The 114,501-nt window shown below is 45.9% G+C and overlaps 1 long non-coding RNA gene across 1 annotated transcript; it reads left to right on the top strand.

Annotated features, from left to right (window-relative positions):
• Positions 1 to 17,315: 17,315 nt before the first annotated feature.
• Positions 17,316 to 88,287, top strand: LOC143935867 (uncharacterized). Its single transcript, XR_013263584.1, has 5 exons — positions 17,316 to 18,260; positions 29,710 to 29,808; positions 83,030 to 83,078; positions 87,670 to 87,809; positions 87,902 to 88,287. It is a non-coding gene; the product is annotated as an uncharacterized LOC143935867 (long non-coding RNA).
• The last annotated feature ends 26,214 nt before the right edge of the window (positions 88,288 to 114,501 follow it).

A 114,501-nucleotide genomic window follows, 5' to 3' on the forward strand; every position in this document is an offset into this window, starting at 1 on the left:
AACAGAGCCACACTCACTGGGCAAAAATGGCACGGGAGAAACGGCAACCAAGTGCCAGTACACGGTGGGAACCTGAAAAGTCCAGGGCCAACAAGACAGGGGGGGGAGGGAGAAGCAACCCGGGGGCTACTAAGAAAACCATCAGTTAGGATGAAGGGGTTAGAGGTTAGTTATTAATCCATCAACAGGGGGACAAGGGGGGGGTGGGCACCCATCCGTCTACTCGCGTTGGGGATCTCTAGATGTCACTCTCCGTCACTCGCCTAACTACGGACGGTGATGGGGCGGAGGACCCTGATGCTGACGGGTTCCCGATCTACCTGTGGGTCGTGGAAGGGGTAGCAACCAGTCCGGTACCGAGCACGGTACTTCTCCAAAATAATCAAACAGCGCTGGCAGATCCGCAGGAGTCTGCAGTTTAAACGAAGACGACTCCTTCCGAAAAGTCACCGACAATGGATATCCCCAGCGATAGGAAAAACCCCCCCGCTTCGCTATATCCAACAATGGTCTGAGCAAGGCTCTTCGACGCAGTGTAGCCCTGGAGAGATCTGGGAGAAGCTGGATCTGTGCACCATTGAACTCCAGTGCGCCATGTTCCCAGGCACATCGGAGGGTCGTCTCCCTCTGCACATAACGATGAAAGCAGCAGATCACATCTCGCGGTCTCGTAGGCTCCACTGACTTTGGACCCCATGTCCTATGTACCCTGTCTAGTTCAAAGTCCATATCAGGGTCTGCTACTACTTCACGTAAAATAGACCTTACCACTTCTCCGAGGTTGTCAGTTCCGTGCGACTCTGGGATGCCACGCAGCCTGATGTTAGAGCGGCGGCTCCGATCCTCTGCTTCTTCTAATTGAAGATGTAGGGCAGTCACCTCTTCCTGGTGTTGGTCTCTCGAACGTTCTAATAACAGCACCCGGTTCTCGAGTGCTGTAACGGACGATTCGCCTGCACTCATCCGTTCGGATAGGCCACCTACTTCATTCCGCATCACTTGAATATCCCGCCGGTGAGTCTCCTCCACACGTAGGATCAATGCCTCTATGTCCGTTCGTGTTGGGAGTGCTTGTAAAAGCGCTCGGATATCACTGTCCACAATCACGGCGGGGTCCCTGGGAGACATCTCTCTAGGCGATGCGGCTGTTTCACTGGTCTCGCTAGCGGCGCTCGCGGGAGCGCTCGTGTTGGATGTAGGACTGGCCAGGCTTACCGGATCTTCCCGCGGCGGGGAGTCCCTTGCAATTCTGCCGCCCGAACCACGTGTAGTTGCGGTCTCGTAACCCGAAGGAGCAGGCGGAATCTGCTCAAAGAAGCGGCGGATTTCCAGCGGGTTTTTAGCCGTCCCTTGGGTATTGGCTCGTGTTCTGTGCCGCTTGGAAGGCGACATGCCCGTATAGCAGTATAGCAGTATAGCAATGTAGGTAGGTGAGAATAATGAAATATAGTCGAGGAGGGGATCAAGCCCGGGAGCTCTGCAAGATCACGTCCTCACACCGCCATGTCCAGGCCACGCCCCCAGGTGCTACCCTTTTTTTTTTTCTAACTGCACCCTGATATAGGTTTTAACCTGTGCCACTCACGTAACGCTTATGTGGGTGGTGATGAGGGTGGGCTTTAATGCCCACATGTCACATACATCCATGGACAGCCAAGGTTTCTGTGGTGGCCACATGATCAACTCACACCCCCAGCACAGGGACCGAAACGGTCATAGACAACTCTTGGTCTCTAGTTATGATTAGGAGATAGTGGGATGGGCTTCCAATCATGAGATCAACGTGACAGCCAATCGCACTACATATGTGATCAGGGTGTCCCACTCCCTAGGCATAAGGACCCAATTAAAGGGATGCCGGGGTTGGGCAAGAACCTACTCCATCCATAACTTAACCAAAAAAAAAAAAATAAGTTTGGCCTTTTGATTTACTGTGATTTTATATATAGACCATTATAATGTTCATAATAAAAAATTGAAATACAAGACAATTTTCTAGTCCAAACAATAAGCTGATTTTTTATGGGCACAGATTAGTTTTTGCTAGATGATATCTACCATTCTATGGCAAAGTGTTGATGGCAGCGATCACCTTTTCCCTTTAACAACTGCCCATTTCTATTAGAAAAGGAAATGGCTATGCAGATGTGCGCTCATCCATCCATCAGTTAATCATCGATACAGATATATAGAAGACCATAAACAGTGACACATAGGTTCGTAAACAAAGATGGCAGGTGGATGGAAACGTAAAATCTATTGCTTCCTTCAGGGTTTCCTCTTACCATTTAATTCCATCTCCTTTATATTTATTACTTCAATCTACAGCCGTATTCCGGAGACATATGAGAAGTGGCAGGGCTCAAAGCTGCAGACATTCACTGCATCGAGGAGAAAAATGATACAATTATTTATTATCTAGTCTACATCAGGCAGTTATGCCTGGCACTTTAAATCAGTCTGTAATACTTATCTCTAGTGGTCTTATTTAATATTTTTTTTTTATGAATGGAGCCTGGTGGGTTGAGGTCTTTGATTATCCAAAAGTAAGGTCTCCCGACGACGACGTCTGACTGACCCTGTTGTTCTGAGAGTTTTGGGTGTCCCATCCGCCTTTTTGTGTGTTTTTAGTACCTCCCGTTACATTGTCTATAATATAATATAAAATAAATAAAAATTGAGGTTGGGGCAGAGTACAGAAATTCGTTGGTGTCCCTAGAGTTTCCACCACATTGTGTAGACATGTGCAGAGTAAAATATTTTGTTTCGGAATTTCGTTTTCGTCTGAAAACTTAATTTATTTAGTTACTCCCGAAATTCGTTTTTATTTATTTCGTTTTTCGTTCAAAAATTGCATTCGTCCGAAAATCCACATGAATTACGGTCGAATCTGTCTTGGAAGGCTTATGGTGTCTGTCGAATGTATAAAGAAGATTCGACGGAGCTAACTATATAGCATACTTTAGAACTCTATTAAAGTCTATGGGACTCCAACGTTCAAAATCTAAAGTGCTAATTTTAAAGGCTAATTTGCAAGTTACTGTCCTAAAAAGTGTTTGGGGACCCGGGTCCTGCCCCAGGGGACATGTATCAATGCAAAAAAAAGTTTTAAAAACGGACGTTTTTTCGGGAGCAGTGATTTTAATAATGATTAAAGTGAAACAATAAAAGTGTAATATTCCTTTAAATTTCGTAGGGGGGGGTTGTCTATAGTATGCCTGTGAAGGGGCGCATGTTTCCCGTGCTTAGAATTGTCCCTGCACAAAGTGTCATTTATGCAGGAAAAAAAGTCCTTTAAAATCACTCGCAGCTATAATGAATTGTCGGCTCCCGTAATACAGAGAACACTCATTGAAAGTCATTGATAAATAAATAAATAAAAAAAAAAAAAAAGCGTGGGGGTCCCCCAAATTCAATTACCAGGCCCTTCAGGTCTGGTATGGATATTAAGGAGAACCCTGCCTCAAATTTAAGAAAAAATTTGACGTGGGGTTCCCCCTAAATATCCATAACCAGACCCTTCAGGTCTGGTATGGATATTAAGGGGAACCCCGCGTCAAATTAAAAAAAAAAATTGACGTGGGGTTCCCCCTAAAAATCCATACCAGACCCTTTATCCGAGCACGCAACCTGGCAGGCCGCAGGAAAAGAGGGGGGGACGAGAGAGCGGCCCCCCTCCCTCCTGAACCATACCAGGCCACATGCCCTCAACATTGGGAGGATGCTTTGGGGGTCCGTGACCCCTCAAAGCACCTTGTCCCCATGTTGATGAGGACAAGGGCCTCATCCCCACAACCCTGGCCGGTGGTTGTGGAGGTCTGCGGGCGGGGGGCTTATCAGAATCTGGAAGTCCCCTTTAACAAGGGGACCCCCAGATCCCGCCCCCCCCCTGTTTGAAATGGTAAGGGGGTACAAAAGTACCCCTACCATTTCACAAAGAAAGTGTAAAAAATGTTTAAATAAAACAAACACACTTTTTAAAAATTCCTTTATTAAAAATAAAAAAAAGATTCCAGCGGCGGTAATCCACTCTTGCTATCCAGCGATGGACGGTCATCTCTCCAGCGATGTCTAATGTCATCCAGCGCAGCGCAGCATCCTTCTTCTGTCTCCTCCACGGAGACACTGCAGGCATTCCGGCGGATGACGTTTCTTATATACGGAGGGCGGGGCCACCCGTCACCTGACCCCGCCCCCCTCTGACGCAAGGGGAAACCCGGGGTTCCCCGTGACGTATGGGTGACCCCGCCCCCCTCTGATGTAACGGAAACCTGCCTGTGTTACATCAGAGGGGTGCGGGTCACCCCTACGTCACAGGGAACCCCGGGTTTCCCCTTGCGTCAGAGGGGGGCGGGGTCAGGTGACGGGTGGCCCCGCCCTCCGTATATAAGAAACGTCATCCGCCGGAATCCTTGCAGTGTCTCCTCCACGGAGACAGAAGGACGGAGGATTCGCTGCGCTGGATGACATGAGACATCGCTGGAGAGATGATCGTCCGTCGCTGGATAGCAAGAGTGGATTACCGCCGCTGGAATCTTTTTTTTATTTTTTTATTTTTAATAAAGGAATTTTTCAAAAGTGTGTTTGTTTTATTTAACCATTTTTTACACTTTCTTTGTGAAATGGTAGGGGTACTTTTGTACCCCCTTACCATTTCAAACAGGGGGGGGGCCGGGATCTGGGGGTCCCCTTGTTAAAGGGGGCTTCCAGATTCTGATAAGCCCCCCGCCCGCAGATCTCCACAACCACCGGCCAGGGTTGTGGGGATGAGGCCCTTGTCCTCATCAACATGGGGACAAGGTGCTTTGAGGGGTCACGGACCCCCAAAGCATCCTCCCAATGTTGAGGGCATGTGGCCTGGTACGGTTCAGGAGGGAGGGGGGGCCGCTCTCTCGTCCCCCCCTCTTTTCCTGCGGCCTGCCAGGTTGCGTGCTCGGATAAAGGGTCTGGTATGGATTTTTAGGGGGAACCCCACGTCAATTGTTTTTTTAATTTGACGCGGGGTTCCCCTTAATATCCATACCAGACCTGAAGGGTCTGGTTATGGATATTTAGGGGGAACCCCACGTCAAATTTTTTCTTAAATTTGAGGCAGGGTTCTCCTTAATATCCATACCAGACCTGAAGGGCCTGGTAATTGAATTTGGGGGACCCCCACGCTTTTTTTTTTATTTATTTATTTATTTATCAATGACTTTCAATGAGTGTTCTCTGTATTACGGGAGCCGACAATTCATTATAGCTGCGAGTGATTTTAAAGGACTTTTTTTCCTGCATAAATGACACTTTGTGCAGGGACAATTCTAAGCACGGGAAACATGCGCCCCTTCACAGGCATACTATAGACAACCCCCCCCCTACGAAATTTAAAGGAATATTACACTTTTATTGTTTCACTTTAATCATTATAAAAATCACTGCTCCCGAAAAAACGGCCGTTTTTAAAACTTTTTTTTGCATTGATACATGTCCCCTGGGGCAGGACCCGGGTCCCCAAACACTTTTTAGGACAGTAACTTGCAGAATCTTTTCTCTCTGTCAAATATTTTTTCTCTGTCGAATATTTTCTCTATATAATCTTGGACTAATAGAGGTAAGGTTAAGCACATTCGACCACAGGTTCTATAGACACAGATTGTTGTCAGAGTCATGTCGAATCTCCTATTCTATATCGAACTGTTGTAACAATGAAAACGAAAATAAAGCATTTATTTATGTCGGATCTTTCGTTTTTCGGATTTTGTGCTTTCGTTATCGTTTGTCAAAACGAAAACGAAAATAGCTGAAATTCGGACGAAAATGCATTCGGACGAAAACGAATGCACATGTCTAACATTGTGCAAGGACAACCCCATGGGGTGAAGAGATGTGGCAACCAATGTGATTTAGTTATAAACCAAATGATAAAACCAGTATTGTTATTACCGTATTACCAAAATTCTTTCTTTCATCTGGGAGCTAAATTGGTGTGTAAATCATAAAATGCAAAATCTACTTGAGATTTCTCTTTTTTATAAATGCACTAGAAGTATGTTTCTGGTAAAAAGCATTTTTTTAATGCAGCGCTACACAAAGAAATGAACACCGGTTTAAAAATTTTAACAATAAAAATGCTAAGAAAACAAAGGGATGGAGGCATTAAAAATGATTAATAAATAACACAAAATTTTATAAATGAAGGCTACATATCTCTGGAGGCATCAAGAGCAGGGACACATCATTCTTGCCTGGGCAAGGCAAAAAAAAAAAAGTCCCTTCTATGGAGGGAGAAATGCAATGGCTGAAAGTGGTATGTTGTTTGTTTGTTTAATTGAATAACTTGAGTTCAGATAATATAATAAATATAATAATAGGTTCACTCCTACGAGCCATTCAGCACCGCAAACTGATACATTGCATTGAACTAAGCTCTGAGAAAGCCAGAATGAACACGATCATTGCAGCTTATATACTGCATGCTCTCCCTGGATGACTCCTGTATCTCCATGGACCCTCTCAACTACCTGCTTTGTTCCCAGTAAATATGTTAAAACATACAATTTAGGGCAAACGGGATGCCAACCCAATGACTGTAAACTGTAAAGAAAAAATTGCAATAACTGAAACATCAGGCAGAATGTAAAGGAATTCCTCTGGGGGGTTGGTACAAACGGTGAACCAAGGAACCTTGATGCTTCTTAACAAAATTGCCACTGTCTGGTCTATACATTTACTTCATTATCTGTGTTGGCATGTATTCAGGAGCTCTTGCCAGTGCCACTGTCTGGTCTATATGTTTACTTCATTATCTGTGTTGGCGTGTATTCTGGAGCTCTTGCCAGTGCCACTATTTTGGACAATTTTGGAAAAAAAAAAGTTTTTTTTGCTATAATAAATATCCCCAAAAATGTTTTTTTAAACAAATTTCTTCATCAGTTTAGGACAATATTTATTCTTCTACATATTTTTGGTCAAAAAATTACAAAATGACAAAATAAGCATATATTGATTGGTTGCGCCAAAGTTATAGATTTATGGCTTTTATTACTAGTAATGGCGGTAAGCTGTAACTTTTTTTTTTTTTTAAAGGGACTGCGACATTGTGGTGGACAGATCGGACACTTTTGACACATTTTTGGGACCACTGACATTTATACAGCGATCAGTGCTATAAAAATGCACTGATTACTGTGTAAATGTCACTGGCAGGGAAGGGGTTAACACTAGGGGGTGATACAGGGGTTAAATGTGTTCCCTAGGTGTGTTTCTAACTGTGAGGGCATAGGACTGACTAGAGGAGGAGCCAGATCGCGATTTCTACTTAGTAGGCACACACAATCTGTCTTGCCTGACAGAATGGGGATTTGTGTGTTTAGACACACAAATCCCTGTTCTGGCTCTCATTCCAGCGATCACGGGTGGCCAGCGGCAATCACGCCTGCCGGCTATGTGCATGGGGTCCCCCGCCGTGCGTGCGCCTACTATGGCTCTTAAAGAAGACAACGTACGGGTACACCGTTTCATGTGGACGAGCCACTTTGCCAACGTTTATGTGCGTGAGCTGGTCAGCCAGTGGTTAAACCGCATTTGCCATGTAGTTTCCCATCACATTCATTTTTTCAGATCTTCTTGCAAGGTTTCTACATTCTGCGGCTGAAATTATTGTCCGCAAATACTGATATTGAGCTGTTTATCCCATCCTCCAGGTAGTTTATGAATAAATTAAATAGAATTGGTCCCAGGACAGAACCATGGGGAACCCCGCTTTCCACACCGGACCATGCTGAGTACTCCTTATTTATCACTACCCTCTGAACTCCCCCCGTAGCCAGTTTTCAATCCATGTATTCACCCTTTGGTCCATGCTGACAAACTTTAATTTGTACAGTAAATGTTTATGGGGAACTGTATCAAATGCATTTGCAAAATCCAGATACACCACGTATACAGGCCTTCCTTTATCTAGATGGCAGCTTGCCTGCTCATAGAAGGTTAATAGGTTGGTTTGGCAAGAACAATTCTTCATGAATCCATGCTGATTACTACTAATGATGCAGTTTTAATTACTAAAATCTTGTACATAGTACCTTATCATCCCCTCCAAGAACTTGCATACTATTGATGTTAGGCTAACTAATCTGTAATTCCCAGGGATGTATCTTGGCCCTTTTTTAAATATTTGTGCTACATTGGCATTTATCCAATCTGCTGGTACCATTCCAGTCAATAGACTGTTCGTTAAAAATGTGGAAAAATGTCTGGCAATTACTTGACTGAGTTCCTTAAGGACCCTCGGGTGCCAGCCATCTGGCCCCAGTGACTTATTAATGTTACGTTTTTCAAGTCTATTTCTAATTCTAATTCTATCCTCTGTTAGCCATGAGAGTGCTTCCTGTTACGTGTCATTAGGATTAATTTAATTAATTTCTTCATCTTTATTCTTGTCGGGGTGTATTCTGGAGCTGGTTGTAGTTTTGTTAATTTACCTTGCAAGATGGCCAAAAAGTGGGGCATTTTTGGAGGCAAGCTCCATGCGGAACTAATATTTCAGCTTTGATATTTTATGGAAAATTGAATCACAATTTTGCATTGGCTCAAATAATTGAACATCCTTACCAGAACTGCAGCTGATGGTTTTACTGTTGGACATTACAAAGCCAAAAGATGGAGTTGCACTGAAGGACTCTCCAATAACTGAAAAAGCCAATTACAGCTTCATGGAAAAGGTAGAAAGGCAACCTTCCAAAGACAGATGTTGCCACGAGAGAGCGGCAGCGATGGATACTGATGGATGACTCAACCTATCCTACCAAACGGATATCAGTTTTGGGTGTAGGTGGCCTTTATTAAAAGGAATCTAAAACGCACAAAGGTTTCCTTCTCTGCCTGCACTATGTAGTAATGCTTCTTACTGCCCTTGGCTGTTTAGAAACCGTCACTCTTTTTATTATTATTGTACGAGGGAAGCAAACACATTCACTATCTCTGTGTCCTCGGGTAAAGATTCCATCTAATAAAGAGGCTGATGTCACTTGAGTTACACATTCTGTAACCATGCAATGACTCCTGGTGACTCACGGGACTTGTAATGTCACAAAATGTACAATTGTTCAAATTGTGCAATATCTCCATGTGACACACACACAGCCCTGCTCCCTCCATCCAGAGCAAAGGGGCACAAACTGTGAAAAGGTATGAAAGATAAGAAGAAAATAGTTGGTATCTGCCGGTAAAAGTGAGAACATTACAACTAATTGCAATAAGACCTCTTATAGTGGCCGTGACAAATTGCCATATGTAGGAACTCAAAAACATAGAGGACGCTAATTGGTGATTTAAGAGCAATAGCCTGTACCTTTTAATCCAAATGATCAATTATGGGTGTGGGGTAGGGATAAGCTTCGAGTTCGAGTCGAACTCATGTTGTTGAACAAATTCGAAAAGCCGTGGAACACCCTGTACAAGTCTATGGGAGAAATCTAAAGTGCTAATTTCAAAGGCTAATATGCAAGTTACTGTCCTAAAAAGTGTTGGGGACCTGGGTCCTGCCCCAGGGGGCATGGAATTAATGCAAAAAAAGTTTTAAAAACTGACGTTTTAGTGATTTTAATAATGATTAAGGTGAAACAATAAAAGTGTAATTTTTAAATTTCGTACATGGGGGGTGTCTATAGTATGCCTGTGAAGGGGCGCATGTTTCCCATGCTTAGAACTGTCCCTGCACAAAGTGTCATTTCTGCAGAAAAAAGTCATTTAAAATCACTTGCGGCTATAATTAATTGTCGGCTCCCATAATACAGAGAACACTCATTGAAAGTCATTGATAAAAAAAAGCGTGGCATTCCCCCAAATTCAATTACCAGGCCCTTCAGGTCTGGTATGGATATTAAGGGGAAGCCCGTGTCAAATTTAAAAAAAAATTGACGTGGGGGTCCCCCTAAAAATCCATACCAGACCCTTTATCCGAGCACGCAACTTGGCAGGCCGCAGGTACGGTTCCGCAGGCCCCCCTCCTGAACCGTACCAGGCCACATGCCCTCAACATTGGGAGGATGCTTTGGGGGTCTGTGACCCCTCAAAGCACCATGTTGATGGGGACAAGTGCCTCATCCCCACAACCCTGGCCGGTGGTTGTGGGGGTCTGCGGGCGGGGGGCTTATCAGAATCTGGAAGCCCCCTTTAACAAGGGGACCCCCAGATCCCGCCCCCCCTGTTTGAAATGGTAAGGGGGTACAAAAGTACCCCTACCATTTCACAAAGAAAGTGTAAAAAATAGTTAAATAAGACAAACACACTTTTGAAAAATTCCTTTATTAAAAATAAAAAAAATAAAAAAAAGATTCCAGCGGTGGTAATCCACTCTTGCTATCCAGCGATGGATGATCATCTCTCCGGGGTCCAGCGATGGCTGATCTGATCCAGCGACGGGTTATTTCTCAGTCCAGCGCAGTCCATCCATGCATCCTCTGTCTCCACTGTCGGAGACACTGCGGGGATCCCAGCGCCTGACGTTTCTTATATGAGGAGGGCGGGGCCACCCGTCACCGTTAGTGAGGGAAGCCGGGTTTCCCCAATGACGTATGGGTGACCCCACCCCCCTCTGATGTAACATCAGGCGCCAGGATCCCCGCAGTGTCTCTGACAGTGGAGACAGAGGATGCGCATGGATGGACTGTGCTGGACTGAGAAATCACCTGTCGTTGGATCAGATCAGACCTCGCTGGACCCCGGAGAGATGATCATCCGTCGCTGGATAGCAAGAGTGGATTACAACCGCTGAAATTTTTTTTTTTTTTTTAATAAAGGAATTTTTCAAAAGTGTGTTTGTCTTATTTAACTATTTACTATTTTTTACACTTTCTTTGTGAACTGGTAGGGGTACTTTTGTACCCCCTTACCATTTCAAACAGGGGGGGCGGGATCTGGGGGTCCCCTTGTTAAAGGGGGCTTCCAGATTCTGATAAGCCCCCCGCCCGCAGACCCCTACAACCACCGGCCAGGGTTGTGGGGATGAGGCCCTTGTCCCCATCAACATGGGGACATGGTGCTTTGAGGGGTCACAGACCCCCAAAGCATTCTCCCAATGTTGAGGGCATGTGGCCTGGTACGGTTCAGGAGGGGGGGCGCTCTCTCCTCCCCCCTCTTTTCCTGCAGCCTGCCAGGTTGCGTGCTTGGATAAAGGGTCTGGTATGGATTTTTAGGGGGACCCCCACATCCATTTTTTTTTATTTGACGCGGGGTTCCCCTTAATATCCATACCAGACCTGAAGGGCCTGGTAATTGAATTTGGGGGAACCCCGCACTTTTTTTTTTTTTTTTTATCAATGACTTTCAATGAGTGTTCTCTGTATTACGGGTGCCGACAATTTATTATAGCCACAAGTGATTTTAAATGACTTTTTTTTCTGCAGAGACAGTTCTAAGCACGGGAAACATGTGCCCCTTCACAGGCATACTATAGACACCCCCCAGGTATGAAATTTAAAGGAATATTACACTTTTATTGTTTCACTTTAATCATTATTAAAATCACTGCTCCCGAAAAAACAGACGTTTTTTAAACTTTTTTTTTGCATTGATCCATGTCCCCTGGGGCAGGACCCAGGTCCCCAAACACTTTTTAGGACAGTAACTTGCATATTAAAAATACCAAGTTGTACCGGCGCTCAACCTCCCCCTTCTGTGCTTAAGGGTCCGCTGCAATCCCAGTCCTAGTCCTCCCCCCAGAAAAACCAGGGTAAGTAAATGATGTATATATATCTTTAGGGGATTGCGCCTCCCACTCACTATTTATACTACTACCCCCTTCTCAATGCAGTATGCTTAATAATACTTATATTCACTAAATAATCACTGTGCCCCCATATTATCCAAAATATATACACAAGACATTAATTTATAATTGCAAAAAATATAGCGTCCTTATTGTGCGATATTTTAATTTGATTGCTCCAACTGTGCCGTCTTAATCACCGTTCATCTTCTAATCAAAAGTCCACTTGTGTCAACTAAAATAACCAAATCTGTGCCACCATCACCAAGCAGAATGGCCACTCACCAGATGTCCCCAATCAGTAAGCCTTCGGTTCATTCAACGGATAACCAAACCACAACGCATTCCTCCCGTTAGCAATTCCTCAACGTCCATATATTCATACAAAATTAAATGGAACCAATATAGTGTAAAACCGTTTTAACTTTAATGGAAAAATCAATAAAAAACATATTGCACTCACATTTCAATGTGTCTATTGGCCGACACCAAGCCTTTCCAGCAATAAGAAAACCGTTCTAAAATCGGGCAAGCCACTGATGTTCCACAGGTGGTGTTAGTCTCCCTTCACTGGGCCGACCTGTTCCTGGCTTGTATTCAAGGACCGTATGTCTCCCACAACTCCTAATCGAGTCAGCATCCGGTTTTATTCCTGGCAGCTGTAAGATGCCAGGACTGTACATTGTGCTGTACATGTGCTGCAGTCATTTTTTAGGTCTAAAAACATGCTGGCTATTTTTTGTTTTCAGGCTTTACGTCTGCTTTAAAGCCAAGATCAAGCCTTCTCTCACTCCTTTGGGGCCCTTCACCAGCAGTATGTGTTATTTTTTAACCTCTTACCGTTTTCTGTTGTCTTCTGCTCAGTCATGTGACATCTTTTTCTACTTCAGTTTTCTGACCTTGGCATCAAATTTTGCAACAATACACTGATTGCAGGGTGCCGCGCCATGGTTGAGCAATGCATGTATAGAGGTACTCTGATAAGATAACCAGAATTTCAAAATGAAATCTGGGGACGCCTAAAAACCATGCCCACTTTTCAGGGGCGTAGTGGAGATGGGGCTAATAGCGCCAGGAGTCAAAAGTAAGCAAGAGTGTAGAGGTTAGAAGTAAGTAACTGTCACAGGTTAATGAGGTCAGAAGCAAGTAACCCACAGAATGCATGAGTCAGAAGTAAGTATGGTCTTATAACACGCACCTTCATTTTAAGAGGGAAGTGTCGGGGAAATAACGTAAATCTTAAATGAGCGTTGAAGCAAAATAAGGGTCATTGCCCATCAATGCAGCGTCACCATTGCCTATCAGTGCAGCCTCGCCATTGCCCATCAGTGCAGCCTCGCCATTGCCCATCAGTGCAGCCTCGCCATTGCCCATCAGTGCAGCCTCGCCATTGCCCATCAGCGCAGGCTCGCCATTGACCATCTATGCAGCTTTGATATTGCTCTATACAGCCTTGCCATTGCCCATCTGTGCAGCCTCACCATTGCCCATCTGTGCAGCCTCGCCATTGCCCATCTGTGCAGCCTCCCCATTGCCCATCTATGCAGCCTCATTGCCCATCTATGCAGCCTTGATATTGCACTATGCAGCCTTGCCATTGCTCTATGCAGCCTTGCCATTGCTCTATGCAGCCTTGCCATTGCTCTATGCAGCCTCGCCATTGCCCATCTGTGCAGCCTCGCCATTGCCCATCTGTGCAGCCTCGCCATTGCCCATCTGTGCAGCCTCACCATTGCCCATCTCTGCAGCCTCATTGCCCATCTATGCAGCCTTGATATTGCTCTATGCAGCCTTGCCATTGCTCTATGCAGCCTCGCCATTGCTCTATGCAGCCTCGCCATTGCCCATCTGTGCAGCCTCTCCATTGCCCATCTGTGCAGCCTCGCCATTGCCCATCTGTGCAGTCTCGCCATTGCCCATCTAATGCTTCCTCGCCATTGCCCATCTATGCAGCCTGCTTAGTGCCCATCTATGCAGCCTGCTCAGTGCCCATCTATGCAACCTGGCCTTTGCCCATTAATGCAGCCTGCTCAGTGTCCATCTGCATCCTCGCCTTTGTCCATCGAAGTAGGCTCACCAGTGCCTGATTACACAGGGATCTTGTGTGTGCTCGGCGCTCGCAGTCTCTCACTCCTACCTCCTTGCCCGGCTCATATGATCGGCAGAACACTGGTCCAATCCCGGGACATGTGACGTCTGTTAGGAGCTGTGCCAGAAGGCGGGACTGTGAGCGACTCCCCTCTGAGGCAGTCGGGTATCTGCGCATAACACGCACACATGATTTGCCCCCTATTTTCAGGGGGGAAAGTGTGCGTTACACAGTGATAAATACAGTATTATACAAAGTGCAGGAGTGAAAAGTATGTAACCGACACGCTTGAAGGGAACAGGAGTAAGTTTAGGTTGTAACGCTCCCATAGAGCTGCTATTTTGCTAAATTTAGTGTTTGGCCTCCCTGTAATCAGGAACAGCATTATTTAATTAGTTAGGTCTGCTCTGGGCTATATAGGCATGGGCTGAATTACTTCCCCCTGTCTCACAGGGGACCCTGGGACATAATGGGTGGGATAATGGCACCAGTCTGAAGGTTCATATCTGCCCAGCCAATCCCTGTTCAATTTGACAGGTGACCAGCAGGGGGCTGAGGGAGGTATAAATAGGCCAGAGTCCAGAGCAGAAGGGCTCTGGTTACTGGGGGAGTAAGCCTGAGGGATGTGGCATCCCTGGGAGATTTGCCTAGAACTGCACGCACTGTTGTGGGGTCCCAGCTACAGTATGGCTGGGGGGACCTCTGTTCTGTCCTCCTGGAGCATTCTCAGCCTCTCAAAGATCCAAGACACAGGCTGCTGGAGTACTAAAGTTGGCTGGCCCTGCACATGGCTGCCTGGAAATCAGGAGACAGTGAGTACCAGCCTTCTAGTTTTCAAGACTTTCCTTGGCTCTTCTGGGAGATCAATAGGTACTACTTACCACATTTTACAACGTTATTCCTGTTGAGGGATTCCTTTTTGTTACTGTTCAACTTTACACTTCAAAGGGGGTGTTTTCACCCTGAATTCTGGATGCAGAATTAGAGTCCTCATTGTCAAGTTTACAGTTTCTGGACTATCCCTAGGCTCACCTCACCCTATCCAAGTTCTACCCAAAATAAAAACCATGAAAAACACAAGAACAGCCTGTTCTCTGACTTGAGTGTTTGGGAAATGTCATGTGCCTGACTGCAGTGCACCTATCAGAGAATAGAAGGGGACAGGAGTAAGTACCCCACAGAGTGCAGTGGTTATGAGTGTGTAATGCACAGGTAAGGAGTGCATTATGCACAAAGTAAAAGGGTCAGGAATACCTTGCAGAGTGCAGGAATCAGCAGTAAGTAGCACCCAGAGTGCAGGGGTCAGGAATTGGTACACAGCTTCCTCTGATTGGCTGAGTAAGAAAGGTGGGCTGATGATGACACAACCTCATCGCTTTTTCTGAATGGCTGAGCGCCGCTCAAATAGACTCTATTGTGTTCTGGGTATGAGACGGGAATTCTTGGCTTAAACCAGGAACGCAGCGCGGTATGCTGTATGTACCCTCAACTACATACAATTTACACAGCACATGTAATGGACTCATATGTTAGTGAGGGACATCATTTATTTGGGCCAGTAAATTACATCAAAAGCTGGGGCTCAGCTGTAACAGCTTTCCCTATGTTATGGAAATGAGTAGAGGAGGATATGTGTTGGTCTTGATACACTTTCTCTCCCAGGGTGACAATGCAGATCCTCCATGTGTGATGAGCGAGAGTTGTCACATCAGCACATGAAGTGTGTTCATTGGCGTGCGCAGCCCTTTTGCATTCGGGTTTGCACCCCAGAGCAGTGGAAGGTGTCAATAGAGCATATATTGGTGTTAGTCATTTTTTATTTTTTACAATATTATTTTTTATTATTTTATTTACAATTTTTATAAGCGTTCCGTTGGGGGTCTTTGGTGAAATATCAAGGGTCTAAATAGAGAGAAAGGGACTGAGGACAGTGTTTCTCCAGTTCCTTTCTCTGCAGCCTCGGCTGCACTGGACAGTGGATGAATGGGAAGTGCTTTTTGCTGAGTAGTTCCTGTTCATTAACAAACTGAAGCATAGTTGTTTTGTCATGTTTTTGGGGTCGTGTTCAAAGCGAAATCACACAAATACTTAAAAGTATAACCTTTATTAACCTCCCTGGCGGTACGATTATTTCGGATTTTAGGTGCTGAAAGTGGTACAATTATTTTGCATGAAAATTTGGTGTTTTATATTGTAGTCTTGTAATTCTTAGGAATAAATCTCTTATCTGTTCAAACCAGAGTCTAGCAGACATCCCGGGTATGATAAAGTTTTAAAAATGAAATCATAAATTATAATAAATCACTATAAATAATTATACCAAATAATAATATAACAATAATAAAAAATTATTCAATAATGTAATCAAATCAAAAACACTGTAATTTGCTCAGTTGCAGAATTGTCACTGTCATTACTTTTCAATATTTGATGACGGATCTCCCCACAAATCGCTAGCGCTCAATTCTGCGAGTGATTCCAATTTATTATCGCTTCTAGCTGGTCAAAATCATTTTTGATGTAAAGGGACAGTTTTGGTTGCTATGGACAATCTCCAGTTTCCAGGCATAAAGAACAGTTTTTATAATATAAAACTGCATGCAGGACACTGGGCAGACCACTAGGGACAAAGGGGATGTGAAATGATTACATACAGCAATATAATCTGTAAGATTACATTATACTGTATGCATACTGTATGTTTCACTTTTTGAATTTGGCACCGATCTCCGTCCCCGTGCGTCGCAGAGCTCGCAGGGAACGGAGATCGGATCCATGATCGATCCGGCGGAGGACGAGCCGCTCGTACAGCGGGGGGACATCGCTGGATCCAGGGGAGAAGGTAAGTAATCTCCGCTTGCATTCAGTGATGCGGTCCAGAGTCTGGCTCGGGGTTACCGCTTTTGGTGCAAAACGTCCACCCCGAGCCAGACTCGGGAACACCGCCAGGGGGTTTAAAAGTAATGACAGAGAAAATATAACTAGAATGCTTAAAGCGTTAACCCAAAAAAAATATATAGGCGTGTGCCGGTCATGACCTCCGTGAGTCTGATCGCAGGTCCCGCGGACTCGATCGCCGTGGGGATACCCGTGATCGTCTCATGGGGAGGAAGAACAGGGATGCTAATGTAAACAAGCATCTCCCCGTTCTACCTAGGGACAGTGTCACTGATCTCTGCTCCCTGTGATTGGAGCAGAGATCAGTGGCGTGTCATACACAGCCACGCCCCTCCACAGTTAGAAACACTCCCCAGGGCTCATTTAACCCCTACATTGCCCCTAGTGGTTAACCCTTTCACTGCCGGTGTCATTTACACATGAATCAGCGCATTTGTATAGAACTGATTGCTGTATAAATGATAATGGTCCCAAAAATATGTAAAAAATGTCTGATGTACCAAAAGGCACAGGACCAGAGCTTTTGCCAGGGGGAATCTTGCCGCCAAAAACCCTGGTGAGATACGCCGTTTTTTAAGAAGATTCAGGACCCAAGCGCCGGGGCCTCGGCTGCGGGCTTGCGGGGCCCCTCACGTGGCAACTCGCGGGGGGGATCGGCATCAGGAGGATCTCCTTGCTCGGCCTCTCAACCCAGCAGCTGCACAGAGCCTTCGGACCCACCCGGTGGTGAGATGTCGGCGGGAAGCCCCGCTGCACCGGCGGACGTGGATTAAGATGTTCGGGCTTTCCTACAGGCGCTCCCCAAACGGATGGACATAGAGGCGCTGATCCTCCGCCTCGAGGAGACCCATCGCAGGGATATCCAGGAGGTCAGGGGAGAGCTTTCCAGCCTAGCGGAGCGGGTGCACACTGGAGAGGCCTCTGTCTCCTCCCTGGAGGGCCGTGTGTTAACCCTGGAGCAGGCAAGGGACCACCACCGTGACACGGCGGTTGCTCTTCAGCTGCACATAGAGGACATTGAGGACCGGAGTCCTCGGCTGCAGAAAACCTGGGGAAAGTGGTGCTGATAATCTTCCGTACCATAGCAGCAGACCCAGAGATGTCCGTTGAGCTCGATAGAGTTCACAGCTTATACTTCGACGTGCCTGGAAAATGGCGAGGTGGAGCTGGAGGGTGCTCGGAACCTGATTTTACCGGACCTCTCCAGGACTACAATGAAGCGCAGGGCACTGCTCCATCCCATGCTGGATATGGCAAGACAGCGTGGATACACTTATCGGTGGGGATACCCCCTCTCGGTTACGTTCCGGAAGGAGTCATCCTCCTTCACACTCCAGGGGCCGTCGGATCTCCCAGCCCTCTTCCAGTTTTTGGCCGTGGAACCGGTCTCGATTCTGGATTGGCTACAGCTACTACCTCGTCCGACCGGCAGATCTGGTGCCCTCCCGATGCAGGGCCCACTTCCCCGCCGACACAGGAGACCGGGAGGGAGACAGCGTTCAGCTTCCAGGGACGCCCACCGTGAGTAACTGGGGGATCGCTCTGCATCCCCCTCTAGCCAGACTTGACTGTTTGCCCCTTGCCTGCCTTAACTGGTTCCTGAGCTGGATGTTCTCTGGCCCCCGCTTCCCATCTATAGAATTCACCTTCCGCGGCTAGCATGATCCCCATGGGAGTTCTGGCTGCCAAACACAAATCTACGCAGCTTAGGCTTCCCCCCGATGGATGCCAGGTTCCCCCCTGGGGTCACCCTGACTGTTGGGGAGGTATTTTGCCTCCCCCTGTACATTCCAAACTGCATCTGGATCATGAAGCGAGAGGAGCATTGCCAGGCTGAGCCCGGGAGGGTAGAGTTACATGGGTATCCGCTCTGCATCCCCCCCTAGCCAGATATGACTGCTTGCCCCTACCTACCTTAGCTGATACCCAGGATGGATGTTCTCTGGCCCTGCTTCCCCTATATAGCCTTTACCATTTGTGACTAGCATGATCCCCATGGGAGTTCTACCTGCTTATCTCAAGCCTAAATGGATTTGCCCCCCCCCCCCCGATTGACGCCAGGTTTCCTTCTGGGGTCACCCCTGAATATTTGTGAGGTGCCTTGCCTCCCCCCGTACGTTCCAGTCTGACTCGGGATCATGACGCACGAGGAACATAGCTGGACTGGGCCCGAGACTGTCTGGTTGTCTTGGGGCCGCTCTGCATCCCTTCCTGGTCGGACATGCCTGTTTGCCCTTTGACTGCTCTGCCCTGGTGAGATGGTAGCTATTGCTGGTTGTCCTCAGGCTCCTCCTTTTCCTTAATCGATGTGACCATCCGCAGTTTGCGGGGACAGCATGAGAGCTCAGGCTATGGCACATAAATCCATGTGGCACTGGCGCCCCCCCGCTTGATGCCAGGCCCCTGCCGGGGGTTACCTCTGACCGTTCGGGCGGTATCATGCCTCCCTCCGTACATTCCACACTAACCTTTGACCACGAGGCAGGAGGGACATTACTAGATTGATCCCGGGACGGTGACCCTATCCTGTTGCTACGCTGTGGGACAACAGGGGGGAGGAGGTATACTTTATGGGGTCTGTTTGGTAATCTGGCTGAAGTGTTATGAGAATGTAAACTGCCACATGCGTGTTCCCCGGTGGTGACTATCTACCCTTTTTGCTCCCTTCCTTTTCTTCCCTCTCCCCCCCTTCCCTTCTCTTCCTTCACTCTGCTTCCCTTTCCTACCCTTTTCCTCTCTTCCCTCTCCCCCCCCCCCCACCTCCCTACCCCTCATTAACCTCTCCCTCCCCCCTTCCTTCTCTTTCACCTTTCCTCTTTCCGCCTCCTGCTCTCCCCCCCCTCCTCCTTCCCCTCTCCTTCCTTTCCTCCCCCCCCCCCTCTTGGTTTTTCTCCTGCTCCCCTTAACTCCCCTTTTTTTTTTGGGGGGGAGATGCGGAGGAATGCCATATACGTATATATGTATGTATATTTTTTGTTTTCTTTTGGGATTTCAGGACCTGGGGGTGACCCTGTGTTGTTTTAGGCTCCCCCGGGTGTGCCTATGTTGTGGGGCGGGCCGGGGGACCCTTTAGAGCTGCTGAGTTTAAGTTTACCATTTACTATTTATATATGTTTTTTTCATTTGCTTATGTTTGCCTTTCATTGTTTACCTGTTACATGTATGCCGTTACAAGACGATATTCCTTTTATGGCCGGGAGTGGGGGGGGATGGGTCTCGGGAGCCTTCTCTCCAACTTGTCTACCTAACACTCCAAATAGGATGACGCTTTAAACCCAGTGTACTGCTGGTATGCGTTACAGCAATTTTTCGTGCTCTTAGTGCGGACTACTCTGCTCTTTCTCCCAGGGGCTGTATGGCTCTGCTCTTAATACCTTTCATCTGCTTTCTTTCTCCCCTTCCTTCTTCACACTCTGTTCTCCCTTACCTGTCATCCACTTGATATCTACCTTGGTTTTGCCTTGAGTGGCCCTTTCTTGGCGCCCATTTATATACCTCAAAAGCGCAATGGCAGACCTTATTAAGCTCACCTCTTTTAATGTTAAGGGGCTGAACTCACCTGAAAAGTGGCGCATTCTCCAGCGAGAACTGAAGAATTCCTGCACTGACGTGGCCTTTATCCAGGAAACACATTTTAAAAAGACGAGTCTCCCCTTCCTTAGGTCGAGACTTTTCCCTCATGTCTACCACTCCACTAACCCCTTAGCTAAGACCAAGGGTGTCTCCATTATGATCTCTAGCAGGCTCCCCTGGGTGTTCCTGGAGTCCCGGTGGACCCTGAAGGCCGCTTTCTCTTTCTTAAGGGCCGCATAGGGGAACTACTATTTACCTTCGCTACGATATACGCCCCCAATGTTCAGCAGGACGTGTTTCTTAGAACTACCTTTGATTGTTTGAGGGACTTTCGGGAGGGTCAGCTGATAGTGGAAGGGGACTTTAACATCCTCCTTGCGCCCTCGGTTGATACCTCTACCTCGTGCTCCTCGGTCCCGGTTTCGATAAGAAAGCGGATAACCGGGTGCCTCTTACAGGACCAACTGGTTGATGTATGGCGCCTGCAACACTCAGGGGAAAGGGACTATTCTTTTTACTCCCCCCCTCACAAGTCCTACTCAAGGATAGATTTATTTTTGATCCCTCACGACCAACTGCACCTGGTGGACTCTTCATCCATCGGCCATATCACTTGGTCCGACCACGCTCCAGTGGCTCTTACCTACGCCCTCACGAGGAATCCCTCGCCCCGGTCTTTGTTCTGGCGTCTCAACGAGAGCCTCCTCCAAATCCCAGAGGTTTTGGCAGATGTTACCAGGTCGATTGACCTGTACTTTCGGGAAAACGAAATGCAGGATTGCGACCCGGGGATGGTTTGGGAGGCCCACAAGGCGGTTCTCCGCGGGGTCCTGATTAAGCATGGGGCTTGAATCAAACGAGAACGGAATGAACAGCTGGCCAAGCTTCTATCTGAGCTTGCCTCTACTGAGGCAAGGCACAAACATGCTCCCACGTGGCTTCTAGAGAATGAACTGGGGACACTTCGAGCCCAGATCACTGACCTACTTCATTACAAAGCAAAGGCGGCACTCCAGTTTTGTCGGAAACTGACCTATGAATCGGGGGACAAGTGTGGAAAGATATTGGCTCGGTCGGTTAGGGAATTGAAGTCTTCCTCCTATATACCGCAGCTGGTAGATGGGAAGGGTCAGAGGGCCTCTACTCCAACTCAGATAGCCGATGCTTTCAGGAAATTCTACCATGATCTTTATAATCTGCCCGACTCTGGGTCCAGTCAGGAGGAAATAGATAGATATGTGACCGGTTCCGGTCTATCGACTCTATCATTGGAGTCACGCGAATGTCTGGAAGACCCGATTACGTAGGAGGTGCAACGGGCGGTAGGCTCTTTGAAGGTGGGTAAGGCCCCAGGTCCGAACGGTTATACCGCGCAATACTATAAGACCTTTCTCCCTCCCCTCGGACCACGCTTGGTGCAGTTCTTTAATGCTCTGGGCTCGGGAGGGGACTTTCCGAGGGATACCCTTAGAGACAATATTTCACTGATTCCTAAAGAGGGTAAGGACCCAGGCCTGTGTGGGAGCTATAGACCTATCTCCCTTCTAAACTTGGATCTGAAGTTATTCTCCAAAATCCTCGCCATGCGCTTGGCGCAGCACCTGCAGTCTCTCATACATATCGACCAAGTAGGCTTTATCTCCTCCAGGGAGGCCCGGGACAATACCGTTAGTCCTTAACCTGGTGCATACAGCCAAATCATCGGGGACTTCCTGTCTTTTTGTGAGTACAGATGCCGAAAAGGCCTTTGATCGGGTTAACTGGATTTTCTTAGTCTCGGTCCTCCGCCACATAGGCCTAGGGAGACGAATGCTGACTTGGATAAGTAAAATATATTCCCATCCCTCTGCCCAGGTAAAAGCGAATGGAGTGCTCTCGGCCCCTCTCGACATAGGGAATGGGACCAGACAGGGGTGCCCTTTGTCTCCCCTTCTAATCGCGCTGTCCTTGGAACCCTTTCTCTCTACTGTCCGACGAAACCCAGAGATAACGGGACTCTATATGGGCGGCACCGAGTGTAAGATCTCAGCTTATGCGGACGACATGCTGTTTTCGATAACGAACCCCAGAATTTCCCTGCCAAACCTCCTTCGAGAGTTCCAGCTTTACGGGGAGCTTTCCCACCTAAAGATACATTTTTCTAAATCTGAGGCCATGGAGGTGGCTGTCCCACCGCAAACCTTACTAGATTTGCAGTCTAATTTTCGATTTAAGGGGACCCACACGGCCCTAAAGTACCTAGGTATGCAAATCCCATCGGACGTAGCGCATACCTTTGTGCTGAATTTCCCCCCTGGTCGTTAAGGCACGCGATCGCCTCCAAAAATGGCGCTCCAGTTTTCATTCATGCAATCTAATTAAAATGAACATACTTCCTAAATTCACCTATCTTTTTCAGGCTCTCCCGATCCAGATCCTGGTCCCATTTTTTAAACAGGCTCAGTCCCTGCTCACTCAGTTTATATGGGCCCACAAAAAACCTCGACTTCGGCGGTCACAACTGACACTAGCCAAACAACAGGGAGGGTTGGCTCTTCCTGACTTACGACGCTATTACCAAGCCTCTCACATGGGGCGCATGTTAGACTGGAATCGTAATCATCTTACTAAGCTGTGGGTGCAATTAGAACAGTCTTACTCCTGCATCCCCTTGAAAAGCGCCCTGTGGTGCTACAAAGATTTGCCCAAGGATTTGAAGTCGCACCCTACTATAGGGGCTTCTTTGAAAATCTGTCACCAGATTGCTACCCAAAATATACTTACATCTCTGACTTCCCCCTTGTTCCGAGATTTGAGCCGGGGATTTACGCCCAAGAATATGACCCGCTCAAAAGCTCCAATTTGGACCATGCGTCTAAATATGTTAGTGACGGAAAATGGCCATCTATCTCAACTCTGACCGATCCAGCGGGAAAGTTTCAGCTGCCTTTCTGGAGAGCGGTGCAACTACATCACTTCCTCCATTCTATTCCCAATCCCCAAGACTTCGACCGCCACCCGACGGACTTTGAGGCGCTATGTACCAGCGACGGCCCTTTAGCCCACATCCTCTCTCAGACATATGCGCTTCTGAATACACCTCCGGAGCATCCACATTTACCATGTCTGTCCAGTTGGGAAAGAGATCTTAATTGCTCATTTTCCCCAGCGCAAAGACAGCGCATTATAACCCTTGCTCTCAAGTCCTCGCTGTGCACCAGGATTCAGGAGACAAATTTTAAACTCCTTACTAGGTGGTACTTGACACCATCTAAGCTGCATAAATGCTTCCCCGCTACCTCTGACAGATGTTGGCGATGCGGAGAAGAAGAAGGCACGCTGATCCATATAGTTTGGTCCTGCCCGAGGTTGATGGATTTCTGGAGAGAGGTCAGACGCATTACACAGAAATTTACAGAATTCCCGATCCCGGAAGAGGCGGCATTCTTTCTCCTGCACCTCTCACGGATCCCCATTAAAAAATACAGAAAATCCATCCTACGGCATTTGATAAATGCTGCGAAGTCCTGTATCCCGCTCTATTGGAAGAAAAGTTCCCCTCCTTCTATAGTTAACTGGGTCAGGAAAGTAGAAGACATCAAAAAGATGGAGGACTTGAGCCTTACGGCACAAGATAAACAGGAGATTGTTAAACAAACCTGGGACGGCTGGAATGTTTTTATATTCTCGCTGGAGGGGCGCCGCTTGCTCTCACCTTAGTGCCAGGGGATGGCCTGAGGGGGCCCCCTTGGGCAGTGGTCGCCAGGGGGATTTGGGGTTTATATGATCCCAGACCCTGGCACGATATACGCGCTATATCTCGCCATGATATGATTGCTATATGACAGTCCTAAAGTCGCAGTTTTTATCTGTATCGAGTTTTGGTTAACTGGATTGCACTTAACTTGTCATTGTATGTTGTATTACGGGGACTGTCTTCCCCTGTTTGGAGTTAAATAAAAATGTATATTTAAAAAAAAAAAAAAAAAATGTCTGTGTCCGCCATAATGTCGCAGTCACTATTAAAATTCGCTGATCGCCGTCATAACTAGTAAAAAAAAAAAATATATTAATAAAAATGCCATAAAACGATCCCCTGTTTTGTAAACGCTATAACTTTTGCGCAAACCAATAATTGCTTATTGTGATTTTTTTTTCTTTTTTTTACAAAAATATGTAGAAGAATACGTATAGACCTAAACTGAGGAAAAAAAAAGTTTTTTTATATATTTTTGGGGGATCTTTATTATAGCAAAATGTAAAAAAGAATGCGTTTTTTTCAAAATTGTCACTCTTTTTTTGTTTATAGTGCAATAAAAACTGCAGGGGTGATCAAATACCACCAAAAGAAAGCTCTATTTGTGGGGAAAAAAGGACGTAAATTTTGTTTGGGAGCCACGTCGCATGACTGCGCAATTGTCAGTTAAAGTAACACAGTGCCGAATTGCAAAAAGTGCTCTGGTCTTTGGCCTGCAAAATGGTCCGGGGCTTAAGTGGTTAAAGCAGATTACACAGCACAGCGCTTGTGCTATGTAATCTGTCCCCCTCTAAACTGTAAAAAAAAAAAAAACCTCCTAAACCTACCACTTCTTGTATGCCCTCTCTAAACAGACCACGGTAACCAGGGCAGCTCCGCCCTGATCACCGTGGTCAAAGTACCTTCCTCCGTGATAGGCTCTCTGTCTGTCTCCGGCCGCCCCCGCCCCCCACTATTATTGTAATAAATATTAAATTTCTCACTGCCAGCCTCTCTATTAGAGGTTGGCATAGCAAACTGTGTAAGTTGTATTTAAAAATGAGCGCTGTAAATACTGAATTTCAGCTGTCTTCAGGCAGGTCACGTGACTCGTGGCCGCTTTCCAGCTCCGATGGGTGGCTTCTGTGGAGGAGACGAGCGGTCACGTGATCTCCCTCTGACATCAGAGGGGGGATCACGGCCTCTCCCGCAGAAGACATCTATCAGAACTGGAAAGCGGCCACGAGTGATGTGACCGGCCTGAAGACCGCTGAAATGCAGTATTTACAGCGCTCATTTTTAAATAGAACTTACACAGTGTGCTATGCCAGCCTCTAATAGAGGGGCTGTCATAGTCTTTTAATATTGCCTTAACAAACACTTTAACTAAAGATGTTTCCGCCGCGGGATCCTCCTGCACATGCAGCATGGCCAGATCAGATCAGACGCTTGAATGGTTGCAAGCTCTGGTGTGAGACAAAGGCCTTATAGGTTTTGGGTGTGGTATATAGGTCTTGAATGTAAGGAAAGACCACCCCTGGCCAACTTCCCTTGTAAACAACAATATGATCTTCTAAGGAAGCACATTCCTGAAGGAGAGGGGGCTGACTTGTCCATAGAGTCAGCTTACAGTAACCTTCAAATGACTAGCATAACCTAGCATATTTGTGAGGCCAACCTTAATAAGGAATATGAAAGATGCAATTTTCCTATGCTTCAGTTAAGAATGAACACAGGAGCGATTTGGTACAGATCACTTACTGTGTTCATTCATTCATCCATCCTGAAACATCCTCCGCAGCAGCCAGCGGTAGAGGAGGGAAGCTGGCAGCACTGCAGGGAAGAGACAGGGGACCCTAACGCCAGGAAGCAGGGAATCGACACCGCACAAGGTGATTAGGGTGTGCCAAGGCACACCCAGCACACTCTGTGCCCAAGCCTATGATCGTGTTACTATCTGGATTACCAGGTGAAAATAAAGGAAAGAAAACATAAAAAATGACCTTGGTTCTTGAGTATGGACACGCTTTAAGCACAGTTTCCAAGATTGTTGGATAGCATCAGTAAGCGACTGGCTGCTTTTACTTTTACTTTTTGGATTGATCTCCAATTATTTTTTCTTTTATTGGCTACTTTGAACATCTACTGCTGATCAATAATGACTTCAGCATCACGGATTTCACTCACAATACCCTGTGTTGTATTGTTGTAGATGCATGTATTGTCACTGACTTAATAGAGATCTTACCAGGAAACAAAGGGAAAAAAACTCAGGCAGTCGCTCCGTATGATGCTCTGTTTTCCCAGTATGGACTGTGATGTCACATTGATGTAATCATTTACGTTGGATTTCGACAGCAGGATTGATGGGTCGTATTGACCTCCCCTATACACTACACCTGGCCCTCTATTTCAGATAATTGACGTACAAATAATGTCACCTATTATCGCCATGCCCCCCAAGACACCACAAATGCATTACACAGGTCAGCCAGCGAGCCTCATCAATCATACAATTTAACGAAGGTTAATTAAGCATGTCCACACCAGAGACGTATCGATCAGGAGGGCGAACAGAATAACTTGTTAGCTTGTTATCAATAAGTAATTAACACAGACTTCATTAGCAAGTGTTGATTAGTCGCAAGGTCTCCGCTGGTCTGTTGTGTCTCTCCGAGTCCAAAAATAGTCTTTGTAAGTCTTTAACACCCAAGGGAATGAAGGCTAAATGACTGACCTTTGAAAAGCACAAGTGATGTGACAAATACCTAAAATGATAATAATTAGAAGCATTGCGCTATGGTGTCGGTGTGTTGTGAAGACATTCGGCATGCAACTAGATTTCTAGTGCAGTAAGGTTTTCTAGTGCACCACAACCAGCAGGTAGAACTTCTCTGCTCATTATGGTGGGCATTCATCTAAAACTGTGTAAATGCATTTTTATGCCCCCGTGTGTACTGAAGAGCATTACGAGTCTACTCAAAATCAATGGCCTTAGATCACTTCCGGACCGCCCACTTTATATATACGTCTGCAATTTAATGATGGATATCTCGGTAATGGCAGCAGGTGCTTCCAAAAAAACGAGATATCCATCTCTTTAGTGGGCGGTCCGGTTTAGGATAATGATGGTCTCTGCGGCAGATTCGCCACGAGACGTCTACCGCTATCAGCGGGGGGGAGAGAGCCACCCCCCCCTCCCGCCGCTCTCCGAAGCTGTCAGTAGCGGCAGAGGCGATCAGGTCCTTTTCCTAGCTGGGTATGTGGATACAAGTGAAGGCAAGACGGTCCCCACCCGTCTCCATACCATACCAGAGTGGAAGAGACGTCAAAACGTCACTTCCACCCATACATACCTCTTAAAGGTACATTTAATTTATTTATTTTTGTCATTTTTTTTCAAATGACAATTTTTTTTTTATTTTCTTATTTCATTTAAGTCCAAATATGAGATCTGAGGTCTTTTTGACCCCAGATCTCATATTTAAGAGAACCTGTCATGTTTTTTTCTATTACAAGGGATGTTTACATTCTTTGTAATAGGAATAAAAGTGATCCATTTTATTTTTTTTAATCAATAAAATAAATAAGAAAAAAAAAATTGAAAGCACCCCATCCTGACGAGCTTGTGTGCAGAAGCGAACGCATACGTGAGCAGCGTCTCATATGAAAACGATGTTCAAACTACACATGTGAGGTATCGCCCTGATCGTTAGAGCAATAATTCTAGCCCTAGGCCTCCTTTGTAACACAAAACATGCAACCTGTAGATTTTTTTTAAACGTTGCCTATGGAGATTTTTAAGGGTCAGCCCTTGTACACACGGTCGGAGATTCCGACAACCAAATCCGTCAGAGTAATTCCGACGGATTAATTCCGGAAGTGATGTTGCATGCACACGGTCGGACTAAGTTGTCGGAAAATCCGATTGTACATAACATGATGACGTTATTTCGTTACGATGGGACTACGTTTAGGCTAGTAGCCAATAGCTTTGGTCTAGGAATTTGATCTGAGCATGCGTGGCACTTTGTCCGTCGGAGTAGGCTACACATGATCGGAGTATGTCCGATCGGAGCATTTTGTCGGAAAATTTTACCAGCAAGTTGGAAAAGTTGGTCCGTCAGATATTCCGACGGAAACCGTCTGATGCAGACCACACACAGTCGGAATATCCGACAAAACGGTCCGATAGGACACATTCCACCTGAATCTCCGACCGTGTGTACGAGGGCTAAAAGTTTGACGCCATTCCATGAGCGGGCTTAATTTTGAAGCATGACATGTTTTTTTTTTTAGCAGAGACTCTAGAGAATAAAACGGCGATTGTTGCAATATTTTATGTCACATGGTATTTGCGCAGCGGTGTTTTAAACGCAACTTTTTGGGAAAAGGGACACTTTCATGAATTAAAAAAAAACGAAACAGTAAAATTAGCCCAATTTTTTTGCATAATGTGAAAGATAATGTTACACCGAGTAAATAGATACCAAACATGTCACACTTTATAATCGCACGCACTCGTGGAATGACGACAAAGTACGGTACCTAAAAATCTCAATAGGCGACGCTTAAAATTTTTTTTACGGTTACCAGGTTAGCGTTACAGAGGAGGTCTAGTGCTAGAATTATTGCTCTGGCGATCGCGGCGATACCTCACATGTGTGATTTGAACACCGTTTACATATGCGGGTGCGACTTCCGTATGCGTTTTCTTTGCTTTGTGAGCTCGCGGGGACGGCGGGCCCTTTTAAAAATTTTTTATATATTTATTTTAAAATTAATAAATAGTTTTTTTTTGTAAAAAAATAATTTTGATCACTTTTATTGCTGTCACAAGGAATGTAAACATCCCTTGTGACAGTAATAGGTGGTGACAGGTACTCTTTATGGAGGGATTGGGGGTCTAAAAGACCCCCCACCCCTCCTTTACACTTCAAAGTATTCAGATCGCCGAAAACGGCGATTCTGAATACTATATATTTTTTTTAAACCGGCGCCATTGGCAGCCGAGTAAACGTGAAGTGATGTCATGACGTCGCTTCTGTGTTTACTATTAGGAGACTGGAATGACTGCCGATTACGGCGTCATTTCAGTTCCTCCCCAGCAGCTGGAGGCATCCGATCGTGAATCGGTGCTTCCGATCGAGCGGGAGCACCGGTAACAGCGGCGGGAGGGGGGGGCGTCCCCTCCTGTTCCTCCGGCATAACAGCCGAGCGGCTGTTATGCATGGATAGCCAATTGTCCGCTGTAAAAAACGGTACCTGCAGGTGCGGGCATCATCCCGGTATACCCCCCGAAAGCCGAGTACGCACATCTGCGTACGCTCGTCGGGAAGGGGTTAAAATCACATCAGTTATTTCCTAATTTAAAAAGATTGTCTATTTCTTACCTTTAGGAAACCGTTTATATGGGTGGCCAGAGGGTAGTAGATAGTGGCGGCCATTCAGGCAGGGCGGTGCCCCCACCAAGCCTTGTGCCAGGCCCCTAATCTACATACACCGGACACATAGATTTCAACGGGTGTTTTTTTTGGAAACACATGATTAGAGCCTGAGGCTCTAATTGGCTTCAAAAAAGGGTGGGCTCGGGGAGCAGAGCTCTGCATCCGGAGCTCACCCAGTTGTGTGACATTAGCAAATTCTTATTCGCTAATGTTTTCCTGTTTTTTCTCCAATCAGGAAGTGTGTCCTGAGACCCAATTGGCCGGGAGTACTAAGACCCCATTTGCCTGGATTCAAGGACTCCTGATTGGCCGGGAGAGAGACGCAGGGATGAAGGTAAGTGCGGGGGCCGATGGGCGAGCGAGTGAAGCGGTGATCGATTGAGCATCTGTGCAGAAAAAAAACAGCACAGGTTTCACATAAAATAGGTAATATTTGTTTGTATTATTTAATGCTATTTCTTAAAATGTTCTATCGCAGCTCACTGATCACACTCCTGTTCTGTGAGCTTTAGATCTGAACACTATGTCAGGGGTTCCATGAGATCTCAAACTTTTTGTCAGAGGTTCCTAGAAGGTAAAAAGGTTGAGAAACGCTGCCCTGGACTGTTCATTGAACCAGAGGAGTGGATGTTGCTGAGTGCCTGGCTGCTGTTAAACATATTGGGAAAAGAACTTGGGACAAATCAGTGGCACTTTTGGGGTTAGCACTACAACTAACTAACCAACTAACCAACTTTTCTTTAGACGAAAAATAATGTCGATTTGACCCACTGGTGATTCAAATGACTGTTCTGGTAATTAAAACTTTTGAACAAACTGTAACTAGTATATGGCCAGCTTTAATGGTAATGTGGTCCTCAGTCAGGCAAGAGAGGTATTTTACCAAAAGTATTGGGGCGTCTGCCTTTACACACACACACAGGAACTTTAATGGCATCCCAGTCATTTTATTTATATATCTATATATCTATCTATCTATCTATCTATCTATCTATCTATCTATCTATCTATCTATATATATATATATATATATATATATAAATATATGAAATATATATAAAATATATATTCGGAAGATGTTTTCTCTATGGTGTTCTATTGTTTTCCTATGCTATTCTTTTCTATTATATTCTATTCTAGTCTTTTCTATTCAAATTCCAATTCATTCTGTACGAAATTCAAATAGAAAAGATTAGAATAGAAAATAATAGAAAAGAATAGCATAGAAAAACCAATAAAACAGAATAGAAAAATATCTCTCTCTCTCTCTCTCTCTCTCTCTCTCTCTCTCTCTCTCTCTCTCTCTCTCTCTATATATATATATATATATATATATATATATATATATATATATATATATATATATATATATATATATATATATATATATATATATATATAAACCGTCTTCATAAATTAGAATTTGGTACAGAATGAATTTGAATAGAAAATAATAGAATCGAAACACAATAGAACAGAATAGAAAAATATATATATATTATATTTTATTTAAAATATATTTATTTATATTTAAAATATATTTATTTATATTTAAAAAAATATATATTATATTTTATTCTGTTCTATTGTTTTTCTATTCTATTATTTTCTATTCTATTCTAATCTTATCTATTCAAATTTGTATTCATTCTATACAGAATTCGAATTTCAGAAAATGGTAATATATATATATATGTATATATGTATATATATATATATAAATAAACCATTTTCCGAAATTCAAATTTTGTATAGAATGATTTTGAATTTGAATAGAAAAAATGAGAATAGAAAAACAATAGAATAAAATATAATATATGATCTAATCACAACAGAACTCATGTACTCCATAATATACAGAATAAACCGCCATTTCACATTTTCACTTTTAAAAATAGATAATAAACATTTAATACATAATCTACAGAATATGATTATTCTACTCGTGGTATTAAGGTGTATTGCTTGGGGAGGAGAAAGCTCTACATGTTTCACATGTTTTAACACGCTTCTTCTGGAGCGAGAAATTTGTGTGACTAGCGAGAAATTTGTGTGACTAGTAAATCAAAAAGGTAAGCTCACATAGGCTGGCTCCCACCTATAGGGGACTGCTGTAGTTCCAGATATTCATATTAGCTAATATTGCCAAGGGGTGCAGACATCAATACTCCCAGCTCAAAAGAAAAGGATTTTGTTTCTCATGTTATATTATGGCCACAGTAACCACACTGCAAGGTATGGCCTCTCCTCCAATCCTTTAGTGTTGTAAGCCTGCTATCGAGAAGCTATATAAATCATCTGATTGTATCTGATCATGTAGACATATCCGATTCTAACAAGAAAGTTCCCCTGCAAAGGTGCACCAGAGCCAGTAATCTATGCACTCCTCTAGAGGTTCCAGCCTAGTGTTTGTTTCCCAGATCAGCTGTGCACGTAGAAAAACAATAGAATAAAATATAATAGAGATTCTATTTTTTTTCTATTGTTTTTCTAGTCTATTCATTGTCTATCTTCTGTTCTATTCTAATCTTTTCTATTTGCATTCAAATTTCTAAAAACAGTTATATATAGTTAACGTTTTTGAATGTGGTAGAGTTTTTTCAAATGCGGTAGAATTTTTTTGAATGCAGAGGATTTTCTTTCGAATTCAATCAAATTTTTTCAAATTTGAATACAAAACTAATCTATTCTAATCTTTTCTATTCAAATTTCAATTTCATTCTATACGAAATTCAAATTTCGTATATATAATGAATTCAAATACAAAAGATTAGAATAGAATATAATAGAAAATAATAGAAAAACAATAGAACAGAATATAATAAAATATAATTATATTTTAGTCTATTCTGTTGTTTTTCTATTGTTTTATATTATTTTAGTTTCCATTGTTTTGAATTATTTTCCAGTCTATTCTCAAATTATAATTTATACTATTCGAAATTCGAATTTTGTTAGACGGTCATGTTCTATTTTATTTTATTACATTCTATTAAATTCTATTCTATTCTTTACTATTCTTTTATTTTTATTTTATTATTTTATATTCTATTTTTTTTGTATTATTTTTTAGAAAATCGATTTCTATTTTTTTTCAAATTCGATTTGAATTAGTTTTCAGATTCGATTCTAATTTCGTCTGCTTTTTTTTTTCGATTCAAATCATTATTTCGGATTCGTTTAAATTCGTTACTATTGTAATTCAGGAATTCAGATGCATCCGAATTTCCAAACAATGGAAAATTTGTCCATATTTTGTTTCAGAATGAAACGGAATGCACATGTCTAGGCAATGGTATTTGAACAAAATTAATTGACTCAATGATTGTAATGAATGCTTCGACAATTTTTTATTTTTTTTTATACTTTCGCGTGTACTTTGAATTAAATTTTAGCTGTGTGGGCTTACTTTGCCGGGAGGGCGTACATGAACGTCCTACCGTGATCGTGCTGCCCGCACGCTCCCTGCCGCGTGCTCTGTGATCACCGAGTCCTTTGGATCCAGCTGATCAGATTGGGGTAAAGGGACAATCACAGCCCCCTTTATGAGGTAATCAGTGCTCATCAGTGCTGCCAATAAGTGCTGCCTATCAGAGCCCATCAATGCCACCTATCAGTGCTGCCAATCAGTATCATCTATCAGTGCCACCTATCGGTGTGCATCAGTGCAGCCTCATCGTCGCACATCAGTGATGGAGGAAAAATGACCTGTTTGCTAAATTTTATGTTTCATACGTTTACATACCCTGGCAGAATTTTTGATTTCTTGGTCATTTTCCGAGAATATGAATGATAACACAAAAACTTTTCTTTCACTCATGGTTAGTGTTTGGCTGAAGCCATTTATTATCAGTCTACTGTGTTTACTCTTTTTAAATCATAATGGCAACGGAAACTACCCAAATGACCCTGATCACAAGTTTACATACCCCAGTTCTTAATACAGTGTATTGCCCCCTTTAACATCAATGACGGCTTGAAGTCTTTTGTGGTATTTGTGGATGAGAATCTTTATCTTCTCAGATGGTAAAGCTGCCCATTCTTCTTGGCATAAAGCCTCCAGTTCCTGTAAATTCTTGGGCTGTCTTGCATAAAATGTTTGAGATCTCCCCAGAGTGGCTCAATGATATTGAGGTCAGGAGACTGAGATGGCCACTCCAGAACCTTCACTTTATTCTGCTGTAGCCAATGACAGGTCAACTTGTGTTTTATGTTTGTGTGTGTGTGTGTATGTTTATATGTGTGTGTATTATATGTGTGTATGTTTATATATGTGTGTGTGTGTGTGTTTTTATATGTTTATGTTTATATGCACTGGTGAGGCACAGGCAGGCTACATGACGGGCACTGGTAGGCTGCTGGACACAGTGAGGCTGCATATGATGGGCACTGGTGAGGCTGCATTGATCTCCTGTAGCATGTCCGCAGTCTCTGACCATTTCCTGTACCATGTCTGCAGTCTCTGACCATCTCCTGTACCATGTCTGCAGTCTCTGACCATCTCCTGTACCATGTCTGCAGTCTCTGACCATCTCCTGTACCATGTCTGCAGTCTCTGACCATCTCCTGTAGCATGTCTGCAGTCTCTGACCATCTCCTGTAGCATGTCTGCAGTCTCTGACCATCTCCTGTAGCATGTCTGCAGTCTCTAACCGTCTCCTGTAGCATTTCTGCAGTCTCTGACCGTCTCCTGTAGCATGTCCCCAGTCTCTAACCGTCTCCTGTAGCATGTCCCCAGTCTCTGACCATCTCCTGTATCATGTCCCCAGTCTCTGACCATTTCCTGTAGCATGTCCCCAGTCTCTGACCATCTCCTGTAGCATGTGCCCAGTCTCTGACCATCTCCTGTAGCATGTGCCCAGTCTCTGACCATCTCCTGTAGCATTTCCCCAGTCTCTGACCATCTCCTGTAGCATGTCTGCAGTCTCTGACCATCTTCTGTAGCATGTCTGCAGTCTCTGACCATCTTCTGTAGCATGTCCGGAGTCTCTGACCATATCCTGTACCATGTCCGCAGTCTCTGACCATCTCTTGTAGCATTTCCGCAGTCTCTGACCATCTCCTGTAGCATGTCCCCAGTCTCTGACCATCTCCTGTACCATGTCTGCAGTCTCTGACCATCTCCTGTACCATGTCTGCAGTCTCTGACCATCTTCTGTAGCATGTCTGCAGTCTCTGACCATCTTCTGTAGCATGTCTGCAGTCTCTGACCATCTTCTGTAGCATGTCTGCAGTCTCTGACCATCTTCTGTAGCATGTTCGCAGTCTCTGACCATCTCCTGTAGCATGTCCGCAGTCTCTGACCATCTCCTGTAGCATGTCCGCAGTCTCTGACCATCTCCTGTAACATGTCCGCAGTCTCTGACCATCTCCTGTAACATGTCCGCAGTCTCTGACCATCTCCTGTAACATGTCCGCAGTCTCTGACCATCTCCTGTAGCATGTCCGCAGTCTCTGACCATCTCCTGTAGCATGTCCGCAGTCTCTGACCATATCCTGTACCATGTCTGCAGTCTCTAAACTTCTCCTGTAGCATGTCCCTAGTCTCTGACCATCTCCTGTAGCATGTCCCCAGTCTCTGACCATCTCCTGTAGCATGTCCCCAGTCTCTGACCATCTCCTGTAGCGTGTCCCCAGTCTCTGACCATCTCCTGTAGCGTGTCCCCAATCTCTGACCATCTCCTGTAGTGTGTCCCCAGTCTCTGACCATCTCCTGTAGCGTGTCCCCAGTCTCTGACCATCTCCTGTAGCGTGTCCCCAGTCTCTGACCATCTCCTGTAGCGTGTCCCCAGTCTCTGACCATCTCCTGTAGCGTGTCCCCAGTCTCTGACCATCTCCTGTAGCGTGTCCCCAGTCTCTGACCATCTCCTGTAGCGTGTCCCCAGTCTCTGACCATCTCCTGTAGCGTGTCCCCAGTCTCTGACCATCTCCTGTAGCATGTCCCCAGGCTCTGACCATCTCCTGTAGCGTGTACCCAGGACCTGACCATCTCCTGTAGCGTGTCCCCAGTCTCTGACCATCTCCTGTAGCGTGTCCCCAGTCTCTGACCATCTCCTGTAGAGTGTCCCCAGTCTCTGACCATCTTCTGTAGCGTGTCCCCAGTCTCTGACCATCTCCTGTAGCGTGTTCCCAGTCTCTGACCGCCTCCTGTAGCGTGTCCCCAGTCTCTGACCATCTCCTGTAGCGTGTCCCCAGTCTCTGACCATCTCCTGTAGCGTGTCCCCAGTCTCTGACCATCTCCTGTATAAAAATATTTTTTAAAAACAGTCAATTTCGGTATCGGTTTCAGTTTTCGGGATCAAGATTTATTTTCGGTATCTGTTTCGGTACCAAAAAACTCATTCGGTGGATCCCTAGTATTTTTTGATAACATACTGCATTCATCTTGCCAACAATTTTGACCAAATTTCCTGTGCCTTTGTAGCTCACACATCCCCAAAACATCAGCAATCCACCTCCGTACCTTTCATCATAGGCCTTGTTGAGTCCTCTACAAATGTAGCGTTTATGGTTCTGGCCAAAAAGCTCATCACTCCAAATTACTTTGTGCCGGAAGGTTTGAGGTTTGTCTCTGTGCTGTTAGGTGTATTGTATGCGGGATACTTTGTGGCATTTGCGTAGTAATGGCTTTCTTCTGGCGACTCGACCATGCAGCCCAGTGCCTACTGCATCTTGAAACAGCCACACCACATGTTTTCAGAGAGTCCTGTATTTCACCTGAAGTTATTTGTGGGTTTTTCTTTGCATCCCGCTAGGGCTGAAACAACTAATCGATTAATCGACAACTAATCGATTATGAAATTAATAGATTATTAATTTCATAATCAATTAATCGGCCACTAACATAATGGGGTTAAAAAAAACTAAAATTAGCCCTTTATAGTACAAAAATAGCAAATCACTACTGTAAATATTACTTTCACTGCCCCATATTAAAAAATGAACCCCTTACAGTAGTGATTATTTGCTCTTTTTGTACTAATTTTAGTTTTTTTAACCCCATTATGTTACTAAACATCTCAGGCCTGGGTCACACCTCTGTGTTTTTGGTGCTTTTTGCAGAAACACACTACAGTTCATTTACATGGTTTCCTATGGGACCCGTTCACATCCATGATTTTTTTCAGCTGCTGAGTGTTTGGAAAAGACGAGGACTTTTGTTTTTTAACACAACGGTGCTATTTTGGTTTTTGGGTTCAATATACTTCAATGGAGAAGCTTTAGTAAAGCATGTAATAATGCGTTTTTGCAGCAATTTGTGTTTTTTAACCACTTGCCGACCAGCGCACGACGATGTACGTCGACAGAATGGCACGGGCAGGCAAATGGGCGTACATGTACGTCCCTTTAAATTTGGCACCCTGCCATCGGGAGCGCGCCGGCGGCGGCGCGCTCCCACGCTGGTCGGGACCCCCGTGAGTCCGGTCGCGGGACCCGCGGATTCGATCGCCGCGGGCATACCCGCGATCGTCTCACGGAGCGACCAAATGAAGAAATGCCGTGGTAAACAGCATTTCTCCATTCTGCCTAGCAACTAGTGACGCTGATCTCTGCTCCATGTGATTGGAGCAGAAATCAGTGTTCACTAAATGAAAGCCCAACCCCCCCACAGTTAGTAACACACCCCCAGGAACACTTAACCCCTACACTGCCACCCACTGGTTAACCCCTTCACTGCCAGTGTCATTTACACAGGAATCACTGCATTTATATAGCAGTGATTACTGTATAAATGACAATGGTCCCAAAAATGTGTCAAAAATGTCCGATGGGTCCCCCACAATGTCGCAGTCACAATAAAAATCGCTGATCGCCGCCATTACTAGTAAAAAAAAATAATAAAAAATTATTAATAAAAATGCTATAAAACTATCCCCTATTTTGTAAACGCTATAACTTTTGCGCAAACCAATCAATAATCGCTTATTGCGATTTTTTTTTACCAAAAATATGTAGAAGAATACGTATCGGTCTAAACTGAGGGAAAAAAATGTTTTTTATATATTTTTGGGGGATATTTATTATAACAAAAAGTAAAAAATAATGCGTTTTTTTCAAAATTGTCGCTCTATTTTTGTTTATAGCGCAAAAAATAAAAACCGCAGGGGTGATCAAATACCACCAAAAGAAAGCTCTATTTGTGGGAAAAAAGGACGTCAATTTTGTTTGGGAGCCACGTCGCACGACCGCGCAATTGTCAGTTAAAGCGACGCAGTGCCGAATTGCAAAAAGTGGTCTGGTCTTTGACCAGCAAATTGGTCCGGTCTGAAAGTGGTTAATCTGCCCAACAACAAATTGGGCCAAAAAAATGTAAAAATACAAATCGCCGCAAAATTACCTTTTTTTTTTTTTTTTTTTTCTTTTTTTTTAGGTTATTAATCAAAGCAATAATTGGCCAACTAATAGATTATGAAAATAATCGTTAGTTGCAGCCCTACATCGCGCACAATTTTCCTGGCAGTTGTGGCTGAAATATTTTTTTTTTTTAACAGAAAATTTTTATTAGACAAATCAGCATTACATTGCAAAGTACAGTAAATCTGATATTACACAGTTGTAGAAAGGAAAAAAACACCTTCATCCAGTAATCATTCTTAAATTAATAATCCAGCCGTACAGATGACAGAAGTAGCCATTACTCTATCATAAATGCAGGACATCCCCAGCGGAACTTCACAGTCATCATGCAGGTACCTGACATTTGCGCGAGCCCGCGGGAGGGGGGAGGGGGGCCAGGGAGGAAACGGTCGGGAGAGAGAGAACAGGGCGGTCCACCCCCGTCTCAGTTCAACTCAAAGTTAGGGGGAGGGGGAACCAAGATCAGCAGACGCGTCTATCCAGGAGGACCAAATTTTATCAAATTTCCCTGGGCATTGTCTACTTTCATAGGTCAACTTATACAGGGGGAGCACCAGGTTCACTCATCTTCTCCACGAGGCAGGGGTATCTCCTCCACGAGGCAGGGGTGTGGCTGAAATTTTAGTTGGTCTACTTGACTGTGGTTTGGTTTCAACAGAACCCCTCATTTTCCACTTCTTGATTAGAGTTTGAACACTGCTGATTGGCATTCTCAATTCCTTGGATATCTTTTTATACCCCTTTTCTGTTTTATACAGTTCAACTACCTTTTCCTGCTGGTCATTTGACAATTCTTTTGCTTTCCTCATGACTCAGAATCCAGAAATGTCAGTGCAGCACTGGATGAGAGATGCAAGGGTCTGTCAGGAGCCAGAAACGCATTGACCTTTTATACACACACACACTAATTATGCCGCGTACACACGAGCGGACTTTTGAACATCCAAAGTCTGACGGAATGATTCCGTCAGACTATTCGATCGTGTGTGGGCTGCAACGGACTTTTGATTCGCAAAAGTCTGACGGACTTTAGAATATGGAACATGCTTCAAATTTTTCAGACGGAACTCCGCCGGACCCGGTCCCTCCGAAAAATTCGCTCGTGTGTGTGCTATTCCGACGGACTAAAACCGACGCTAGGGCAGCTATTGGCTACTGGCTATGAACTTCCTTATTCGAGTCCAGTCGTACGTCATCACGTTCGAATCCGTCGGAGTTTAGTGTGATTGTGTGTGGCCAAGTCCGCTCAGTCGAAAAGTCCGTCAGAACTCTGTCGGAACTCCGGCAGAACTCCTTCGGAAGTCTGTCGGACATAAGTCCTCTCGTGTGTACGGGGCTTTAGAGTTACCTTTAATAGCCATTGAAACCCCTTTGTGTCAACTTGTGTGCATGTTATCAGGCCAAAATCAACCAGGGTATATAACATTTTTGATCGGGGTAATTAAATACCACCAAAAGAAAGCTTTATTTGTGTGAAAAAAAATTCATATGGGTAGTGTAGCATGACTATGCAAAAAGTGACAGCTCTGAAAGCTGAAAATTGGCCTGGGCAGGCAGGGGGTGAAAGTGCCCAGTAGGCAAGTGGTTAAATATCCAACTGCCCTCTAAAGTCTTTATCCATATTCAGCTGCACCCCCAATATGCTGTTGGAGACAATGGGGCTTCCATAGGACCTTCTTCATAGTGGCCTTTCACATGTCCAAATACAGAGCTGAGTAAATAGATAAGAGTGGATCTGTTTATTGCCTTTCGCTTACTACACAGCTACATTAAGAGCTTTCTGTCTCTCGGGTTAATCGCTACTATCAGAATGCTCACAGATAAAGGGCCGCATCTGCCCGCTGACTTTAATCCCTTTGTTTGCCCGATCAGAGAAGTGGCTTTGAAAGCCCGCTGCCTGTACTTCCTTCCGGAGTCTGTAGAGATTGCCCATATCTGCAGTCACAAATCCCAGAGAGATGCTTCTCTGGTGAAAACATATATCCCCCGCTTATTGTTCACCGCACAACTAGCAATGTATGGATCCAGTATTTACTGGATGAGCGTGTTCAATTGTACTTATCCACATTGTATAGGATCACTGCCCTAGGGAAAGTATCAGTGGAAATAGAGATAAAGTTTATCTGCAGAAAAAGCTTTTTACTTGAAGCTCTTTGTAAGTAACATTCACTATATTTTAAGCCAGTCATAGACAGAGCAAATGTTTAGCAGATTCCTAATGAACTGGTTGAAAATCAAGTCTTGGGTGGCCTTGGTCAGCATCCTCCCGGCAGACATCCTTAACCACTTACTTACTGGGCACTTAAACCCCCCTCCTGCCCAGACCAATTTTTAGCGTTCAGCGCTGATGCACTTTGAATGACAATTGCGCAGTCATACAACACCGTACCCAAATTCAATTTTTATCATTTTTTTCCCACAAATAGAGCTTTCTTTTGGTGGTATTTAATTACAGCTGGGAGTTTTATTTTTTGCTAAACAAACAAAAAAAGATGCAAAATAAAAAAAAATCAAGTTTTTTTTGTTTTTTGTTTTTGTTTTTGTTTTTTGTTTTTGCTTCATTGAAATGCGCTGATGAGGCGGCACTGGTGGGCACTGATAGGCTGCACTGGTGGGCACTGATAGGCATGGTTAAGGCGGTACTGATAGGCACAGATAAGGCGGTACTGATAGGCACAGATAAGGCAGCATTGATGGGCACATATAAGGCGGCACTGATGGGCAAAGATGGGCACAGATAAGATGGCACGGATGGGTGGCACGGATGGGCACGGATAGGTACCACTGATGGGACTGATGGGCACTGATAGGTGGCTCTGTTAGGTGGCACTGTTGGGCACTGATGGGCACTGGTAGATGACCCTGATGGGCACGGATATGTGGCATATGAGGTGCAGCACTGTTGAGGCAGATTGTGGGCACTGATAGGTAGTAGTGATGGACGAACTTCCGACGGGACGTTTCGCGAACGCGAAACGCGAACGGACACAAACGTTCGCGAAAACGACCGTTCGCCGCGGGCTCCATTGACTTCAATGGGAGGCGAATTTCGCAAACCTTTAGGTCGAATTTGCGGCCACGGGGTAATTATTAGGGGGTAGCACGTAGTCCCACCACCTGGACAATAGCATAATACATGTATGAGGTGAATTTGGGATCGATAACTACAAGCATTTTTTTTTTATTTGGGAAATTGTTCTGACAATTCAGGACTATGGAGCTAATGAAGGCAATGGAGGAGAGGGAAGGTCAGGGACCAGGGTAGGCAAACAAGAGGGTGCAGGAGATACAGAGCACTGACAGCAGCACCGTAATACAGAGCACTGACATCAGCACCGTGACATACAGCGCTGACAGCAGCTCCGTGACATACAGCGCTGACAGCAGCTCCGTGACATACAGCGCTGACAGCAGCTCCGTGACATACAGCGCTGACAGCAGCTCCGTGACATACAGCGCTGACAGCAGCTCCGTGACATACAGCGCTGACAGCAGCACCGTGACATACAGCGCTGACAGCAGCTCCGTGACATACAGCGCTGACAGCAGCTCCGTGACATACAGCGCTGACAGCAGCTCCGTGACATACAGCACTGACAGCAGCTCCGTGACATACAGCGCTGACAGCAGCTCCGTGACATACAGCGCTGACAGCAGCACCGTGACATACAGCGCTGACAGCAGCTCCGTGACATACAGCGCTGACAGCAGCTCCGTGACATACAGCGCTGACAGCAGCTCCGTGACATACAGCGCTGACAGCAGCTCCGTGACATACAGCGCTGACAGCAGCTCCGTGACATACAGCGCTGACAGCAGCTCCGTGACATACAGCGCTGACAGCAGCTCCGTGACATACAGCGCTGACAGCAGCTCCGTGACATACAGCGCTGACAGCAGCTCCGTGACATACAGCGCTGACAGCAGCTCCGTGACATACAGCGCTGACAGCAGCACCGTAAGCAGCCCCAGGAGGAAGTCAGCACAGCACAGGGATGGTGTGATCCCCTCATAATAAGAACCCCCAGGAGGAAGTCAGCACAGCACAGGGATGGTGGGAGCCCCTCATAATAAGAACACCCAGGAGGAAGTCAGCACAGCACAGGGATGGTGGGAACCCCTCATAATAAGCAGCCCCAGTAGAAATATGACACCGCTCAACCTCTTCAAAGAGGAGGGTAGGGGCATATAGTACGGTGTGCTTTTTTGGGTCAGGGAAGTGAGCCAAATGAATTAAGAAGGTCTGTGTGCTTGATTCCAAAAATTGTTTATAGACATATACATGGTCTACTGATCACATGTGTTGAATTCCTCCGAGATCCATGCCTCATTCATTTTTAGAAATGTGAGGTAGTTAACACTGTGGTGAGCTAGGCGAGTACGCTTATCGGTCACAATCCCCCCTGCTGCGCTGAACGTCCTTTCGGACAGGACACTGGATGAGGGGCAAGCCAACAGTTCGATTGCAAATTGGGCAAGCTCTGGCCAGAGGTCAAGCCTGCCCACCCAGTAGTCTAGGGGTTCATCACTCCTCAGAGCGTCCACATCGGCCGTTAACCCAATGTAGTCGGACACCTGACGGTCTAGGCGTTCCCTGATGCTGGATCCGGATGACACCTGTCGATGGGTCGGCTGAAAGAATGACCTCATATCCGAAGTCACCAACACATCTTCAAACCGGCCTCTTCTTGCAGGCGCTGTTGGATTGGTACCCGCAAATCCTTCTCTGGGAGTGGGAATTGCTCCTCTGCCAGCGCACGCAAAAGCAGAATGCAGCATTTCTCGAAGCAAGGCCTGGAAGTGCTGCATTCTGACAGCCCTCTGCGACGGCGGTAACATTTCCGCCATTTTGTGTTTGTACCGGGGGTCTAAGTACGTTGCCACCCAGTACTGGTCCTTGACCCTCATGCTTTTTATACGGGGGTCCCTATTAAAACACTGGAGCATGAAGGCCCCCATTTGCACTAAAGTGGAAGCGGTGTGGTGGCCTGGCTCCTGCTCATCATCCAGGATAATGTCGTCCTCTTCATTCTCCTCTCCCCATCCTCGCACAACAGGGATCCCAGAAAGGTTTAAAGCATGCTCTTCTTGCTCCTGCTCATCCGCCCCGGCACCATCCTCCTCTGACTCCTCATCAGACTCCTGTTGTTGACTTGTCTCAGATAGAGTAGCCCCCCCTGGGAATTCATCCAGCATTGCGACTTCCTCATCTTCCCGCTCCTGCTCCTCCACAGCCTGATCAATGACACGACGCAATGCACGCTCCAGAAAGAAGGCATAAGGTACCATGTCACTGATGGCGCCATGGCTGCGACTGACCAGTTTGGTGATCTCCTCAAATGGCCGCAGAAGTCTGCATGTGTCGCGCATGAGCAGCCACTGGCGCGGTGAAAAAAAACCCAGCTCCCCAGAACCGTTTCTTTCGCAGAGTTCATACAGGTAGACGTTAACTGCACGTTTCTGCTGGAGCAGCCTATCAAGCATATAGAAGGTTGAGTTCCATCGCGTCGGGCAATCGCAAATAAGACGTCTGACCGGCAGATGGTGTCGCCGCTGAATGTCAGCAAGGCGAGCCATGGCCGTGTAAGATCTTCTGAAATGGGCCGAGATTTTCCTTGCCTGCCGCAAGATGTCCTGGACCCCAGGGTATTTGACAAGGAATCGCTGCACGACCAAGTTTAAGACGTGTGCCATGCACGGCACGTGCGTGATTTTGCCCTGTTTCAATGCGCTAAGCAGATTGGCACCGTTGTCACACACCACTTTACCAACTGTCAAATTGAGCGGTGTTAGCCACTCATCTGCCTGTGAACGCAAAGCTGAAAGGAGTGCCGGGCCAGTGTGGCTCTTTGCTTCCAGGCACAACAGACGCAGCACGGCATGGCAACGTCTCACCTGGCATGTGGAATAGGTTCTGGGGAGCTTGGGCGGTGCAGTGGAAGAGACGCTAGCAGCGGAAAAGGAGGAGGCAGCTGAGGAGGAGAGGGAGGAGGATGGAGTAGGAGGAGGAGAAGAAGAGTCAGGCCTGCATGCAATCCGTGGCGGTAAAACCAAATCTACACGGGTGCCACGGGTTACATGCTTGACGGCCGTCAGAAGGTTCACCCAGTGGGCAGTAAAACTGATATACCTTCCCTGCCCGTGTTTGCTAGACCACGTGTCTGTGGTCAGATGTATCTTGGCACCGACACTGTGTGCCAGAGATACATTCACTTGCCGCTGAACATGGCCATATAGCTCTGGGATGCCCTTCTCTGAGAAATACTTCCTTCCTGGGACCTTCCATTGTGGTGTTCCAATGGCCACAAATTTGCGAAAGGCCTCCGAGTCCACCAGTTTATATGGCAGTAGTTGGCGGGCTATGAGTTCTGACAAGCCAGCCGCCAACCGTTGGGCAAGAGGGTTATCCGGCGTCATCATTTTTTTACGCTCAAACATTAGGCCCACGGAAGCCTGCCTTTTTGCAGAAAAATGTGAGCTTGGCGTGATGGAAGGTGGAGTGGAGGACAATTGTGAGGAGAGAGGAGAAGGAGAAGTAGAAGACGAGGCTGGACGGTGAGAGCCTGCAGTGTGGCTTTGTGTGTTCCGTTGCTCCCACTGGGCTCGGTGATGGCTGCTCATGTGCCTTCTTAAGGCGGTCGTCCCTAGGTGAGTATTGGGCTTACCGCGACTAACGCGTTGACTGCAAAGATTGCAGATGGCAACGCTATTGTCAGCAGCGGACACGTTAAAAAAAGCCCACACTGCGGAGCCATGTGCCGGTGTCCTGGGAGCGCCAGATGTGACCGTACATGGTCGATGACTCGCTCCTGATACATTTGCAGTCTGCTTTGTCCCTGCTGTGCAATGTAAGTCATTGCTGCTTCTCCTCCCTATCTGCTGGTCCATATCTCCCTCTGAACTCCCCTCCTCTTCCTCTCTTGTGGGCACCCACGTGACATCACTAGACACGTCATCATCAACGTCACCTTCCCCACCGCTATAAGTAGAGTAGGCAGCAACACCGGGGACCAACCTCCTCCTTGGGCTGATCTGGGTACTGGCGTCAGACTGCTGAGTAGCGCTTGTTGCTACCTCCTCTTCCTGATCCAATACCAAGAGTGGCTGCGCATCAGAAATGTCCTCTTGATATGGATCGGAAAATAATTCCAGTGACTCAAGCGGAAGGTATGTGGTGGTGGTGGTGGTGGTCGTGTTGTTGGTGGTAGTGTCTTTGGGGGTGCACATAGCAGAGAGTGAAGAAGAGGGTGCAGATCGAGAGGATGAGGAGGGTGCAGAAGAGTAAGGCTGAGCGAGCCACTCAACCAAGTCTGGTGCATCCTTTAAAGTAATTGAACGCACCTTCTGCAACTTCCCACTTTGGCTCAAGCCTGTTGCTCCTGCCCTACCCCTACCACCCCTGCGGAAGGGCCTGCCTCTTCCTCTGCATGTCATTTTTTAAATGACCCTGTGACAAAACTCTTAGTCCCTATACCGCTGAAGGACTGCTGCAGTATAGGTGAGCGGTCAGCAGTGGTGCACGTCAACCCTATCTATTGTGGACCGATAGCGGTCCTTACAGAACAGCAGACTGTACCGCACTCAAGCCTATGTACCGTAGCACCCTATACCAAGTTACCAGTCCTTATAAGAACTTTTGTGGAACAAGCAGGTTGTGTGTTAGTGATTAGCAGACTGTACGTCAGTCCCTATACCGCTGAAGGACTGCTGCAGTATAGGTGAGCGGTCAGCAGTGGTGCACGTCAACCCTATCTATTGTGGACCGATAGCGGTCCTTACAGAACAGCAGACTGTACCGCACTCAAGCCTATGTACCGTAGCACCCTATACCAAGTTACCAGTCCTTATAAGAACTTTTGTGGACCAAGCAGGTTGTGTATTAGTGTTTAGCAGACTGTACGTCAGTCCCTATACCGCTGAAGGACTGCTGCAGTATAGGGCAGCGGTCAGCAGTGGTGCACGTCAACCCTATCTATTGTGGACCGATAGCGGTCCTTACAGAACAGCAGACTGTACCGCACTCAAGCCTATGTACCGTAGCACCCTATACCAAGTTACCAGTCCTTATAAGAACTTTTGTGGACCAAGCAGGTTGTGTATTAGTGTTTAGCAGACTGTACGTCAGTCCCTATACCGCTGAAGGACTGCTGCAGTATAGGGCAGCGGTCAGCAGTGGTGCACGTCAACCCTATCTATTGTGGACCGATAGCGGTCCTTACAGAACAGCAGACTGTACCGCACTCAAGCCTATGTACCGTAGCACCCTATACCAAGTTACCAGTCCTTATAAGAACTTTTGTGGAACAAGCAGGTTGTGTGTTAGTGATTAGCAGACTGTACGTCAGTCCCTATACCGCTGAAGGACTGCTGCAGTATAGGTGAGCGGTCAGCAGTGGTGCACGTCAACCCTATCTATTGTGGACCGATAGCGGTCCTTACAGAACAGCAGACTGTACCGCACTCAAGCCTATGTACCGTAGCACCCTATACCAAGTTACCAGTCCTTATAAGAACTTTTGTGGACCAAGCAGGTTGTGTATTAGTGTTTAGCAGACTGTACGTCAGTCCCTATACCGCTGAAGGACTGCTGCAGTATAGGGCAGCGGTCAGCAGTGGTGCACGTCAACCCTATCTATTGTGGACCGATAGCGGTCCTTACAGAACAGCAGACTGTACCGCACTCAAGCCTATGTACCGTAGCACCCTATACCAAGTTACCAGTCCTTATAAGAACTTTTGTGGACCAAGCAGGTTGTGTATTAGTGTTTAGCAGACTGTACGTCAGTCCCTATACCGCTGAAGGACTGCTGCAGTATAGGGCAGCGGTCAGCAGTGGTGCACGTCAACCCTATCTATTGTGGACCGATAGCGGTCCTTACAGAACAGCAGACTGTACCGCACTCAAGCCTATGTACCGTAGCACCCTATACCAAGTTACCAGTCCTTATAAGAACTTTTGTGGAACAAGCAGGTTGTGTGTTAGTGATTAGCAGACTGTACGTCAGTCCCTATACCGCTGAAGGACTGCTGCAGTATAGGTGAGCGGTCAGCAGTGGTGCACGTCAACCCTATCTATTGTGGACCGATAGCGGTCCTTACAGAACAGCAGACTGTACCGCACTCAAGCCTATGTACCGTAGCACCCTATACCAAGTTACCAGTCCTTATAAGAACTTTTGTGGACCAAGCAGGTTGTGTATTAGTGTTTAGCAGACTGTACGTCAGTCCCTATACCGCTGAAGGACTGCTGCAGTATAGGGCAGCGGTCAGCAGTGGTGCACGTCAACCCTATCTATTGTGGACCGATAGCGGTCCTTACAGAACAGCAGACTGTACCGCACTCAAGCCTATGTACCGTAGCACCCTATACCAAGTTACCAGTCCTTATAAGAACTTTTGTGGACCAAGCAGGTTGTGTATTAGTGTTTAGCAGACTGTACGTCAGTCCCTATACCGCTGAAGGACTGCTGCAGTATAGGGCAGCGGTCAGCAGTGGTGCACGTCAACCCTATCTATTGTGGACCGATAGCGGTCCTTACAGAACAGCAGACTGTACCGCACTCAAGCCTATGTACCGTAGCACCCTATACCAAGTTACCAGTCCTTATAAGAACTTTTGTGGACCAAGCAGGTTGTGTATTAGTGTTTAGCAGACTGTACGTCAGTCCCTATACCGCTGAAGGACTGCTGCAGTATAGGGCAGCGGTCAGCAGTGGTGCACGTCAACCCTATCTATTGTGGACCGATAGCGGTCCTTACAGAACAGCAGACTGTACCGCACTCAAGCCTATGTACCGTAGCACCCTATACCAAGTTACCAGTCCTTATAAGAACTTTTGTGGAACAAGCAGGTTGTGTGTTAGTGATTAGCAGACTGTACGTCAGTCCCTATACCAATGAAGGACTGCTGCAGTATAGGGCAGCGGTCAGCAGTAGTGCACGGCAACCCTATGTATTGTGGACCGATAGCGGTCCTTACAGAACAGCAGACTGTAACGCACTCAGGCCTATGTACCGTAGCACCCTATACCAAGTTACCAGTCCTTATAAGAACTTTTGTGGACCAAGCAGGTTGTGTGTTAGTGATTAGCAGACTGTACGTCAGTCCCTATACCAATGAAGGACTGCTGCAGTATAGGGCAGCGGTCAGCAGTAGTGCACGGCAACCCTATGTATTGTGGACCGATAGCGGTCCTTACAGAACAGCAGACTGTAACGCACTCAGGCCTATGTACCGTAGCACCCTATACCAAGTTACCAGTCCTTATAAGAACTTTTGTGGACCAAGCAGGTTGTGTGTTAGTGATTAGCAGACTGTACGTCAGTCCCTATACCAATGAAGGACTGCTGCAGTATAGGGCAGCGGTCAGCAGTAGTGCACGGCAACCCTATGTATTGTGGACCGATAGCGGTCCTTACAGAACAGCAGACTGTACTGCACTCAGGCCTATGTACCGTAGCACCCTATACCAAGTTACCAGTCCTTATAAAAACTTTTGTGGACCAAGCAGGTTGTGTGTTAGTGTTTAGCAGACTGTGCGTCAGTCCCTATACCGCTGAAGGACTGCTGCAGTATAGGGCAGCGGTCAGCAGTAGTGCACGGCAACCCTATGTATTGTGGACCGATAGCGGTCCTTACAGAACAGCAGACTGTAACGCACTCAGGCCTATGTACCGTAGCACCCTATACCAAGTTACCAGTCCTTATAAGAACTTTTGTGGACCAAGCAGGTTGTGTGTTAGTGATTAGCAGACTGTACGTCAGTCCCTATACCAATGAAGGACTGCTGCAGTATAGGGCAGCGGTCAGCAGTAGTGCACGGCAACCCTATGTATTGTGGACCGATAGCGGTCCTTACAGAACAGCAGACTGTAACGCACTCAGGCCTATGTACCGTAGCACCCTATACCAAGTTACCAGTCCTTATAAAAACTTTTGTGGACCAAGCAGGTTGTGTGTTAGTGTTTAGCAGACTGTGCGTCAGTCCCTATACCGCTGAAGGACTGCTGCAGTATAGGGCAGCGGTCAGCAGTAGTGCACGGCAACCCTATGTATTGTGGACCGATAGCGGTCCTTACAGAACAGCAGACTGTAACGCACTCAGGCCTATGTACCGTAGCACCCTATACCAAGTTACCAGTCCTTATAAGAACTTTTGTGGACCAAGCAGGTTGTGTGTTAGTGATTAGCAGACTGTACGTCAGTCCCTATACCAATGAAGGACTGCTGCAGTATAGGGCAGCGGTCAGCAGTAGTGCACGGCAACCCTATGTATTGTGGACCGATAGCGGTCCTTACAGAACAGCAGACTGTAACGCACTCAGGCCTATGTACCGTAGCACCCTATACCAAGTTACCAGTCCTTATAAGAACTTTTGTGGACCAAGCAGGTTGTGTGTTAGTGATTAGCAGACTGTACGTCAGTCCCTATACCAATGAAGGACTGCTGCAGTATAGGGCAGCGGTCAGCAGTAGTGCACGGCAACCCTATGTATTGTGGACCGATAGCGGTCCTTACAGAACAGCAGACTGTAACGCACTCAGGCCTATGTACCGTAGCACCCTATACCAAGTTACCAGTCCTTATAAGAACTTTTGTGGACCAAGCAGGTTGTGTGTTAGTGATTAGCAGACTGTACGTCAGTCCCTATACCAATGAAGGACTGCTGCAGTATAGGGCAGCGGTCAGCAGTAGTGCACGGCAACCCTATGTATTGTGGACCGATAGCGGTCCTTACAGAACAGCAGACTGTACTGCACTCAGGCCTATGTACCGTAGCACCCTATACCAAGTTACCAGTCCTTATAAAAACTTTTGTGGACCAAGCAGGTTGTGTGTTAGTGTTTAGCAGACTGTGCGTCAGTCCCTATACCGCTGAAGGACTGCTGCAGTATAGGGCAGCGGTCAGCAGTAGTGCACGGCAACCCTATGTATTGTGGACCGATAGCGGTCCTTACAGAACAGCAGACTGTAACGCACTCAGGCCTATGTACCGTAGCACCCTATACCAAGTTACCAGTCCTTATAAGAACTTTTGTGGACCAAGCAGGTTGTGTGTTAGTGATTAGCAGACTGTACGTCAGTCCCTATACCAATGAAGGACTGCTGCAGTATAGGGCAGCGGTCAGCAGTAGTGCACGGCAACCCTATGTATTGTGGACCGATAGCGGTCCTTACAGAACAGCAGACTGTACTGCACTCAGGCCTATGTACCGTAGCACCCTATACCAAGTTACCAGTCCTTATAAGAACTTTTGTGGACCAAGCAGGTTGTGTGTTAGTGATTAGCAGACTGTACGTCAGTCCCTATACCAATGAAGGACTGCTGCAGTATAGGGCAGCGGTCAGCAGTAGTGCACGGCAACCCTATGTATTGTGGACCGATAGCGGTCCTTACAGAACAGCAGACTGTACTGCACTCAGGCCTATGTACCGTAGCACCCTATACCAAGTTACCAGTCCTTATAAGAACTTTTGTGGACCAAGCAGGTTGTGTATTAGTGTTTAGCAGACTGTGCGTCAGTCCCTATACCGCTGAAGGACTGCTGCAGTATAGGGCAGCGGTCAGCAGTAGTGCACGGCAACCCTATGTATTGTGGACCGATAGCGGTCCTTACAGAACAGCAGACTGTACTGCACTCAGGCCTATGTACCGTAGCACCCTATACCAAGTTACCAGTCCTTATAAGAACTTTTGTGGACCAAGCAGGTTGTGTATTAGTGTTTAGCAGACTGTGCGTCAGTCCCTATACCGCTGAAGGACTGCTGCAGTATAGGGCAGCGGTCAGCAGTAGTGCACGGCAACCCTATGTATTGTGGACCGATAGCGGTCCTTACAGAACAGCAGACTGTACCGCACCCAAGCCTATGTACCGTAGCACCCTAGACAGACCAAGTTACCAGTCCTGATAAAGAGCTTTGTGGAACAAGTGAGTTGTGAATGATTAGCAGACTGCAGCAGAAGGGCAGCAGTCAAGTATAATATTCTTTCTATATTTGGAAGAAAGAATATTATACGTGTACAAGCCTATTACCGTACCACTGATACCAGTCCTGAAAAGAACCTTTGTGGAACTAATAGTAACAGCAAGTCTTTAAAATTATCCTCACTGCCTGACACACTGCTTCCTGCCTGTCCCTATACAAATTGGCAAAAAAGAGTAGGCTGGAACGATTAGCTGGAACAGCTCTTTTGTGGACCTGATAGTAACAGCTAATGATGATGATGATGATGATGATGAAGAAAGACTAATCTGGCTGAGCTGTCCCTAAAATAGCAGCATACAGCGCTCTGTCCCTTTATCTAAACTGACAAAAGAAACTCAGGCTGCTGACCTAACACCTATACCAGTCCTGAAAAGAACTTTTGTGTACCAAATAGCTAGCGTTTTCTCTGTCCCTACTCCACACAGGATCCTTTCCCTACAGTGACAGAAGAAAGAATGTAAAATGGCCACCGGATCGGGTGTATTTATAGGTTAGGGGGAATGTCCAAGTGTCCATGAGCTGTCATGTCTCAATTGGTTGTCCTGTAACACATGATAAACGTGTCACGAAAGGTTAAAGTTCTTGTATACATTAAACACGTAAGTCCGCCGGGGCGAACGACGGAAAAAGGCGTTCGAACCCGCGGACGGCGAAAGTCGGAAATTCGCCGCGAAACGACCGCCGGGCGAACCGTTCGGCCATCACTAATAGGTAGCACTGTGGGCACTGATAGGTGGCACTATCGGCACTGATGGGTGGCACTATGGGCACTAATGGGTGGCATTATGGACACTAAGGGGTGGTACTGATGGGTGGCACTTTTACTATAAGTAGGTTGCACTGGCAGGGGGCAGGTGGGCACTGATGACTTGACGGTGATCGGGACTGAAGTCCCTCTCACGGCTGCCGGTGATCGGCTTTTTTGCGTGAGGAGGAAAAATAGCCGATTACCGGCTCTGTTGTGATCACATGATCAGCTGTCATTGGCTGACAGCTGATCACGTGGTAAGGGGTCGGGATCGACCCCTTGCTCCGACCAGTAATCAGGCGAGTCTCATAGACTCGCTGATCACAGGGCGCGCAGGCCGCTCGTGCACGGGACGATGTCAATAGACGTAGTCCCGGCAAAGCAGGTCCGCGCTGTAGCCGTCATTTGGATCTCAAGCGCTTAAAGCTGAAAATCAAAGGAGCAGAAAGGAAAATTGTTGGCCGAACATCGATGATGCACTCAGAGCTTAAACCAACAGACCTAAACCCTCCAAACCAATTTCATAAAGGAGGGCATAACAGTTTGAGTCACAAAACGGCAAATAAGTTTTATGGGTGAAGTGCGCCCCCCCCCCCCCCCCCCCCTCTCAGTAGAGCTACAAGACCAATACAAATACAAAAATATGAAAATTATGGGCAAAAAAACGTACTTATCGACATTTGTATGAGGTCACTGCACTAGGGAAAATAGCCGGTGGCAATAGAAATAAAGATTATCTGCAGAAAAAGCTTTTTACTTGAAGCTCCTTGTAAGTAATATTTACTAGGTCTTAAGCTGGTCATGGAGCAAATTTTCAGCTGGTTTTCTAATGAACTGTCTGAAAATCGTGTCTGGAGTGGTCAGCATCCCCCCCACCCCGGGCATGCTTCAAGCTGAAAATCAAAGGAACAACAAATATTAAAAAGACCATCCAGCACTCAGACCAAGGACCTTCACCCAGGGACTATGGCATGTACTGGTTTCAGCGATGCAGCCTTCCTCAGACTGGGCAATCTTCAAAAAACTAAAAACATATACAAGAGAGCGCAAACGCCTAGTACATTACCTCCAAAACCTGTTGGTTTAAGCTCTAAATGCATCATGGATGTTTAGCCAACAATTTTCCTTCCTGCTCCTTTGGTTTTCACTGGAAAAACATATACAAAGGGTGCAAAGGCCTAGTGCATTACCTCCAAAACCGTATATTAAAATCATAAGACAGTAATGTACTCACAAAGGCAGAATAAAATTAAGCGCAACAATAATAACAACCTGGCAAGTGAGACTGGCATCCCAGCTAACATCTCACGATAGAGAAGCTTACTCTTTTCGGAGGACAAACCCCCTTCCTCATAGCCCCTCAAAGCTCCGGTTGGGATGCCCATTTCACTAGCCGGATTGATGCTATTGTCGAGCTGGATTTTATTCTGCCTTTGTGAGTATATTACTGTCTTATGATTTTAATAAACAGTTTTGGAGGTAATGCACTAGGAGTTGTGTACCCTCTTGTATAGCCTTGTGTACCCTCTTGTATATGTTTTTGTGAAAACCAAAGGAGCAGGAAGGAAAATTATTGGTTGAACATCCATGATACATTTAGAACTTAAACCAACAGACCTACACCCTCCAGAAAATAAATTTTAGGGGTGAAACAGCCCCCCCCCCCTTTCATTAGAGCTAGTGATGGACGAACGTTTCGCCCGGCGGTCGTTTCGCGGCGAATTTCCGACATTCGCGGTCCGCACGTTCGAACGCCTTTTTCCGTCGTTCGCCGCGGCGGACTTACGTGTTTAATGTATACAAGAACTTTAACCTTTGGTGACACGTTTATCATGTGATACAGGACAGCCAATTGAGACATGACAGCACATGGACACTTGGACATTCCCCCTAACCTATAAATACACCCGATCCGGTGGCCATTTTACATTCTTTCTTCTGTTACGATAGGGACAGGTTCCTGTGTGGAGTAGGGAGAGATAAACCACTAGCTATTTGGTACACAAAAGTTCTTTTCAGGACTGGTATAGGTGTTAGGTGTTGATAGGTTTGCTGTGCTGCTGATTCTTGCAGCAGCCTGAGTGTCTTTTGTTAGTTTAGAGAAAGGGAAAGGACGGTGTATGCTACAGGGACAGCCAGATTAGTCTTTCATCATCATCATCATCATCATCATCATTAGCTGTTACTATCAAGGTCCACAAAAGAGCTGTTCCAGTAACCACTAATCGTTCTCTTTTTTTGCCAATTTGTATAGGGACAGGAAGGAAGCAGTGTTGTCAGGCAGTGAGGGTAATTTTAAAGACTTGCTGTTATTATTAGTTCCACAAAGGTTCTTTTCAGGACTGGTATCAGTGGTACAGTAATAGGCTTGTACATGTATAATATTCTTTCTTCCAAATATAGAAAGGATATTATACTTGACTGCTGCCCTTCTGCTGCAGTCTGCTAAACATTCACAACTCACTTGTTCCACAAAAGTTCTTATAAGGACTGGTAACTTGGTATAGGGTGCTACGGTACATAGGCTTGAGTGCGGTACAGTCTGCTGTTCTGTAAGGACCGCTATCGGTCCACAATAGATAGGGTTGACGTGCACCACTGCTGACCGCTGCCCTATACTGCAGCAGTCCTTCAGCGGTATAGGGACTGACGTACAGTCTGCTAATCACTAACACACAACCTGCTTGTTCCACAAAAGTTCTTATAAGGACTGGTAACTTGGTATAGGGTGCTACGGTACATAGGCTTGAGTGCGGTACAGTCTGCTGTTCTGTAAGGACCGCTATCGGTCCACAATAGATAGGGTTGACGTGCACCACTGCTGACCGCTGCCCTATACTGCAGCAGTCCTTCAGCGGTATAGGGACTGACGTACAGTCTGCTAAACACTAATACACAACCTGCTTGGTCCACAAAAGTTCTTATAAGGACTGGTAACTTGGTATAGGGTGCTACGGTACATAGGCTTGAGTGCGGTACAGTCTGCTGTTCTGTAAGGACCGCTATAGGTCCACAATAGATAGGGTTGACGTGCACCACTGCTGACCGCTCACCTATACTGCAGCAGTCCTTCAGCGGTATAGGGACTGACGTACAGTCTGCTAATCACTAACACACAACCTGCTTGTTCCACAAAAGTTCTTATAAGGACTGGTAACTTGGTATAGGGTGCTACGGTACATAGGCTTGAGTGCGGTACAGTCTGCTGTTCTGTAAGGACCGCTATCGGTCCACAATAGATAGGGTTGACGTGCACCACTGCTGACCGCTGCCCTATACTGCAGCAGTCCTTCAGCGGTATAGGGACTGACGTACAGTCTGCTAAACACTAATACACAACCTGCTTGGTCCACAAAAGTTCTTATAAGGACTGGTAACTTGGTATAGGGTGCTACGGTACATAGGCTTGAGTGCGGTACAGTCTGCTGTTCTGTAAGGACCGCTATCGGTCCACAATAGATAGGGTTGACGTGCACCACTGCTGACCGCTCACCTATACTGCAGCAGTCCTTCAGCGGTATAGGGACTGACGTACAGTCTGCTAATCACTAACACACAACCTGCTTGTTCCACAAAAGTTCTTATAAGGACTGGTAACTTGGTATAGGGTGCTACGGTACATAGGCTTGAGTGCGGTACAGTCTGCTGTTCTGTAAGGACCGCTATCGGTCCACAATAGATAGGGTTGACGTGCACCACTGCTGACCGCTGCCCTATACTGCAGCAGTCCTTCATCGGTATAGGGACTAAGAGTTTTGTCACAGGGTCATTTAAAAAATGACAGGCAGAGGAAGAGGCAGGCCCTTCCGCAGGGGTGGTAGGGGTAGGGCAGGAGCAACAGGCTTGAGCCAAAGTGGGAAGTTGCAGAAGGTGCGTTCAATTACTTTAAAGGATGCACCAGACTTGGTTGAGTGGCTCGCTCAGCCTTACTCTTCTGCACCCTCCTCATCCTCTCGATCTGCACCCTCTTCTTCACTCTCTGCTATGTGCACCCCCAAAGACACTACCACCAACAACACGACCACCACCACCACCACCACCACATACCTTCCGCTTGAGTCACTGGAATTATTTTCCGATCCATATCAAGAGGACATTTCTGATGCGCAGCCACTCTTGGTATTGGATCAGGAAGAGGAGGTAGCAACAAGCGCTACTCAGCAGTCTGACGCCAGTACCCAGATCAGCCCAAGGAGGAGGTTGGTCCCCGGTGTTGCTGCCTACTCCGAGATCTCTACTTATAGCGGTGGGGAAGGTGACGTTGATGATGACGTGTCTAGTGATGTCACGTGGGTGCCCACAAGAGAGGAAGAGGAGGGGAGTTCAGAGGGAGATATGGACCAGCAGATAGGGAGGAGAAGCAGCAATGACTTACATTGCACAGCAGGGACAAAGCAGACTGCAAATGTATCAGGAGCGAGTCATCGACCATGTACGGTCACATCTGGCGCTCCCAGGACACCGGCACATGGCTCCGCAGTGTGGGCTTTTTTTAACGTGTCCGCTGCTGACAATAGCGTTGCCATCTGCAATCTTTGCAGTCAACGCGTTAGTCGCGGTAAGCCCAATACTCACCTAGGGACGACCGCCTTAAGAAGGCACATGAGCAGCCATCACCGAGCCCAGTGGGAGCAACGGAACACACAAAGCCACACTGCAGGCTCTCACCGTCCAGCCTCGTCTTCTACTTCTCCTTCTCCTCTCTCCTCACAATTGTCCTCCACTCCACCTTCCATCACGCCAAGCTCACATTTTTCTGCAAAAAGGCAGGCTTCCGTGGGCCTAATGTTTGAGCGTAAAAAAATGATGACGCCGGATAACCCTCTTGCCCAACGGTTGGCGGCTGGCTTGTCAGAACTCATAGCCCGCCAACTACTGCCATATAAACTGGTGGACTCGGAGGCCTTTCGCAAATTTGTGGCCATTGGAACACCACAATGGAAGGTCCCAGGAAGGAAGTATTTCTCAGAGAAGGGCATCCCAGAGCTATATGGCCATGTTCAGCGGCAAGTGAATGTATCTCTGGCACACAGTGTCGGTGCCAAGATACATCTGACCACAGACACGTGGTCTAGCAAACACGGGCAGGGAAGGTATATCAGTTTTACTGCCCACTGGGTGAACCTTCTGACGGCCGTCAAGCATGTAACCCGTGGCACCCGTGTAGATTTGGTTTTACCGCCACGGATTGCATGCAGGCCTGACTCTTCTTCTCCTCCTCCTACTCCATCCTCCTCCCTCTCCTCCTCAGCTGCCTCCTCCTTTTCCGCTGCTAGCGTCTCTTCCACTGCACCGCCCAAGCTCCCCAGAACCTATTCCACATGCCAGGTGAGACGTTGCCATGCCGTGCTGCGTCTGTTGTGCCTGGAAGCAAAGAGCCACACTGGCCCGGCACTCCTTTCAGCTTTGCGTTCACAGGCAGATGAGTGGCTAACACCGCTCAATTTGACAGTTGGTAAAGTGGTGTGTGACAACGGTGCCAATCTGCTTAGCGCATTGAAACAGGGCAAAATCACGCACGTGCCGTGCATGGCACACGTCTTAAACTTGGTCGTGCAGCGATTCCTTGTCAAATACCCTGGGGTCCAGGACATCTTGCGGCAGGCAAGGAAAATCTCGGCCCATTTCAGAAGATCTTACACGGCCATGGCTCGCCTTGCTGACATTCAGCGGCGACACCATCTGCCGGTCAGACGTCTTATTTGCGATTGCCCGACGCGATGGAACTCAACCTTCTATATGCTTGATAGGCTGCTCCAGCAGAAACGTGCAGTTAACGTCTACCTGTATGAACTCTGCGAAAGAAACGGTTCTGGGGAGCTGGGTTTTTTTTCACCGCGCCAGTGGCTGCTCATGCGCGACACATGCAGACTTCTGCGGCCATTTGAGGAGATCACCAAACTGGTCAGTCGCAGCCATGGCGCCATCAGTGACATGGTACCTTATGCCTTCTTTCTGGAGCGTGCATTGCGTCGTGTCATTGATCAGGCTGTGGAGGAGCAGGAGCGGGAAGATGAGGAAGTCGCAATGCTGGATGAATTCCCAGGGGGGGCTACTCTATCTGAGACAAGTCAACAACAGGAGTCTGATGAGGAGTCAGAGGAGGATGGTGCCGGGGCGGATGAGCAGGAGCAAGAAGAGCATGCTTTAAACCTTTCTGGGATCCCTGTTGTGCGAGGATGGGGAGAGGAGAATGAAGAGGACGACATTATCCTGGATGATGAGCAGGAGCCAGGCCACCACACCGCTTCCACTTTAGTGCAAATGGGGGCCTTCATGCTCCAGTGTTTTAATAGGGACCCCCGTATAAAAAGCATGAGGGTCAAGGACCAGTACTGGGTGGCAACGTACTTAGACCCCCGGTACAAACACAAAATGGCGGAAATGTTACCGCCGTCGCAGAGGGCTGTCAGAATGCAGCACTTCCAGGCCTTGCTTCGAGAAATGCTGCATTCTGCTTTTGCGTGCGCTGGCAGAGGAGCAATTCCCACTCCCAGAGAAGGATTTGCGGGTACCAATCCAACAGCGCCTGCAAGAAGAGGCCGGTTTGAAGATGTGTTGGTGACTTCGGATATGAGGTCATTCTTTCAGCCGACCCATCGACAGGTGTCATCCGGATCCAGCATCAGGGAACGCCTAGACCGTCAGGTGTCCGACTACATTGGGTTAACGGCCGATGTGGACGCTCTGAGGAGTGATGAACCCCTAGACTACTGGGTGGGCAGGCTTGACCTCTGGCCAGAGCTTGCCCAATTTGCAATCGAACTGTTGGCTTGCCCCTCATCCAGTGTCCTGTCCGAAAGGACGTTCAGCGCAGCAGGGGGGATTGTGACCGATAAGCGTACTCGCCTAGCTCACCACAGTGTTAACTACCTCACATTTCTAAAAATGAATGAGGCATGGATCTCGGAGGAATTCAACACATGTGACCAGTAGACCATGTATATGTCTATAAACTATTTTTTTAATCAAGCACACAGACCTTCTTAATTCATTTGGCTCACTTCCTTGACCCAAAAAAGCACACCGTACTATATGCCCCTACCCTCCTCTTTGAAGAGGTTGAGCGGTGTCATATTTCTACTGGGGCTGCTTATGATATCCCTGTGCTGTGCTGACTTCCTCCTGGGGGTTCTTATTATGAAGGGATCACACTATCCCTGTGCTGTGCTGACTTCCTCCTGGGGGTTCTTATTATGAGGGGATCACACCATCCCTGTGCTGTGCTGACTTCCTCCTGGGGCTGCTTACGGTGCTGCTGTCAGTGCTGTATGTCACGGTGCTGCTGTCAGCGCTGTATGTCACGGTGCTGCTGTCAGCGCTGTATGTCACGGTGCTGCTGTCAGCGCTGTATGTCACGGTGCTGCTGTCAGCGCTGTATGTCACGGTGCTGCTGTCAGCGCTGTATGTCACGGTGCTGCTGTCAGCGCTGTATGTCACGGTGCTGCTGTCAGCGCTGTATGTCACGGTGCTGCTGTCAGCGCTGTATGTCACGGTGCTGCTGTCAGCGCTGTATGTCACGGTGCTGCTGTCAGCGCTGTATGTCACGGTGCTGCTGTCAGTGCTCTGTATTACGGTGCTGCTGTCAGATGCCTCTATCACGGTGCATGTGTCATTCCGGTATGTCACGCTGCTGGTGATCATCTCCTGCACCCTCTTCTTTGCCTACCCTGGTCCCTGACCTTCCCTCTCCTCCATTGCCTTCATTAGCTCCATAGTCCTGAATTGTTAGAACAATTTCCCAAATAAAATAAAAATGCTTGTAGTTATCGATCCCAAATTCACCTCATACATGTATTATGTCATTGTCCAGATGGTGGGACTACGTTTTACCCCCTAATAATTACCACGTGGCCGCAAATTCGACATGAAGGTTTGCAAAGTTCGCCTCCCATTGAAGTCAATGGGGCCCGCGGCGAACGTTCGGTTTCGCGAACGTTTGGGTCCGTTCGCATTTCGCTTTCGCGAAACGTCCCGTCGGAAGTTCGTCCATCACTAATTAGAGCTACAAGACCAATACAAATACATAAATATGAAAATGATGGCAAAAAAAAAATACTAATTATTTACCAAATTCTTTCATTTTTAGAATAATTTTTTTTTTTATAGTTTTGTATCATTATTTAAAAAAAAAAATTATTAAATGTTCTTATTTTTTATTTAAAAAAGTAATAATTACTAATTGTTTACTAATTTCTTTCGGGGGGGGGGAAAAAAATGGCAAAAAGATATAAAATTACAGCATATACAATTGCAATACAAGTCATATTGAAATTGAAGGATATTAGAAATGACCTTTCCTTTTCAATCTGCAGTGCTGTAATCTTCTCTAAAATGCAATACGGCATTTCCTGCTTGTGTTTTGGCTTACTGATTTTTCCCAGAAGTCTGCACTAAAATACATGTAGCACCCTCTACCTTAGATGGGTAGGTGCTAGAGTAGTGGGTTTGTTTTGTACTCTCAGCGGGTATGCTGTCAACCTTTTTTATTTGTGTTTGGTCACTGTGGCTTGTTAATAAATACAAATTTTTTTAAGAGCAATCCCCGGAGTGCGGATCATCTTTTCATCATGCTGTAAACTAGGCCTGTGTGTTTTGATCTGGGGGCAGGGGAGTGGTTTAGTGTAGCAGCGGGTGACTGACATGTGCTTCAGCTCTTGGGCGCATCCTCTGGTTTTCAGAAGGTTCTGGAAAAGAGGCAGGGCAGAGAGCTGGAGTGACATGTGGAAGCCCTGACCAATCCCCAATTAGGATTGGCAGTGGGCCAGCCTCCTATATATATATCCATGATCAGCCTGCTGTGGGAGGAGTTATCGGATGGAAAAACTGAATGATGGAGTGTTAGACTGTCGTGGTCTGAGGAAACCCCCTTTCTGGAGGGGGTGACCTCAAGCCTGGGAGGGAGAGCTCAGAGCTGGGAGGAAGCCTCTCATTACATGGTCATTTAGAGGTGTTCTGGAGCAGGAGCAGGAAGAGGACAGTTGGGAGCACTGCCAGTGGAAGTCAAGGTCAGGGATTCATGCCTGGGTCGGTGAGTGAGGAACACAGTGTGAAGCTCTGGGGGAGACATGCCAGGATTTGGATGTGGAGCCAGAGGGAGAGACTGCGGTGGTGTTATGGAGGAGAGTCGTTGCAGTCAGGAGGACAGGCAGGATTTGCATTGGACGTGCTGGGAGCAGTAGTCCACCAAGTGTCAGCACATTCATTCTTCTCAACTAAAATGGTTGCTACCTCAAAGGGGACTGCCAACCCCTGTCTATAAGACCCCTTTCACACCACACAAGTTTTTGTTATCACGTGCGTGTTTGTATTGGTCCAGCAGCGCACCAACACCTTTGCTGCCATTGTGCTCTCGCTGGGTGTTCAGTGTGCTCCTGTACCTTTTAAGAAGGGGTGGGCTCTCCTTCAGTCCACCTGCTCTCATCTATCCATCAGAATGCATGTGCCTCCACTGCGGGGACACTTATATTTTAGTGTTAGGTCCACAGATACCAGGGTGCCTTGACGTGGCTCACGCATGCGTTTGCAAATGCGTGCGGACTAAACCCCTGTTTTTAACGCATACTGTTAGACAGGTTAATTTGGTTGTCTGAGAGCTGGTGGTAAGTAGGCTTTGGTTTTTTCCTGGGCATTCCCCAGACATTGTTACGTATTTTTATATGTTTTATGTTTTTCGTTTTTTTTTCATATTTTTGTAATTGTAGCCCTGGGACAGCATGTTTTGCCCCCAAGATGTGTTGGCTGTTTTGTGAATTGTTGAAACGGTTTTAGCTTGGTCTGGCGTGCCTTTTTGTTGATTTCGATTCCTGGATGCTCATTGTAGGGTAGCCCTAGCTGCAGGTAAAGCTGCCTAACCAGAGCCACTGAGCTCTTCATATAACTTTTTTCCTTTTACTTCTCTGTATTAATTTGCATTGAAGTCCTGGTGTTGTGACAAGAAGTGTCCTCCCATCGGATTGGAGGCCGAAAGCCTCCGAAGATGAACAGCGCCTGCACGCTTTATAGTACCTTCTACCCTGATGCCAGATTCAAGCCCCACCATCCAAGTGGACATAGATTATGTAAAACAGCACTTTGTAACAGGGCCCCTCGCCACGCTTCAGGCACGGCCTCGCTTTGCTCTGTGTATTTTTATTCTAACTCTATGTCCACTTGGATGGTGGGGCTTGAACCTGGACTCATGGCAGAAGGTACTATTAAGTGCGCAGGCGCCGTTCATCTTCAGGGACCTTCGGCGTCTCCTATGTCCTCCATACTGCGCAAGCACAGTACAGGGCGGACTCTATCTGATGGGGGACAGTATTCGACAAGTTCCCGGAAACTCTTGGATGTACCCTTTGATCCAATCAGATAAAGACATTGTTCAGGTTGTAAGACAGCCACAAATACCGGCTGTCCGAACGCGGTAGCTGGCAGAGGAGGGGAGTTTTGTCTGACCCTACTTAATGGGGATGGCGGAATTGAGTGATTTCTCTTGTTCAGCTCCAGGTTAATGTATGGTCAGATTTAGACCTGCTACATGTAATTTTGGCTAAAGTACAATCTATTCAATAGAAACTGGTTTAGGGGGCTACTTTTGAGTAATGCCTCAACATACACTTTTTAAGAATGATAAAAAGAAAAACTATAGCTGTATATTGGGAGGTGTCAGAAACGTAGATCCTCCTTTAATTTTTTATATTGGTTGGAGTGTACCTGTTCGCTACCCTTACCACAAACACCTTGATCTTCAGATCCATGGCTCCACTCTATCCACACTGACAATGAGTGCTTCTATGTATTATTATTATTTTTTTTTTTTTGATGCTTAAGAGATATAGTTTGCCTTAGTAAGTTAACATTATACTCTATGAATATTGTAAATATACAAATTTTATGATCTTCAGACATAAATTACTAGCAATATCATTCAGGGTTGGAAAAATTAAGCCATGGGTCCCATTTTTTTATTATAAAAATTATTAGTGTTCTGTAATGTGTGGAATATTTTTTCCATAAGATTGATATTCTGGTTTTCAAGAGAGTGCTTCTATGTAAAGAGTGGGCGAGAGATGACCTCGCCCTACTCTCCATTAGGTGCTGCTATCTTCTGGTGCCAACCACTCCCGTCATTTTTATCTGCCATTACTCAAAAGGTGGGGGCGAATCTGTACAGTGCTCTGTCCAAACCATTAGCTTCAACACAAGAGCCACAAATAAATTCTCCAAAAACAAGATCTCTTCTTAAAGGAGAAGGCCGTTATAAACTGATGCCTTATGTAAACTGTAGGGCCGTATTTAGTTTCTGCCAGTTAGCCCAGCATTAGGTTGCTCAAGTCATGAAGAACTTGAAAAACTAAGATTCTTGCATCTAATCAAAACTATCCCATGTCATTAAAGGAGACGTGCAGTCAAAGCTTGTTTGGCTGTACTTCTCCGGTGGATCACAGGAGTGCAGATAGTTCTGCACTCCTGTGACCCGTTTTCAGCAGAGATCTGGCTGAAATCAGAGGTGGTCCAGGCTCTGGAAAGATCGTGACCATATGGTTGGGATTCACCTATATTCCTGGACCATCAGCAAGCCGCTGAGAGCCTGAGCTGGCTGCTCCCGCTCACTCCACAGCCCAGCTCTCGGCTCATGAAGTTCTGACAACCGAACAATCAGCGGTGTTTGATCGCTCGGTTCTCAGCCTTAGAGACGGAGGGGGGGGGGGGGCAGATGCAGCATCAGATCAATGCTGCATCCACCTATTCCCCATACTTCGCTTTTAAGCTCTATGCTTTTGGTCTAAATTATGATCCAGGGTTTCCAACCACTCTTCCTTTTCCAGGTCAGTACTATGCTGCCATTTTGCTGGAGAATTTGTGCATCACAAGTCTCTTCTATAGTCCTAGCACCATGTGAGGTTACAGCACTGGGGATGGATATCTGGGCAATATTCCCAATTCCCTAAAAACAAGGGTGCCTAAAATATATGTATGGCCAAAACTTTTTTGTTTTGTGTCTAGAACCTTCCAAATTACCCCCAAGCAGGATGCTTTTCTACCCAAGGTAGAAAAAAATAATAATGAGTGGAGAGATGACTTTATCCTAGTGCAGTTGCTCCTTCATTGTCCGATTGGCAGGCTAGAAGTCTGCTGCAATGCAGGTTAACCACTTGAGCTCCGGAAGATTTTACCCCCTCGAATGACCAGGCCATTTTTTGCTATTCGCCACTGTGTTCGGCACTGGTGGTTGTGCGATCATTCAATGCTGTTCCCAAACAAAATTGATCTTATTTTTTTTCACACAAATAGAGCTTTCTTTTGGTGGTATTTGATCACCTCTGGGCGTTTTATTTTTTGTGCTATAAACAAAAAAAAAAACCTTTAAATTTTGAAAATACATATTTTCTGCTTTGTTTTAATATCCAATAAAAAACCATAACACTTGAAATCACAATAAAGACTAAGGCCGCGTACACACGGGCGGACTGTTCGCTCAACTTTGTCCGCTGAACAGTGTTTCAGCGGACAGTCCGCTCGTGTGTGGGCTTCAGCGGACAGTTTCAGCGGACAGTCTGACGAACAAAGTTTTTCGGAATTTCCGTAAGACTGTCCGCTGAAACTTGGTTTGAGCGGACAGTCCGCTCGTGTGTAGGCTTGTTCGTCAAACTAAGTTCCGCGCATACTCAGAAAGAATTTTCAGGGCGGACAGGGCGGAAGCGCTCGGTCTTGTAAAACTAGTGTTCGTATTGAAGCTAGCATATTCGTCATGCTGCTAATTTTGTGTTTTTTTTAATATAGCCCGTTCTTTTCTTCTTCGTAATGCAAGAAAAGTGAAGTAGCTTTGCTGCTTATATTCACACAGAGTTATACCACATGTTTTTATTCATCCTCATCCTATGATTAATCTTCCAACTATAGAAAAAATATATTCAAAATTTAAAAAAAAAAAAAAAAACCCTAAAAAATAAAAAATTATATATATATATATATATATATATATATATATATATATATATATATATATATATATATATATATATATATATATATATATATATATATATATATATATATATTTTTTTTTTTTTTTTTTTTTTTTTCTTAAAATAAAAAATATAGAATTTATCTATTACTATATATTTTTGGAACTACTATTGTCATATTTTTATTATTTTTTTTTTTGTGGGGGGGGGGGGTTTAAACAAGATGGACTTTCATTTTTTTTGGCCAAGCAGGACTATGCAAGTAGAGATAGATAGATAGATAGATAGATAGATAGATAGATAGATAGATAGATAGATAGATAGATACCCAAACCAGCATTTTAGCTTACACATGATTGCATGTTCAAAATCAGCAGAGCTTCCCCTCATTTCAAATGTTAAGCCTCAAATTTACAGCGACTGCACTTCCAAGTGCACTTGCAGTGCTTTAAAAATTGCACTTGAAGTTAGCATATTTACATGAACGTGTGTTTTGTAAATAACCCCCAGAGTCTTTTGACATGTATCTGCCTACTCACAAATAAACTTTGTTTTTTAAGCCAAAAATTTTCAAAAATATTAAGAAAAAAAAAAAAACATACAAGATTTTTTTGAAATAATAAATTTTTATTTTTCCTCAGAACAAAAATAAATCAAGAGGGAGGCAACACTGGAGACAATTTTGACGTTTGTGAAGCCTTTTGTCCCCCAGGCACACATCAATTGAGTGGCCACCAAAATTCAGAACCTGCGTAGCATGTACATAGGGAGCACAACCAGGTCCTAGAATCCCAAAGACCAGGAACAGCAGCAGATGAGATCTATGTCCCCAGACTGTGGTACTACAACGGCCTGCGTCTTCTTTCAGAGCAGACTGAAGCCAGGCAGTCACTTGCGACTCTTCCGTCCAGCCTTCCCTCCACGCGTCGCTGGAGGCTGTGCCTCTGGTGGTGGAGTTGTGGTAGAAGGAGGAGGAGGAGGAGGAGGAGGAGCAGTAGGGTCTGTGTTGTAAAGCTTTGTGGTGGGTGTGAGCTCACCCTTCAGACCCCGTTGGATGGCATCAAAAAATATAGCTTCACACAAGTTTCGCTGTGGTTTGTCCATTTCTTGTAGCTTACTAGCCAGATAAGTGCCATAGGCCTCCTCCGGATTGGGGGGTTTTGACAGAACTTGGGTGGCTTGGCGTATAAGCGCCAAGGACTCCTCCTCTGTACGGCCCATCCTCCTGGGCCTTTTGCTGGCTAGGCGGAGGGGAGGGACCTGGCTTTCAGTCCGACTCCTGCTGGGCCCAGCTAGCTCCTGCGTGTGGCTGGTCCCGGCCTCCTCCTCCATACCACTGGTCCCGGCCTCCTCCTGGGTGAGCTCATCCTGTGTAAAAAAACAAAGAAATCAATAAATAAAATATGTCTATATTTAGAAATCATCAATCACTAACAATTTTACAGTTCTCACTTGCAAATACATTTGTCTTGAAATACAAAAGGCTATCATTTTGACACCATCATTTTTCCATCAGTTCACCAAGATTTGAGCCACATTTGTGGAAACTACTGTATCCTTCTATCTAATTTAATTTGTGATGATATCCTAGATTTGGAAGCAATTCAAACATTGAACTTGACATCATTAATATTTGAGCAATCCAAACTTTAGAAAATAAAATATACCTGGCTCCAGCTGGGCGCATCAACTTCGTCCAGCAAGGAAGGGTCTGGATCTTCCAGGGATGGCTCACCTGAGGCGGAGGGAAGGGTGGCGGGACGGGTAGACGGAAGAGTCGAAAGTGACTGCCTGGCTTCTGACGTGTCATCCAGAAAACGCAGCCTGTCATAATACCACAGCTTAGGTACATAGACCTGACCTGCTGCTGCTCCTGATGTTTGGGACTCTAGGATCTTTCTGCGCTCCCGTCTATACACGCTACGCAGGTTCTTAATTTTGGCGTTCACAAAGACAGTGTCTGCCTGGGGGACTCGGGTTTTCACAAACGTCAAAACTGTCTCCAGTGTCTTCTTCCGGGCAGCACGGCTTGAATATTGGGGGTGTTTTGAATCCCAAAGATTACTGTGCGACTCCACTAAATCTAGAAATGTTGAGAGGAAGGCCTTCTCCTTAAAGAGGTCTGGAGTATACCTTTGCATTTTCTGAAAAAAAAACCCAAAAAAACAAAACAAAAAAAAAACAAGTCAGACCAAATGCACACTATATTGTGACAATGTAGGCGAGACACACACTAGCACACACGCTACCCCCCCACACACACACTACCCCACACACACACACTACCCCCCCACACACACACTACCCCTCCCACACACACAAACACTACCCCCCCACACACACACACACACACACACACACTACACACACTACCCCCCCCCACACACACACACACACACACACACTACACACACTACCCCCCCCCCCCACACACACACACACACACACTACACACACTACTGCCCCATACACATACACACACACACACACACTACCCCTCCCACACACACAAACACTACCCCCCCACACACACACACACACACACACACTACACACACTACTGCCCCATACACATACACACACACACACACTACCCCTCCCACACACACAAACACTACCCCCCCACACACACACGCTACCCCCCACACACACACACACTACCCCCCACACACACACTACCCCTCCCACACACACAAACACTACCCCCCCCCACACACACGCTACCCCCCACACACACACACACACACTACCCCTCCCACACACACAAACACTACCCCCCCCACACACACGCTACCCCCCACACACACACACACACTACCCCTCCCACACACACAAACACTACCCCCCCCCCACACACACGCTACCCCCCACACACACACACACTACCCCTCCCACACACACAAACACTACCCCCCCACACACACGCTACCCCCCACACACACACACACTACCCCTCCCACACACACAAACACTACACCCCCCCCCCCCCCCCCACACACACACACACACACACACACACACTACTGCCCCATACACATACACACACACACACACACACACACACACACACACACACACTACTGCCCCATACACATACACACACACACACTACCCCCACCCCCCTATACACCCACCTCCACCCCCACACTACCACACAAAACACCAACCCCACTCAACCACCAAGCCACATAAAAATCAATTAAACATCAATAAGAATAAAATTCAATATGCACATTCCTAACGCAGGCTTTAAATTAAACGAAAATAAAGCGATAACTATCTTACCGTCGCGTGTAGCACTCGCTGCTTCCGTTCGGACAAACGTACGGCCTCGCGGTAACGCTTTATATACAGCGCATGCGCTCAGGCTCCGTCTGCATCGCCCGCCCCTGACGTTCCTTGTGACCGTGTTTTCCCGCCCCTTTTACCCTCGTTCCGCTGTGGGTGAATGATAGCAGAAAATGGCGGACGCAAATTCTATGAGCAGCGTGAGCAGCGCGGAGGAAAGCCATGGACCCCATGCTTCCGGAGCAAGGAGGAGATATAAGGCCACCAATATGGCCTTTGAAGAGATGGTGGAGATGGTGGCTATATTAAGAAGGGAGGATTATGATGGGGAACATGGCCCGTACCCCAAACCTAATGTCAGGAAAAGCGCCATCTTGGATGAGGTCATCACAACCTTGGAGAACAAATTTGGGGTACGAAGAAGCAAGGACCAGCTCCGGAAACGATAGTCCGACATCAAGTCCAGGGAGCCGGACCAATATTACCGCATCAAAAAGGCCCTGAAAAAAAGTGAGTAAACTCCGCGTTTCTCGTGACTGTCGGACATAATCGTTCGTGTAGGTAGTGTATGTAAATCTGGCGGATTTGTTCGTAATCGTTCGTGTAGGTAGTGTATGTAAATCTGGCGGATTTGTTCGTAATCGTTCGTGTAGGTAGTGTATGTAAATCTGGCGGATTTGATCGTTCGTGTAGTTAATAGTTCATGTAATGAGCGCATATGGTTGTTCGTATATGTGGGCGTAAATAGCATGAATTTGTGTATGGTGTAAATTTATCTGGTGTTGGATTAGATTTTAATTAGTTATTATTTTTTTTTGTATTGTTCATGATAAACTGAATTGTCACGCTCAGTTTATAGGATATACATTTTTACTAAAGTTTCATAAATTTATTCAGTGCAATGTAGACTCAATTAAAAAAATGAGATAGATAGATAGATAGATAAAATGCTGGTTCAACATCTGGACTGGGAAACATTTAAGTGTAGTTTGGGACATCATAGAACATTTTTTGACATAATCACACACAGGTACTCCAGGGGATGATTCGAGTGTGTCCGTCTGTGAAACTTGGACAAAAGATATAAAGTATCACAGTTTGGTTAAAGGCTGGGTTCACATTGCTGCATTGTATGAGATCAAATGTGATTTGCACCGCACTGCAGTGCAAATCACATGTGATCTCTGTGTGATGCGATTTCAGCCATACATATAGTATGGCTGAATTCGCATCGCATCCGGCACAAACTTGTACATGGCCCTTTTTTTAGTCCACAGCCGAATCGGATCACATGGGTGTTCACACCATGTGGTCCGATTCCTGTCCGAGTTTAAAGATTGCACTGTGAAATGAGAACTAATTTGGAGGTGTCAATAAAACTTTACACTGATACTCCCAGCAGGTCACATAGGGCAGTGCGAACTGCGCATGCGATGCGTGAAACCACAGTAGATTTGCAGCGTTCGCACATCGCAGCAATCTGAACACAGCCTAACTAAAAAAAAGTCATTTTAAGGATGTATTAAACTAGGAGCTTGTAATAACCAGCTAATAATTGTACACCACTTCAAACCAATGTTTCATATTCAAATTTCTGAACTCAAATATCACTATGCTTAAAAGTATTTTAAGGACCCCCCGACCTCGCCAGCCTGATTGGGCAATTAGCCCCAGCCCGAGCCCCGTGTCGGTGATGGAGCCATCCAGCCCCGTGTCGGTGATGGAGCTTCTCAGCCCCGTGTCCCAGCTGGAGCAGCCAAGCCCAGGGCTAGATGTGGAGGAGGAAGAGGTGGTGGAGATACGCACCCCACAAAGTGAGTGTCTGACAACCCAGCTTAAGGTAAACAATTAATGGCTGTATATGTTAACCAATTTTTTATGTACACATGTTTTTAGGTGATGATCTGGTTGTGGAAGGACAAGCCGAGCCATTTACCTCGGACAGTGCCCACAGGCTGATTGGGCAGATCATGGCCTGGAATGCAAGAATGGATTTGATGGAGAGCAACATCCAGGCCATGCTACACCAAATCCAGGCCATACAACAGCAGCTGGTCCCTATGAGGCAGGAAATGAAGGACATGATCGATGTTTTAGGGAGAATCTAAGCCCCTTTTCCCTAAAACACAATCGATCATGTTCTTCATTTCCTTGCCAAAAAGTTTTTAATGTTTTTACAAGATTTTTAGAGGCCAAATTTTGAAGATGCACACGGTGTGTCAACATGTGCTATGTGCCATCAGAGGATCGCAATGGACGCATTTGGTGTTTGCAAACCCTTCCTCATTCTAGTATGTGAGAGGAAGGGATTGCACACACCAAACACGTCCATTGATCACTCATGATGGTACATAGCACATGTTGACATTACCAATTTTTGGTGTGCATCTTCAAAATTTGGCTTTACCCCTTGTTTTATGTAAATAGTTAAAAATATGCTTTTATTTATTTATTTATTTTTTGTGATAATTGTATTTTAGATCTATCTATATATTTCTATGTTTACAAAAAAAGAAAAAAAAAAGAAAGAAAAAAAACATTTTAAAAAAACAAAACAAAAAAAAAAAAAAAAAAACTATTTACAAAAAAAAAAAAAAAAAAAACACACAAAAAAAAAACCATCTAAAAAAGAGGCACTGGTTGGAATGTGCACTATTAAAAAATCAAAACAAAAAAAGACATGTACGGAGCTATATTGAAAAGGAAGCGCAGGACATACATGACAGGGTGCAAGGGAATTACTGGGCAAAGGAAAAGCAGCGTGGGGGTGGTTAAGAGGCAGGCGTACTTACCCTATTGGTGGACGGTCACAAGGGGGGAGGAGTGTGGGTCCTTCGTCCATGTGCCAGGGTGGGGCAGGTCAGCAGTTGGGGTCAGCAAGCGAGGAGAGACGTTGTGTCCTGTAAGCAGAAGCAGATATAGAGACAGTTAGGATGAGTGGGTTGCAAGCGCTTTGGGCGCAGCTTAAGGAAGCAGCGGAGGTCCATGGCACGGAGTGGCTTCAGGGCCAGATTGCTGCCACGCTGCAGGGGGTAGGACAGGGTCCTTCCATGGCCGGGCCTGTCCAGCGGCGGGCTCGGAGGTCTAGACCCCCGGAGCGCCTGAGCCCAGACAATACCCCCCGGACTCGACGCCGTTATGGGAGCCCCAGCCGGGACCCTTCAGCCACCCCCGCCGAGCGGACACTCCGGCCAGCCAGCGGGGGGCCTGGAAGGAATCCCCGTCCACGGCAAAGTCCCAGGGGGGGGGAAGTTCGGGGGGCCGGCGGGCCCCCTCCCCCTCCTGCCACCTGCGAGATCCGTTCGGCTGCTGCCTCCGGCGAGGTTCCGGTCGGGGGGGCAGTCCGCCGTGGGAGTCACAGAAAACCGGGCACCAGTGCGGGAATCGAGGCAGCTGGGGGCCTACCTCGTGGAAGCGCCATCTTGGCTGTTGGCAGTGAGCAGGATCGCGCTCTTGCCTCACGTCGGTCGGGAGGCCCCGCCTCCAGGCTCAGTGTGGGTCCTGGGAGGGCTGGCCAGAGGACTGCCTGCGCGGTGGATGGGACGGCGGCGCGGCTTGATGACGTCACCGGCTCGGCGCCAAATTTGAATTCGGAACTGCACACTGTGAGGAATCCCGGCTGTTCCCATCTGCCCAGCGCTGCAGTGCCCAGGGGAGGAGGAGGAACTGAAGGACTTCAGCGAGATCCGATGGCGGAGGACCGGGCTGGCAGCAGCAGTGAAGAGGGAGAGCTGACTGAAGATCCCCAGGAGGCTGCAGGAGTATCCAGTGGGGCGGCTGGAGGTTCTCATCGCCTGGGACAGCCTGGTGAGTGTTCACACTCTTCTTGTCTTGTGGGGTGGGGGAGGGTTGATGGGGGGGGGAGTGGAGACGGGGGGGCCTCTGGGGGGGGGAGCGTGGCGGTTGTGGGGGGGAAGGGGATGGGGGAGGGTAGTGCCCAGGCCGGGCAGGGGGTGGGGGAGGGGTCGCAGGGGTTGTTGGAGGCCCTCAGGGAGCTGCTACGGCGATTGGACGGGGGGGAGGTGAGACCCCCGACTCCGGTGACGCCGTGGGTTTTGCCGCCGGCGGCAGTGGGGGGACAGTCTGGTGGGGGGAGGACGGCGCAGAAGGTGTCGGTGACGACGGAGACGCAGACGGAGAAGGACGCCGGGGGTACCAAGCCGAGCTCAGAGACGGGGGACAAGGATTTGGACAAGGTGCGTTTGGCGGATGCAGCGCGCTGTGAGGTGTATGTGTGTTTTGAGGGCCCATTGGGGGCCCACTTGAAGAAGGAGGTGCGGGAAAAGATTTGGAAGGACGAGTTCGTGGAGATTTTTTCCCTGCTCCCCTTGGAGAAATTTAATTTAGATCGGGTGAAGCCGGATGAGAGTAAAAAGGATGAGGAGGAGAAGAGGAGGTATAGGTTAATCCCGCGCACATTTGCAAACTGGCTGCAGGCGTTTGCGATTTTTGCAAGTGTGATCGGGGAGAAGGCCCCGGAAAATTGCTCTGCACTGTTTTGCTATTTGGAAGCGATCAGTGAGGCGCATAGGGTTTATGGGGGTCTGGCATGGCTTCGGTATGACGAACAGTTTCGTCAGCGGAAGGCTGTTCGCCCCTCCATTAGATGGGATCACAAAGACATTAGTCTTTGGATGAAGTTGATGACATCTTCGAGGGGGTCGGGGCAGTTTTTTCCAGGGGGGGCCGGCGGCGCTTCCTCCGCGGGATTGCCGGCCCCAAAAAAGAAAGGGGTCTGCTGGCAGTTCAATGAAGGAACTTGCCGTTTCGGCTCAGCGTGCAGATACAAGCACGAGTGCGCAGGCTGCAGCGGGAGCCACCCCTTCCTGCGTTGCTTTAAGCAGGGCAAGGGTCGGTCAGGGGACAACGCTGGAAAAAGGGATGACGCCGGTGAGTCTGGTAAGGATGCTTCCTTTTCTAAGTAGGTATCCGGACAGGGCGGCGGCGCTGTTTTTGGAGGCTGGCTTTAGGGAGGGGTTTAGGATTCCGAGTATGGTGCGGGAAGTGCCACCGCTCTCGGATAATTTGAGGTCGGCCCGTCTCCATCAGGAGGTGGTGTCGGCCAAATTGGCCAAGGAGGTGGCGTTGGGGCGGATGGCGGGCCCGTTCGTGGATCCTCCGCTGCCGGGTTTAGTGTTTCCCCGTTGGGAGTTGTTCCAAAAAAGGAACCGGGTCAGTACAGGATGATTCATCATCTGTCCTACCCTAAGGGCGGCTCGGTTAATGATGGTATTGACCCGCAATCCTGTGCGGTTACCTATACATCATTTGATGCGGCAGTAGCATGGGTTAGAAGATATGGTAGGGGATCTCTGATGGCGAAGACCGATGTGGAATCGGCCTTTCGTTTATTGCCTTTACACCCCGAGAGCATGTGTTTGTTGGGTTGTTGCTGGCTGGGAGAGTACTTCGTGGATAGGTGTCTCCCGATGGGGTGTTCCATTTCTTGCGCGTATTTCGAACGGTTCAGCTCCTTTTTTGAATGGGCGGTGAGGGAGGTTGCGGGGGTGAGTTCTATTATCCACTATTTGGATGATTTCTTATGCATAGGCCCCCCGGATTCTCGTTGTTGCGGCATTTTGCTCGGGACGGTCCAACATTTAGCGCACAGATTTGGGATCCCCCTGGCGGCGGATAAGACCGAAGGCCCCACATCGGCCTTGGTTTTCCTGGGCATCACAATTGATTCGATGGCCATGGAGTGTAGATTGCCGGAGGACAAATTGGTGGCATTGCGGCGGGAGGTGTGTCTGGCCAGCGGCAAGCGTAAGCTTCGCTTGAAGGAAGTGCAGTCCTTGCTTGGCAAATTGAATTTTGCTTGCAGGATTATCCCTATGGGGCGTATTTTCTGTAGACGATTGGCGGCGGCGACTGCGGGGGTACGCATGCCGAATCATTTTGTGCGGTTGACGAGGGAGTTACAGGATGACATGAAGATTTGGGATTCCTTTCTGGCGGAATTCAATGGGCGGACCATTTGGCAAGTTGGGCCGGTCGGCAATGCTGATCTGGTCCTGTTCACGGACGCGGCCGGTTCGGGTGGCTATGGCGCTTACTGTCAGGGAAGATGGAGTGCGGGCCCATGGCCGGAGAGTTGGAGGGAAGCGGGTTTTCTCAAAAATTTAGTGTTGCTGGAGTTGTTCCCCATTGTTTTAGCTGTGGAGTTGTGGGGGGAGGTATTTGAGAACAGGAAGGTGCGATTCAATTGCGACAACATGGGGGTGGTGATGGCCATTAACAACATCTCGGCCTCTTCCCCCCCGGTGATAAGGTTGTTGCGCCACTTGGTGCTTTGCTGTTTACGCATAAATGCGTTTATATATGCTGTGCATATCCCTGGGGTCGACAATGGCTTAGCGGATGCTTTGTCTCGTTTCCAGTGGGACTCGTTTCGCAAATTGGCACCGGAGGCACGTCAGGAGGGGGAACGGTGCCCGCAGGAGCTGTGGACGGTTGCATTGGAGTCGCCGCAGGATTGATCAGACAGTCTCTCAGGGCAGGAACATGGACGGCTTATCGGAAAGTTTGGCAGGAATGGTTGGTCTTTGTGAATGAGGTAGGAGGTATGGGGGGCCCGGATGGGATGGAGATGTTGGTGTTGATCTTTGTATGTGCTAATCATGCAAAGGGAGTGTCCGGGGCAGCCATCGGACGGAAGATGGCTGCGTTGGCCTTCTGGTTTCAGATGGAAGGTAGGGTGGATGTCACGAAGGCATTTTTAGTCCGCAGAGCTCTGCGGGGGTATAGAAGGGGTTCCCAAACACGCGACTCTAGGCGCCCTGTTTCTTTTGCGGTGCTGGGGTCAGTTCTGTCAGTTTTGGGGGAGGTGTGTTCCACGGATTACGAGGTGGTACTGTTTAGGGCTGCGTTTGTGCTGGCGTTCTTTGGGGCCTTTCGGATTGGGGAGCTGGTCTCGCCGTCCAGGAGGATGGCTGGAGGACTGCGGTGGAGTGATGTCCTCTGCTCGGGAGGCAAGGTGAGGATCTGGATTAGGAAGTCCAAGATGGATCAGGAAGGAAGGGGGGCCTGGGTGGAGTTGTTTCCAGGGGTGGAGGAGCAGCTTTGTCCGGTAATGGCTCTGCAGCGGTTTTTGGCACTCCGCCCGCCGGGGGAAGGGGCGCTGCTGGTGCATCGGGATGGATCCTGCCTGTCCAGGTTCCAATTTTCTGCGGTTTTTCGGAGGTGTCTGGAGGCAGCGGGTCTTCCCTCGGGTGAGTATGCTTCCCACTCGTTTCGGATAGGGGCGGCTACTGAGGCAGCTAGATGGGGACTTCCGTCGGAAGTCATTCAGAGGATTGGTCGGTGGGAATCGGCTAGGTACCGGTTATATGTTAGGCCTCAACTGTTGTGTTAATTGTTGTTGTTTTTTGTATATCACTGCTGTTGATGGGTTTGCATGGTTTTTCTTTTCTTTCCAGATCCCCCAAGATGTCTCGTTTGGATAATGGGACATTCTTTTGTTTTTTGGGGGGCCAGGAGGGCGGATGTCAGGCCTGAAGGTAGACAACTCAGGGTGGCTAGGGAGGAAGGTACGGTCAGGTGGATCGGGATCCCGGGTATGATGTGGCATAAGGTGGTCCCCGAGGTGCATCGCTTTGCTGCCTTGGATCGGTCCCCGGATATTTTGGTGCTCCATGTTGGGGGCAATGATCTGGGGATCCGACCGATGCGACAAGTGATTAAAGATATCCAGTGGGATTTCGTGAGGCTACGTACCGCTTTCCCGGACATGACGGTGGTGTGGTCGGATATTGTGGCCCGCATGTCGTGGAGAGGGGCTCGATCCTGGGAAAAACTGAACAAGACCAGGATTAAGGTCAACAAGGAGGTGGGTAGGTTTGTGGCCCGGAATGGTGGGGTTGTCATCCGTCATTGGGAGCTAGAAGTGGACACCTGGAGGTATTTGAGGGGCGACGGGGTTCATTTGAACCCTGTGGGCATTGATCTGTGGGCCTTAGGGCTAGAGGATGGTGTGCACCGGGCTTTGCTGGCGTGGCGGCGGTCACAAGTGTAAGGTTTCACACTTGTTCCGCGGTGGCGTTGGGTCCTTGGCGACTGCTATATATATATAGGAAAAGATATATGTAGAAATGCATGGGTCAATTGAAAAAGGTTGGGACCCATGCCAGAGATGGAGTCATTGTGTTTGGGCTGGTGTCAGTCCAGATTAATGGCTAACATATGTTGGGGGTCTGTGGTCAGTTAGTGAGTCCTCGAGGCAAGTTTGGCGGCTGGGGACAGATGCTGACGAAGTGGGGATCACAGGCTCAAAATAATAAGGGGTCGTCAGGGACCAGCCAAAAAGCACTTAGGGTCTTTTGGGTAACTGGAAGTTGTTACAAGTTTTTGTATGGTTAAATATTTAAAATAAAGTTTAATTTTTTATTGTTATTTAAATAAAGGCCGTTGAGGCCATTTTCATCCAAGCAGGTGTCCGGGTATTTATTTTAAGATTAACAGTTAAGGTTTACATGTATTGTTGGGGAAGTAAGTTATCTGGCTACCCTAGTCAAGACATGTACGGAGCTATATTGAAAAGGAAGCGCAGGACATACATGACAGGGTGCAAGGGAATTACTGGGCAAAGGAAAAGCAGCGTGGGGGTGGTTAAGAGGCAGGCGTACTTACCCTATTGGTGGACGGTCACAAGGGGGGAGGAGTGTGGGTCCTTCGTCCATGTGCCAGGGTGGGGCAGGTCAGCAGTTGGGGTCAGCAAGCGAGGAGAGACGTTCCCGCCCGCCCTCCCTAATAATGGATGGTTGTTGGGTTTGGAAGGGTTATCGTTACGGGGCGTTGGGTCCTTGGCGACTGCTATATATATATAGGAAAAGATATATGTAGAAATGCATGGGTCAATTGAAAAAGGTTGGGACCCATGCCAGAGATGGAGTCATTGTGTTTGGGCTGGTGTCAGTCCAGATTAATGGCTAACATATGTTGGGGGTCTGTGGTCAGTTAGTGAGTCCTCGAGGCAAGTTTGGCGGCTGGGGACAGATGCTGACGAAGTGGGGATCACAGGCTCAAAATAATAAGGGGTCGTCAGGGACCAGCCAAAAAGCACTTAGGGTCTTTTGGGTAACTGGAAGTTGTTACAAGTTTTTGTATGGTTAAATATTTAAAATAAAGTTTAATTTTTTATTGTTATTTAAATAAAGGCCGTTGAGGCCATTTTCATCCAAGCAGGTGTCCGGGTATTTATTTTAAGATTAACAGTTAAGGTTTACATGTATTGTTGGGGAAGTAAGTTATCTGGCTACCCTAGTCATGTGTGTGTGTGTGTCTACTTCTTTCAATACTCAATCCCAGTTTGGGAAGTCATTTTGTGTTTTCTGTCACAAAGGGCCTTATTTCCTATTGTCAAAAACCACTTTGCTATAGAAATGCACTAGGACAGGAATATGCAATTAGTGGAAATCCAGCTGTTGCAGAACTACAAGTCCCATGAAGCATAGCAAGACTGACAGCCACAAGCATGAGACCCAGAGGCATGATTGACTTGTAGTTTTGCACCAGCTGGAGGTTGGCCAATTGCATATCCCTGAATTAGGACAATGTAGGAGACAAGCAACGTGAAAAGCAAACAAGAACCAAACTTAAAAATTTGAACAGACAAGACATGTTTCAAGAAAATGACATTTTTATTGCTCAGCTGGCATTGGAATAGCCCCCCTACCATTAAAATAGCTGACATAGCGGTCACGCACCTCACGTGCTGTTTGGGGGGCTAAGCCAGGAAGGGCATGATCCAGCCCTGTCAGTTCTGGAAATATGAGTCCGGCCTCAGGCCCAATAGGCTGCAGGTACTGGTTACCTGAAAATTTCCGTAGAAAATTGTGCAGAATGCAGCAGCACAGAATCACATAGTTCAGTTTATATTCTGCAAGGTTGATGGCTGTCAGTAACAGACGGAACCGGCTGGCCATAATGCCAAATGCACTCTCCACAACCCTTCTTGCTCTGGCCAGCCGGTAATTAACCACTTCCCACCCGGCCAATGCATATATACGGCCGGGTGGGAGCCGTCTACTCCTGATAGGCCGTTCAGGAACGTCCTTCAGGAGTAGCGGGATCGCTCGCGCAGCGGCGCGATCCCGATGTGCTCGTGTCACCCGGACACGGCACATCTCAGATCGGCAGGAGGGCTCTGTGATTGGCCCTCCTGATCACATGACGGCCGTGTCCAATCACGGCCGTCATGTGATGTAAACAAACAGCCGGTTGCTAGGCAATCGGCTCTCCTCTCCTCACACGGAAGTCACCGCTGAGGAGAGGAGAGCAGAACGCTGCAGCCGGCTGATGATCAGTGAGTATGGGCTGCTTTTTACAGCTTTTTACTCACTGATCATCAGTGTAGTGTAAACACACAACACACCACACAGTACAAACACAGTCCCCACATATGTCCCCAAAACACATATGTCCCCAAAACATACATGTCCCCAAATAATAAAAACACATGTCCCTAATAATAAAAACATGTCCCCCACATATGTCCCACTAAAATCACATGTCCCAATGATTATCTGCACACATATGTACGTGATCACCTGCACACATATGTACATGATCATTTGCGTACATATGTCCGTGATCACACAAACCAATTATTATACACTTAACGGAATTTTTTTTACCAAAAACATGTAGCAGAATACATGGCTTAAATTTATGACAAAATTTGATTTTATTGGATTTCTTTTCAAATAGAAAAAAGAAAATATTGTTTTTTTTCCAAATTTCCGCCATTTTTGCGCTTATATCGCAAAAAAAAAAACGGAGTCGTGAATAAATAACACCAAAATAAAGCTCTATTTGTGCGAACAAAATGATAACAATTTCATTTGGGTACAGTGTAGCATGACCGCGCAATTGTCACTGAAAGCGCTAGAGCGCTGAAAGCTGAAAATTGGGCTGGGAAGGAAGGGGGTGAAAGTGCCCTGTATTGTAGTGGTTAAAAACCCTCCTCTCCGGGGTGAGGGTCCTTTGGGGGAAGGGTCTCATAAGATGTTCACTCAGACCGAACGCTTCATCAGCCAGAAAAACAAACGGTAGCCCCTCCACATTCTCGGCATCTGGTGGCAAGTCCAGGCCACCAGTGATAAGACGGTGGCAGAACTCGGTCTGCCTAAAGACTCCTCCGTCAGACATCCGGCCGTTCTTCCCCACATCCACATAAAGAAAGTCACATTGTGCCGACACCACCGCCATTAGCACCACACTATGGAACCCCTTATAATTCCAATAGTAGGACCCCGAATGGGGTGGGGGTACAATCCTCACATGTTTCCCGTCGATCGCCCCTCCGCAGTTGGGGAAGTCCCAACGGGCAGCGAACTGGGAAGCCACAGTCTGCCATTCCTGTGGCGTGGAAGGACACTGGGGAGTCAAACACAGGAAAAACAAAAAATTAGTCATTGAATAAAAACAATTGATAAGAAATAAAACTCAAAAACATTTTGGAACAACAGTTAAACAGAAATATTGCAAATTTGTTTTCTGCCAAAAAAAAAAAAAGTAGGTGGACCAATTCACAGATTAATCAGCCCTCTGATGGACCAGGGGACATAAATTAGGTGGGTAAGTGGGGTGGGGGGACTAATTAATAAGTATCCAACACCTGCAATCAATTTGAGTGGTGTGGGGGGACTAATTAATAAGTATCCAACACCTGCAAGCAATTTGAGTGGGGTGGGAGGACTAATTAAGTCTCTCTCTCTCTCTCTCTCTCTCTCTCTCTCTCTCTCTCTCTCCTCTCTCTCCTCTCTCTCTCTCTCTTCTCTCTTCTCTCTCTTCTCTCTCTTCTCTCTCTTCTCTCTCTTCTCTCTCTTCTCTCTCTTCTCTCTCTCTCCCTCTCTCCCTCTCTCCCTCTCTCTCTCCCTCTCTCCCTCTCTCCCTCTCCCTCTCCCCACACACACAGGGTGTATACAAAGGGGGGGGCAAGTAAAATAGTACAATGGAGCTGACAATATGAATTATAGAGAAAAACAGTCTCGGCTGTGGGTGTATATGGGGCCCAGGATTGAATGCTGAGGACGTTAATGAAAGCAAATATGCATGTGGGACACAAAAAGGTAAAAAGCTCCAAAAAAATGACACAAAAAAAAAAAAAAATGCATGCATTCATATAAAGGGGACATTCACATCATATTCCTGTCATGGATATTAAAAGTCATGATGAAATGAATACAAACATACAATGCATATAATGCAATATTAAAAGAACAAACTTACCTTCATATATTCCTTCTGCAGGACCCGAATAATGGCAGAACAGGTCTCTGGAATAATGATCCCCAGAGCCTGGGGGGAGATGCCTGTCGAGAACTTGAGGTCCTGAAGGCTTCTCCCTGTCGCCAAGTAGCGCAACGTGGCGACGAGCCTCTGCTCCGGAGTGATGGCTTGCCGCATGCAGGTATCCTGCCTGCTGATATAAGGGGTCAGCAAAGCCAGCAGACGGTGAAAAATGGGGTCCGTCATCCTGAGATAATTCCTGAAATCATCAGGGTTATTCTCACGGATCTCACGGAGTAAAGGCATATGCGAGAATTGGTCACGCTGGCGCAACCAATTCTTTGTCCATGAACTCCTCCTCGCCCTGTTCACAGACTGGACTCGGGTTAAAGTATTAACCCCAACACCAAGCCCCAATATAGCACAAACTCGTTCCCGAGTACGTCCACACTCCATGGCTTTGAAACGGTCGGCTGGACAGACAAACTCAACAGAACGCACTGAAGAACAGCCAGACCTATGAAGAACGACCTGAAACCCAGAAACGAGCGGACCAGAAGCGCCTAATAACAGGTACAACTGATCCACGCGTACCGAAAGACAGATACAAACCTCACAGGTAGACTGCGCCGCAGTGAACGGACAAATTAAGCTGAAGTCTGAAAAGCGCGAATCGTCTCTAACCAAACTTCTACTAACGCAAAGTCAGCAGAAGGAGCCCAAAGGGTGCTTTGCTGTGTCTTGGACTTCCTATTTCTAGTCCCGTCGTACGTGACGTACGTCATCGCGCACGGTTTCAGCGGACTGTTCGTTCATCGTGTGTAGTCAAGTCTGTTCATGCTAATTTTGAGCGGACTGTTTGTCAAACTGTTTGACGAACAAAGTTGGGCGAACAGTCCGCCCGTGTGTACGCGGCCTAATTAAAAAAAAAAAAACAATCTTCATACATTTTTCCCAAAATGTATTCTGCGACATGTTTAAAAAAGAAAATAATCCCAATAAGTATACATTGATTGGTTTGAGTGAAAGTTAGAGCTCCTACAAATGATGTTGTGTATATATATATATATATATATATATATATATATATATATATATATATATATATATATATATATATATATATATATTGTCATTTTTTTACATTTTATACTACTAAAATGGTGGCGATCAGCTACTTATAATGGGACTGCGATAGTGAAGCATACAAACTGACACTGACGCTGGAGGGGAACTGATTAACTGCCACTGACATCAACAATGACATTAAAGTAGTTCAAAAGCCTAAGACTACTTTCACACTGAGGCGCTTTGCAGGCGATATAGTGCTAAAACTAACGCCTGCAAAGCGCCCTAAATGAGTCGCTCAATTCACTCCAATGTGAAAACCCCAGTGGCTTTCACACAGGAGCCGTGCGCTTGCAGGACGGTCAAAAAAGTCCTGCAAGCCGCATCTTTGCAGTGCTATAGGAGCGGTGTATTCACCGCTCCTAAAGCGTCCCTTCCCTTTGAAAACAATGGGGCAGTGCTGCAAACCCACCAGAAAAGCGCAGCTGCAGCAGCACTTTACCCGCCCCGCTAGCTGGCGAACAGCGCCACTAAAAATGATGGTAAACCCGTGCTCAATATAGCGCTGCTTTACTGCTGGCGCCCGCCCAGTGTTAAGTAGCCTTAAGGTTTTTCACCTTAATGCATTCTATGGTAAAAAACCTCCTGTGCCACAGAATCCCCCCACAGCCCCCCCTTTTCTTACCCGAGTACAATCCAATCCAGCGATGTGCACAAGAACAGCAGCTCTCACCACTGTCTCCTTCCTCCCTGGGTAAATTGATAGCAGTGGGATCCATTGGCCCCCGCTGCTGTCAATCAAAGGCTGTGACAAGGTGGCAGGGTCAAGTCGCCGGTCTGGGTCAATAGGCTTAAGAACAAGCATGCACAGATGCCCCCATGGAAAGCAGCATTCCATGGGGGCACTTGCCAAAGAGGAAGGGCCTGGAGCGCCAGCAGGGACTGGAGAAGACGAGGATCGAGCTTCTCTGTGCTAAACCATTACCATGGCTAAGTATACCATGTTTATTTTAACATAATAAAAAAAAAAAAGAAGATTTAATGTTGCTTTAATACAGTGATCAGTGATATTATACACTGCCACTGTACTAATGACACTGGCTGGGACGTTATAAAATCTAGGGTGATTAAGGGGTAAATGTGTGCCTAATTATGTGTAATGTGTGTACAGTGTTTTGCTTTTTACTAATGATCTGTCAGTTTCTCATCTCTACAAAGCAGGGACAAGAAACTGACAGATTGCGCCCTCTGTACAGAGCTCTGTGTTGTTTGCCAACACAGAGCTTTGGGCTGTTATTGCACACAGCCAATCAACAGGTCCTGGCCGTTAATCACTGGGCAGGACTGGCTGACAGCCTCCCTCTGTGTACAATCATGCGGGTGCTCCATGCCCAGAATTGGGCAGAGACCGATGGGTACGTTGATTTGCCTACTGCTGGCACTCACCCGCAGTACATTTTGGGAGAGCACTCGCCAAGTGGTTAAAGTATCGTCAACAGAACAAGTGTCGCCAATAGAAGTTTCTCCCTAACTTCCTGTTCTGGTGACAACTTTTGGATTGTCACATAACTTTAAGTGGCACTAGGACCTTTTCTATCCAAAGCCCAAAAAAAAAGAAAAAAAGTGTTGGCATAGATGGATTTTAAATTGGAACAAATAGACAATGAGCCTTGTAGAATGAATTGTGCGGTGGGCGAGGAGTTTTCGAAGGGAACGCAGCGCCTGCCTACGCTGTACAAGGTATGGAATGTGGAGAGGCTCTACAAACATAACACTCCTCGCTCTTGAGCCAGCAAAAGTACTGCCAGCGGACAAACCAAAGGCAGCTCCATCTGTGCCCGTCTTGTTGAGAGAGAATAACCGAGGGGGGTGAAGGAGGGAGGGGGATGTCACGCAGCTAATGAATTTCTCTGTTTTTTTCAGAGGCATCATCAAAGGCAAAGTCCCCCTCTGCAGCAATCAGCAGCCACAGGTGAGACGGAGGGCTCGGCTCTATACAACATATGGAAGTGACCGCTCCATTCATGAACTGGACAATACAGGGAGGCTGCCCTGAGTTCATAACTAAAGTAATCATTCTGTATAGCAAGCACCTCTCTTATAGCAGATTTTAATCCAAAATTAAACTAAAAAATATTGTAATAAAGAATAAAACCTTTTGATGCAGTAATAGCCTTAAAGAGGAACTGCAATCTGCTCACATAATTTGTAATAAAAACATCTTTGCCATTCTGAAGCTTCCGTCCAACCACTTTGCACATTACTTTATATATACTGTGATTCTTTACTTGCCAAATATGCTGAAGAAATCTCCCTCCACTAAGTCTGGCTGCAGCCATTTTAACTGTGGGCAGCTGAAGATGCTGCCTGTTCACTTCCTGGATTTACACAGACACACCTCCAGCTCTCATTGGCCCTCTTATGACTCTTTCCCCCCCCTCCCTTCCTGGCAAACTCTAATGAGCGTGAGAGAGAGAGAGAGCTGTGCATGATTTCATAAGGCTAATGACCAGACAAAGAGGAAGGCGGCTGTAGAAGGTATTTACCAGCAGTTTTACTATCCAAAGTTGAAACAACAAGGGCAGAAGATTTAATAGATGAAAAAATGACTGAAGTTCCACTTTAACCACTTAAGGACCGCCGCATGCCAATGTACATCATCAGAATGGCATGTACAGGCACAAGCATGTACATGTACGTGCTTGCCTTCCAGCGGGTGGATGCGGTGGTCCGTTTCGCTTCAGGAGCGACCGGGATGAGGGGATGGCCGTTGGTTTCTGGCCACCCCCTCTTGATCGCTCCTGGCGAATGAGAAGCTTCCTCCCGCTGTGTATAGTAAACACAGGCAGGGAGGAAGTGATGTCATTCTCCTCGGGGCGGTCTTTTTGACCGGACTACGAGGAGAACACTGAAAGTAAGTGCACCAAACACTACACTGACATGTAGGTACACATAGGCACACAAACCCCCCCCCCCCCGATCACCCCCCGCCCCCCCTCCCAGTGACAGTGTCACTGATTGCAGTGATCATTTATTTACTGATCACTGCCTTCAGTGTCAGTTGTGACAGTAAAAAGTGTCAGGGCAGTTAGTTTTAGGTCCAGGGTAGCCCCCTACCACCCCCCAATAAAGGTTTAACCCCCTGATTGCCCCTAGAGGTAACCCTTTCACTCCCTTTTGCCAGTGTCACTAAGCGATCGTTTTTCTGATTGCTGCATTAGTATCGCTAGGTAGCTAGTTATTTTTTTAGGTTCACCGCCAGGTTTTTTTAGCGCTAGGTACCCCGATATACTACCCAATAATGGTTTTAATCCCCTGATTGCCCCTAGTTAACCCTTTCACCCCTTTTGCCAGTGTCACTAAGCAATCGTTTTTCTGATCGCTGCATTAGTGTCACTGGTGCCGCTAAGTAGCTAGTTATTTTTTTAGGTTCACCGCCAGGTTTTTATAGTGCTAGGTACCCCCATATACTACCCAATAATGGTTTTAACCCCCTGATTGCCCCTAGTTAACCCTTTCACCAGCGATCACCGTATAAGTGTCACTGGTGACGCTGGTTAGCCAGTTAGTTATTTAGGTTCCCCGTCAGGTTTTTATATAGCGCCAGGGACCCCCATATACTACCTAATAAAAATTTGAACCCCCTGATTGCCCCTAGTTAACCCTTTCACCAGTGATCACCGTATAAGTGTTACGGGTGACTCTGGTTAGTTTGCTTTTTATAGCATCAGGGCACCCACCATTTATTACCCAATAAAGGTTTAACCCCCTGATCACCCGGCGGATGATATCAATTAGGTTTTAGGGTCAGGGTCTGCGTCGCCCCAGGCAGCGCTAGGTTAGTGCCAGTACCGCTAACACCCACGCGCAAAGCATAAACCTCCCGTAGTGGTATAGAATCTGAACAGATCAATATCTGATCTGATCAGATCTATACTAGCGTCCCCAGCAGTTTAGGGTTCCAAAAAAACGCATTGTTAGCAGGATCAGCCCAGATACCTGCTGGCACCTGCGTTTTGCCCCTCTGCCCAGCCCACCCAAGTGCAGTATCGATCGATCACTGTCACTTACAAAACACTAAACACATAATTGCAGCGATCGCAGAGTCAGGCCTGATTCCTGCGATCGCTAACATTTTTTTTTTGGTAGCGTTTTATATCTAAATCTGGAAGGCAGTGCTTGGTTTTTGGGGTCCCGTACGTGGCTAGGCTCCCAAAAATTCTCCCACATGTGGTATCCCCGTACTTGGGATAAACAGCGGAATGTATTTTGGGGTGTAATTTGACTTATGCCCATAGCATGTGTGAGCAATATATCATTTAGTGACAACTTTGTGCAAAAAAAAAAAAAATTAATATTCCTGCAACTTGTGGCAAAATATAAAATATTTCATGGACTCAACATGCCTCTCAGTAAATATCTTGGGGTGTCTACTTTCCAAAATGGGGTCATTTGGGGGGGTTTTGTGCTATTTTGGCATTTTATGGCCTTCGAAACTGTGATAGGTAGTGAGGAGTTAAATCAAAAATTTGCACCCTTAGAAATCCTGAAGGCAGTGAGTGGTTTTCGGGGCCCCGTACGCGGCTAGACTCCCAAAAAGTCCCACATATGTGGTATATTCGTACTCAGGAGAAGCAGCAGAATATATTTTGGGGTGCAATTCCACATATAACTATGGCATGTGTGAGCAATATATAATTTAGTGACAACTTTTTGTAAACTTTTTTTTTTTTTGTCATTTTTCACTCACTTGGGACAAAAAAAAAATTCAATGGGCTCAACATGCCCCTCAGCAATTTCCTTGGGGTGTCTACTTTCCAAAATGGGGTAATTTGGGGGGGGGGGGGGTTGTACTGCCCTGCCATTTTAGCACCTCAAGAAATGAGATAGGCAGTCATAAATTAAAAGCTGTGTAAATTCCAGAAAATGTACTCTAGTTTGTAGATGCTATAACTTTTGCGAAAAAAACAATAAATATACGCTTATTGACATTTTTTTTTACTAAAGACATGTGGCTGAATAAATTTTGCCCTAAATGTATGACTAAAATTGAGTTTATTCGATTTTTCTTATAACAAAAAGTAGAAAATATGTTTTTTTTCTCAAAATTTTCGATCTTTTTCCATTTATATCGCAAAAAATAAAAATCGCAGCGGCAATCAAATACCATCCAAAGAAAGCTCTATTTGTGGGAAGAAAAGGACGCAAATTTCGTTTGGGTACAACATTGCATGACCGCGCAATTACCAGTTAAAGCAGTGCAGTGCGAAATTGTAAAAAGACCTCTGGTCCTTAGGCTGAAAATTGGTCTGGGGCTGAAGTGGTTAAAGGTGTCCCGCGCCATACTTCTTTTCTGCCACAAGATGTCCCCAATCTTCCAAGTTGAATGGCGTAGTATTGTATTATTCAGTCTGCTTCCTCTAAACCCAGGCTGTCGTGGACCCACCCCCAACCTGTGACTGAGGAAAAGCAACAAAGTGATGAGCTCATTTCTCTGTCACTCTGCTTTCTCCCCCTATCAGCATGCTCATTGCCAGCACATGAACTGATTGGATCCTTGTGTTGCTTATCTGTCTCCCGGTCTGAAGTCTTCTGTACATAAACTGGACTGTAGGAGACTGACGTCAGGGCAGATTTAGATACTTACACTGCTTATATTTAGAATTAAATAATTTACAGTAAAGTGGTTGTAAACCTCAAATATGAAATATGTAATCTATACATTGGGGGAAGAACCTCTGGGGGAATCTAGGATGGAAAAGGACCTGGGGGTCCTAGTAGATGATAGGCTCAGTAATGGTAGGCAATGCCAAGCTGCTGCTAACAAAGCAAACAGAATATTGGCATGCATTATAAAGGGGATCAACTCCAGAGATAAAATGATAATTCTCCCGCTCTACAAGACTCTGGTCCGGCCGCACCTGGAGTATGCTGTCCAGTTCTGGGCACCAGTCTTCAGGAAGGATGTACTGGAAATGGAGCGAGTACAAAGAAGGGCAACAAAGCTAATAAAGGGTCTGGAGGACATTAGTTATGAGGAAAGGTTAAAGGAAGCATCGATAGTTTCAAAAAACTATTAGATAAGCACCTGAACGACCACAACATACAGTAATATCAGGTATGTACTGGCCATCGGGACTACCGGGAGTTTCCCGGTGGGCCGATGGCTCAGTGGGCCTCTCCTCTCTGAGGGTCACTGATCGTGATTTCACCCATCTTCTGAATTTTCTCTGTTGAAGCCTGTGGGAGGGCTTGATTGCTAAGCACAACCAACTGTGACTGATGTGTACCTCACATATACATATACATATATATATATATATATATATATATATATATATATATATATATATATATGCAAGTAAGGGGGGGGGGAGTTTTTTGGGACTTTAAATGAGGCCTGGATACGTGCCTCCATCCCAGTAATTTGATACGTATAGAAAGGGAGGTTTGGGACTTTAAATGAAGCACTTGGATAGTGGAGGTGAGTTTTAACCATAATTGGATGTTTATTGATTGTTCAGTGGAAAACCATAAATTATAATATACCTTCCATTTTTTAGACACACTCTTTTATGTTGGTGCTTTCCTTACTTTGCCCGAAGTCGCATCCATCTTTCAGCCGCCTCAGTTCCCGGGGAGGGAGTATGTGCCTAGCCCGCCCAGCATCCACCGCCACACACAGCGCCTGTCGTCTGGACCGGTGAGTTTGCTTTGGCCAAACCATCTACGTGTATCAAATCCTCATTGTTATGGTTGGCACACTATTTTTATATTTTTTATCTTACTCCACAGGAACTCTGTAATAACATCAGCTCCTGATGAGTGGGAAGACACCCACGAAACGCGTCGAGCTTTATTGATTAGATGTCCCAGTTATATTTTATATGGAATCATGTTTATTGTGTTATGAATTGATGACTTAACTATATATCAATTATTCTTAGTGGATGCTTATTTACCATGTGGGTACACCTATCGATGCCGGGCTTGCTGTCATAGGCATCACTATGCCATTTCATTTATTTAATGTAACTACCATTGTCAAGTACTGTTATGTGGATACTATATATTGTGTTTTAATGTATTGATGCCTATATATATTATGAATTTGTTCTATTATTATAATTTATGGTTTTCCACTGAACAATCAATAAACATCCAATTATGGTTAAAACTCACCTCCACTATCCAAGTGCTTCATTTAAAGTCCCAAACCTCCCTTTCTATACATATATATATATATATATATATATATATATATATATATATATATATATATATATCATTTCTCAACTTCAGTCCTCAAGGTGCCCCAACAGGTCATGTTTTCAGGATTTCCCTCACAGGAAATAGCTGTGGTAATTACTAAGGAAATGAAACTGATCAAATCACCTGTGCAAAAATAATGATAGGCCTGAAAACATGACCGGTTGGGGAACCTTGAAGACTGAAGTTAAGAAACACTGCGATATATATACACACTATGTTATCAAAAGTATTGGCACACCTGCCTTTACGCGCATATGAAGTCTGTAGGGTGCGATATTGAGTTGGCCCACCCTTTGGAGCTATAACAGCTTCAACTCTTCTTGGAAGGCTGTCCACTAAGGTTTAGAAGTGTGTCTATGGGAATTGTATCCATAAATTGTTCCCACAAAGTTGGGGTCATGACATTTTCCAAAATGTCTTGGTATGCTGATGCCTTAAGAGTTCCCTTCACTAGAATGAAGGGTCCAAGCCCAATCCCTGAAAAACAACCCCAAACCATAATCCCCCCTTCACCAAATAATTTAGACCAGTGCACAAACCAAGGTCCATAAAGACATGGATGAGTGAGTTTAGGGTGAAGGATCTTGACTGGGCTGCACAGCAGTGTTGCCCCCTGAAGTGAAATTTACTGGCAGGATGCCAACATTTACAAACGATACCAATTTTTTCCTGGCAAAAATCATGAAAATTACTGGCAGAGCCACATTTTTTACTGACGCTGCGAAAAAGTACCTAAAATTACTGTTTTCAGTGCTAAACAGTGCAAGTTTAACCACTTGCTTACTGGGCACTTAAACCCCCCTCCTGCCCAGACCAATTTTCAGCTTTCAGCGCTGATGCACTTTGAATGACAATTGCGCGGGCATACAACACTGTACCCAAATGAAATTTTTATAATTTTTTGCCCACAAATAGAGCTTTCTTTTGGTGGTATTTAATTACAGATAGTTTTATTTTTTGCTAAACAAACAAAAAAAGATGCAAAATAGAAAAAATAAAAAATCATGTTTAATAGTTTGTTATAAAATTTTGCAAACAGGTCATTTTTCTACTTCATTGAAGTGCGCTGATGAGGCGGCACTGATAGGCTGCACTGATGGGCACTGATAGGCTGCACTGGTGGGCACTGATAGGCATAGTTAAGGCGGCACTAATAGGCACAGATAAGGTGGCACCGATAGGCACAGATAAGGTAGTACTGATGGGCACAGATAAGGCAGCACTGATGGGCAAAGATGGGCACAGATAAGATGGCACGGATGGGTGGCACTAAGGGGCACTGACAGGTACCACTGATAGATGGGACTGATAGGTGGCTCTGATAGGTGGCTCTGATAGGTGGCACTGATGGGCGGCACTGATGGGCACTGGTAGATGATACTGATGGGCACGGATATGTGGCACTGGGGTGCAGCACCGTTGTTGAGGCAGATTGTGGGCACTGATGGATGGCACTGTGGGCACTGCTGGGTGGCACTGTGGGCACTGCTGGGTGGCACTATGGGAATTGCTGGGTGGCACTATGGGCACTGCTGGGTGGCACTATGGGCACTGCTGGGTGGCACTGTGGGCACTGCTGGGTGGCACTATGGGAATTTATTGGTGGCACTGACGGGGGGCACTTATTTATTAATGAAGTGGCACTGGCAGGGGGCAGGTGGGCACTGGCAGGACATCAGTCCCAATCACGGCCGCCGGTGATCGGTTCTTTTTTTTTTCTCCTCGTGCTGTCAGCACGAGGAGGAATATTAGCTGATTACCGGCTCCGTTGTATCACATGATCAGCTGTCATTGGCTGACAGCTGATCACGTGGTAAGGGGTCGGGATCGACCCCTTGCTCGGATCCGTGATCAGGCGAGTCTCATAGACTCGCCCATCACAGAGCGCGCCGCGTGCGCCCCTCAGGGGGCGCGCAGGCTGCTCGTGCACGGGACGACGTCAATAGACGTCGTCCCGGCAAAGGAGGTCCGGGCTGTAGCCGTCATTTGGCTATAGCGCGGATCTCTAGTGGTTAAATATTTGAACTGTAAACGCATAGCTGGTGCTATTAGTAATGTGTTTAAGTTAAACAAAAGTCAAAAAACATATTTTTCCATTGACATGAAGGTCAGGTTACTATAACCCAGCCAGCACTGGGTTCCCCCCTTACATCAGAGTCTGCAGGGATCCCCCTTACAGTGAAAGGGAACTCTTATGTAAAGGGGAACGCTGCAGATCATGCGCTAAGGGGAAATCTGATGTCAGGGAGGCTCTGGTGACTAGAGACCACCTTATATCAGAGTCCACTGCATTCCCTGTACATCAGAGTTCCCACTTACATCAGGGTCTGCAGCATTACCCTTTCACTGTAAGGGGCAATCCTGTAGACTCTGATGTAAAGGGGAATGCCAGGAAATCCGATGTGAGGGGCACTCTGGTGACTAAGAACCACCTTCCGCAGAGTTAATACACTAAGGTAAGGGATTAAAATAGGGGGGAACCTTTATATCAGTGCCCCTTACATTATTGTATTCACTCCCCTTACGTCAGCAACCCCCCACCCCAGACTGGCCTGGCGGCGTTGTCACTGACCTCCTCTCAGGTGCATCGTGCAGGGCTCAGTCAGATGGCTCCAGCTTGGTGGCTCTGGTTTTCCTATGGTCTCCTCTCCACAGTCCACACGTCTGACTTCTCCCATGACCCCCATGATCCTGGTGGTGCTCCCACTCATGACTCCTCTCCCGACTCCCCCCTCAGAGACTGCAGATATGATGTAGGAAATGGTCAGAGGCTGCGGACAGGATACAGGAACAGGAGATGGTCAGAGGCTGTGGGCAGGATACAGGAACAGGAGATGGTCAGAGGCTACAGACAGGATACAGGAACAGGAGATGGTCAGAGGCTGTGGGCAGGATACAGGAACAGGAGATGGTCAGAGGCTACGGACAGGATACAGGAACAGGAGATGGTCAGAGGCTGCGGGCAGGAGATGGTCAGAGGCTGCGGGCAGGAGATGGTCAGAGGCTGCGGGCAGGAGATGGTCAGAGGCTGCGGGCAGGAGATGGTCAGAGGCTGCGGGCAGGAGATTGTTAAAGGCTGTGGACATGGTAGTTTCCTCCTCCACTGTCCCCCTTCATATTACTCCACATCATTCAGTGACAGTGTCTGCCTTCTGTCACTCACTGTGACTGTGTTCCTTTCATCTCTCCAGTCACAGTCAGGCACAGTGTCCTCCTCTATCGGGCCGACTTCACCCCCCCCTCCCCCCTCAGTAATGTCCTCCTGTAGCACTTCACGTGGCTCCTCTCTGCACCGGTGCGCTGGCCCCACTGAACCGCCGAGAAGAACAAGTGGCGGCTTCCGTTTAAGAATGGCTCTCCGAAAGGAGGGGATCATGCTCCGCTTCAGTATGTCACAGTACAAGTTGCTATTCATGGTTCCCTCAATGAACTGTAGCTTCCCAGTGCTAGCAGCACCCATGCAGCCCCAGAAAATGACACTTTCACCACCATGCTTGACTGTAGGCAAGACGCACTTGTCTTTGTACTCCTCACCTGGTTGCCGCTACACATGCTTGACACCATATGAATCAAATAAGTTTATCTTGGTCTCATTAGACCACAGGACATGGTTCCAGTAATCCATGTCCTTAGTCTGCTTGTCTTCAGCAAACTGTTTACAGGCTTCCTTGTGCATTATCTTTAGAAGAGGGTTCTTTCTGGGACAACAGCCATGTAGATCAATTTGATGTAGTGTCTAGTGTATGGTCTGAGCCCCCCACCCCTTCAACCTCTGCAGCAATGCTGGCAGCACTCATACTTCTATTTCCCAAAGACAACCTCTGGATATGATGCTGAGCACGTGCAATCAACTTCTTTGGTAGACCGTGGTGAGGCCTGTTCTGAGTGGATCCTGTCCTGTTAAACCATTGTATGGTCGTGGCCACGGTGCTACAGCTCAGTTTCAGGGTCTTGACAATCTTAGCCTAGGCCATCTTTATGTAGAGCAACAATTCTTTTATTTTTCAGATCCTCAGAGAGTTCTGTGCGTTGAGGTGCCATGTTGAACTTCCAGAGACCAGTATGAGAGAGTGAGAGCGATGACACCAAATTTAACACACCTGCTCCCCATTCACACCTGAGACCTTGTAACACTAACGAGTCACATGACACCGGGGAGGGAAAATGGCTAATTGGCCCCATTTTGGACATTTTCACTTAGGAGTGTTATCACTTTTGTTGCCAGTGGTAATGAGACATTAATAACTGTGTTTTAAGTTATTTTGAGGGGACAGCAAATTGACACTGTTATACAAGCTGTACACTCACTACTTTACATTGTAGCAAAGTGTCATTTCTTCAGTGTTGTCACATGAAAAGATAGAATAAACTGACTTTTGTAAGATACCGTGTATCTCAAACACGCACACACACACAGCATCATCATCAGTGGCGGCTGCTCCATTAAGGGAGCAGGGGCACTGCCCCTCCTAATCTATGCACCCGCCCCCTAATCTATATGCAGGACGCCAGATGCATGGATTTCAATGGGGCTTTTTTTTTTTCTTGGAACCGCATGAGCACATGGCTTCAAAACAGGGTGGGCTCAGGGTGCAGAGCACTGCACCCTGATCCCACCCAGTTGGGTGACATTAGTAAAATTAATATTCACTAATGTCTTCCTGCTTCTCCTCCTGGCCAATCAGAAAGCGGGTCCTGAGACCCGATTGGCCAGGGGGTCTTAGGACTCCCGGCCAATCAGGTTTCAGGACCCACTTCCTGTTCAGCCAGGAGGAGAAGCAATGACTCCGGCTCTTCCCTCGACAAGCTGGATCGAGGAGCAGCGGGCGGAGGGGCAGCAACAGTCACTTTGAGGAGGCCTAACCCAAATCCAGCGCCACCTTGTCAACGGAAGGTAAGGCCATGGATCGACGCCTTCCCGTCTGACCCGCCCAGGGTGAAGGGGTTGTCTGCCGCCCCCCCCCCCCCCCAAATATTAAGCACCAGCCTCCCCTGATCATCATGCTGATCCTTAGCTGTTCAGCTTAGTAAATCATTGTCAGGCAGCTATGTCAAAACCTTTGATGTACTGTACATAATGGTTCAAGGGCAGTTACTAAATAGCTATGCAGAGGATCAGCATGAGAGCCGGGCAAATTGCATTTTCAGGAGGAGGCAGGAATAGTAGCCTATGTCTTGTTCCCACAACAGGTAACCTATAATAACTAATCATATGGGGTTCCTTTGGAATATGTAGCAAGACATATGTGTGAATAGTCATTTACTTAAAACTACCTTGAGAAAATGATCTATACAGGCGTGCTTGTGTCCTGGTATTTCTTCCTCTTTATAATGGGGCAAAAGTACTGAATGTATAATTAGTTGTTTGTGAGGATCATTAGCCACCAGAAACAATAGACACACATAATTATCAGAGCTTGGCTAATGAAAATACAAGGCACAGAGAGAGAGAGAGAGAGAGAGAGAGAGAGAGCGAGAGCGAGAGAGAGCAGTGTTAATGTTGGTAAGGTGTTAGCGACACCTAGTGGCAGTTTAGCAATTTGACAGCCATGTTAAAACAAACTGCTAATTTCAATATTTTTGTCATCTTTTTTTTATTACAAGTCTGTACACCAGTCAGCCTTCATTGGTGTTTGCAGCAGGACCTATACATATACATTAAAGAATATGTAAACTAACTGGATTATTTTGTTTGCTAATTTTTTTTTTTTTTTTACAATTTCTGTTTTACCTTTTCTTTAATCCTCCTCTACATCTTAGTGCAGTCGATCTCCTGCAACCTCTTTGCTGCCACTTTCTATCTACATGCATGTGCTACAGTGGCATGTCATTGCTCAGAATGGACTTTTGATGACAGCACCAATGAAGACAATGCCTCCGCACTGAGTGTCACCACAGCCACTTCTAGTCTTTGCTGGAAGTACTTGTGACAGGGTGACAATGCAGGAGGGTAACTGGGGACAGGAAAAGTGCATTGTCGCAGCCTAACAGGAAGTACCTGAACAATAAGGTTACCAGGTTTTTTTTATTAAATCCGGAGACATTTTTTTTTTTTTTAAATTGCCAAATAGTAAACTATTTTATAAGCATGTAACAAAGTTTGGGAAGGGGAAATGGGACTTTAAATGAGGCATGTCACTGTGATTGGTAGAAATATATATGTAGATCTGAACATTATTTTTAATAAATTGAATTTGTTTTGTGTCATAATCCCCTAAGGGTGGTCCATCACATTTGTAGGCATAATGAATAAATGAATAGATAATATAAGACAATTATTAACATGATAATTGTAATAATACATTTAATGCAAACAATCAATCAATGGACATAATTAATACAATAGATACAAATAAATGTATAAATAACATGCACATGTATACTGGAAAATCAAATAAATAAAATAACTATTAATATGTAAACGGTTGGGACAATCGCTTCCAGACCACCATGCCATTCCCCTACTAGAGCTCTTTCTTACTTGCGGATCGTTCTGTAAGTATTTTTAGGAAAGGGGGTTATTTGACACTTCCGTCTCATTCGAGGGCTTTGCATATTAATAGTAATTTTATTTATTTGATTTTCTAGTATACATATGCATTTTACCCCTGATTGGCAGTCAGCCATGAAACATGTTTGGTATACAACTAAGGGTGCCCAGACAAATCTATTTCAATCATGAATTTCAATATTATCATGATCTACTGTTCATATATTTATTATGTGATTTATGCATTTATGATCTATACTTTTATTTATATCTATTGTTTTAATTATGTCCATTGAGTGTTTGCATTCAATTTATTATTACAATTATCGTGTTAATACTTTTCTGACGATTATATTTAAAAAATTATATATTATCTATTCATGTATTCTAGGGCTGTGGAAATTAAAGATTAATTCCTCAATTAATCGATGAATTTTTTTGATCGATCAAATGTTTTTTGATCGGTACTCACCTCTCCGCCAGCTTCCAGGTCTTCAGGGAGTTCCGTCGGAGATCCGGTGATGTCACGGACATTGACGTCACTTGACTCCTCCCCCCTTCCCCAAGTGCCTCCGTCTGCTAACGAAGGGAAGGGGGAAGGAGTCCGGTGACGTTGAAGTTCTGATTGAACGTAACACGTACGGGGGAGGAGCTATACATGATGTCATGCGCTGCTGCGCTACGGAACTAACACGATTGTCGGCTTTACATGCTGTGTTTTTATAATCTTATACTTAAGCGGTGAGCACGTCGATCTTTTCTTTCTACCCATGACCTGGCATCCTTGCTGAGATCTAAGGAGACGTGAGAGAAGTTTATGGTCCGTGTTAACCCTTTTGAAACTTGCTTGCATGACTACCTGTTTGCACAGGGGTCCATGCCATAAGGTGAGAGTGATTAGTTAGACCGGAGGTGGAGGGATTGTCACGCTACTGTGAAAAAAAAATACTTACGTCAGTGCTACAGTTTGAATTTAAAATGTATTTGTGTGAACTGTGAAGTTTAGTCATGGATTGTGGAAACTAACTAGTGTCGTGTGATTGTATATAGTGTATACCACATTTACCACTGACCAATGCAGAGTTGCAATGCAAGGAGATCAGCTAAAAGTAGTTGGATCTGTATGTGCGTTTATAATTAATCGATTAAAAAAAAATCAATTAATTCGAACACAAAAAAAAGTTATGCCTGCAAATGTCATGGACCACCCTTAGGGGATTATGACACAAAACAAATTACATTTATTAAAAATAATTCTCAGATCTACATATATATTTCTACCAATCACAATGACATGCCTCATTTAAAATCCCATTTTCCCTTCCCATATTTTGTTACAATATATTTAGGGATGGGGGCATATCACTGTTTAAATTAAGGTTCGATGGGTCACTTTTTGCTTCTAACTTTCCTATTTTATAAGCATATTTTCCACCAATTATATACAGTGAGGGGGGAAAAAGTATTTGATCCCCTGCTGATTTTGTACGTTTGCCTACTGACAAAGAAATGATCAGTCTATAATTTTAATGGTAGGTTTATTTTAACAGTGAGAGACAGAATAACAACAAAAATATCCATAAAAATGCATTTCAAAAAAGTTACATATTGATTTGCATTTTATTGAGTGTAAATAAGTATTTGACCCCTTTGCAAAACATGACTTGGTACTGGGTGGCAAGACCCTTGTTGGCAATCACAGAGGTCAGATGTTTCTTGTAGTTGACCATCAGATTTACACACATCTCAGGAGGGATTTTGTCCCACTCCTTTTTGTAAATCCTCCCCGAGTCATTAAAGCTTTGAGGCTGACATTTTGGAACACGAACCTTCAGGTCCCTCCACATGTTTTCTATGGAATTAAGGCCTAGAGACTGGCTAGGCCACTCCAGGACCTTAATGTGATTTTTCTTGAGCCACTCCTATGTCGCCTTGGCCATGTGTTTTGGGTCATTGTCATGCTGGAATATCCATCCATGACCAATTATTGCATATGCCCTGGCTGAGGGAAGGCGGTTCTCACCCAAGATTTGATGGTCAACTGTCCCTTTGATGCTGTGAAATTGTCCTGTCCTCTTAGCAGAAAAACACCCCAAAGCATAATGTTTCCACCTCCATATTTGACAGTGGGGATGGTGTTCTTTGGGTCATAGGCAGCATTCCTCCTCCTCCAAACACGGCGAGTTAAGTTGATGCCAAAGAGCTCAATTTTGGTCTCCTCTGACCACTACAATTTTACCCAGTTCTCCTCTTAATCATTCAGGTGTTCATTAACAAACTTAAGAGGGGTCTGTACATGTGCTTTCTTGAGCAGGGGGACCTTGCAAGCACTGCAGGATTTCAGTCACTCACGGCGTAGTGTGTTACCAATTGTTTTCTTGGTGACTATGGTCCCAGCTGCCTTGAGATCATTGACAACAGTGAATGGTGAAACCCCTACATACAATAATAATAACAGAGATGCAACTCAACCAGTGTATTAGAACATAGCAGTGATGGTGCCATACCTCTCTGCAAAAGTTAAGAAATATTGCAGAGCTTCAATGTGAAAATAGTGCTGAAACCCCCTAGATATAAAATCATAATACGTGCAGGGCTCAGGAGAATGCTATGTACAGACTGCAGGGCTCAGGAGGGTGCAGCGTTTAGGAGTGTGCTACATGAAGTGCACAGTTGTGAATTGACTGATTCTCTTGAATAGATTGCATGACATGAGAAGGGAGAGATAGTACAGAAGGAAAGTTTGTAACTTTTATTAAAGTGGAGGGCCACCCTGAAAAAAAAAAACACATTAAAAATTTGAAAAAAATCTTTAAAAAAAATGAAAAACATTTTTTTTCCCTAATCGTTTTTCAGGACAGCCACTATGAGAGATAGTCTCCTCCTCTTCCTCTGGAAACACTGCGCCAGCCCATAAATTCTTACTTCCCCTGCCGGACCTCAGTTATCAGTGTTTCCTCCGGCGGGGAGACACTGTGCAGGGACCAGGCCGATCAGTCGGGGAGGCTGTGGCCATTCTTTTCATCAAGAACCCGGTTGAAAGAAGCAGGGGCTTCGTTAGGAGAAAGCTGGGCTCAAACCGTTCGGATAACCGAGCGGGCCGAACGTGATGTTCGGTTTACTTACCTCACCGGGTATTGCCACCCCTTCCTAGTAGAGCGTGGCTTCAGGTCGTGGGGGTCTCCTATCACGTCTACAGGGACGCAGCTGGCAAGCCGTTCAAAAGATTTCCCTGTACAAGGGCACAACCCGCCCTTTTTTTCTTTGAACCGAGCGGGCCGAACGACGGGCGACGTCGTATCCGGCGGAAACTAAGGCTTGACCTCGAATACGATCGACTTCCGGTTCTGGGTCGTGGAGCTGATAGGAGGGTTGGGCATAAGCTGGAGATGAGTTGGGAACGCGCACAGGCAGCGTGAAACTCTGTAGTAAGCAGCCACCTGCAGTCATGTCGGAAGCTGAGGCTCAACCAACAGACACTACCTCCAGCATTCCTAAGGTAAGAGCACCCTGGGGAGGGGTACTCTCTATCTAGGATCCCCCCACCAGAATGTATGGTTCTATCATGGGGGGGGCAGACCCCCTGGGTGGCCGGGGGGGAGGGGAGGCTCAGATCCCTTCTTTTAAAAAAGGGTCTAGTGCACTCCCAGGGTTGTATCCCGAGCTTTGTATTGACCTTTTCTCTTTTCAGTTTTTTTCCTTTTTTACTTATTTCAGAAAGCTACAGAAAAAACTAAGTCTACGCATAGCTCTAAAAAGAAGTGTGCCTCCTGTAGGGACATTTTAGGGGAGATTCCCTCGTTAGGGAAAGGGAATCTGAACAGGAGTCAGGACTAGCAGCTTCAGTCAAAGAGCTCTCGTCCACCTTCTCTTCTTATAGATCCCTTTTTGAAAAATTTCAGCTTCCCACGGGTAGACAATATCCCCCAATCAATTTATTTTAGGGGTAATAAGAAGGGGGTACCTCTTGGAATTCTTAAGACCACCCCCTCAAAGGCTCCTTGTCACGCATCTACCCAGGTGCATGGCAAAGGCCGAGGCCTTTCTGGAAGCTCTGAGGGAATTGGAGAATCAGGATGTTATTCTCAGGGTCCCAAAAGCAGAAGAGGGAAGGGGGTTTTATTCTCATGTCTTCGTAGTAAAAAAACCCTCAGGAAAGTTCAGATTGATTCTGAACTTAAAGCCCCTGAACGGTTCACTGACATACAAAAGATTCCACATGGAGTCGATCTTTTCAGTAAGGGCTCTTCGACCCCGCAACTGTTTCATGGTATCTCTGGACCTAAGGGACGCGTATTTACACATCCCTATAGCGGAGGCCTCGCAGAAGTTTCTACGCCTTGCCAAAGATTTAGGGGGAGAAACAGTACACTTTCAGTTTCAGGCCCTGCCATTCGGGCTATCCTCTTCACCCCGCATTTTTACCAAGATCCTGGCAGAAGCCATGGCCTTTCTTCGGCTCCAAGGAATATGTATAATAGCCTACCTGGACGACCTGCTCTTATTTGCAGCATCCCCAATACAGTTGGTCAGGGATCTCGATCTAACCAAAAGGGTCCTTACATATCTGGGGTGGCTTCTGAACTTGGAAAAGTCCAGCCTGTTCCCCTCACAACAGATCTCCTATCTAGGTTTCCTGTTGGACTCAACACTGTTGAGAGTTTTTCTGCCAAGAGAGAAGGTACAAAAGCTGGACAGAGTGGTGGCCTCTCTTCAGAGCAACCAGCTGTTTTCCATAAGGGTTCTGATGTCAGTATTGGGTCTCCTTACATCCACCCTCCCAGCAGTGCAGTGGGCAGGGCTACATTTTCGTCCCCTACAGACCTTCGACCTAGGGGTGTGGGACCACAGTCAGGAGGCTCTAGACACCCTAGTACATATTCCACACCAAGTAAAGAGATCCCTCTGGTGGTGGAGGAAAGTGACGAACCTGTCGCAAGGGCGTCTGTGGCTCATCCCGGTTTCTCGGGTAGTTACCACAGATGCAAGTGGAAAAGGCTGGGGGGCACATTTGGGTTCCCTTCCTGCCCAGGGCACTTGGGAGGATGGCGAGTTGGCTCGATCGTCCAACTGGAAAGAATTAAGGGCAGTGGGACTAGCCCTCAGATTTTTCAAAAAAGAGCTCCTGGGTCACCACATTCAGGTGCAGTCGGACAACTCCTCCGCAGTGGCCTATTTAAACAAGCAGGGTGGCACGAGAAGAGCAGCCCTGTTGTCTTTAGCGACAAAGATCCTGAGCTGGGCCAAGACCTACACCCTTTCGCTCTCAGCAGTTTTCCTGAGAGGAGAGAAAAACGTGGTAGCAGACTTTCTCAGCCGAAAGAGGCTGAGGGAGGGCGACTGGGTTCTCAACCAGGAGGTTTTCAATCTCATAATAAAGAGATGGGGGCCTCCAGAGGTGGACCTTTTCGCATCCAGAAACAACGCAAAAACCCCCTGTTTTTTCTCCCTAAGAAGGGGAGAGGGAGCCTTAGGTGTGGACGCTTTGAACCAGAATTGGCACTTCAGAACTTGCTATGCCTTCCCACCTCCAGCGTTGTTGCCAGCAGTTCTGAGAAAGTTTCAAATGGAAAACACATCTCTGATTCTGGTGGCACCGCATTGGCCCAAGAGAGCATGGTTCTCAATACTGAAGCAGTTGGCGGTAGAACCTCCCCGACTCTTGCCCCCTCAGGACGATCTCCTCTCTCAGGGGCCAGTCCTCTGCCCACGAGTACGCCAGTGGAAGTTAGCGGCCTGGCTACTGAGGAAGGTTTATTAAAAGCTAAAGGGTTTTCAGAGAGGCTAGTTTTTACCCTCCTGGACAGTAGGAAAAAGGAAACTCGCCAGATCTATGAAAAGGTCTGGTTATGTTTCAACAAGTGGTGCGCAGAGAGCTCTTTCCCAGTACGGAGCTCCTCCGCAGTTTTGGAATTTTTACAATGTGGGGCAGATAAAGACTTATCCATTAGTACCCTTAGGGGTCAAGTGTCAGCCCTCAGTGTTTATTTGGAAGATCATTTGGCTGCCAACCCGTGGGTAGTCAGGTTCTTTAGGGCCCTGTCCAGACAGAGACCGGTCCAGGGTCTGTCCTTCCCCAGATGGGATTTATCCTTAGTTTTACAGAGCTTAACTGGACCCCCCTTTGAGCCTTTAAAAGAGTGTTTTCTGAGAGAACTTACTCTGAAGACAGTGTTTCTGGTAGCAGTAACAACTGCCAGGAGGGTCAGTGAGATGGAGGCCTTATCAGTCAGGGCTCCCTTTTGCGTTATCTTTCCGGACCGGATAGTTTTAAAGACCGATCCGGCCTTTTTGCCGAAAGTGGCATCCGGCTTTTATAGAAGCCAGGAAATTGTTTTGCCCTCTTTTTGTCCCAATCCCTCCGGCGAGAAGGAACTAAAAATTCATTATTTGGATGTTAGGAGATGTATCCTACACTATTTAGAACTGACCAAGACACTCAGAAGGTCAGACTCCTTATTTGTTTTGTTTTCTGGGGCCAGAAAAGGTTGTAAGGCGTCCCCACGCACTATTGCTAGATGGCTCAGAGTAGCCATCGAGCAGGCTTATTCAGTTGCAGGGAAAGAAATCCCAGTGGGTATTAAAGCACACTCTACTAGAGCTATGGCAGCCTCCCAGGCAGAAAGAGCGGGAGCAACGCCAGAACAGATTTGCAGGGCAGCAACATGGTCCAGCTACTCCACTTTCGTAAAACACTACAGAGTGGATCTGGTGTCGGCAGGTGAGCAGGCCTTTGGGCGAAAGGTTTTGCAAGCTGTAGTCCCACCCTAACTGGTAAGTGCTCGTTTATCCTGTCATAGTGGCTGTCCTGAAAGACGATTAGGGAAAATTAGAGTTACGCTTACCGGTAACGTCTTTTCCAGTAGTCTTTCAGGACAGCCCTAGTTACCCACCCGAAAATTGGGGGGGAGTCTTACAAAAGACCGGAGCACAGCAAGATAATGGTATTTGACAATATGTTATTAATGTGTTCTTGTGTCTCCCCAGCTGGCCGGAGGTAATCTCGATATAAACTGAGGTCCGGCAGGGGAAGTAAGAATTTATGGGCTGGCGCAGTGTTTCCAGAGGAAGAGGAGGAGACTATCTCTCATAGTGGCTGTCCTGAAAGACTACTGGAAAAGACATTACCGGTAAGCGTAACTCAAATTTTTTTTACTTACCAGAAATGCCTGTTGCTAGGCACATCATCCTAATCTGCCTCTTCCTCCTCCGCGGAGATCTTCTTTCTTCCCTCCTCGTCGCGTTGTCTTCTGGGTAATGGGTCGCGCTGTGTTCTGGGAACTGTGTGTCCCAGAACACAGCGCGTCCCACTCACAAAGCGCTGCGTGACTCGCGCATGCGCAGTAGGAAACGGGCAGTGAAGCCGCAAGGCTCCACTGCCTGTTTCCCTTAGAATGGCGGCGCCGAGGGACGGGTCGGCCTCGGGTGGCCGACATCGCGTGCGCCCTGGACAGGTAAGTCGGCTTATTAAGTCAGCAGCTGCAGTGTTTGCAGCTGCTGACTTTAAATTTTTTTTTTTTTTTTAACCGGCCCTCCTCTTTAAGATTCATGTCTCTTGCACACAGGTGGCTGAGCCCATTCTGTGTAATTGCAGTTGAATTTCCTCTATCCAGACAGCCCAGGTACAGCATACAGCTTGTCATTGGCATGAATGGTTGTATGCTGCTGTATTTATGATGGCACCACTGTATAAAGGAATACAGTAATTGTCTGCAACCTCCCTACCCCTAAACTGCCTTTCCCCCCACCCCTTAAAGAATCTAGAGGTTCTTCTTCTCGCTGGCTCCTGTCCTTTTTTAAATTTGGAAATCTATGAAAGAAAAACACTACAAGACCCCTCTACCACCGCAGCAGAGGGACTCATAGCTCTCAATGAAGCACAAGTGCAGTGACGTCCCCACGCTCATCCATTGACACTTCCTCCACCAGCCCTGTAAATGAAGGTCCATACCTTGGTACGGATCTGTGGCTGGAGGAATCATCTGCAGGAGCCTGAGCTTTGCACCATTAATTGCGGTTGCAATGCTTGCAGAATCCAATGCAGAAAAAAATTACAATAAAAGTAAAAAAAAATTTAAATAATTTTTAAATCTTATTTTATTAAAGTTTTCAAGTATATAAGACAAAATTCCTATTTGTAGTAAACCTAAAAGTGCAAATGTTTAGACAATATTTGCCAATGTTTGAGGTACAATATATATACAATGTATATAACAAAGAGGTGTGTTTCAAAAGGCCTATAGTGCACCACTCAGCGCCAAATTCAACCAACCAGTAGCGTTGTATACAATGCCCCTTCTAATTGATATGGGGTAAAGAAAGAGAAAGATCCAGCAGCCGTTTAAAAAGAGGTAAAAATTATATAAACAATAGTATAAAAATAAATCAGTCCAGTTCCTGTAAATTTGAATACTAAAACAGCGCTCTAGATAAAATATGATCCAGTACATAAAACCATATAAGAGTATACAAAAGTCTTTTGTGCAGTATATGTGATGATAGTAGTTCAATAGTAGCGTTGAAGGGTGATATTGGTGATTATTCTAAGTGTTGTTACAGCACCATCCACCAGAATTCCAAGGATTTCACCACGTGTGACATATCCCCTCAGGGTGTTAAACTCACCAGACAAAGCTGATAAACAAGCCTTTAGGGAGGTATTCCCTCAATAGGTTACCATTTTGCCATCATCATCCACTGGGGTCCAGCTGACATATGTGCTCCAAAAAACTTCATAGAATACAGAGAAGAATTGCACATAGCATAATCCTATTTTATTAAACGTTTCTCACATAAGCAAAAACACCCCCCTATAATATTCTACGTACACAAAGAAAGTGTTAATTCAGCATTTAAAATTGTTATAGTAATGCTCTGTCACTGTTTCCGCCGTCCAGCGCATCAGCGCGTGTCTCCCTGCAGACACTGACAAACACTTCCTGGACCTGGTTGCCGGTGGAGCGCAAGCGTAACTTCCGGGAGCGTTGTGTAGGTCACGCTCTTACGCGTTTCGTCATTTCCAACCTCAACAGAGGGCGTGACCACACGACTAACGGGCAGGATTATATTCCTACATCCTCCAACGCAAGAACCAGGCGCCAGCCAGCACTAATGACGTTGCTTGTCACCATGGCCACCGGACGCCGTCAGCTCTATGCATAGCGAAGGACGGAGGAAGCAGAATCATACAATCCACTGCCCGGATCAGTACATAATATAGCTCACCATTATGGTTACAATGGTACATCGGACAATCTCATATTAAGAGCAATATTGTAAAAAACAAAATTATAAATATACAATAAATTGTTTAAAAAAAAAATGCAAACATATAAATTAATTTTAACATATAAATTCATTTTAAAAAACGACCAGATAAAGCGTTAATTCATCAAGGTAATTTCTGCAATATGTTAAGTCCTCATAAGTATACCATATATGGATATGAATATGTTCTCCATATATGGTGTCAAAAATAATGTAAAAAATAATGTGGACACATCACATGTCATAGTCTGAGGGCAATGTAAGTGTATTAATATAGAGAAACCATATATGTATATACAAAATATATATACATATATTAATCGATAAAAAGGCCTATATAAATATATATATATATATGGAGCAATATATTGGCCCTTGCTCCACCAGCCCTATAAATGAAGGTCCATACCTTGGTACAGATCTGTGGCTGGAGGAATGATCTGCAGGAGCCTGAGCTTTGCACCATTAATTGCGGTTGCAATGCTTGCAGAATCCAATACAGAAACAAAATTACAATAAAAGTATTTTTTTTTATAATTTTTAAATCTTATCTTTTATTAAAGTTTTCAAGTACAGTGCCTTGCGAAAGTATTCGGCCCCCTTGAAATTTTCAACCTTTTGCCACATTTCAGGCTTCAAACATAAAAATATAAAAATTTTATTTTTTGTGAAGAATCACCAACAAGTGGGACACAATTGTGAAGTGGAAGAAATCTATTGGATTTTTGAAACTTTTTTAACTAATAAAAAAATGAAAAGTGGGGCGTGCTAAATTATTCGGCCACCTTTTGCTGCGATTACAACTGCAAGTCGCTTGGGGTATGTCTCTATCAGTTTTGCACATCAAGAGACTGAAATTCTTGCCCATTCTTCCTTGCAAAACAGCTCGAGCTCAGTGAGGTTGGATGGAGAGCGTTTGTGAACAGCAGTTTTCAGCTCTTTCCACAGATTCTCGATTGGATTCAGGTCTGAACTTTGACTTGGCCATTCTAACACCTGGATACGTTTATTTGTGAACCATTCCTTTGTAGATTTTGCTGTATGTTTGGGATCATTGTCTTGTTGGAAGATAAATCTCCGTCCCAGTTTCAGGTCTTTTGCAGACTCCAACAGGTTTTCATCCAGAATGCTCCTGTATTTGGCTGCATCCATCTTCCCCTCAATTTTAACCATCTTCCCTGTCCCTGCTGAATAAAAGCAGGCCCAAACCATGATGCTGCCACCACCATGTTTGACAGTGGGGATGGTGTGTTGAGGGTGATGAGCTGTGTTGCTTTTACGCCAAACATATCGTTTTGCATTGTGGGCAAAAAGTTCGATTTTGGTTTCATCTGACCAGAGCACCTTCTTCCACATGTTTGGTGTGTCTCCCAGGTGGCTTGTTGCAAACTTTAGAGAAGACTTTTTATGGATATCTTTGAGAAATGGTTTTCTTCTTGCCACTCTTCCATAAAGGCCAGATTTGTGCAGTGTACGACTGATTGTTGTCCTATGGACAGACTCTCCCACCTCAGCTGTAGTTCTTTGCAGTTCATCCAGAGTGATCATGGGCCTCTTGGCTGCATCTCTGATCAGTCTTCTCCTTGTCTGAGCTGAAAGTTTAGAGGGACGGCCAGGTCTTGGTAGATTTGCAGTGGTCTGATACTCCTTCCATTTCAAAATGATCGCTTGCACAGTGCTCCTTGGGATGTTTAAAGCTTGGGAAATCTTTTTGTATCCAAATCCAGCTTTAAACTTCTCCACAACAGTATTACGGACCTGCCTGGTGTGTTCCTTGGTCTTCATGATGCTCTCTATGCTTTCAACAGAACCCTGAGACTATCACAGAGCAGGTGCATTTATACAGAGACTTGATTACACACAGGTGGATTCTATTTATCACCATCAGTCATTTAGTACAACATTGGATCATTCAGAGATCTTCGCTGAATTTCTGGAGTGAGTTTGCTGCACTGAAAGTAAAGGGGCCGAATAATTTTGCACGCACCACCTTTCAGTTTTTTATTTGCTAAAAAAGTTTAAAATATCCAATAGATTTTGTTCCACTTCACAATTGTGTCCCACTTGTTGGTGATTCTTCACAAAAAACTAAAATATTATATCTTTATGTTTGAAGCCTGAAATGTGGCAAAAGGTTGAAAAGTTCAAGGGGGCCGAATACTTTCGCAAGGCACTGTATATAAGACAAAATTCACATTTGTCGTAAACCTAAAAGTGCAAGGGTTTAGACAATATTTGCCAATGTTTGAGGTACAATATATATCCAATGTAGGTCGAGGGTAAACATTCTCCAACTAATGTACAATAAGTACTTACATAGGTGTTTAGTTAAATCAAAAATTATAGTTAGGATTTAGAGAGTAATAATCATTATCGATGCATTAATCATTAGTTGTTCTTTTTTTTTGCAAAATGTGGAATTCTCCTTTTTTAAATAGTTTTGTAAATGCTTAAGTTTCAGTGTCTTTTTTTTTTTTTTTTTTTTTGCATATTTACATTGATCCACCTTGGACCAATGTAAGTATGCATGTGCTATACATTTACTGTAAGCTTTCCATGCACCATTTATATTTTCATTATGTTTGATCTTATAATCTAATACAGGTGTCAAACACAAGTCCTACAGTCCAAATCCAGCCCAACTGGGGCATTTCATGTGGCCCTCACACTTCTCCTGCAGCTGCGGCACCTCCCTCATCTCCTCCCCCACCTTGACTCAGCAGTTGGGACAACAGGCTCGTCTCTCGACAGAACTCTTCCTACAGATCCTACGCCTCATCTCTGCCTCCTCTGGTCTCAGCATTCAGCAGACTCCAGCCCTCCTCTGGTCCTCCTCCTGACCCTGCACTTTCTGCTACAAAGCCCCCCTACCCCAACTTCTTTCTGGCAGCAGCACAAGGTGAGGGGGGGTGCCCTGTGATGTAAGGGAGAGAGGGGGTCTCGACTTCTGAAGGTGGTGGGCTCTTGACATGTTCCTTTACAAACTTGCATCATTTGCTACAGTAGTGTGAGTGAGCTCCGTGTCGGTCTGCACTCGCCCTTCACAGCTCAAGTCTTTAGTTATTACTAAAACCAGTAATAATCAAATGCAGAAGAAATTATTTATTATGATAAAGAGTAGATATATTTATATAGTCTTACAGATACAACGGGCACTTTGAGGGCAACCATTATGCTGATGAGGCCCACCGTGTAATTGAGTTTGATACCCATGATGTAACAGATCCAATCTAAGAAAAATCTGACCAGTATGTGGAAGCTTTGAAGTTGCACTGTACTGGTTCCCAGCAGGGTGAGGTCAGCACAAGACCAGACAGCACTCTCTTCTTCATTCATGGTGACCCATCTGTCCATGTTCTGACTTACCATCCTTGGCAAGTATCGCCCGCTAACTCGATACAGATGAAAGAAAAATCAGTACTGGCTTTAATTCCCTATGCAGCTGTCAACGGTTTTTGAGTAAACACGAGGAGACCTTGGATCTGAGCACATCTGAACAAATCAAATAAAACGGCAATCAATAAAAGCCCAAAATATTAACTTAATGGAGATAGTAACATTTCAAAAGAAACAGGCCTGAAATGTTTTGCTCTCTAATATTTCCTTCACATTCAAGGCCAGCTTTAGGTTACATGACTGCAGATTATAGGATTTAAATAGAAATGTTCCAGGATCACCAGTTTTCAGGCAATATGACTGGTGCATTATATGCATGCCTGAAGTGGGTAGGTTCCAGGATCATAATATTTCAAGGAAATAGTACTTGTATCTATGTCTGTAGTGGGTACGTTCCAGGATCATAATGTTGCACGTAATAGGACTAATGCATTAGATGCATGCCTGAAGTGGGTACGTTCCAGGATCATAATATTGCAGATAATAGGACTGGTGCTCTATATCTATTTCTGAAGTAGTTACGTTCCAGGATCATCCGATTGCAGGTAATAGGAATATATCTACACCTGAATGAAAACTGTACTGAAAAGGCAGATGAATAGGTTTATGAAGGTCCTTTTGTTACATAGTTTAGGTAAATATAAAGGAGATTGTGCATCACATTGTAATATGTATGGCCATCTTAAAGAGGAAGTAAACCCTGGTCACTTACCTGAAACCGAAGCCCGCGATGTCACCGTTGTCCCCACTAGCAGGGAGCGTCCATCTTCGCCCTCTTCCTTCCGGGGCCACGAATTCCGGCTCTGTGACTGCCTGGAGTTGTGTGACGTCACTCCCACGCATTTAGATGTGCCCTTTCTAAAGTGCGCATTCACCGATGACATGGTGCATGTGCCATAGTCATTGGCGCTTGGCTTTTTCGTAAATATCTCCTAAACCGTGGAGGTTTAGGAGATATTTCAAGCACCTACAGGTAAGCCTTAATATATGATTACCTGTAGGTAAAAGTGGTTGTACAGGGTGCACAACCTCTTTAAAGCTTTCTACATTACAATTTGATTGTAAAATCTCCTTTAGATCTACCAACAACTGCAGTACAAGGCATGTCCGGTTTGATACATATTTAATAGATTGTTTAGGATGGTCTTCAGATTACATAGGTTTTGGTCAATCTAAAGGAGATTGTAGAATCAGATTGTAACATGTATGGCCAACCTAAGGCCAGCCATACACGGTTCGAATCTTGGCAGGTTCAGCAGGAACCAGCTGAAATTTTAACCATTAATAGGCAGGCTGAATGTACCAAGTTGATTGAGTGATCAACTTTGGTACAACTAGAGATTATCGCAGACAGCTGCTATAGCCGCTATCGATAATCACAGTGTTTTCCCAGCGAGGACGGCTTAGCCTGCCCGCTCCCGCTAGGAGAGGACTATTGCTCGGCAGGAAGGACTCCCCTGTTAGGAGTTATAGAAAAGATATATGTGAGCTCCTGCGCTATTATGGAGAATTAAAAAACACGTCTAAATGGATGCTGCACACACCGTATGAGTCAAATGGTCTCATAAATAAATAAACAATGATAGTAAATGATGGTGTTGCGCTCCCAGCGTGAATGTGTCAATATTAAATATGAAGTGATGGAAAAATAAAAATGAATGTGAAAAAGAGAACAAGTATCAAATACAAAGTGAATCGTGCTGTCCAAAAAATGCTACTATACTAATAATAGCCCAATAGAATAAAGTGCTGATGTGCTAAATCTTCACAGCGATCCACACATAATAATCGCAATTAGAAAAAAGAAAAATAATCACACTTATAAATATCTTTGTTTATCACCAGTATTGGGTAATTGAAATTTACTTTCTGGACCGGAAGTGAGGTCCATCTGACTGGAACTTCCGGTAGGCGGAGCCACATTTTCCTATAAAAGCACACTGGTAGTGGCTGCTACTTATACCCCAGATGAAGTCTATTTAGACGAAACGCATCGGATGAAGTACTGCTATCACTTTTGTGCCATCTTATGCGATTTATCCTTGATTGACAGTGAGTATTCAATTTTCTATCTATTTTTTAATTAAAAATTGGAAATGTTATCACACTATGTGGAACCGTGTGAGCTGAGTGTTAACCTCCCTGGGTGTCCTTCTCATTGGCCCATCCTACTCTGATGTCCGTTTGAATATATATTAGTGTCCCATACCATACCAACTTTAGGGATATCAAGGCTTTCTGGATTGTCGCTGGTTTTTCATCAACCATGGTGTTTTGACACCCAAAGCTTTTTTGACTTGAGAGGTATATGCCCCTTCAGGTCCAACCTTTCTGGTAAGCCTTCAGATTATTGGTGGCAGTCTCCTTACGCAATTCCTTCACCTGTTGACCTTTACTGATGTTTACTGGTCTGCAATCACCAACTCACAGATAGTGTCCATAATCACCAAATCTTTTGGTTTTATCTACTTTTATTTTTATAATTATCACGTGGTGGACATTTTCACAATGCTACTTTTATTTATGTATTCATTTTCTTTTTATAAGCGCTGCTTAATTTCTTCTTATTATCTATTGCTGCTTGTCTTCGGCTAAGCTGGCTGCTTAATTTTTTACACAGCGCGGTTTATACACATGATACCATATAGCCTGCCATATACTAAGTACACACGACCGGACTTTTCGACAGACTGGGTCCGACGGTCTTCCCAACGGACTTTCGGTTGAGGTCCGTCTGACTTTCTGAACGAAACTTACTTGGCCGCACATGACCAGACTAAGCCCCCGTACACGCGATCAGAGATTCCGACGGAATGTGTCCTATCGGACCGTTTTGTCGGATATTCTGACTGTGTGTGGTATGCATCGGACTGTTTCCGTTGGAATATCCGTCCAAATTTTCCAACTTGCTGGAAATATTTTCCGACAAACTGCTCCGATCGGACATACTCCGATCATGTGTAGAGAATTCCGATCGGACAAAGTGCCACGCATGCTCAGATCAAATTCCTACATCAAAGCTATTGACTACTAGCCTGAACGTAGTCCCTTCGTAACGAAATTACGTCATCACGTTCTGAAAGATCGGATTTTCCGACAACTTTGTCCAACCGTGTGTATGCAACAGTTTGGGATAAGATCCGTCGGACAAAATCCGACGGATTTGGTTGTCGGAATCTCCGACCGTGTGTACAAGGGCTAAGTCCGTTCGAAAGTTCCGTTCGTTTTGAACGTGATGGTGTAAACGGGACTAAACAAGGAAGTTCAACAGCGAGTAGCCAATAGTTGCCTTTGCGTCGTATTTGGTCCGTCGGACTAGCACACAGACGAACGGTTTTCCCAATTTTTAGTCCGTCGGATAGATTTGAAACATGTTTTATTTCTGGAGCCCACACACAATCGAATTGTCCGGATTCCGGTCTGCCGGACCAAGTCTGCTGGGAAGTCCGGTTGTGTGTACGTGGCATAAGGCTTTCCATTCTCTGGTAGTTACATCACTATGAAAATAAATGGGCACAATTTTTTTTCTGTGTGAACGCCATGGACTATTATAATCTATTATAGGAGATGAGTGGTAAGAACTTAATCTGAGTTACTATACCTGGTGTTCCCAATCAGATTGGGTGAGGGGAATTCTGGGACCTTCTTTCCTTTGTGGTGGGGGGGGGGGGGTGGAAATGGTGAGCGGTGGATGGCGTACACTTATTTGAAGTTGAGAATTGAGCAGGAATATAACGTTCTGTTTTATCTCCTCCCAATCCCTTTTCGTGTTCTGTTACATCCTCTACGCTCCCCAATGACCTGACATCCAGCCAAAATCTATTTGTTTATACGCAACATGGAGCGAATTCTGTGTGACCAGAGCCCCAGCGCGTGACTGTGTAATCATATGATGTTGTATCAGCAAATACCATGGGAGGGTACATGGAGGAGGGGGATGCCAGGATAGAGACGGGTAGAGAGGACAACAAAAATGTCCTTCTTAATGAGAAACCAAATTACTTTAAGGGATCATAGACAAAGGTGTTGTAGTCTTGCGTTTGAAATGCACGTCAGACGTGAGTCAGAAAATTGCTATTGACTTTAATGGAGCATTTGTCATGGCAGGTCAGAAGGTGGATTTGACCTGCTTTGGGTTGGGCTGCTTTTCTTTGGATGCAGCATGACCTACTGAGGTGGGTCTGAAATCTGGAAGCTAATCTGTTCCACCTATATGTATTGAACTGTATCAAGTTACCTTTGCTTTGATGTATGGTGACATCTACTGGTGGCTTTGAACCACCTACAGCTTTTTTGGTTTCTTCTTCTGTTCTCCCCTACTGTTTAGTGCTAGTTAATGTGGTCCTAGCTAGACCTTCCCTTTTTTTTTCTGTGTTCCCTTAGGCTGCATTCACACCTGAGCATATCGTTTTCAGGCGGAAAGTCGCACGATTTTACCATGATTTTGGACAGGTCAAAAGGTCACCAATGTAAAAAATCTGTTAAACGCCTGTAATCTGCTCAAAAAGAAGCTTGTGTGCTTTTTTGGGCTTCAGGCGTTTTGCTTCAGGCAGGGCTATTTAAATTAATTGGATTTTGCTTGTTGGGCGTATTGAAACTTTTGAGATGAGCGTTTTCCGAAGCTGAAAACGCTCAGGTTAGTGTCAATTATTTGCAGAGACTGGGTATATGAATTTGTTATGGTCATTGTCTTTTTATGCTTCAGGTGACTATAATGTGAAAGAAGGGCTGATGAGGTGACGGGGGGACTGAGGGCACCGATGTAAAGGGAGCTGTGATGTAAAGGGATAGGATTGTGATTTGGAGGGGCTGAGGATAATTGTTTAAAGAAGGGGGGGCTGTGATATGAAGGGGCATCTGACTACATTGATAAAAAGGAGGACTGTGATTTTTAGGTGGGGTGGGGGGGCTGCCCATCAGTGCCGCCTATCAATGCCACCCATAAGTACCCATCAGTGCAGCCTTTCAGTGCCCATAAATGTCCCCAATCAGTGCCCACCAGTACCACCCATGAGTGCCCATCAGTGCCCACCAGTACCACCCATGAGTGCCCATCAGTGCCGCCTATCAATGCCCATCAGTGCTGCATATCAGTGCCACCCATCAGTGCCGTCTACCAGTGCCCATCAGTGCCGCCTTATCAGTGCCCGTCAGTGCCGCCTTATCAGTGCCCATCAGTGAAGGAGAAAACTTATTTACAAAATTTTATAACAGAAACAAAAGCCAAACTTTTTTTTTTTTTTAAATGTAGGTCTTTTTTTATTTGTTTAGCAAAAATAAAAACCGCAGAGGTGATCAAATACCACCAAAAGAAAGCTCTATTTGTGGGAACAAAATGATAAACATTCTATTTGGGTACAGTGTAGCATGACCGCGCAATTGTCATTTAAACAGCGACAGCGCAGAAAGCTGAAAATTGGCCTGGGCAGGAAGTTCTGTCCCTGTTGAGGAAGATTTCTCCTCCCATTCTGTCCCAATTCCAGAGCTTTTAACTTCTCCCGAAAATTCTCTTTGACTGGAGTTCAGCCTCCTGAAAAAGAGCACTCCTGTAAGATGGGAGGGAAGAGGGGTGGGGTAAAAGATATGAGGATCTATGTAGGGGGGTTTAACAGATGGGGATGTTAGTTGCATTAGGAGTTCTAGGAATTAGGGATGCCATGTTTGGAACAGTGCTAATTTGACTGAACGTATGGGGTTCTGATTCATCTTATTTTGGGGTCCAGGGGTTTCAAGCTACACCCTGGTCACATATTGGTTCATATACAATAATATACAGTGCAAATATAAAAACCATAATATCCTCCAGTGACCAAAAAGTTCAATACAAATGCATAAAAGGCCAAGGTGCAAAAATGAAAATCCTCATCTTAAGTGTTATCATATACATGTGATATATATACATGTACATACAAGAATATTCCGTGAAGCCACCACCTCTTATGGAAAAAGTTTGAGCTTTCTGGCTGTGTATGATGCTCTGATTAAAGAGAGGTCATCAGCGCTTAGAACCAAACAGTCCAGCTTGGAGCAACAAAGAGCAGTTCCAAGGCAGATGGTTGTGGCATAGTTGTCAGCTCAGCATCAAAGTTTGTATTTGGGACATAAAAACACTCCAATAGTGTAAAACTTTACTATTGAATTTTTTGCAATTAAAATCACACTTGCATCATATCGCTATACAATATGTTCCTCACTGGCCAAACACGAACATCTGGGAATTCGAAGACGCAATGACTTCAGCATGTCACTCCGCCCTATGTGTTTTGTCACACGTGACGTCGACCGTGCCCCGAAATGTGTTGGCCCCTGTTCAGTAGCTAACTACATCCTCTTTCTTTGGGTTAGGTGTTCAGATAAAGCAGGGAGGGTTGAACACATTTCAGGAACCAGACCCTCCCAAAACAAATGCTGGATATACTTAATGTTCATTCCCCAAATGTAACTGTCTAGTATTATTGTACATAATTGCCAGTATACAATCCCTAATAAAAATGGATCTGAAATGCGTTGGACTATACTTTCTATAGATTGCATGATAGAGGCCACATGGCAACTCCCCTCCACTGATGCAGCTGAAATATGGTGTTGTCATCAGCTATTCAATGTATTTTGGCTTTTAGGCCCACTTCCATAGTTTTAACATTATGGTCAAATATCTTCATAATTTTTTAGTAATGTACTGCCATTAATGTAGGGGGAACATTTTTTTAAATCTGTATATGCCAAACCTTTTAATTAAAACCTGCAGAACAAATTGAGATCCAAGGTTCAATTGCAGGACCTGCCAAGCGGCATCTCCCCCCTCCCTGCTGAGACCTTGCAACCATTTATCTCTGTTGACAGTAAATCATTATCAGTTTTATACTGATAAGGAAAAAGGGTTATTTTCATGTGAAGCTCGAACAGATGCTTGTTTTAGGGCTTTTTGCTGTGATTTTCCGTGACAAGGCAAATATACGTATGAGCACAA

The sequence above is a fragment of the Lithobates pipiens genome, unplaced genomic scaffold (assembly GCF_037356315.1).
Source record: "Lithobates pipiens isolate NorthernLeopardFrog02 unplaced genomic scaffold, aLitPip1_a1.2 Scaffold_28, whole genome shotgun sequence".
NCBI lineage: Eukaryota > Metazoa > Chordata > Amphibia > Anura > Ranidae > Lithobates > Lithobates pipiens.